Source organism: Platalea leucorodia, assembly GCF_965183815.1.
Source record: "Platalea leucorodia genome assembly, chromosome: 17".
Classification (NCBI taxonomy): domain Eukaryota; kingdom Metazoa; phylum Chordata; class Aves; order Pelecaniformes; family Threskiornithidae; genus Platalea; species Platalea leucorodia.
The window spans coordinates 4,808,777-4,946,074 of record NC_138839.1 but is presented as its reverse complement, the minus strand read 5'-3'; the positions used below and the strand labels follow the sequence as shown (position 1 = coordinate 4,946,074).

General features: G+C 46.9%; 4 protein-coding genes across 8 annotated transcripts; 3 read left to right on the top strand and 1 right to left on the bottom strand.

Annotated features, from left to right (window-relative positions):
* Positions 1-9,597: 9,597 nt before the first annotated feature.
* H6PD (hexose-6-phosphate dehydrogenase/glucose 1-dehydrogenase) lies at positions 9,598-23,788 on the bottom strand. 2 transcript variants are annotated; one of them, XM_082328919.1, is made up of 6 exons: positions 23,764-23,788; positions 21,253-21,419; positions 18,815-19,471; positions 17,512-17,629; positions 14,998-15,267; positions 9,598-14,315 (listed from the first exon to the last, which is right to left on the bottom strand). In XM_082328919.1, exons 3-6 carry the CDS (start codon positions 19,439-19,441, stop codon positions 12,958-12,960), a joined length of 2,373 nt encoding a protein of 790 aa, XP_082185045.1. In that variant the 5' UTR covers positions 19,442-19,471; positions 21,253-21,419; positions 23,764-23,788; the 3' UTR covers positions 9,598-12,957. The 2 variants fall into 2 exon arrangements, with proteins under 2 accessions (XP_082185045.1, XP_082185046.1); XM_082328920.1 differs by having other exon boundaries at positions 21,253-21,352; positions 23,764-23,787.
* A 41,589-nt stretch (positions 23,789-65,377) lies between these two features.
* Positions 65,378-80,277, top strand: GPR157 (G protein-coupled receptor 157). 4 transcript variants are annotated; one of them, XR_014230020.1, is made up of 7 exons: positions 65,378-65,575; positions 66,308-66,443; positions 66,970-67,136; positions 73,516-73,729; positions 76,216-76,410; positions 76,933-77,959; positions 79,420-80,277. XR_014230020.1 is itself a non-coding variant. In XM_082328727.1 (7 exons), the coding sequence occupies exons 1-6, from the start codon at positions 65,445-65,447 to the stop codon at positions 77,152-77,154; spliced, it is 1,065 nt and encodes a 354-aa protein (XP_082184853.1). In that variant the 5' UTR covers positions 65,378-65,444; the 3' UTR covers positions 77,155-77,196; positions 79,417-80,277. The 4 variants fall into 4 exon arrangements, 3 of the variants coding, with proteins under 3 accessions (XP_082184853.1, XP_082184852.1, XP_082184854.1); XM_082328727.1 differs by having other exon boundaries at positions 76,933-77,196; positions 79,417-80,277; XM_082328726.1 differs by having other exon boundaries at positions 65,380-65,575; positions 76,933-77,196.
* A 5,259-nt stretch (positions 80,278-85,536) lies between these two features.
* LOC309598311 (solute carrier family 2, facilitated glucose transporter member 5-like) lies at positions 85,537-95,696 on the top strand (the record flags this gene model as incomplete). Its single annotated transcript, XM_082328755.1, has 12 exons — positions 85,537-85,593; positions 87,136-87,234; positions 87,690-87,850; positions 88,360-88,484; positions 91,081-91,233; positions 91,317-91,442; positions 91,730-91,917; positions 92,315-92,425; positions 92,926-93,027; positions 93,442-93,517; positions 94,672-94,799; positions 95,463-95,696. The coding sequence occupies 12 exons, from the start codon at positions 85,537-85,539 to the stop codon at positions 95,694-95,696; spliced, it is 1,560 nt and encodes a 519-aa protein (XP_082184881.1).
* A 23,995-nt stretch (positions 95,697-119,691) lies between these two features.
* On the top strand, positions 119,692-135,587 carry ENO1 (enolase 1). Its single transcript, XM_082328863.1, has 12 exons — positions 119,692-119,766; positions 125,485-125,578; positions 126,928-127,023; positions 129,624-129,682; positions 130,576-130,645; positions 130,841-130,974; positions 131,143-131,365; positions 132,951-133,148; positions 133,385-133,586; positions 133,978-134,086; positions 134,533-134,591; positions 135,123-135,587. Exons 2-12 carry the CDS (start codon positions 125,494-125,496, stop codon positions 135,190-135,192), a joined length of 1,305 nt encoding a protein of 434 aa, XP_082184989.1. The 5' UTR covers positions 119,692-119,766; positions 125,485-125,493; the 3' UTR covers positions 135,193-135,587.
* Positions 135,588-137,298: the final 1,711 nt, after the last annotated feature.

Genomic DNA, 137,298 nt, shown 5'->3' with positions numbered 1-137,298 from the left:
CCGGAGGCGCGGCCGGCGGCGGGCAGCGGCCCTCGCCCCGGGGAGGCGGACGGCGGGCTCGGGCTGCGACGCTCGGCCCCCGCCGCAGGCCCCGGGCGGGGGTGAGCGGGGGCCGGCCGGCAGCACTGCTGGGCGAAATCGGGCCGGTGTAATTCCCGCCGCCCTGCTTGCTCCGAGAATGGCTAAAAATAGCCGCGAGTTTCAGGCTTAGCGCTGTTTATTTCTTTGTGGACAATCTAGTCGCTTTTTAATGAATTGCATCCTCGGCGTCCTCATACATTGCCACAATGTTGCAATATTTGCATTGCAAATACTCCGGGGAACGTGTGTTTGCTTTCTTAAAGCTGATTTGTTTACCAAAATAAATCAGGGAAATACAATTCTGTTCCTTTCAGTCTTTTTTCAAAAAGCAACTTTTTGGACAAATCTGACCCAGTAATGTCTCTTTGAGATGATTCATTTTTCAGCATTCCCAGACAAAAAGGGTCTGTTTGTAGCAATACTGCTTGGAGCTATAAACCAGTGGATTGTCATAAATTAAGCAAGCCGTATTCCATGGGATACCTCCAAGGACCACCTAAGAGCTGCAGGAAGTGGTATGAATGATTCAGGAGGTGGCAGCCTGCCATCTGAGTCAGTACAGAACGAATGCCCCTGCACGCTGCTGAAGTTATTGTTTTTTGGGGTTGGACATCAACGCTGGGCCTTGACCAGTTCTCATCACTAATGGTCTTGGGGCAAGTGTGAAAAAAAGAGCAGGGTTAATTTGTGTGTCCTCGGTTTGTTACGTCCCTGCTTCCGGAGGACTTTGCTTTCATCTCGGCTGAACTTCATTTCCAGCACGGGCCTTAATTCAAACAAGGCTCAACCATAAATGTGCAAGTGCCTGCTCCTTCCCTACCTTTTAATTAGACAGGATACTCAGCCGTTTTTCGCCTGGCTGTGCGCCTCTCAGGGAGTGGGGAGGTGAGCAGTGAGGGAGGCGATTCCTGGGTGTATACGCGTGCTGGATCTCTGGGGAGGCTGGCGGAAGGAGGCATGATCTGCGGAGAGCTGAACAGGCTTTTTGTCATGTTTCATGGGCCATGCATTAATGGACAACTTAGTTAGACCAGTGCTTACCAGGAAAAAACTCCTGCAGCTGCACATGGGATGAAACGAAATTGCGTGGTCCCCAGGGGCCATAAGCTCCCCGCTGCTAGGTTATTCCTTCAGTGAGGTGGTCACGGCGGGACATTCAGTGACATATAATGGGGCAGTGTCCAGTGCTGAACCCACTGAACCGTCAGAAATCAGAAGAAACGAATGTAAAGCGAAGGCCACGGTGTGGTAGCTAGCCTGCTGAATACTCCCCTCCTCCTCACCCCTTTCAGGCCATGCAGTCAAAAAAATCCCCAAAGAGGACTTCAGCCAATGCAGGGAAAGAAATTCTGTTGAACTCCATGGGACAATGCATACATGTGAAGTTGTTCATATGTGCATTCGTATCTTTGCAGGACTGAGGCACTAATTTGTTAAGCATATTTTGAAGTCCTTGGGGAATAGTTGCTCTATGCCAGCCATTGTGGTTCATTAAAAAAACACATTCACATTAGATTAAATTTATTACTCTAGCTGACCAGAAACACCAGGGAGTTTGTAGATACAGCACAAACATGTTCTTTCACACCCTGCGAGATAGAAATAGGAGAAATTTTATGTTAAATAGATACACATTTGGGTAGCTTTTTCAAAACTACTTTGCTTTGACCTGGTCCTGCTCCCATTTAAGTCAATTTTCCCCACTAGTTTCAGCAGAAGTTCTTCAGCAATACTCCCCCAAGTGTGTTGTGAAAATCTCCCCCTTTAAGCTTTTCCTGCAGATTACTGTTCAGTTCTTGGACAGTTAGCCAGACCTTGGGGGCCCGTACTCACCCAGAGACCCTGCAAATATTGCTCTGAGGGAGCTGCGGAAGGATTACGGCACTGCGGCCTGGCTCCAGCGTTTTCTGTCGGCACGCTTGCAGCTTGTTGCGTGAATCCATCTTTGTTTGTGGAGAGTTCTCCCAGTTGATCTCCACTGTTCAGAAGATCCACCCCTGTCTCTTCTGCCAATGCCAAAGATGTTAGAGGAATGTGCCAGGCATACGTTAGCCGGAGAGCAAGACAAGCTAAAATGCTGTCTAGGAAAACTCCCAAACTGCTTAGAATTGGAGCTCTGTGGACCTGATTCTCCTTTACAGTAAATCAATCTACTACACCTACTAAAGTACACCTACTTTAAATGCTTTGTTTCATTACTGCTGAGGTGGGAGGCTGCTGTAATGTGAGAACCTGGCTGGTGGGAGGGGGCAAAGGCTAGCATGGATTCATAATCTAGAAAGGCAGAGAGGAGGCAGCTGTTAATTCGTTGGCTGACAGTAGCTCTTGATGCCTAGAGATGTAGATGGGGGACTTTCCTCTTACCCTGAGACCTTGTCCTGCCCATCTGCTGTGACGCAGGGGAGTAACAGAGCAATGGCCAGGGCCAGGGTCCTGCGGGAAGCCCAAGATCTCACTTGTGGAGACTCAAAAGCAGGTTCTCCTTGGCCTGCCTAGCCACAGCTCCCCAGGGTGTATTAAACGGTCAGCACAGCATGAGCACCTCCTGCAGCAGCAGAGACATGTCATCACCGAGTCCAAGACAGTTGTGAATGATGTCTGAGAGCTGTACAGGAAACTCAGCAGGCTTTAGTCTGCCTGTGAATTCAGCTGCTCGCCTAACTCCACCGCAGCCGTGTTACCTGCCTCCCAGCACTGGTCAGCACTGTGACCCACTCTCTCTCCCTGAGCACCTTGCAGCACGTTGCCATTGCCAGATGTCGGCTTCTTTGTCTGAGGGCTACTCACAGTCTTGCATTTTCTCGTGCACTAGTTCCAGGTGTGCAAGGGTTTCCTGCTCTAACAGATCCCTGTTTAAAGAACAGAAATGGGAGAAGGGGAGAAGGGGAGAAATGGGGTGGAGGAGGTATAAGAGCAGCAGGGAAGTTGGAGGAAACCAGATGTGACAAGTGCTGAAGCAGAACTTTTCAGCTTTGTGGTGGCTTCTCGCCAGATGAGATCACAGCTCCTACGGAATCTTGTCTCCTTTTATTTCCTTAATATTTGACTTTCTTGCTTCCTTAAGAAGCAGGAATTGCTAATCTTCAATCGCTTGCTTTGAATACTGTCTACGTCTCAAACAACAGTGCAAACAGTGGCGGAGGGGGGTGGCTGACAAATGTCAGTGTTTATGGCCTGCAATGGAATCCCTCTAAGGCTGTTTGGAAAACTAACTGGGGATGGAGCCTGGATTAGAAGAGACTTTTCCAGCTCTCGTCCTTGTGAATTTATGCTAAGATTATTAAAAGGGAGGTGGGAGGGGGAATGACTTGGCATGCCTTCTTTTTTGTGCTCAGCATTCAGTATCGTAGATTATCTGTGGGGTCTGGAAGTGGATGAGCACCCGCCTTCTGAAAAATGGGTCCCTTTTGAATGTCTGAAGTTAAGCATCTAAATCCTTCTTAAGAGCACCGACTCTCAGGCTGGTACGGACTTTGTAGATGTTCTTTATGCCTGGCTGGTACTAACCTTGCAGCAGTAGGCTGGTAGACTAGCAAAAAAAGGGGATCTTATTGCTTTGCATTTGGGGTGTGTGTGTATAAAGACAGGCAGGCAGCAGACATGCAGCTTTCTATGCCCTGGGGAGAGGGGGGGGAGAGAGAGGGTAAACACTCTGCCCGGAAACACGTACGTGCTGCATGCAGGCTCTGCCTGTGGGAATTAAGGGAGACAATGCAACAGATAGTGAACAATAAGTGTCTGTAACGTACAGCAACAAAGCCAAAGTAACACAGTGTGCCGCAGAACAGAGAAAGAGACTGTTAAAACAGCAGCTTCATGAGGTAGAAATCCTGCCAAGCCTGCTTAGAGGACAATCAACAAGCCCTCCTCAGCTGGAAGATGGCTCCATGTGGTGGAAAAGCGAGTAAAAGAGAGTGGGATGGAGGAGGAAAAAAAAGACATCCCCAAGGGGCCCTTTGCAGGTGTATTGGGTTTGTGTGGCAAGGTTTTGGTAGCAGGGGGTCTACAGGGGTGGCTTCTGTGAGAAGCTGCCAGAAGCTTCCCCCATGTCCGACAGAGCCACTGCCAGCTGGCTCCAAGATGGACCTGCCACTGGTCAAGGCCAAGCCCATCAGTGATGGTGGTAGTGCCTCTGGGATAACATACTTAAGAAGGGGGGAAAAAAACCCTGCACAACACCAGCAATTGCAGCCGAAGAGAGGAGCGAGAATATGCGAGAGGAACAGCCCTGCAGACGCCCAGGTCAGTGCAGAAGGAGGGCAGGAGGTGCTCCAGGCGCCGGAGCAGAGATTCCCCTGCAGCCCCTGGTGAAGGCCATGGTGAGGCAGGCTGTGCCCTGCAGCCCATGGAGGTCCATGGCGGAGCAGAGATCCACCTGCAGCCTGCGGAGGACCCCACGCCGGAGCAGGGGGATGCCCGAAGGAGGCTGTGACCCTGTGGGAAGCCCGCGCTGGAGCAGGCTCCCGGCAGGACCTGTGTCCCTGTGGAGAGGAGCCCACGCTGGAGCAGGTTTGCTGGCAGGAATTGGGACCCCACAGGGGACCCACGCTGGAGCAGTCTGTTCCTGAAGGATTGCACCCCGTGGAAGGGACCCACGCTGGAGCAGTTTGTGAAGATCTGCAGCCCGTGGGAAGGACTCACGTTGGAGCAGTTCGTGGAGGACTGTCTCCCATGGGAGGGACCCCACGCTGGAGCAGGGGAAGAGTGTGAGGAGCCCTCCCCCTGAGGAGGAAGGAGCTGCAGAGACAAGGTGTGATGAGCTGACCCCAACCCCCATTCCCCATCCCCCTGCACCACCATCGGGGAGGAGGGAGAGAAATCAGGAGTGAAGTTGAGCCTGGGAAGAAGGGAGGGGTGGGGGAAAGGTGTTTTTAAGATTTGCTTTTATTTCTCATTATCCTACTCCGATTGGATTGGTAATAAATGAAACTCATTTCCCCAAGTCGAGTCTGTTTTGCCCGTGATGGTAATTAGGGTATGATCTCTCCCTGTCCTTATCTTGACCCACAAGCCCTTCGTTATATTTTCTCTCCCCTGTCCCATCGAGGAGGGAGAGTGACAGAGCGGCTTTGGTGAGCACCTGGTGTCCAGCCAGGGTCAACCCACCACAGCAGGAAAAAAAAGTCATCTTCCTTTTAGTTAGTCTCTTCTTGTGAATTCAGATCTCAGCACACTGCAACACGAATAAACGAGGCTGTTTATCAGAAACAAAGCGGAATCCAGGTATTTTGCTTTACATTCACCTGGACAGCAGGGGCTTGCTGTGATGGTCCCTGTCACTGTTCCTTTGCCTTTCTGCTTCAGCATAGGGCGCTGGATGTGAAGCGGCCTGCCTTAAAGAACGGGATATATGCGACTCTGGAGCACTTGGATTCAGAAGATACTCTACAAACTTCCAATTCTATTTGGAGCAACCCTTACAACACCAGCTGTAGTAGAGACATGACTACCTCTCAATGAGAGCACGTGCCAGGAGCAGCCCCTTGAATTCACAGTAATGTCACTGGCTGACACAACTGTCTGCAGTAAAAAGGACACATCCTAACACTCCTTCTCCTTCTTGCACTGTATGTCGCAAGCCTGTATGTAGGGGGTAAGCACATGGTCGCAGTCTGTGCATGAGAAGCCATCGGGAGTGGGGAAGCAGAAAAATGAGTTCCTTGCCTTTTTGATGGGGGACCACAAATGGAAAATGGTGGCAACCAGGGTAATACAGGAACAGCAGCTGTGGAGTAGCTCCCGGGAGAGCAGGCTGACCAGAGAGCTCACTGTGCCACAGGAGATCAGCGCTCACCTCTGCGCTGTGTGTGGCTCAAGAAACAGCAGCAAGAGTTGGTGTCAGAGGCCCAGCTGTGTTGGTCTGTGCCTCTAGGAAAAGCTCCCTTTGCAGGACAGAGCTGGGAAAAGTCGTTCCCGCCGGCTCCTGCAGCGTGAGGAAGCAGCACCCTCTGCTGCTGGCGTGCTGGCCTCCAAAGCACCTTTTTAGTTACAGACACCCAAGTACTTCCAGAGAGCAGCTCAGGAAAAGCATCTACAGCAAGGTCCCTCTGCAAGTCAAAACACTGCAGCATGTGGGTGGTTTGTTTGTCAGACAGTTTGGGCATGTCAAAATACTGCTGTTGGGAAAGGAGATGCCAGGCAGCATCTGCTTGCAGCAGATAATAGCAATAAGAACAGGCCCTGGCTTTGTGCTGAAAAGATTTTGACTGCTGCTGTTCCCGGCAAGTATTTTGTACTTTGCCTTATATTGTTTGATGAACATGACTCGATACACACAACAGGGACACTGTAGGATAAAGATCTCCAGCAGCCTTCCTCCGGCCTCCTCCAAACGTTTCGTATCCCCATGAGGCAGCTGATTTACTATTGCTGCATAGCGAGAGGAAAGGGGAACTCGGGCGAGCAACGTGACTCACCCGCAGTCAGGCAGTGGCAGCGTCCTGCCCCTTCAGCTCTCTCCTGCTAACCACGGGCCAGCGATTCCCGTGGGGCCGGGAACACAAGGAAGGAGTCCCAACTCCCCCCACCCCTAAGCAATCCTACCATGGGGCGCACAGCCGTGGTGCTGCATCGCTACCAAACTGGCTCCCTAGAAAGCTGTGGGATGATGCAGGATCCGTGCAGCCAGATGAATCCTAGTCACCCATGTTTTCTCCCTCCCTTTTGCTGAGGACTTTTTGCTTTTCCCAAATTAAGCTCTTTAACATCAGGTCTATCCCACAAGCACATTCCCAAATGGGATATGCACACCTCGGACAGATACAGAGTACTTAGTCTCTTTCTCCTGTTTCCTCCCTCACCCTGAATGCAGGCTGCCCTTTTCCCTAGCGTCTGACTCCAGGTTTCCCTTCTTCATGTGGGGTAATAATCTAAACTTGGTACCGGCTGCAGCTCCAGTCCCCCCCAGCTCAGCCAGAGACATACACCTGAGCTCCCATTTCGCCCCCTCATCTCACCATCTCCCTCTCTTGCTCTCTGCGAGCAGCAAGGGGGAGCCTCCCCAAATCTTCAAACACGCAGAGTACTGTGCTAGCCCATAAAATATCCCCACGTAAGAAAAGCAAAGCGTGAAAAAAATGCCTGAATCCTGTTAAAAATAGGCTGGGATCTACAGAAAAGAACCTGCTAAACAGTTTGTGTCTGTACGCCGGTCTCATTTCAGCAACAGCAACGCTGCTCAGAGCCAAACATCATTCACACAAGACCCAGATTGTTTTGTGGATAGGGAGATGCCTACAAAAAGGGAGCCCTGTTTAAGGAAAAAATGAGGCGATGTCTGGTCAGAGCGCCACCAGGACATAGTTTCTGCGGGAAATTCCTCTCCGTAGAGCAATCTGTCAAAGGAGAGCCAACATGTCCCGCCGCAGGGAGCAGCTTGAGGGCACAGGCCTGGCACAGTCTGCAGTGGCGCTTGCAGGGGAACCCGGTGCTGCATTGCTACAGGACGTCATGCCAGCTCTCTGCAGGGGGAGCAGCTGGAATGAACCGGATCGATTCACATTACCCACAGACATTTCACAAGGCAGCTTGTTTCAGGATTGCTCTGGCTCCTGAAACGTACTGTTTTTCACTCTCCCCCCCCCCCCCCCGCCATCTCCTTTCTTGCCCCTTTTTAGGCAACAGCCACATTTTCAGTCATCTGTTTGGGGAAAGGAAGGCAATAAACCAAATCCCTCCTAAAGCAGGCAATGAATCTGGAGGCACAAATCCTACTAAGGATTGCCCTTAGCTGTGGCCAAAGGAGAAGTCAAGCACAGCACCAAAAAAATTGTTTTGAAAAGCGTTAAGTTTTGCTGCTTTTACAACCACTGCCTCTGCTCCCTGTGTTTGGGGAGGATTCACTAATCCTGTAGCTGCTTGGAGTATCTCTCTTCAGGGATGTGCAATGGTCTCTAAACTAGAACAAAACTCTCTCTAAACTAGAACTAAACCACTTCTGACCTGGATGGGAAAATACTGTCCTGGCCCTATGACATGGCTGTTAAATCTCCTCACTTGCACATCCACCTTCAAATGCATGGGTTGCTTAGATAATTCAGCATCACCAACATCATCAGGAAGTATCATACACACAGCATAGCTATGTACCCGCATGCCCACAGGAGCACTGGAGAGGGTTTGGACACTGAAAAGACCCACATCGCTTGGTACCATGGAAATGCTCTGCTACGTTAGCAGCCCAGGGGATCCACTGAAAACCCACAAGAGCCTGTGAATGACAGTGCTCTTTCAACTGCGTTCTGGGGAACTAGCATTTGTGAATCAGCAAGACTGCAACAAGAAAACATCTAATTTAAATCCTCCTATCCTCCTCTTGCCAGGAAAATGAAGCCTTCCCTTGGGGCAATAGGATGAAATTGCTGCGCTCCTCCTTCCCTTTCCAGGGGACGCTGCGCCTTTTCTTTCTCTGGAATGGAGGTGCCAGGTGAGACTGTCCTCCGAGCGAGGAGGAGGTGGCTGGTTCTGGACAGGGACACTTGGGTATCAGCTAAACCGGAGGCCAGGCCTCCGCGCTGGGACCTGCGTAACGCCTTGCCAGCCAGAGTCACAGCACAGCGCCTTCTTGAAGTTCAACTGCATAATCTCAGCTCACAGATCTTGAATAGATTATAGTTAAAAATTCAGCTCTATTTTGAAGTCTATGTTATTAAGCAGCTCTGTACTATGGTGATAGTATCTATGGAAATGCAACTCAGGGAGTAAATGTGGATCAGTGGAGACTTTCCTAAGGCCTGGCGATTCAGGACCCTGCATAGTATTGGGTGATTCCATCTTCTCACCTTAGAAGGGCTTTGGCTGTTCCCCTGTTTTGAAAAGTCCTGGCCTTGTTTGGATGATACACCAAAAAAAAGACTCAGAGCGAACATGTAAGACTGCTGGTTTCACACTACAGAAAATTCAACATCATCCTCTTTGTACAACTAGAATGTTAAAATTTCACTCACCAAGATGACAGGGAAAAAAACCAGAATGACCACCCATCTTAGAAAGAAATTAAAAGACAGTCTTGTTAAAAACTATTTATTTTTTATAAATATAATTCTCTATTAATTACACAACATGAAAGGAATCACAAAACTTTACTCATGGGAAAATAAGATTTTACAACTTGATTTATAAAAGTTGAAGTGAAAAATTAATTGCATCCAGTGTTAGTTTTCTGTAAAACATATAAATAATCATACCATTAAATTCTAGGAATGCACTTGCCATTTTAAAAAAATTAAAATTGGTATCAATAATCACTTATGGGAGAAACAGACTGTAAGAAGTTACTCCATGGAGTTGCTTTTGCAAAGGAAGGTTAATACAAGCTCTCAAGAAGGTGCACACCTCCTATTAATAGCTTTCACAAAATAAAAATAGCACTGCTTCCTTGGCCTATAGCCCAGTGGATTTCTACCATTCTTCCTCATCAGATTTGTTGCTTGTTTAACCCTTCTTCCCATCTGCAGTCTCTCTCTTGCCAGTCACAAATTTTATATATTTTAAAATATTTACTTTTCATTTGGCAAATGGTAAGTATTAAAGAGTTTAACAGGAATGTCTGTGTAAAAAAAAAAAAAACCCAAACCCAAACAACCCAGACAGCTATGTTCACCGAGGAAAACATGGAATCTTTTACTGGACTTTAATAAAATCTTGGATGAATTTTGGGGTGACCCATTAGAGACTTTGCAAACGAACTCTATTTTCAGCTGGCAAGAATAGCTGCTATCTGGGAAAAAAAACACATGCTTATTTAAAAGTGCAAATAAACCTCTCTAAAATCAGTGGTTATTTCAAAGGGTGCCAGCCAAATATTAACAAGAAAGTGTGCAGAAATAAGAAAACAACAATGCCACAGTCATCTGCAAAGCAGTAATACATTCTGTCATTCATAACAATATATTTATTCTCACGTCGGTCAATTTTTCATTAAAATTTGTTCCCTCACACCAAATACAAAAGAACTGGAATGAAGTTAACATGGCTATTTTTGTTTAAAAACGAAAAATGATGTTTGAATTTATGGACATACCAGACCTAAAACATCTTCTTCTGCACAGCTGTTTCAGCCACTGTGGTATATTTTGGAGCCAGTGTTTGCTAGCACTCGTCTACAAAGAGAGTTATTCCAGAAGACTTATTCCAGTTAACTCCTAGGTGTATGCTCTTACTCCAGACTCCCCTGTCAGCACATCTACTTGACAAGCAAGTCCTGCAGCAAGGAACCTGCAGTGCTCACCTTCCTCCCGCTTTTCCACACCACTCTCTTCCCCTGTGATTTCTTTTCACCCTTTGGTGTTTGTGCTGGTAGTTAAGCCTGCCTGTAACCACGAAGCAGGCAGGAGCAAACTTATTCACGAACACGCACAAAAGATGGATAACCAGCCATCCCGGCTGCCAAACCAGACCAGTTAAGGCGCTTGCGTCTCTTCTGCGTTTGAGCTTTTGAGAAGGCTACGCCACCACAACTCCCCTCCTTTCCCTTGCAAAAGCAAAGTGATGCGCATCAGTGCAACTCAGCTCAGCTCAGTCAAATACAGTATGTAAAATGCAGCTTTTCTGGACCATCTGCAAGGTGGGGGAGGGTGTCTGCCAGAAATTGCAGCCAGTCCCTGAGAATTTGGCCTTTTCCTGCTGCACATAGCTTCTGCCAGGTTATGTTCTCCCTGGCTCTGTTTGCCTAGGGACTGCTGACGAGTAACAGGCTCTCTAGAGCTTGCCCAGTGCACTTTTATCTGTGCAATTCGCAGAGGACAACAATTCTGATTTCTGCATTAAGATAAGCATTATGCTGAAAGGCAACAGCTCCTGGGAGCCTGGGAGAACAGGCTGCATAGACCTGCCCACCTTGCTTCATGTGCTATCAGACCATAGCACCTAATTGCACCCCGATTTGCATCTTCATCACTAGGATTCAGCAGGGAAGAATTTGAAGCCAACGCATATTGCCCAGCTTTCTAAAGCAAAGTCTGTCTCCTTCCTTCCCTATACTTTCAGGCCCCCAAGGCGTCACCAGACTCCCAGGTCCAGCTCCTGAGGATCCTATTTTTCCCTTGTGAGGCTCCAGGACTGCGAAGGGCGGCCAAGCCTGGCACAGCCTCAGACCAGCCCTGCTGAAAGAACGGCACCCAACTCAGTGCTGCTGCTCGGGGTCGGGGCGCCATCTCCTGTCAGCATCGGGGTCCCTGCCGAGCCCTCGGTCCCTGGGTCACCTTGGACCCCACCATCTCCACCCAGTCACCCCACACAGCTCCTTCTCTGTGGAAACAGGGCCAGCATTCACAGGAAGAGGAGAGGATTCCCCTTGAAAGCGGCCTCTGCTCCTATGCGGAATCCTCCCTGCTGGCATCCAGTACCACAGCCACGTTCCAGCTTCCCGCAGTGGGTCTGCCCCATCCTGGTGCCACCCTGGGTGAGTGGGTTTTTCTCTAGCTCCGCATGGACCATCAGCCCAGATTATCCCATCTTGTGCCGTCTTGAGTTCCTCACCAAAAGCTGCACTCTGGTGTGCTGTGGTCAATTACCCATTAGAGAAGATCACGGAGCATTTGGGGATATCATGAAAGCAGAGAGACACCCATTGTGCCTGGCAGCATTCTGGAAGGTGAAAATTAGGAAGGGAGAGTGGGGTCTCTAGGTAGATCTCTAGATGTCTCCAACCCTTCCTGTGAGCAATGGCACTATACATTTCTATAACCACTTAATGTTGTCCTGTCACAGAGATGCAATTTTCTAGTTCCGTGTGCCCAAGAGATATGTACAGAGAAAATTCCCTCCCCTGATAAGTCAGTGTCCTTGAACTCAAACCCCACCACCACCATCTGCAAACACTGTAACTACCTCAATGTGTGCTGTAATGACGGATATGTTGGTAGTTTATAAATCTGCCTCCTGTAGAAATTTTATAAGCCACTGAATGACACTGTGAGCTTCAATTCTGAGGACAAAGAAAAGTTCATTTCAGAGAATGAGACAGAGAAAGACAGTAAAGAAAACATTTCTTTGCTAGCTAAACCCAAACAACTGCTCTGAACACCAAGCTTTTCCTTCAGTAATTATTGCACTGCAGGCAAATAACAGCTCTGTGAACTGCCATATCCCTCACCCTGTCCCCATTATTCTAACAGCCTAAAAAGCAATGTGTCTTCCTTCTCCATCCCCCATGATATCAGCTATCTACTTAATGAAAGCAGCAAATTACGGCTTATAAACTCAGCCTCTGCTGCTGGGCAATTTGCAAAGACTCAGGACTGCAGTGAGCTCACAAATCAGCGTCAGCATTTAGGGGCCACATGCCACAAAAGCAAATGCGTGTCTCTGCTCCCAGGAGAGCACAGCCATAGCCAGTGGCTGGCTGACACCAAGACGGGCTGCACATACAAGACTACAGACCCATGTGCACCATCCTTTTACTGAGACAACAACTCTGTCCCAGCCAGACTGAGCAAGGCAGTGGATGAACATGTTATTACTGTCTTCTAGCCTGAGAATTTAAAAAAAAAAAATTAAAAAAATTGGCAGGTACTTAATTTAACAAGTCTCCCATAGTGCCTGCGAGGTAGTTAAATGCTAATAACCACAAAGGCCTGACAGGGAAAACTGAGGCACTTCAAGGTGAGGTAATTTGTCCAAAGTCACAGTCAGAATCCCTGGCAGAGCCAGAAATGCTGCACTGGGCTCTTGGCTCCTACATAGCTCTGAACACTGAGCCGAGCTCCTTTCCGGGCTCAAAAGTCAGAGGCACTGCAGGCCACAGATTTCCCAGAAGGTTAGAGGAGTCTGTCAGAGATGAAGCTGCTGCTGGCAACAGGGAAACATGGACATCGGGTAGGAAAATCCAGGCTGTAAGGGCCACGCAGACAAGGGAGGAGGGACACTGCGAAGGCATCACCCAAGCAGAGCTTCATAATCCACATACCACACCAGCTGGCCAGAGCTGGGGCTGACACCCGAGATGGGCCATTTCCTTGGCGCATGGCCCACTCTGCTGAGCAGGGTGGTGATGTCGTGCTTACCCTTCCCCAAAACCAGGACAAACACCTGCCTGGCCTTGTTGATGAGGGGTAGGCTAAGGCTCATCCTTTGGTGAGGTTTGACGGGGCTTTCAGTCAGCACTACAGTCTGAGCCCCTTCCAAGCCATCTTCAGAGTGGGGGAAGAGCGAGGCAGTGTGCCCATCAGTGCCCACCCCCAGCAGCACCAGGTCAAAGCTGGCATTGGCCACCAGGGCCATGATCTCCTTGGCGTACAGCTCCGTGCCTCTGTCCTCTTCCACACAGAGCCGCTGGTTCAGGTGCACAGGCATGGGGTGGACGTTGAAGTAGGGAACCCTCACACTCTGGAGGAGGTGGTTGTGCAAGCTGAAGAAGTTGGACTCGGCGTCAGTGAGAGGGACACAGCGTTCATCTACCAGCCAGATGTGGGTCTGCTTCCATGGGAAGGCATAATGGTGTCTTGCCAGCCGCTGGAATAGGACCACCGGGCTTGAGCCACCTGAGAGGGCCAGGTGGAACTGTCCAGAGTGTGCCACAGCCCAGCTTGCTGTCTTCTCGATGTCAGAAGCCAGCTGGGAAATCAGGTCCTCAGACCATGCTGAGACCAGGGGACTTTGCCGAAATTTGGACTCAATTGTCCTGTAATCACTGGGCATCAGCCTGTTGGGGTTCAGCAGTTCCACTGGCTCTGCCAGTGTGAATGCCACTTCCCCACTCACCATTTCAAAGTCTAAGAGGTGCTGGTTCTCCACGCCCCCAGGGTAGAGGCGCAGGGGCTGGTGGGAAATGCTGTCCAGCAGTGGCGTCCAGAATCCCCAGGAGGCCAGCAGGTTCTCGGTGGTAATGAAGAAGTCCTTCCTGCCATGGTAGATGTTGGAGATGAGGACAGAATACGCATCTCTCTCTTTCACAGGGCTGTACACATAGTAATCAGACAATGGTTGTCCAAAAATGTGCAGGTCTGACTGACCCCCTGCTTCTTTCCAGCTGCCTTCTGGCATGACAGGCTTGAAAAGGTTCCTGCTCACAAGCACCGCAGGGGTGTTGAGTGCGCCGTGCCCGATGTAGAAGATGATCTGCTTGGCTTTACATTGGCTGTGCCCTGCATCCCTCAGAGTCTCGCTCTGAGTGCAGTAGGCCCGGTTCTTGAAGAGAACACGGACATAGCCTACTCGTTCATCCAGAGCTTTCCCAGAAGTGAGGAGGAAAGGCACCCCTTCCCAACGCAGGTTGTCACTGTGAATCAGCACACCTGAAATGACAGTGATCTCAGCTACCAAAGTAAACCTGAACTGCAAGCAGATTTGCGGGGATCTCTATCACCTATCCATCATTCTCCTTCCTTAGCTCCCAGAAATCTTGGCATCCACTATGTCTCTTGCTCCACATTCAGCCCTTTGCTGACATCACTGGACTAACTGCTCTCCAGCTACCATGCTGTGCTTCCTCCCAGGTATCTTACTTAATTAGCCTCCTTTCAACTTGCAGGAAACCAGTTTCTGAGCGCAAGTATCATTCAGACAAAATCTTTAATGTTCAGAAGACACACCATGGCCAGAGATGGCCTTGTGGTCTACTAATCACAGAGAACTGCCAATGCTTTACCCCTCAGATGCAGAGAGCAACTTGACTTCATGAAAAGGCAAAGGAGTTTGCAGGCCACTTCTAAAAATAATGCAGCAATCTTATCAAGAATAATGGGACTTAGCTCTTATGCAATGCCTCCCAGTCACTGGACCATTAGTTAACTAACATGACAACAGTATTATCTTGTTACAGCTCCCAGTTACCATGCTGGTGGATGCCTGGAGACATCCCTGTGTCAGCAGCAAGGTCCAGAGACATGGAGCTGGTATCAGCATGCAAGGACTCACATCTCCTACCCTCCTCAGCTCCTGACTACTCCCCTCTCCAAGCCCAGACCAAACTCTCACCTGCAAAGGTTGGTGTTGTGCTGATGTAGTCTTGTGCCTTCTGCAGTTCCTCCCGTACCTGGCTGGCATATGCCTGATACTGACCCAACACGGCACTGTTTTTCTCCAGGCCCCGCAAGGACTGGAAGGCCTGCAGCTTGCACTGCAAAACTTCTTCGGCCCTGCTCACGTTGGCTGGGAGCTCCATGGTCAGGAACATCAGGGCCTCCGTGAGGTGGTTCTGCAGCACATCCCGGATGACTCCATACTCCTCATAGAAGCTGGTGCGGCCTGAGGACAAAGAGGAGGTAAGATGCCGGTAAACTGACGTGGTTTTCTTGCAGCCTTGCCCTCTGCATGTATAACGTGTGTGTGTGCCAAGGAGAACAAAGAGCACAAGCCCTAATTGGTTTGCACCAAGCTCCTCTTCTCCTGGCCCAACAATTAACTTGAAGCTGTCAAGCTCAGAGAAGTTGTGGATGTCCCATCACTGGACATGTGTTCAAGGTCAGGTTGGACAGGGCTTTGAGCAACCTGACCTAGTGAAAGACATCCTTGCCCATGGCAGGGGGGTTGGACTAGATGATCTTCAAAGGTCCCTTTCAACCCAAACCATTCTACGATTCTATGATTCTAAGCCTTTCCTCTCCCTCCAGAGGGGCTTCCAAAACGCCTCTGCTACTAAAATTAAGATAAAAGGCTCCCACAGGACTGCTTGTCCTCCACAGAGCCAAGCATAATCCTCCTTTTGGGTGCTTATACAGCCTAAATCCAGCAGGAGTAATGGTCTTGCCTGATACTTCCCAAGCACACAGAGCAGAAGGCAGCTTTGCTTTCTTGGACTGTTTGTGCTTTCAGAAGCTGTGGTCAGTGACTGGCAGCAATCTCCAGCTCAAACCTCCCCCATACGGCATGATGCAGGGCCCCTGTATAACCCTCGCCCTGACACTCCTGTCCCACAGGTCACCGCACCTGGGCCTGGGACTCCACACAACGTGCAGCTCTACGCAAAAGCTTTGACAGAGTAGCTGGACAGCGCGGTCAGAGCAGGGACCCCAGCAGCTCTATAGCTACACACCAGGTCCACAGAACAGCTGAAGCTGGGCCCTGGCAATGAGCACCGCTCTTCACTGCCTCTTTTCCCCTGGTTTTCACGTCCTCAGAAGGCTCTGGCTGAGCCATGCCCTTGAGAGGCAAAATTTCATGCACAAAGCCCCGCTTCTCTTTCCCTGCCTGGCTTCTCATGCAGGTGGGAACAGGGGGAGAAGGACAATGCACTTATAAAGAAAGTGACTCAAACAGATGCCTTTCTGTAGCCCATCAGCAGCAGGCTGCACACTGCAGACTACATCGCAGCCATAGGCTTCCCCTATTGATTGATACATTTATCTCCCTCGCTCTAATCCAAAGGCACATTCATTAACGTAATCAATGCTGCAGACTCGCTGGGAGCCAGGCTGTCAGCTGAAGCTGCGCAGGGGAAAAAAGACATCAAATGAAAAATTACAAAGTTGTTCAAAACGGGGAGGGTACAGGGCGTAGCTGGGGCTACGCGCAGACAACACTGCTCTCCCTAAATCTCTCTGCAGTGCATCTCTCTCCCACGAGCAGGCCCAGGTGAGGTCTGGGCTGCCAAACCAAAGAGTACTCCAAGTTTGATAAAGTTGCATTAATTGAGTTTGTGGTGGCTGAGGAAGGAAGGGAGGGAGGGAGGCGGAAGACAGAAGAGGAGGTAAAGCGAGCGGAGAAGCAGTCCTGATGTTGCAGAACTGAGGGCGCCTGACATCCCAAGAAGTGCTGCGGGTGGCAGTCCAGCCCCGAGTGCTTTATGCTGAGCACTGCAGAGCGGATGCTGCAGCATTGCAGGGAGGGATTGCAGCCGTGTCCTTCAGCAGGAGACCCATGCTAGCAACTCTGGGCTTGGATTTTCTCTCTGCAATGCTCTTTCTTACTACAGAGAGGAAGGGAAAGAAATAGGCAGACAAACACAGACTGACCTAGGTACCTGGACTGACACCAGCCAGCCGATATGAGTAACATCCAGGCAAAAGATGCAAGAACATCTTCCAAAAAATAGCGCAAATATATACTCAGCGTGAGCTTGGTAGCTAACAGGACAGGAATACAAAAGGGGTGTTGTTACAACAACCAGATTATTGCAGCACTGAACTGAAGTGGCCTTAGATTGCATCAATTCCAAATCCAGTGCCTTTTACCAAGATTTGGGATAGAAAGCTAGGTGCAATGTCCCCAGCCCTGCAGCAGAAAAAGGTGAGGGATTCTGCCCCTGCTCCCGGCTGAACTGCAATGGGAACCTTTTATTGGAAGCAGCAACGTTACCTGGAAGTGAGTCAGTCCCTAGCATAGGAAGTGTAAGACAGTCCCTCTCTGTTTCCAGGGAGCAACATATCATTCATCTGCTCTTTTTTGTTTCTGCACCAGCACTACCTCAAGGGCCACTTTCACATAATTAATGAACCTGCCAGTCCTCCTTCTCACCCATTCACCCTAGCTCTGCATGCTCGCCTCACCAACCTTTAGCATCCACAGTCTCTTTCAAGACAATCTCCACTCTTTCCATGTGATGTCGGTTCCAAATTGGATCCAGAAACTGTCGGTTCTGATCTCGAAAAGGCAGGATATGGGCTACAGCCTGTGAAGGGAAAAATCAAAGACCCAACAAAAACTCACCAGATTTCCACAGTATCTCTGCCTCACTGCCCCATCCAGCACTGGGATGTGGCCAGCTCTGGCGTGGCTGCGGACATGCCACACAGCAGAGAGCAGAGTGGGTCAGAGAAGAGAAAATCAGCCAGAGAGCCTGCAGAGATGCACAGTGGGGTCTCCAATGACCGTACACAGCAGACATTAAAGGTCTTTCTGAGGCATTTTGAGGTTTCATGTGAAAAAGGCTGAACTACAAACTGCAAGGCACTCAGTTTATATCTGTCAAAGGACGAAGGGCTGAGTCAGACCATCCTGGGACTAACGTACAGTTCCAAAGTGCTGAAATACATCAGATCAGATGCTTACACCACTAAAGCCATCTGCTCTTTTTGGGAGAAAAAAAAAAAAAAAAGAAAAAAAAAAAGAGAAGAAATCCCCCCTCTTAGCAGAGATGCTCTCCTTGCAGCTGGACATGCAACCTTCTGAGTAAAATCTGGCCACAGTGCCATAGCTGGAACAGGCTACTTTCAAAATGTGGCATCACATTCCTCTAAAACAAGGATGGCATGTCCTTGAACACATTCCCTCTGGGACAATGCAGCTCCACATCCTGAGCTGTCCCTGCAGCAGCCAGTCCTCCATGCCCTCAGTGGAGCACAGGGCAGGAAGAAACCTTCTCCTAAGCATCCCGCAAAACTACCATCCCATCAGCTCCATATCATATCAAATTAAAAACTGCTTCTAGAAGCCACGGCTAAGCAGGGAGGCCTGTGTGTAATGAGATGGGAGAACTGTGAGAGGGAAAGGGCGTTGCTTATTCAGTGAAATCAAAGCCCTGACCTTGGTGAGAAGACCAGATGAATTCTGCATCTCTCCTTCATATCCCTACACCCTGGCTTCCCTCTGGAGAGGGGACCCTCATCACTCTAACGGGAGAAAGCCCTGCTTTGGTCTGCACATCTCCTCTGCTCCGTAAGAGGACGGACAGCAGCCCAGTACAGGGCAGGAATAACAGTACAGGACTCCATAAGCAAACGGGGGCTTGGAAGCACATTCAGTGGCTCTCCTTGAGAGAGGAACACCACCCTCATTAGATGCAGAGCTGACATCCAACACTCCCAGTCACTAAGTCCCTCAGCCTGGCAGGGGCTGCGCATTGCAAGCTGCTCACCTGTTTGCCAAGGTAGTGGTCCACCCGGTACATCTCCTCTTCCCTGAAGAAGCTTGTCAGCTCTGCAGCCAGCTGCTGGGCTGACTCCAGGTCATGGCCAAAAGGTTTCTCCAGCACCACACGCAACCAGGCCCCTGGAGGCGGTCTGCAGCTGCTGTTGATGTGGCGGGCAATCTCTGTGTAGGCGAATGGTGGAACTGAGAAGTAGAAGATCCTTCCAGCCTCCTTCAGCCCCTCCTGGCGAAGCAGTGTCTCAATCTCTCTGTTCAGCGCAGTGTAGTTTTCGGCAGTCTTCAGCTGGTGGTATTGGCTCAGCTTCAGGAATTGGTCCTTGAGCACAGCACACCTGTTGGGAGGTTCATCTGGGGGACAGGCCAGCTTCTTCAGCACATCAAACATCAGCCTCTGCCCTGGCTCCAGAGCTGTCAGTGCAGCCCCATGGAAGGTGAAGCTGTGGCCACTGCTCACTTGGTCCATGTAGAGCTGGAATAGCCCCTGCCACAAATACTTCTTGGCCAAATCACCTGTGGCTCCCAGCAAGACCACTGAGATGTGGCCCTGGGACACTGCAGCCAGCGATGGCAAGGCTCCCACGAACAACACTGTACACAGGACTCTTCTGAGCATCTCGGGAGAGAAGAGGTAGACCCAAGAACACTAGAGGACAGAATTAAAAAAGAAAATCTGTCAATCCATGTTGTAACACTGCAAAACACAATGCAAGGTACCTGCTTTCCCATGGCTGAAGAGCCAGGGACTTCTGCCTGGATCCTCCAGCCAACAGTCTCTCCTCCCTTCCATGATCTGAATCATGGTAGTACCTGGGGCTCCTGAAAAGACCGCAGCCTCCTTATGCAAACCAAGAAGTGGAAGACAGCATGTGCCTAAGGTTTTTGGGTAGCATAAGCATTGTTCCTACAGCTGAGTTAATGAGGGGGTGTCAATGCCTTTAGACTGTGAAACTGAAATCCATTTTAATACAAATTTCAGAGCTGGCTACAAATGAACACATGTGCCTGCAAATTAAGTACTGCTTTCAACAACCTCCTGTTTGGGACTTTGCTCAAATGGTATTATGCTGTCTTGGCATTGCTTCATGTCAATATTGTCATAGCAGCTCAGAGACAAGCATGACCACTGGCAGTACACAGGCTCTTCTTTAATACACTGCACTTTAATGACTCATGTGCACCACCACTCTCATGAACGGAGCTGAATTAGGTTCTAATGAGCTACTGGGAGACAAATGGTCTGATAGAACAACACAGGGGAAAAAGAAGTTTAGTCCTGAAAATTTAGTCTAGACACGAGCCAGTCTAGATGCTGCCTCATGATGGTTGTGTATGCGGCCAGGAGACACGGTGGGGTTTGTGTGCTGCCTGCTGCAACTTTCCATCACTGAAGAGTGTGTGTCCGCACCCGTTCTGGCCTTCTCCACTCAGTACCCATTCAAACCACTGCAGCCACTAACAGCTGGTTTCCCTGACCAAAAAGCCCCTTTGCTCGTTCTTATTTATTCTTGTTTCTCTAATCCAAAATAAAGTTGTTTTTAAGAGGTATGACACATTCAGTTCTTATTCCTAGAAACATGGCAATGACTTTACATCTCAAGAGAGATAATTCGGAACAAGTGAATAAACCATTGTGCTGTTCTCATTACATCAAGTATTATTTCAGCAGCTCTGACACTGGCTATCTCATTCTCTTAATTTCATTTTCTGAAGTTGTGTTTAATTGGAGCATAGCCTTCAGAGCACACAAGACAGTTAACTTCTTTAAAAACTTTTGGTTCTGTTCAATAGATTTATACCTTTTCATTTCACCTTGGTAGGAAAACCAGCCATTTTCTGACAGTAAGAGGAAAAGTACATGGCTTTTTATACTGGTGCAGTTGCACCACTCTCTAGGCTTTGCACTGGCATGATTACACCATTTTAAAACGGCAGTTTTGTGACCATACAACTGAGAAATGGATCTTGGGTATGAGAATGAACATGATCATCTTAACCTTCTGCGGGCAGAGACAAGACAGAAGTGTGTCTCATCAGGTTCATACATTCACAGTCAGCTAGAAAACGTATCACTGGCTCCATTGCTCCAGTGACAGCTGTACATATGCCCTAGGACAAAAAGCTGTTAGCTTTTACCTGCCCAGACCTACTCGGGATTGTTTTTCCTAGCCTGGAGCAAATGGCCTGGTCCTTGCTCCCCTTGAATGGCAGAGGGATGAAGCACAGATGTTGTCCTAGCTCTTGACTGGTTCTCCCCTGGAAAGCTCCCAGAAAAGTCACTATTCCATCCCTAAATCAACACAGGGTTTAAGTCAGCTAAAGGATGACGATAACTAAATCAAAACAAGGAACTTCTGAATATCTCTCCCTATCTGCAGCTTGAACTGTTTTTTATAAATCTTGTGTTTCTCTCCCCAGCAGACTCACCTGAGTAATACAGGAGCTTTACAGACTGCAGTGGCAAAAGTAGCTGGAAACTTGTCTTCTTCACAGCCCCTCCAGAGCGCAGATCTCTCTTCTCCTGTGACTGAGTGTACGGCAGACTCTGATCAATAGTCAGGTAAGCAAGTAAGATAAGGCAGGTTGTTCCCTTTCTGGTAAATGGGAGGAGAGACCCAATTACAGCAGAGAAAAAACGAACGTGCCTCTGCCAGCAACGCCCCAGCACATCCCAGCTCTCAGTCCATACACATTGGCTGTGCTAAACCTTTTGTTTGCCGTTTGTGAGCAGGCAAAATGCAGGCATATGTGGCAACTCCTGCTTCCAGAGCGACTAACTCCTCTGCTTTGCACGTGAGCTCAGATCGACGCTGAAGGTCTCCAGCTGAGACCCTAGTGAGCCTCCCTGGGAGCAGTCCCCACCCCAGCTCTCAGAAGAAAGGGCTTCCCAACACTACAACCCTGATGCAGCGAGAAGGGGGCAGTTTTAGCGAGCGCCCCTAGGACAGCACTTGTACGATGCTGCTGTGCCTTCTGGGCACCCGGGCTTCCCTCAAGAGATCCTCAAGAGACGGTCCAGTATCCATTGCTCTTCTCCGGAGAGCTTCAGGAAGGTATATTGTAGTCTGTAAATCTGACTCGTATCATCCCTCCTCAGCCTTCTGTTATGACTGCCTCCCTTCTTGCTGTGCTATTTAAGCTCCAGGTACCCAGTTAAGGAATCCAGCAAATAGTGCGGGCAATTGCAAAGGGGCAGAAATGTGGCTCCTAAGATTTTGCCTGCAGTATAAATAATTTTCGTTTTAAGCAGAGGTTTGGTTTTCCTCCCCCCACTGTGGGGTTATAATGCAGACGACAAAGTTTCTCAGTGCAATAAAGTAATATTTACATTTGCTTGAGCAACCTTTATTCCAGGAACTTAGAGAAGTTTGACATACTGCCCGTTGCACCTTGGCAGGCCGCAGCTACCGCGATGCTGTACAGAGACGGTGGCTGAAGAGCGGGTACCTACCATGGAACGGGACGGGTTTGGGTGGGTCATTCTTTTCCGTGTACCCAAGGAAGCGACTGAATTAGCCAAGCAGTTTCCTGGCAGATTCAGCTACACAGTCACATGTATTTCCAAGCCAACTGAAAACCAGTTTCACAACACTCCCAATTGCAAAATATTGTGCTACACTGCCCAGAATAAGCACAGTAAACCCAGGGATGTTTGTTTACTGCTTTTGTATCAGATAATCACCACTGTTCACATTAAAAAAAAGACTCACAAAATCCCCCAGCCAGCCAGAACAAAGTTACTCAGTCAGGCTTCAGGAAAAGATTCCTGGGCCCAATCCATATAAAACACTGCAAAGGCTTAACCCAGCAGTAAGACTGTGCGTTCCCCAGCACAGTCACTGGAGCTCCAGTTTGACAGGAGCTCATGTCAGGTCTTGTAAGTTCCCCTGCTGTATGGAAAAAATGAAAATATCTTTTTTGTTACTGTTGCATCCCCACTGAAAAATAATTAACACAGGTGCATGGCCAAATGCAGCGTGGCCGGGGGCTCCTACAAGGCTATGCACACATAACACCTGAAGGAGAGCTACCGAGATTCTTTGAGAATCAGGAAAAACATATTGCTCTTCTGCGTATGCAAACATTAGAGCAGGAATGACCCCACCATCAGCTCCTGGAAAGGTCAGAGGCGTAACGTGGAGGCTCTCATTAAAGGCAAGCTGAGAGATGCATGAATTAGTGTTTGGCCCTTCTTGTTACCGATGCAATGCAGCACTGATGGAGTCTCACTCCTGAAAGCAAGCAAGCTCTGGCCCCAGCAGGCTGACAGTAGCTCTGTTTCCCAAGCCTTGGACAAGTAGGAGGACAGGGTTACAGTGAGAAAAACGACTACAGCGCGTAGGCACCACCTCAGCCACGCAGGCATCAAAACCAAGCGCTGAACCCTGCGAAGCGCGGGTACCTCGCTCTCACAGCCAGCCTGCGCCAGAGGAGACCCAAACCTCACCACCCCCTCCCGGCTTCCCGAGCCCTGGGGATGCAGAAAGGACCCGGTGAGGGTCCCTCACCGCGGGCAGCGGTAAGCGGCACCGGCAGGCCCGGGAGGCCGCGCTCGGGAGCCCGGCGGGGGCGCTGGGGAAGCGGCTGCCCCCAGCCCGGGGCGGCCGGGCAAGGTGCGCCGGGCGGCAGGCAGCGGGGGGGCCCTGCAGCGGCCGTGCCCCCGCTCCCGACACACGCCTCTGCCCCTGGCTTCCCCCTGCCCCGCCGGGGCCGCCGCCCGCCCGCCCGCCCCGGGCTGCTCCGCGCTGCCCCGCCGGGGCTCCGGGAGGCTCCCGCCCTCCCGGCCGTGCAGCGGCCTCCCCGCTGCACGCTGCTGCACGGCCAGGCGCCGCACGGGAGAAGGTCGCCTTCTCCGGGCTGCGCGGCGGGGGAAGCCGCGGACAGAGCCGCCGCCACCTCCCGTCCCCCGACCCGTCCCCGCCGCCGCCCCCCACTCACCTCCCTCCCACCCCGGGCCCGCCGGTGGGGCGGCGGCGGCGGCGGCGGCTGCGGGCGGGCCCGACACAGCGCCCCGCCCGCCGGGGAGCTCCTCCCACCGCCGAGAGAGTCTGCGGTTGGCGTCGGCTCTGGCCGGGCAGCGGCGGTCGGGAGGGGCGAAAATCGCAGGGCTAACGGGGCTCTGGGGGCGCGGGCCCCCCCTCGTGCGGTAGCCCCTTGCCCAGCCCCGGCTGAGCACCGTCGCTGTGACTGCGCCCTGGGCACTGAGGCTTGCACCCTTTCGACACCTGGGGGTTGCATCAGGCGTGTCCGCACGGTTGGGCGCGTGGTGCGTTCTCTTGCAGCGTGTTTGGGCGGCAGAGGTTTGTAACGCACCATTAGAGCAGAACCTTCACTGAGGCCAGGACTTTCAGTCACCAAAAGTCTCTATTTTCCCCAGTTGCACTGGCTGGTCTACTATTTATATATATGTATATATATGTGTGCTCGTGCGTGTAGGTATATTTGCCTGCAGACCTTGCATTTCTTTGTGTTATGAAATTATCGCAACTCTAGCATGCTACCTTCTAACTACACATCTGCATCCGCAACTCCAGTCCTATGTTTTCTAAACAAAGGAATTACCTTGTGAACCTCCTGGAGTGCATTTCAGTTCAGCTTGACAGTGCTTTTAGACACGTCAAGTCTTGGGAAGGCAGGTGGAGCGATGAGAGGCAGGCAGGAGGGAAGCAGAACTCTACAAATGCCCCCTCTGCCCAAGAATGCACACAGCAGAGCACTCGTAATAAAATGTCCTGGTACAATGTAAAACTTCCACTGGAGCTCAGCTGGTGTCTTCAAATTCACTGGGGTGAACAATGTCATAGGTATCTTTCCCATAGTTGGCTCCACTAAGTACATTAATATATGGAAATCTTTCCAGTTGCTGGCTCTTAAGATCTAAGCAGGCTGTAGTCAGACTGGGGGTCTCTGCTAGCATTGGGCTCACTGCTACATCAGGGCTCTAATTATGGATTCCACCAGCTCCCCATAAAGCAACACATAAAATTAATATGAATATTAAAAATTCCTTTGTTAAGAGCCCTGGCCAGCCAGACTTCACAGATACCATCCTAGACTTCAGAAAATGCTGTGGTTTTGCAAACCATGACTTGTATGGCAATAGCAAGGAGTTGTAAAGCAGACTTGCACAGTTAAATAGCTGTAACTCTATCCCATAATAAATGGCACTACATTATATGGCAAGACTAAACACTATTCCTATTGCCTTTTTCACTCAAAGGTCTCAAATTATTTTACACAAGTAGATACACTTTACCACAACTGCTTTACAGATAGGGAAACTGAGTCACATTGGCAGAACTGAGAACAGCATCGGGGTACCTTGCTGCTCAGGCCAGTAATCTAGCAATGACATTATATATAAGACAAGCCTTGCATTAATTTTGTGATGTATCTTTGAATTATATTTACAGTGTAATTTCTTGATGCTGTAACCTTCTTCACCAATCTGTTCTGGAGGTTATTCCATCAGCATGTGTGCCTGGTCTCAGAAAGACCCTGTATGGCATTGCAAAGGTGTCAGTGACACAGTGTTAGCACCTAGGTTTCTCTGCAAGATACGGGTCCAACTTAGGGATGAGGGAGACTGCAGTCTACCCTGCTTCACGTGACACATTGCTTTATGATTCCCACCGTGTTACTAATGCAGCTTTGGACTGGGTAAAGTCTGAATGCTTCTAACAGTGGCCCTGTTTCCGAAACCCAGCAGAGGGTAGATCACAAGCGTAACTCAAGTGATGAAATTTAACAAATTGAACTTGGTGAGGGGGTAAATAACTCATCTGAAAGAGCCAGCTGGACAAATAATCCAGCTCAAGAGATCTCCCCTTACCACTCTGTGTGATATTACTACACAGTACATTTAGCAAGAAGCTTAGGGGAATCAGTGCTATATCCCATAGCTATGTATTTAACCCATTAGTGACCTCATGGCAAAGCTTGCTTAGCTCTCAGAAGCTAATCTGGGTCTGTTTGGGTATAGCAGACTGTGAGAAGAGGTAAATGGGGGTCCCCTTTTACAGTCTGTTTTCTGTTCTGGAAGAAAACGGGGATTTGCTATCTACTTTAGCAGAAATCATTAAAGTGCAAATCTCCCTGCTGCATATTTCTGGCACACGGAACGAGACGAACAGCTGAGGCCCTGGTCACTTCAGCCTGTTACTATAGACAGAGCTGGAAGCTGGGAGTAGTTTAACATCTTCTGTTGTTTAACATCTTCAGTTGAGATACCATGTTTTCAGCTAGTTATATGACGCCAAACTTTAAATATTGAGGCTGAAATTGTTGGGGGGGGTCACTCTATGCAGTCATTTTTTGGAAGTCTCTGAAAAAAATGGTGCAGCTATTTCTGAGCTGAAGGTCAGAAGATAAAATAGGTTTTTTGACCATGTTAAAAATATCTCAGCTGTTTCATTAAGGAGCTCTAACATCTCATAATTTGGGGCAAGTAAGGTTTTATCAGGATGATGGTTTGGATCAGAATGTGCTTTTGCCAGAGGAAGCATGCTTTTCAGACTTACTCTATTGCATGCTCCTTTAAGGGAAATAGGTCCAATGTGGCAGATGAGACATGTGATGCCCATAAAGGAATAAAAGGTAGTTAGCAAGCGAAGGGGCATTAAGGAACCAGGTGTTCTACAAGCAAATAAAAGCTCTGTAGGAAAAAGAGTTGTTCTGGTTGGTGTTTAAAGGTGGTGTTTCAGAGGATGAAGTATTAAGCTGAAGAGAGCAGCTCATCAGTTGAGAGACTCTAGCCTGTAAACCCTGGGTCTGGGCTGTGTTTTGGCATGGCAATTGAAAGCTGCTCTGTAGCGAGTGGTCCTTTAGTTAGGAGTGGGGAAAATAATATAAAAAGTGAGCTTGACGTAGTGGGAGTTTGTTGCCCTTTGGTGTTGCGTTCACAGACTAGTCTCAAGGTGTGGAGAGGTGAAACTGAGCCAGCGTGGGGTTTGTACTGCTTTGAAGAGGTAAGATGTGCTTCAGTATAGCAAGCTTTTGATAAGTAATCTTAGAGGAAACTTGCCTGATATCTGCCCAATTTCTTAGCCTCTGCAAAGGCATCTACTGCCAATGATCTATAGATGTGGCTGTAAATGACTGAGTAATTTCTGTGGATGCTTTATCATTCCTCGGTTTTCATGTGTTGTTTCGTGAGCTGGGAGCCCTGCTTGGTCATGCTGCTGCGGAGCCTGGTCCCTCACTGTGCGGGGGGGACAAGCTTCCAGGAAAGCTCTGAAGTTCTAGACCATCAGCCTCACATGATTTTGAGTAAGGCTGGTAACTTCTGCTGTGAAGCGATAAAGAACAGCTGTACAGCAGCTGGGGTTCTTAGAAAATAAAGTTACTGTCTTGTGGCTTCTGGAAAACCAGACTGTAAAAATCATAATGGCAGTTTTTAAACTGGTGTGGGAGAGAGTAAGAAAGAGGGGCTTTGTTATGGCTATTGGGGCAAGTCAATGACTTAGCTACTTAATGAGTTCTGGAGCTGCAGTTGTGCCTGCAGTTAGTTTGTGGTTAAGCATGCTCACTTAAAGCCTTGAATGGGCCTGATAGAGGGAAATCTCCAATCCAGTTTAAGAAGTTTAGATTTAAATACTTATGCCTGTTTGGTATTAAATAATGCCATCTCTGTGCATCCAGATGAACTGTGTTTAGAGGCTGGAAAGCTGATCTACAGAGGAGCCCTTGTGGTGGTGATGGCAGGTGATGTTCCCAAGGCCTGGCTGCTCTGCTGTTCTGTCTGGACAGCTTGGTCCTTAAAGAGCTTAGCATCAAAGTAAAGATGAGACACTCCAAGGTGAGAGAGTATTGAGTAATACTGCCTCTTAAGAGCTTCTCTTTCTGTTGTTTGCTGACTTTCCTTTTTAAACTGTAGCTTTTAAGCTGTGGAAATCATGTCTGGTGAATGCTTCACAGGTGTGCAACTTGAGTGGGGCAGGAAAGTGCCTTAACACAGCGGACCTGCTGGGAAGCCGGAGTGAATGGCATTGCTAGCTAACTCAATTACCTCTCTGCTGCTATCCCCAACCAGTCATGAGGCTAAAGCATGACTTAATGCCCCACGGTAAAGCTCTGTCACCAAGACTAGAGGAGCCCTTCAGCAGCATTGCTGCAGTAATGATGCAGTCTACCGTCCCTCCGCAAGCAGGGTGCAGCTGCAACACAAATACTCCACAAAAGCAGTGACAAGGGGAAAGGGGTTGGGGGGTGGGGAGGAGGAGAGAGTACTTCACCCAGAACTCTACCTGAATCAAAACAGAACTGATCAATCAAGTAAGCTGTGCCTACTTTCTGCCTTTTGTTCTAACAAAGTGATGCTCTCATCAGCTTGATCAGCAGATTAAAGATAAAGTGCTGGCATCTTCCCCAGGAATTCCTGCACTGGGACAAGCTGCCTTCAGTCCCCTGTTCAGTCTTGGGCTAAATGGGGATGGAAATGGAAGTTATAGGCTAAACATGCTGTTTCTTCATTGTAATGTAGGGGAATATTATCTTCGTCTTGTGCATGAGGACAAAGGAAGCTAGGCAGCTTTGCTTGGCTTTCAGTAGCCGAAGACATTACTTGTGATTCCTGAGGACCTCTTAGTGCATTAACTAAGAGTAAGTTGTACCTATCATATCTGAGAAAAAAAAAATCATAAAGCAAGTATGGATTCCCATTGTTGTAGACATAACATGTGGAGATGGACTAAAATCTGTCTGCTCAAGATAAGCAAAGGTAACTTACAGATGAAGTGATTGCCTCCTCTCTGCCCTTAGTGTTAAGAGTAATCATCTTTCCTTGCTCGTTCTCTAACACGAACTGTTCTCAATGTGATCCCAACTGATTCAGAGCTTCGGCAGTTTTGAGCCTGTATCATAATCGGTTAATTTACTTCAGCAAGAAGCACAAGGCAGGCGACTTGTGTTGCTGGCTGGCTCTGGCGGCTTCTGGAGTGCTCAGGATTGAAACTGCAAGCCTTTGAAGGCTTAGCTATGCTGTGGCAGTACTTTGTCCACTGAACAATGCTGGCTTTCTCCAAACTCTTTGGGGCTGGATAAATAAGAAATGACTTTTCTTGGCTTATGATGTAAAAGGTGGATAGAAGACAGGCATGTACTGTAGTTACTGAGCTACCTGAAGTTCCCCAAGATGTACTTGATTGGAGTTTAATGGTTACTCTATCTTAGGTAAATATTGATTGATGAAGATAGACACACTGAACTTCTGAAATTAATAATGGATATTGTGCTGGTAATCAGTTTCCTGACTAATTAGTATTGGACATATTGTCCTAGATTAAAAAAAAAAAAACAACAAAAAATTAATAGGATATAAATAGCACACTTGTGAGAAGAAACCTTCAAATACATGGGGGCTTCCTAGTCTAGGAATATCTTAGCTCTTGCCTTGACTTCCACATCTTCAGTCCTAGGTTTTTATTATTCTGAGTGGACAGTGCCACACTGAATGCCAGTGTCCACCTTTATATTGAATTCTTAGTGAGTGATACAGATTTAACCATTGCAGTAGGATTATTTCTTCTATCCAAGAAGCTTTGGGAACTGTAATAAAAGCAAAACCACTACCTGCCAACCACCTTTATGTTCTAATAGAAATTGTGGCCCAGGCAGTATCTGATGGCATAATACTGCAGCAGAGCTGTGTTGCACTTCACATCAGAAAGCTGATCAGCCCAGGGCTGCTGCACTCCAGAGCAGCTGAACTGCACGAATACAGCTGAGGAAAGTCAAAGGTTTTCTCTGAGCATCTGACAGCTGAATGGGAAAACAAAGTTGAAAAGATATCCCTCTGCCCTTATCTCAATGGCACATTAAGATTAGATTGATTGATAAAGTTTAAAACCAAAATTCTTCATCGTAATGTATTTGTTCTCCTATAACAAAGTGAAATGCACCAAAATGCATAACCATGTTACTATTAATGGATTGTGTTGCAGCAGCAAATTGGTGCAGAGTTTGGGATGGTACGTGTTGTTCGGTGCATTCTTTGGCATATTGCATACAGGCTGTGCGCTGGAGCTTTGTTTCATTAAAGTGGTGCTTTTTCTCATCTTATCTACTACAGATTAACTATGTGTTTCTGGTTTGTAGAGTGAGTGGCCTTGAAGTGTGAAACACTTCAGTAAATCAATGTTTACAAAGCCTTAGCAAAGATGTATAAAATTTCAGTAAAACACTTTGATATTCAGGGAAGTCTCTTCTTGCTGCTGGTTTTAGCCTACTTTCGGGCGTCACCGAAGGCCTGCAGAGGTAGTGGGCTTTCTTATGCTGAGACTGCCCTGCCTGTTAATGCGACTCTGCCATGCAAGAGCTGCAGCAGTGCAATGCTGGTAGCAAGGCACAAGTAGCTATAAATATAAAGCTGAATACCCAGCTTTGTCTCTTTGTGCTCTTCTGTGGTGGTGTAAAACTAGAAGAATCGAGTGTGCTATCTTATGCAACAGGTATAAAGAAGTAAAAACTGACCCAGCCCCCTGGATCCTAGGCTAGAGCTCTGCTGAGTGGGTGGTAGTGACGAGTGTGCTGGATGCAGATCTTAATCTCACCTGGCAAAGAACAGGTATCCCCTGCCTTCGGGTTATGCAACTGGCAGGCCGGTATAAGTGGTCCAGTGAAAAAACTAATCTCCAAATGGAAAAGCAGTGAAGGTGAAAAGGAAGGAAAAAAGCTTTCCAGTTAGTGCCAGGACTTTTTTGGATGCAGATAATCAGCATATGTGGAAACTTGATCTAAAAGCTTTCAAGGGTGGTACCAAAAGTCAATAATAAATTTAGATTGACCCTGATGTACACTTGGCATTTTGCTATGGTGCATTGAAGTATGTGGATGAAAAATTAACATGTTTCAAAACTATCACTCTGCAACTGTTGGTTCCAGAGCCAGCTTGCTGTAGAGCTCTTGCCCACGTATTTTAAATGCTGCCTGCTTTGGTTGTTCCCCTGGCCTTCAAAAACCTTGAGCTTAAGCTGGTTTCCCCTTCCTCAGTCTCACTTAATACTGGAGACTAGAATAACAGAACCAGAAATGATTAGTAATTGGTAACTCTAGGATGTAAAGTCAAGTCTCTTCTCTGGACACCGGTTCTTTTGTTCCCTAGAGCTGGCTCTCACTTCCATGAAATGGAAGGAAAATGGACTGGTGCATGTTGTCTCTGTGCTCATTGAATCTCTCTGCCATGAAAACAGGGGCTGAATCCACCACAGATACAGGGGTCTACATAGCTTCATAGCTGTAGCCTTCCAACGGCTTCATCAACGGAGTAGTTGAGGGATAAATTGTACATTCTGTCAAACCAATAAGAGGCAAGAATTAAATGTGCACAGGGCAAAAGCTTTTCTAGGCCTGAGCTGGTTTAAAACAACATAGCTTTGCTGAAGTTAGTGATAGGTCTTTAGATCAGGCTTTACACTGTTCTGTGTATCAGGAAAAAAAATTGGTCCTGTTAAATGTTTGTGGAAGGTGTGAGCTTTCTGTTTTCTTTTTTTTCAAATTTGAATATTTATACTTGCAGCTTCTGTGTGAATTCTTGGTATGGTTAAGACTGGTGTTAGCAATATGATGGAGAATGAGATTTTTTTTTTTTTCCCCTGTTCTTTTTGGCACCCCCGTCTTTACTGATCAAAGTAAAGAGCACTCTCCCTGCGTCCTTCCAGCTCCTGTTTGCCTGAGAAGCCACTGCTGACTTCTGAATAAGTTCCAGCCTGCACCCCAAATTTAGACTAGCTCAGGTGGGAGCAGAGTATGTTTGAGAGGCTTCTGCAGATGTCTGATTTGCTTTTCAGTTTTCCTCTTGCCAGAGCAACATCACCAGGTGAGAAAACCCAGCGGGCAATCAAATGGCTCAGTCTCCACCTTGTCGGGAAATACGGCTGCACAGAGAGCGAGCGCTTGCTTTTTAGATACAATCCTATAGGATCAGGGTTCTTGCAGTGTCAGGGATTTAAGACTTTTTAACTCCCCCTCCCCCTTTTTTTCCTTGCTTGTCTGAACAGCTCTGGGCTCTCCCGGCATCGCTTCAGTGCAAGGACCCGTCTGACACTACTTATGCCAGGTCCTGCCTCCCTCACCGGAGAAGCAGTCTGCAACTTTTGCTGCTCTAGACAACGCTTCATCTCTGAGAAAGCAGAGCTCTACAGAGTGGATTTGGGGTAAGAAGAGAGAACTTCTGAGGGAGGGAGGGTTTCCTAACCTGGTTTAATGTCTTTCCTTTGCATGCTCTTTTAGGAAGGGAGGCATTTTAAAGGCTGTGGTCCTTCCTCCTGCAGGGTTGTCTTTGATAAAAGATTAAAAAGTCCAACTTCTGGTGTGTGCCTGCTAATTAAACTTCATTCAGTTTGCTTGCTTTCTGCCTTTTTAATTCTCCTTGGGACTAATATGAGGGGGGCTGAATCAGTGAAGTCTTTTTTAATCTGCTTTTGTAAAACAAATAAAAAAACCCGACAAACCCAGAATTAAAACCACTAAAATGACTTGTCAGGAGCTCTGGTTTTGCATTCTCTCTGCTGCTGATTTTCCAGGCAGGTGGTGGGGTTTTAATGCCTTTAGGCTGGTGCAGTTGTGCTGCAGTCCGAGCCCTGTGCTAAGCTGCAGAGCCTTTGCAGGAGCGCATCAGGACGCGCTGACTTGCCGCTGATGCAGTACTTCAGGAAAGGAAACTTCCTGCATCTTCCCTCCTTTCCCCCTTTCTTGGCACTTCTTAGCTCGTCTCCCCGCTCTCACTCCCTGTCACCCCCCCAGAGAAACTGGGGGTTGTGTGGCAGGATACAGGAGGACGAAGGAGAAATTGGACACTGCAGCTTTAAGAGTGCAGTAGTGCCAGAGCTTTTCTCCTTCAAGTGATCTGCAAAGCAGCAGCCTTCGCCAGGGATTCCCCTTTCCTGCTGGTCCTGAGCTCTCCGGAGCTACCAGCTGGAATCAGGGCTTTTGCAGCTCCAACTGACTGGCCTTTACCTCTGATTTTTAAGCAATCAGTTAAAACCCAGTTGTTTCCTGCAATGTCCGCACTCAGACGTCAGCTTCAGCACCCTTCTCCCAAAAGACCATGTCCTTGTGTGCTTGCATCTGAACTGAGCTTAAAAAGTGTGTTTTACTAGTCTAAGAAAAGTGGTCTCATGACCTCCAAGCATTAATACCTTTCTACGGCCTTCAAAAGTTGAATTTGCATTGGAAATGTGTTAGCACAGCCTTTTACTGCAGAAGTTTAACTTGCATTTTCTGGAGAAATGTGCAGTCTGAACACAATTTAATGGCATGAGGACTGAATTTTTAACTGTAAAGTAAAAAAAATTCACTTGGACATAAACGCCTGCTAGTAACTTGCATTTTCCTAGTATAAAAGTATCTATATTAATTGAAATGTAGCTTCTTACCAATTCCAGAGTCTTGGTAACTATATGAATGAATGGGGCAAGGGGAAAAATGCAGTTTGAGCAATTATCAATTCTGTTGAAATAGCAATGAAGTCAGCTGTGCTAAAATCCCTGCAGATACAGATTTCAGATTATGTGTCTGGGGGCGAGGGGGGAAGCTCCTCAGCAGTCGGTTGTTACAGCACATACCAAGTTAGATCCTTGCTGCTGCTGCGGAGTTGATGCTGGATGACATTAGCAGCATCTGAAACGACTAAATATTTGACTTCCCTTTTTTTAGTGATGTCTCTTGACACCAGGAAGAGTGTTCTTGTCCCCACTGAGGCTGAGGCAATTACTTGTGTCTGCAACTTTATTTGAGACTAGTAGCGTATGTTTGCATTGATTAGATCTGTAATTGTGGTGGCTTTTTTATTGCGTGCTTGCACAAGGACTAAGAAAAGTCAGTCAGATCCATAGGAAAGGTAAGTGTTATCCTCATCACAGAGGAGGGGAGCTGGGACCAAAGTGTCATCTCTCAAGGTCACGCAATGCAAGCTGATGGTGGAGGCAAGCCCCCAGGCACCCTCAACTGCAAAGTCGTTCTTTTAAATTCAATGAAACTTGCAGATCTTCCATCAGAGATCTCTGGCCCCAAGTCTTGAAGACGCAAGGGGAGTCATAGATGTAAGGCTGAACGCTTGAATTTTGCACGGTGTAAATCAGAAGTTAAAGTAACTGAAACTCAGATGGCTGTGATGCAGACTTTATGCAGCCTGCTAATACTATGTTACTTCTGTTTTCCTTACGTCATCATGTTAATGAGCAAAGAGACTGAAGTTCATTTGTGAAGTACTTATGTGTAAGTTTGTGGCATTTATGAAGCACCACTCTAAGTGGTAGAATAGGAACAAAATAGAAGTAACTGATTTAACACCAGGCTTGATGTAAATCACCAAGGGATAATGAATGTGATGCGGTGTTCCAACATATGGGCATTGTGGAAGGGTAATCAGCATAAAAGTATATTGGCCTCTGCCTTAAAGACAGCTGCTCTAAAATTGAAGAGAACAGGCTTCACCAAAGGTGGTACAAGTGGTGAAAGCATGGGAACTGCAGGGAAGCAGCCTCATTCTCTGGAGTTCCGCTTTCTAGACGTGGGCATGAGAGCCTCTTGAAAGGGTTCTCTTCATGTCTCCTTGAAAACCTGGCATGATGACTGTCTACCAGATATAGGGAAAAAAATGATTATAGAGGACAAAAATGAGCCAAATCCAAGACTTGTGCATTTCAAATAGTAGTCCGTGTACTGAAGTGTCATCATACTGGTAATATCCTATTCAGGTGAAATATAACTGATTACCTGCTACTATAAGGAAATTAAGGGCAAAGAACTCTTCAGTGCTGAGCAAAGGGAGGAAAAGTTGCAAAAGACAACACCAGAGTGCAAGGGCTGGGGGAGGGAGGACGTACTTGATGCTACCTATCCTCTTACATCCTATGCTGCCCTAGCAGTTCTTGCTTTGCGCATCTGGGAAGGCATCCTCAGTACACATTAAATCTTAACTGGAGTTCATAGCACCTCCAGTACCACCTTAAACTTCTGTGCTACGCCTACAGCAATCCAACATGATAGATATCCAGACAGTGTGAATATAACATAAGGCAGTGTACTGAAAAGCCTGAGTGCATAGATTCAGTGCCTCTGAAATCTCGACTTTGCTGTGTCTGGTGAAAGACCATATTTCAGCTGATTTCTTCCTTTAATGCCAGTCTCTGATCTGGAAAGCAGTGATCTTTTCCTGGCTGCCATATTGATTTTAGAGTGACTTTGAGCATTTTGGGCTGCCTGGGGTATTTGTTCCTGCTAGAGTCTTTGTTGTGGTTTTTTTTTTTTTTATCAAGAGTAAGTTGTCTTGAGAAAGTACTACCTTTATAAAATGCAAGGAGGTTTATTCCTAGTGCCTGCTCTTGAGGCTCATAGCTTGCACAGAGATATGCCATAGCAAGTTCTTTGTGGTTATAGCCAGCACTGCTACCAGAGCCTCAGATGACTCCGCTTCACCGCATGTTTCATAACTGGGACTTAAATGGTGGTTTGCTTATTGCTGCTGGCTTTTCATTAGCTGTTTCCAGTGGCTGGTATAGAAATGGTTAAGAAAGATTGGGTCAAATGACAGCATGTATTTTTGGAAAAGGTCATGGATTCTGTGCCTGGTGCCCCACTGCAAAAGGCACATATCCTTTAAATATCTGGATATGTCTACAGTTTGTTTTAACTCTTGCCGTTGGTGCTGCTAAGGCAAATGTAGGGTAGTGCAATAGCAGGCTGTGGGCTAGGCTGTAGGGATGTAGCTTATTTCCAAGCTGGTATGTGCTTCTTCCCCCCCCCTTAACGAATGGCATACTCCATGGGTATTGCCTAGCACTGCAGCACACCCGCATGCTGTATATCTTTCTTCCAAGGGGTCTGGTTTTATGGGTGAAGAAATACAGAAGCGATGTGAGGAAGGGTCTCTTACACAAAGGGGAATTTAAAAATTGCTGCTGGACCCCAGTTGGAGGATCACTGGTAATGCCTGTTCCTGTGAGGAACTGGGAAGATACGCTTTCCTTTCCTGAGCAATGTCAAGCATTTAACAGTTTTGCCCATTTTCCCACAGACCTGAAATATTGGGATTGGGGCAAGGGGGAGAGGCTGCTTCTTGCAAAACCTCTGCAGATTCTTCCAGTTGGCTCTTTCCCTGCAGAATCCAGAGTGCTCAGGAGTGCAAGGGGTGGGGGGAATTGTTGGCTGGCTGAGTTGTGCGATGTGATGCACCAATGTATTAAAAAGCCTTACCAGCTGCTGTAAATTGCTTTCTGCCCATCCCTGTCTGACACGTGAACACAAGAATTCCCATGTGCCAGGAATCTTAAATGTTTTTTTCTCCTACCTCTATGCCTGGGCATAAATGTCCTTAAGAAGTAATTTTTCCAGCTCAGCCTTTAGAATTTCTCATTCTGCTGGGAGCGCTAAGCTGTGGCGGGGTTGCCATTCGGCTACCCTTGTGCCTTTCCCCTGCTTTTCAGACAACTGATCTTTTGAGAAGGGAGAGTCCCTACTGCTGAGTGAGGAAGAACTAAAATTTGGCAAATCTAAATGGGTTTTAATTTGCATCAATATTCTGTGGCAAATAACTGTGTACATTTATAAATGGAGGGCAAAGCTTACCTCATTTTAAAAGCTTACTTGTGATGAATAGAAAGTACTCTGCTCTTGTCTTAAAGAACAACTAAGCGAGGATGTGCTTATCGAAGATGCCCTTCGCTTGGTTTAGCAGCAGTTATGTTGAATCCTGTGAAAACAAAATAAGGTCCCTGCCCCAGAAAGCTCACAGACAAGAGCCTATTATATTCAAGAAAAGCATGGAAATGGCCTTGAACTAGCTGTTGACCTTGAATTGTTGGTGAAATTTTAGGTTTAAAATATCAGTGGTCTGTAATTTAGCACCAGTCACAAGTCCTTTGCCAGTCCCATCATTCAAAAAAAGGTGGAAAGCTGGCTGATTATGTACAATTTGATTAAAGGAAAATTGTGTGGAGAGCCATTTTCGGCTTTGAAGGTCACTGTCAGACTGGGGAGAAAATTGCTGGTCGAGGTTGTCCCTAAGGTGCTGTGTTTTGGCTCCTGCAGAGCTGCCAGGCTCTGAAACGCTTCCCCACACACACCTTCTCCCAGGGGACACCTGAGTGTACCTTTACACATAGTGAAGAACGTACTTTTTTTTGACAGAAGTCATTGTTGTGCTAATGCAGCCGCACTGTCAGCGGCAGAACATGCCACGCTAACCCGTCTCCCTTGCAGTTTGTAGAAGAGCTTGAGCATGCCTGCTGTGCTTCAGAGCAACATTTGAACTGCGCTAGGCAAAGAGGGGCATGAAGCAAATATCCTTGACCTGAAGGGCCGGAGGAAACTGGTCACTAAAGGCTGTCTCGGAATTCACCTGGACTGTGGAAAAGCATGCAAGTTAGAGCACTGGGCTGCAGTCCTGAGGAGACAGACCTTGGGCTGAATACCAGGGAATATTCCTAGCTCTGGTGCTACCTTGCCTATAGAGCTAGGAAAATCAGCATGCCTCAGGGCAGCGGCAAAAGTGCTCTGCAGAGAAGCTGCATAACTGTGGTTATGGCACGCGGAGGGTAAAACTGAGCAGGATCCTTGTGTACACCTGGAGTTTATAGGAGGGGTGGTGCAAATAAGACCTGCTCCTCCTTGAAGGCTCAGTCCCGTAGACAGGTTAGGCAGCCATTCAGTGTCTGATTACTGAGCATGAGCTAGTGTGCCTTGAGTAGATGGGGGAGAAGTGAAGAGGAGGGAACACTTTGTGGTTTGCTGGCAAATCACCCGCTCTTTGATGCACTGCAGCAAAAGCCCTATCTGAAAACTCTTCAGCAAAGAAGGACATTGCAGGGAAAGTGGGGGGGGATGACAACGGACGGCACACGACTGAAAGATGCTGCTGCAAGCGCTGTGACAGCCAGCCACTGTACTCTGCTTCTCCCCCCAGTCATTTAGCAATTGAGTTGGCCAAGTCCATTGCCTTATGTCTGTGAGCAGAACGCAGCGTCCTTTTTCTGGATGTCCTTCAGCTGCAAGGAGGGATGGTACTGCCTGTAGGCATGTCCCCGGGGCTTATTGTAACGATCCAGGTAACAGTCATCGTGAGGAAGCGGCAAGGCTCCGATAGGTGAACTGAACTTGGGTGACAAGCCACCACTGCAGCACCCGCTCCGCAATTGCCTCAGCCAGGATGTTATATGCCTCAGCATATAATGTTCTGGGGACTAAAATGACAGATGTAGCGCATTATGTAGCAGCAGGGTTGGTGGAAAGGAAGTGTAGACCAAAGAAATGGGTAACTGCTGATGCAGTGCAGGTGATCCTTGGATGACTGTTGTTGCAGCATGTGCAAGGCATCTGGACTGTACCCTGAGACAAACAGTAAGGTAAAGGGCAGTTCATGTGTCTTATCTATGGGGGATTAAAGCTCTTCAATTGGTAATAGACCTTTTTTTGCCCCCCCCCCCCCCCCCCCCCCCCAACAAATATATTGTTGCTGCAGAGGAAGACCGCAACCTGCAGGCTGCTCTCTCAGGTGATCTCTTCTGCCCCTCTTAGGAGAATTACGCCCAAAGCAGCACCCCAAGAGTGGAAGAAGACCCCAGTGATCTATGGGTCAGGTGCAGGGGTGCTGGCCACAGGCTGCCATGGACTCGGAGGAATGCTCGTAAAGGGGGTGTCCTGCTGCGCTGCTTCCAAGCTGGACCTCTTGGCAGCACAACCTGCTAGCCAAGCAGAATTTGGCCACCTTGCTCTGGAAGGAGTTGCAAGAGGGTGTGGTAAGGCTTTTTAACTTTGCTTCTCAAAGTTAACCTGTTAGCTTAACTCCTTATACTACAGTCATAATATTGAGGTAGAGGAGAGGGGACACTTGCTTGGATTACCTTATATGCAGTTTCTTGTGGTGCTAGTGAACTGATAGTTGAGCACTGGAGAAGCAAAGCTCGCAGGAGACCTTGGACATGGAAAAAACTTGCAGTTGTAAATTGTTTCTATTCTAACTGTTTCTGTGTAACACATAAGTTGAATACATCATGTGATGAATGTGTTTCTGTTGGTAGGTAGCACTCATGATATTAATGTTCAGCTGATGTTTATTTTCAGACTCCCTATTTTAAGAAACTGACTCAGATTTACATGTGATGAGTGTTTCTGGTAACAAAGCTCTTAGCTCAGAGCTGTGTTACTGGCAATGTTAGTGTGTTTAGTCACATAAACAACTCGTGTGGCACAATATTTAAAAACAGCTACATGAACTGTGAATGTGGAACTGGCATTTGTGTGCCTGTGCGGCTTTATTTAAAGCTGGCGCTTTTTTGCCCCGTTCTCCTCGTATGTCCTGAAGGGCTGCAGTAGCAGCCAGGAGGGATGTGGAGACCTGTGCATGCGTGTTTTCCAAAGCTTTGAATTGCTGCAGTTCTGGTCTTGATGACTGCTCTGTGCAGTGCCATCTCAATGGGTTCAAAGCTGCTTTTCACTAGGCAGGAACGGGCAGGGATATTGGAGAAGGATGGATTAGGAAAAGTATCTTCCCATGGCAGTCATTTCAAGAGGAATCAAGGGCTTGCAGTGGTGGTAGAGAAAGCGTGGCCAGGCTAACAGAGCTGTCAGTTTTCTGCTGGCCTTGCACTGTTCCTCGGGTGCAAAGGTGGATGCTTGCTGATGCGTAGGCTTCCCTCCCTAAGCAGCTCTGCATGTGAGGCAACTCAACTTGACCCCTTCTCTTGCTGAAAACTTTATTGGCTCCACAGGTGTGAAGCATGCAACAAAATAAAAATACCTGCAGTCTGTTGGGTGTTTGGGGAGGGGAAGCTGACATCAAGAAGCCCAGTTTTCCTAACCTGGTGGACCGAAGTGACCCTTTGTCTCCACCTGCGAACTAGTAGGGAAAATGTGATGAGCTTCTCCCAGATGCCTCTGAGAGACTCTTCCATCCGTGCCCCTCCTTACTGCTGCAGCCCTGTGACCTTGTGCGCCTGCGGAGGCCCTCGGTGGGGGATGTCTCTCCACTGGCACGTCGGGTTAGAGGAGGAGAAGATCCTTGTTCCCAGGACAAGGTGTCCCCTCTGCCTGCCGCCTGCCTCCCAGCAGAGGGAGGCAGAAGCACACCAAGTTGCAGCCATGCAGCCTTCAGCAGCTCTGTGCTCTTTCTGCCTTGGTGTCATCAAAAACAAACAAACAAAACCCCACACCACCTCACCAAGAGAAGAGGCGTTTCTCTTGCTGCTTAACGGTAAAGCCTTTGAGTAGCAGGGATTTGCTACCTGTAATTGCACCAGCTAATCCTACTAGCAAGCTCTGTCCTTCACCTTAGGTACTATTCTTAGTTCAGTCCCTACTGGATTCTTGATAAAGCAAATGCTAAAGCTTGGTCTGTGTCTTTGGAGAGCTTAGTTGAATAAGTGAATTGGGAAGCATCTTCCCTCTCTTTAAGAGGCAAAGCCATGCAAGAGATTGATGGAGACCCTACTTTTCTGAGGGAGGTAAGTCCAATACTGATGGAACTGCTAAGAAAGTGGTGGAAATGCTGATGGATGAACTCGGTGAACTGTAGCTGGCCCTAGCTCAGCCCACGGGAGTGGACTGAATGACTTAAGTTTCTTATGACTCTTTGCTCTTATGACCGTAGTACAAAAGTCTGTCTTTTGTCTTCTTGCTGCCTTTTATCTGAAGCTGGGTCTCCAGCTTGCTGCTCGTTATTTGTTCCCTCAACTAATGCACAGAATCCCCGTGCCATCCAGGCCCTGCTCTTGTGAGCGGGTGTGACACCGGGGCGGAGTGACGCAGTCCTGGAGGAGATTAACGGCTCTTTGAAGAGGTGTCTGCTTCCAGAGGAGTAATGTGACTGCTGTGTCCTCTGTAGTATTCTTCTCCCTGAGCCTACAGGGACAGGTTTTTTGCATTGCAGGAAAGAAGTAGAATATGTCAAAGTGCCTCAACTTTGGGCTTTTGCAGCCTAGTGCACTTCAGTGTGTCTCAGACCATCGGTGGTACAAGTCCTTTCTAACAGGGCAGCGGCAACCCATGTCAATGTGTTGAGGTATACCTGCCCCGGCAGTTGCTGGATGCCATCTCCTGTGCAGCAGAGACCTGCGGTGTGTGTCCTTACTTCAGTTTCTATCTGATCAGGAGAGAGAGAATCTTGCTAAGAGAGAAAAATCCTGATCTTGCAACTGGGACGTGTCTGAGCAAGGAGAAACAGACTGTCAGAGTGAGTAAGGCACTTCAGTTTGAGCAGTCAGATGTTTCAGTTGTCACTGGAAATGTACTCAATTGCCTGGAACATCATCCCTTGCTCTGTGCTTGAATTAGTACAGTTCCTTGTGCTAATTGTTCCGCTTCTGTTTCCTTTTTCTGCAAAAAGGGGAAATGGTCTTAAGCTGTTGTACCCACAAAATGGTTCAGGAGAGAATTTGCTAGCGTTCTTGGAGACCAGGAGCCTCTGGGAGATGATGCTTTTGGTGATGTCTGAATGGGTTTTTCTCTGTTTAGACAGAGGCAGCGCAGGAAACAGCGCCGGACCTGAGTTGCTGTGCACTGATGGGGGAGGCCAATTAGCACGTGGCGTGCAGGGGTAGCTTTTATATTAGACCATGACCTGCGAGGTCATCTTTCCTTATATCTTAAGATATTTCTCCCTTCTTTGGCAAAGTATGCCTTCACAAATCCTCAGAAGTGATCACTGATATGTTTGTTTATTTTATTCCCTCCACCATCTTCACTGATTACTTTTCTCTTCAAACGCAGCACCTCTGTTTGGCAACTGTGATGCGGTATAAACATAGCCAGACTGCTGCCAGCAGCCTGGGCCACGCAGGATCCCTGACAGCCTGCCAGCCATGCAGGGATTTGGGAAGGCTTGCTGAACTCTGCAGGGACTCATGTCTCATCAGGGCTTTTCTGCTCTTGTTGCCAGATCTTCAGCAGTCTTTCCATTACTCGCCTTAAATGTGAAGCCAAAGGAAAGCCCAGATGTACTTGCAGAACATGACAGCTGCAGAACATGACAGCTAAAGAAGAAACCAAACACTACAGAAACTAGATGCAGGATTAGAAAGACCTGGTCCTTCATAACTCAGATTTGCAAGACGAATGGGAGCACCAATAATCTAGCAACCTAAGCATTGGCTGAGCAGCAGTGTGCTCACTGATGCTAATCACTTTGCTCTGTGTTTACACCTGTGCGACTGAAGAGACTTTGTCCCCATCTCGTTAGCTGTAATTAGTCTCTGCAAAGTATGCATGTATGTCTGCAGTGGTCTTGCCAGAAGACAGCCCAGGGAGAAAGTATCTGCAGAGGAGCTGAAGAGAGCTGGACCTGTATCTGAGTTTTCAGGTCAGTGAGTTCATGACAGCTTGTGCTCCTATAGCACCCTGAGAACTTCTTATGTTCAAGTTCCAGGTGGTTAATGTGTCTTAGTCTCCAGCCCTTGTCCATCCAGTTCCTGCGAGTAAACACTTGAGCAGGGAGCTAGCTGCAAGAGTGAAGTAATGATGTGCTTAGACCCCAATCATGTTATCTCAAGTTGAGTTGGTAGGTGAAATGTGCCTTCATACTCTTAGGCTATAGCATATGAGAGGTAGCTGATTCAGGCTAATGCTCCCTCAGTGTGAGCTGATATTTGTTGTGTTAACTCTTGTTAGCACAGGCTATGAGCTTGTACACACGGACAGTTAATCCAGCTCTGCTGAAGCATGGCATTCCCTTAGCTAAGCTGAGGGAACTTGTTCAAACATATGACACTGCAGTTGGACACCTTCCACGTTCGCTTGCTGCTAAAGTTTCCCAACTTAGACGCTAACCAAGGTATTTCCGCAATGGAAGATGTAAAACAGGTTATTGAGGTTTGTCAGGTTCATATGAAGACCTTGGGCTATGTTTCAGCCATGTTTTACTTAGCCTCTGGGAAATGTTCATGATACAAGGTAAAAGGGCCTGTTGGGTAGGCACAAACTATTTCTGTAATAGATATAAGCATGAACACAGTAACTGGTGTTGTACATACAGTATTTCTGTTCATTAACAGGCCACTTTGCTGCAATTAAGGTAACTGGACCCTCTGCTCATTACAGGTAGATGGGTACAAAGTCCTCTGCTCATCTGCCCTTGCAAAGGAGAATTGGAAATGTACTTTGGGAAAAGCCTGCATTTTTTTTCCTGTTTACCAAGAATTTTGCCATGTGTATGTTAAAGTGATGTTTTTTGAGGGGAGAGAAGTCACATATTAGCGACTTGTGACCAACAGTTTGCATAAGTGTTCATGAATCTGCCTCCATAGTGCTACGATTGAGGGGAAGGGGTTGGAATGGATGGGGAGCGGCTGGGACCTTACAGGAGGCGCTGAGACTGCCGTTTCCCTCCACATTATTTGAGAATATTCTTTTACCCTTGGTAGGTTAAGTGGTAACTTGGTGTCATGATGTCTTGCCTGCAGGATGGAGATCAACAAGGTGACCCTCGGTGAAGGTAGTAGGTCATTTTTCTGTGCATATATGTTTTTCTCATCTGGCATTAAAACCTACTGCTAATATCTGTACATAATACAAGTTTTTAACTGGTGCATGATACTGTGATTAAGGATAACTATGAAGGTAAAATGTGAGTTAAAGTAAGTTCACATTCAGATCATAGCTCCCTAGAGCTGGAGGACAGAAGGGATCTACTAAAGTAATCTGACCACTAGGCAGTGATAATTGATTCGGTTAGTCTACTAGATTGCTGGGCTGAACCAGAATGTCAGAAAGGTGATTCGCCTTGATTTGAAGATAAAATAATCCACCATTTGCCTATGTTCTGTATTTCAGTCCCTAATGCGGTTTCTCCGCTTAGTTTAAGCAGTACCTCTGACATTGGCTTTTAGCCACTGGCTCTTCTGCCTCCCTCTGCTGCTGTAAAGAACAAGCAGCAGCATCCAGCATTTCTCTCTGGGAAGAGCTTCCAACCCTGTAATCAGGTTATGTCTGAAGGCAGCTTGGTTTAGCAATAAGGGCGCTATCAGTGAGACCAGTTCAAGTGCTCCCCGAGTGCCAGCAGAGCCCTAAACACTCAGCAAGAGAGTGAGCTGAGCTGAAATGACAGCAAGAGTAGCTCAGCTGCTAGATGTTGTTTCTGTGCTCTGGAGAGCTTTCACCAGTGAGACCTGCCCTTAATGAACTCTGGTGGATGGGATCATGGGTTGGAAGTGGTGACAGCTCAGGCAGGTTAAAGGCAGCGGTTGCCCCTTGTATGGCAGGATGCCAGTCCTGCTTCAAAAAACCTGTTCAGTCATGGTGCCAGCATGCCTGTAGGAAGCCTTGGATTGCTGGCTTCCAAGTGTGTGCGCTTAACAAGGTCATTCGGCTTAATCTTTCTGTTCAACTGTAGTGTGTCTCAGTTGTCTGGGAAATGACAAAAATCAGCTTGTTCCTGTGGTGGTGGTGCCCAGCAGTGAATAGGAGCGTATTTCCAGCCATTAAACCTGCTTGGGGTCTGTCAGACTACCCACCCATGCTTGGCGAATCTCAAGCATTTGGCTTCAAACCCTGCTTTTGAGGGGAGCTTCCAGGCATGCCCTAACCTGTGGTGACACCATAAGGCCAACCCAAAGGAATCCACGTGCGGTGTAAATACAAGTGTGGGGACTGGCACGGCCGCAGGCGCGCACCTGGGGAGCCTCCTCTTGTGCTGCAGCCGGCGTGCTGGAGGGCATCCCTAATCAGGCAAGCTGCAGTGCTGCATGGTGCAAGGATGTACGGCTGCTCTGGGCTGAAGAGGGTGGGGGGATCACAAAGCCCGGAATGAGTGGGGAAAAGAAGTAATTTCGTGCACACACAAGCAGAAATTCATCCAAGCTGTCCCTATGCAACCCGGTTCCTTCAGACCACCTTTCATCTTTCCAGTTATTGTTCCCTTTTATGCCATGTTGGGGCACACTTTCATTTTACTCTGGCTTTTTCTGCTCTTAAGGGCCAGAGCATGATCTAAGAGGAGCCCTGCAATATATAGGGAGAAAAAGGCAGCAGCTATGAGAAGTGATGGACATAAGAACAAATCCGGCGTCAGTAGAAACATGCAGTTTAAAGGGCCTTCTCTCATCCAGGTCTGTGTGGGTAGAGTATAGCTGAGTCACTGACTCCATTTTTCCTCCTCTGTCACAGGCTTTCTCAATTCTCTGCCAGAGGACTGCTCTGGCACATCTCTTCACTTTGCTAGCCCAAATGCCGATTGTGAAAATGGCTGTAGTCACGTATGCTTGTGTGCTGTTGTCTGTTGTTGGGATGCAGTAGGGTGAATGTGTGTGTAACTATACAAGTGCCACCATGAAAATATTAAAGATCTCTCTCTGGAAAGGGGCTGTAGACCTGCGTGATCTCTTGAGCAACGTCAGAGCTGTGCTCCAGTATACTAGCCCAGCGTGACCAACGTATGTGCCCATTTCATACAGTTGCTCTGCAGATCAGATCTCTTGACCGTGGCTTTCTCGGTTTGGATGGCTTATCAAAACCAGCCCTCACTGAACAGTGGCTCTTACTGGGTGGGGGGGCACTTGATGTTTTGTGAAAACTTTGGTGTCTGTAGCACTTTCTAAGTTAGGAATACAATCAGTTGCCATTTGTGGCTACCTCAGCAAGCAATCTCTTGTTATTTCTTATATAAGCCATGGAAACTTAGCTTAAAGGCAGAAATGATAGAAGATTTGCCATCTGGATTGAACAAGGTTTGCACACTTGCTTTTGTATTTTAATGTAATAACTTTTACATTTGCTTCCTGTGTAAACTGAAGAGACTCAAAGACTGGAGACTTGAAATATTTCTTATTTGTACCAAATCAGCCAACCTCTGCATCAAACTCTGAATTGGTATCAGGAGGTGGGAGTTGTGAAGGGTGCTGGGTGGGAAAGTTGTGGGATTTCCTGGGCTGCAGAGAGCTCTCCACCGTCTCATGTGGAAAAGAAAGGCTGTTCAGAAGTTGTTGGGGTTTGGTTTGGTTTTTTATTTCTTTTCTTGGAAGCTGTCAGTTTAGAAGTTTGAGTAAGGTGGAAACCTCAGTCTCATTAAGTGGGAGAGCCCTGATGAATTGTATGAGCAAATGCAGAATTAGGCCTTTGTGCTGCCTGTTGCTGTTAACGCTGTTCAACACCCCACACTCCTTTCCACAGGGACCCTGCTCCGCATCCTTCCTACGTGGAAAATGTGGGGGAAAGGAGTGAAGGCTTGTAGTACGAGCTTAGGAAAGTCTGTGCATAAGGCCAGTTTATTTTTAAAATATTTTTATGGAAATGCATTTAAGAAAGAAAATGCTTTGGAGCTGTCAGGTGTCCCACTCACCCCTGTCATGCTGTGCATCCTGACCCCCTTTTCTTCCCCCAGCTGCAGGGAAGCAAGGGCGCTGGAGGAAGGCAGAGGAGAGAGGTGCCATTTGCTGCTGCAGCAGCAGGGGGACAGCCTCAGCGTGAGGCAGCCTGGGCTCGGTGGGCACGGGGAACTTCAGAGGGGCTCTGCAATCGTTGGCTGAAAAAGGCTGTAGAATTGGGTGGTCTGTATGGAAGTCTGTTTAAAAAAGGGAAAAAAACGAACAACCAAACAAACCCAAACCTGCAAGCTTGGTCTCATTTTGTGCAGTTTTTTTTTCTTATGTTATCATGGCTGGATTTAATGGGCCAAATTCTTTACTTTCTCAAGTAGGGAATAGTGGAGCCATCCTGTAAGGTATCAGGGTTGCTCTGAGCTTGTGTGGTGCTGAAATCTGAATCTGGCCCTACAGGTTTGAGAAAAGTAAATGTGAACACTCACCGATACAAAGGAGAGGAAAAATATCTGCATTGTGTGAGTGGGGAGGAGGCTGCTGCAGTTCTGTCTCTGAAGGGCTCCTTATTAATTAGCTGTGTGCACAATAAGTGCTTCTCTGGAGAATGAATGAGGTGCCTTCGCCTCCCTCCGCAGCCCTACCATTTGTAACAAAATTAGTGGGGGGGGGGGGACGGGACCGCATTTGGGATGAGTGGGCTGAAGCCGCGTGGGCTGGCAGGCAGGCAGCCTCCAGACCCTGGCAGATGGGGTTGATGGTGTGTGCGTTTCGAAGCTGGGGTCCTGCACCGATGGGTTTCTGATGTCACTGCTGCAGTACGTCTCTCGGTTGCCAGTTCGCTTTTTTTCCAGTTACTGGAGCCTCTTCTGTGATTGCAAAGTTGTGGGTTACATTCCTTTGCCAGGAAGAATCCTGGAGAAATCTTGCATTTTTCCTAGTGTGGGCTTCTTTCAGTGCAATAGATTAAATTCAGCCCTGGCACAAGTCTGCTGAAGTTGAAGTGCTCCTGTTCAGTGTATCTCAGCTTCACTGAAATCAATGATGTTGCACCGGAAGAAATTGGGTCCTGTATTGTCACAAAGTGATGTGTGCTGACCTCTCTCCGTGCTCCGCACCAGCCGCGGGAGACCGCCCGTGGTCCCCAGCTCTGACATCCAGAGGGCTGGCTTCTCTTGCAACCGGGCAGGCTCAGGAAGAGGCTTTATTTGGGCTTGTCTGGGCTTGTTCAGGCCTGAGCCTGCCTTTGTCTTTGCGATCACAGGGATCCGAGGGGATCAAAGAGGATCTGCCTCTGCGATTTGCAGCTGCTTTGCTGACAAGACCTTGAGAGACCCCAGCAGCAATCCCCTAAACTGGAGCCTTTCTGACCTTCTCTGTCTCTTCAGGTAAGTGCAGGCTGCGTTTGTACTTGTGCCTGCAGAGGTACTGTGTGTAGCTGCCGATGTTGCACACTCTGCCGGCTTTTCTGCAGAGCCTGTTTGTGCCTGAGTGGGGCTGTGGAAGGTGGTGGTGGTCTCTGCAAGAATGTGCAGCTAGGTAAGCTTTCAGAGGTCTTGAAAGTCGTAGGAGAATGTTACAGTAACTGCCCTTGTTAGTCTGTTGTGCTGGGGCAAAGGGTGTTTACTTTTCCTTTTTTTTTCTTTCCTCTTCTGTAGCCCCCTTCCTTCAAGCCCCTCATACACAAATGCACGTGGGGGTTGGGGATACTGGTGAGTGTCTAGTTTTTGAGAGATCCCAGAAAGTAATAGCACCCAAAAAAGCAGCTGTGTGCTCACAGTATCTGAATGTGCTGCAGCTGTACGGGGAAAGCTGAGGATGCCACTTAGCAGCTTGAGTCTAGTGAGCAGTAAGTGATTCTGAGTTAGTTGTCTGGCTTTTACACCCAGGAGACAAGGTAACTGAATTCATGGGGTAGTAGCTACTCTGTGGCTCATCGTCCTGCCTAGCATTTACATAGGGGAACGTGGAAGCTGAATGGTTAATCCTTTGCAAGGAGCTGACGGCTGTCCCCCTCTCTTGCTACACTTAAGATGGAGAGGACAGTTTGTGCATTTCCAGTGTTACCTGGCTCAACATTCATTTTGTAATGGAAAGGATAAATAATATAGCTCAAATGCTGGTATCAGCTGATGCTCATATGGGGGAGGAAAGCTCTGTTATGCTGTGTTTGGCTTTGTTCCCCACTGCCCCGTTCAGTCTCCCTGAACACCGGCAAAGTGGAGCTCGGCGTTACCTGCATCTGGGTGCCCTATGCATCACTCACCTGCTTATCACGAGGTTTCGGGTGTCTGTGCAAACTGCCAGTGGGATTATCTATTATCCAGATAATAACGGTTACATTATGTAGGAGATGGGCCTTTCCATTACTTAGGGAGGGCTAGCTCAGACAGGAATTGAAAAAGGCGCTAGGAGTCGCTTCAGATCAGAGGTAAGTACGTACCAGGCCATTAGAGTTAACTGCCTATGCCAGCACCGGTCTGGGCTCAGGCTTTGGTGTTATTTCCCTGCTGCCTTTCAGGGGCATCTCAGCAGAGCAGGTGGGGTGAATGAAGTTTTCTTCTGTGTTTTGAAGACAGGCCCACCCATGCTTACCTTTTATATCCCTGACATAAAATGTATTTATTTGTAAGCAACCTATCTCTCACCTATACGGTCTGTTTTGATATTTTATTAGCTGTATATATGCCCGTGTGTTTTGGAGTTTCCACCTCCTGAGGGTGAGTTTGGTTGATTGTTACTGGCTTCATAACACTTAAGTGGTGTGAGCCTAAATTCCAAACAGGGTAAGAGGGGCAAAGGATTCTTAAATAATGAGGCTCCTTTTTCCTTCCCTCCCACTTGCTGCCCTCTGCATCTGACCCAAGGATGCTGAGTACGGGCAGTTCTGGTGACCATGCTTCTGTCTTGTCATCTCATGCTGTGTTTTGTCCCCCAAGAGAAAGTTAATTGACCTATTTTAAGTAGCTTCAGAAAGCTGAGGCACAAAAAAAGATATTTGAGGGGTGACTGATGTTGGAGCAGTAACATGAGGCTAAAGTCACTGCTTGGGTGACTCCACTGATGCTAGGGATGCTTGTTGCTTTGTCCCTTTGACTCCAGATTGAGATTCTGTAAAACTAGTTTTGTGGGTTTGTGGGGCTTTTTAACTTTCTTCTCACTTAAAAAGGCTGACAAAAGCATTGATCTAGACAGACAAAACTATGGATAAGCTTTAGGGAGGGAGTTTGATCAGAGCAGGAAAGGAAAAACTCCTCTGAAAACAGTAGCTTATAAATTTTCCATTGCTGCTAGCTGAGCATCGTATTCTCTAATACTTTGCTCTGTTTTGATCTGTTCTGTATCATGGAGGATGGGCAGGCTTATAAGGTAGGTGACACAGTAGCAGATTTCATACCAATAAGAAACTTTTTTCTGTCCTGGCCTATTGACATCTCAGTGCATGTACCTTGTCTCAAAGCGTGGGGGAACTAGAGGATTTCTAGTACAGATTTTGAAAAATCTTTTCCTTGTACTCACTCATCCTATGGCCTTGGAAGAAAGCTTGAGAAACAAAACATCAGTGCTTTCTTGCCGAAAAGATGTCAGTCCTCCTTTTTATAAAAAACAGTTATTTCTGCTTGTTCTCTACAGCTGGATGGAGAGGGCTTCTCGTCAGCAGGTTTCCTTGCATGACAGATCTCACTTTGAGTATATGATGAAACTTGCTAGTCCGTTTGGTAGGCAAGTCTGTGTTTCCTTGTGTTTTAAAGGTAGAACACCAGTAATCTTCCAGTAACTGGTACAGACCATCTCTTAATGCAAATAGAGAGAAGTTAATAACACAAGCCATTGCTTTGTTTCCAGAGAGACTCAGCTGAAGGGGCTTATAGAACTGTGGGACTTTAATTTGAGCCTTCAGTTTTATGTATTTTTTTTCTGTTTGCATTTGAATGTATTGTAGGAGCAGTGACCAGGCATCAAAACTATGCCCAGCCTGTCTGAAGCAACCTTCTCCCTGAAATAAGAATCCTTCACCCAGTGGACAAGAGAAGGCTTTGGTAAGAGGAATTGGAGTAAACAAATTGTATGCTGCTGAAAATGGAGTCTGAATCTCTTCACTCGAGCCTCCCTGTAGATGTTATCCCCTGGTGATGTGGGTCTGCTGTTATACCTCTTTACAAGGGAAGCGGCTAAGATGCAAAACTCTTACCTTGTCTAGAAAATTGCAGTGCACTCATGATTAATTGAAATTCATCTTACAAGGGATGATAGTCTTTTTTTCCTGTGCAACTAGATACAGTCCATGTCAAGTTTTGCTAAATGCAGGCTTTATTCACCTCAGAAGGCACCTGAGGATGAAGCTAGATGCAGGAGCGATGTCTGGCACTGTTTCAGTACAAGTAACCTTGGGCAGGGGAAATGTGGGGAGGAAGATGTGCTTCTGGGGAGCATCTGAGAGAACTTCCCTAGTTGTGTTGCAGGCATCCTATTGCCCTTTCACCAGCTTTCGTGTCACAAAGTGTCTCCTTGGCCAGAAGGGAAGGCCAGATAACGTCTTGATCGTCACATCTCCATGCTTTGGTGGTGCATAGTGAGCATCTCTCAGCATAGAGGATGGTGACAACTTCAGCCAGTGGTGCGTGGGACTCTTCTGAAGTTCTCTGGCTATTGTGGTGAGTGGCTGACCAAGCAGTAGTGGGCATCAAAATGTAATTTTCCCTAATGCGGCTCAGACAAGGGCAGAAGCTGTGGAGGCAGCAGACCCTGCTTGACACTTTGCCTCTTGCTTTGAGGCGAAGATGTACAAATGGGTGGGTCTGGCCTTGGAAGGAGAGAGGCGTGTCCAGAAGGAGACTTTATAAAGATCCCTCAAAGTCCTGATAAAGGAGGAGCCTGAGTTTAACAAGCCAGAAAGGACAGAACTGCTGTGACAGGAAAATCTCTGCTATGAATCAGCCTGGCAGTGTCCTCTCTGTCCCAGCAAACCGAATTGGGGGGGACAGGTCAGGAGCTTCTGGGGTTGCATAAACTTGCTTTCCCAGGCCCATCTAGGCTATAAAACCACAGGTTTTTGTTTTTTGGACTGACGTGCTACAGTGGACATGGGGCTACTGACAGCTGTGACTCTGGGTTTATGATCTACGGCTAATGCTTGCGCATTGCTTGGTTAATGAGTCATGGGTGCTTACGTGTGGCTTAGTCCTCTGAAATCTGCAATGCACTGGACTCTGCCCAGGCTTCTCCCAAGGTACTGAATCAGCAGAACCCCTAAATAGCCTGGTGTTCTTAGCTCGTACTGACTGCTGCAGCGTGGAGCCAGCTATGCAAAGGGGTAGCCTTGCTCCCAGGAGCTGCGGCAGCGTTGCAGCCTTGGATGGGGCTACCCACCATGCTTTACTGTTTTGCACAACTTGCTGCTGGAAAGTACTTTTGTCTGTGGCATGTCTACCCAAAAATTAATGGCACTTATGTAGATGTAGTAGCTAGCTCAGCTGCTAGTAGAACCGAGCTGTTTGTGTAAGCTCCAAAATGACAACTCCTTAAAGACCTTCTCTAAGATGCTGTATGGGGAGAAGCAATGTTTATGGTATTTGACAAATGACCTCAGAGCAGGTTTAACAGAATATTTTTGCTTCTGCTTAAACCTTTGGGTGATGAAGTTCACTCTGTGTGTCTTATTTAAGTTAGATAAGATATGGGGAGAGAATTGTGTAAAGGGAAGAGATAATACGCAGTAAGTTCAATGTGTGAAATATGACTGTGCATCTGCTTTCTTGGTAATGCAAGTGCTAGGTCCTCTTCCAGCCAGTGAGACGGGACTACTATAAAGAGCTTGCAGTTGAAGTTAAGATGTTGCTGCTGGACATCTCTGATCTCATTTGGGAGAGAAAAGGGGAAAAGAGGTAATGAAAGCTTCGTTAAATATTGTTATTACAAGGGAAAGAACAGAATTTACTAGAATGCAGAGAGCAGAGGGCTTTTTTTGCTTGTCTTCATGTAAAAAGAAACTGAAAGAAAGGAAGAAGTTGCACTGAATCTGGCAAAGAATGAATTGTTTAAATCTGCTGTGGAAGAAGGCACAAGTCTGGTGTACTCTGTGTGTGTGTCTTTCTCACTGCACGGTATGTGGAGAAATTCAGTAAGTGATGTGTATATTAATTCCATGGCTTTATCTTGTTTTGATGTGGGGATTTAATATTGCTTAAGCCAGTGATATTAGCCAGGCTCAGTGAGATCCCAAATGAAGATTCGCTGGAGTGAGATGTCGTAGATTTTAAATATGATGCCTTTTAAGGAATGGGAGGAGATAGTTGCTCTAGATGTTCTTCATAGCGTCCTTAACTGTACCATGTTTTATGCAATTTTTGTCTGTATTTCTTGGAGTAGGTAAGTGAGTGACAGACATAGCTGTCCTGCAGATCTCAGTAATGTAATAACCTGAACTCCTTCCTGGATTTTCCCCATAATATCGGAGAGCTTTTCTGCTTCTCCAGAGAGCAGGAAAGTTTGTGGGAAGAAGCTACTGAGAGTAGAGCTGACTTCCATCTGCAACATGATCCCAGGGCTACAAAACTGCTGCTGCTTTTTCACTTGTCACCTGCAGTAAGACGAAAATAGCCTGTTACCCAAATGGCTGTGTCCCTCGGAGCTGAGTCACCAGCCGAAAATCAGTAGGGTTAGCAATGCAGCTGCCTTACAGGTAGAAATGCTGACCAGTCTCAGACTAGGACTGTCATCTTTTTCCTCTGTCATTCTGTCACTTATTTATCTTGCATGATTTTTGCCTATCTTTGTGTTTTACAGAAGGGAATCGCTAGTACTGTCTAGTCTTTCCTCTTAGTTCTCCTTTGTTTTAGACAGCGGGTGACTCACTGCAAAGGTATTGTCCCGCTTCCTTATTAGCTGTGAGGCTGGCCTGCAGGAGTGGTGGCGGTACGTGGGGTGGAGTCGTAGCTATATCAAAAAGCCAGAACTGTCTGAGTTTGCAGTGAGTCTGAATTAAGAAGCAGGTGTCTGCACCGCTCTGGAGCCGGTGCTCAGCTTGCTTGTGCTATACCAGGCCTAGCAGCAGTAAGCTGGGATCACTTGGGAGCTTAGATGGACTTCGGGTACCACTGCCAGCTGGATCATCTCCTGCCACAGAACTGCACGGAACTGGTAAATATCTTTCCTATCTAAGGTCATGTCAATACATCTCATAAGGAAAGTTTCTGCTGTATGATTAATAAAAAAGGCAAATGGGAGTTGTTAAGCAGCTTGTGCCCTATATTTGTGGAATTAGGATGCTATAGGGAGTTTGGAGGAGAAGAAAGTGACAGGGAAAAGTATGATAATAACAGTGCTTAGTAAGCGTTGCCAAGAGTCGTAGCCTAGAACCATTTTCTGGTTGATTCAGTGGCTTATCACACGAGTTGCAGTAGCAGATGGGATAATATGGAACTAGCTTGAAAATTTTGGGAGAGACTAACCCAAACCCCACATATTATAGGACTTGTATCAAATCAAAGTCAGAGATATCAAATGTATTCTTATGTTGAAGAATACCTTACCTGTCTGTAAGGTGGTAAGTCAGGAAAACTGACTGTGTTTGGAGAAGCAATGCACTTCCTATCCGACCTGAAGGTTTCCACAACAGGAGAGACTGACACCTTCTTTGGGAGAAAGGAGGGAATTTGTTCTTGCTCTGCAACCACCACTAGTGGTTTGGTATAGCTTTAAGATGACTTTTCTCTGGGATGCCGGTTCATCCTAGTTAAGCATAACAGACTCAGCTAGACATTACTTCTAATTCTTTAGAAATAGACAGGGTTGATTAAAACAGCCTGTATAAGAGACGTTGAGCATCCTGATCTAGTTTGAAGTTAGCCTTGCTTAAAATAGGCAGTTGAACTAGCTGATATCCAGGAGTCTCTTCCAACCTAAGTATTTCTGAAGTTTGAAAACTGTCATTTCATCTTATTCAAGCTTTCTCCTATTGCTGAGTTTCACCCACAAATTTCACAGATGAAAACTCAGTTTTGTTTTTGCCTTAAAACAAGAAATATTTTCAGCCGCCAGTGACAGAGGATCTGTTTGCATCAAGCTTCCAGCAGGAGTGGTTCAAAGCTGTAGAGAAACTTTGTAATTCTTCAGGTACTAGCTCAAGGCTTTTGACTAGGTCAGTCATAGCCTAAACTCCATTTGTTGACAATAGGAGGATGACACAGTGCTGGGAAGGAACTTGAAATAAATATGCTTAGTTAAATGAAGCTTATGGTATCGCATATTTCAGCGATGACAAAATGATTGCTGCAGATCTTACCTGGCAGGACTTTTTACTTTTTTTTTGGAATGCAGTATTTCCGTAACAGGAGAGTATTTCCATCCTCCACACCCATCAGCTTGTTGTTTTACAGTAGTGATTTCTCTATAGGCTGATTCCTTGTAGACAATTCCCTAAAGCAGAATGCTTTCCTTAAATGCACAATCACAGTAAATTTGGCAGGTACTTGAACTAAAGGGAGGAGAAAAGGATTTGCTGTGAGACAAGCTGCTGAAATGGAAAAGTTGCTCAGCCTATTGGCCAGCACCTTTGCACAGATCTCTTCTAACTCTAAACGAGCTAAGTTGTTTGGTGTCCCTGTTAGACTTCAAAGCTGTTCCCAAGTCAGTCATCCATAGAAAAATAGCTTCTGACCATCTAGAAGTAAGAGCAAACTCACGAGCTGGATAACTTCAGTATTGCAAATGCTTGCTTTTCTTGCAGCCACAGCAGTGAATAGTCAGTTAAACGATTCTAGATCTCTGCAGAGGGGATGCTTGTCTGTACCTTTACTTCTGCTGCACAGTTTTCAAACTGGGCTTGAAAAACTTGAAGGATCTTTGCCTCATTGCCAGCTTGTTTGGATACCACGTGATGGTAAATCCCATTCACATCTGGGGAGGAGACTTGTGGATTTCTTATTTGTGGAAAAAATACTCATGTAATTAAAAACTTTGAGTTGCAGCTTTTATGTTCCCTCCAGGTACATCAACAGGAAGGGTGGAGAAGGGTGCTCCTACGTACCTGCCTGTGATGGGGTTTCATGTATACTTAATACCATGAAGATTTTTGTCCACATTAAGGAAAGATGATGTTTTTCTAAGATGGCTCTGCAGTGATTTGGGAGAAAGGATTAATATCTTGTCTCATGCAACACAGTTAATGTTGGTGCAGAATAAACTCTTTAGGGGTAGGGATGCATTCTTCTACTATATTGCTGTACTGTGCCTAGTACAGCAGTCCCCGTTCAGTTGACATCTGAGATTGTACCATAAAAAAAATAATGAGCTGCACTGATTTAATAGATATTGTCCAGATTTATAGAGATCTTTGGCTGCCAGGAGCAGGACTCAATGGATTAGATCCAACTGAGGCATACATTTGCACCTAAGATGCTGGCCCCTTGCAGCTGAAGGCTCGAGTAGATTTGTTTGGACCAGCTGAGTGGTACTGATGTGGCATGCTGCACTCCCTCTTTTCTACTTTGGGTGTTGGGTACATATTTTTTTTTTTGGGCTGCCCTTCCTGTGAGGCTTGAGTACAAGGGTGGCTTTGCTGCTCCATATTCTCAGAGTTTCAGTTGGATGACTTGTTTCCTCCTTTCCTAAAGCACTAGGAATTCTTATAGGTAGCAAGCAGCAGAGGGGAGCTAAAATGATTTGAAAAATTAAAAGCAGGATCATTATCCTGCTGCATAGACACAAGGTTGTTCCCCAAAGCATCTTTTCCCTGGCCCTGTCGTGCTTAATTTTTAGTGGCTCAAAGGAGAGTTTTACAGTTCCCAAAACAGCAATTCGGCAGTCCCGTGTGTCCCTGGAGGAGGATGAAGGATGAAGTAGTATCTTCCTCTTCTGTACCAGATTGTTTTGCTCTCCTATAGCTGTGCTTGTCCCTGACCTGTTAATTGCCTTTGAGATAGTCTGGTTTGTTCTGATCCTGATGGGAACTGTTGGAGGGATGATTAGGTCATTGTTTAAGCAAGACAGCTAGTTCCAGAGTGGGACACGTTTTCAGGGCAAGAAGGTAGGTACTGTTGTCAAGTCTTGATTTTGATGTTTTGGAATTGTTTGCTTTTTTTCCTTAGGGTGAAAAGGTTACAGCCAAGAAATGATTTGTTAATTAATTGGTGCTGTCTCCTGGGACACAGGGAATGGAGCCCATGTTCTGTTATCACAACGCCTGGTGGGTATTATTGTTCTCTGCTGCGCTGGTTTGGCGTGCAGTTACAGCACTTCATTTCACCTTTGTCCGTCTCCTTTGATATTATATAGAGGGCATGAGCTTTTCCCATCACCTGCACTGCTATCCTGTACAATAGAAGCCACTGAACTTTATCTCCTGACTCTTGTAATAAACCCAACAGGTTTGTCTTGGGTTACTGTATGTCTTTTGAATAAGCATGTGCTCCCAAATGCTGGCCATTCTGAAGGCTCGGTGATAGTCAGGAGCTTGGGGTTTTAACATGAAGTGTTTCTAATTCTTGCCTTTCTGTTGGTGCTCACGGCTTTCTTTGCAGGATGGCAGGTTTCTGATAATTTGTTGGAAGATGAAATATAGTTTCACTGTGAGCAAAACAGGGTGAGAGAAAAAGAATTGAGAGTCTTAGCTCTCTCTGTCTTGCTATCCAAACAAAAAACAAATTCCCGAGTTTCTGGAATTTGTAACCTGGTGCATTAGGAGGGGGAATAGAAGGCTTAGATGTCTCAGAATATCCAGATGTAGTGTTGCCAGTGGGTTACTGAAAGAAATTAGAGGCTGACGACAGCCAGTGAGCTTCTAGTCACGCAGCATGTTTTACCTTTATACTCAAGTGCTGCGCAAGAGGCCCTCGAGTAATAACCTGCTTTTGAGGCTATGATGCAAGAGTTAAGGAATTGCTTTGCCCTGAAGGTTGTCTTCTCACATGTTCATGTGTTTCCAGGAACTGAGGAATGCTAGATAACCCCATATCTTGTGTATCTGTGTTGTGGTTTAACCCCAGCCAGCAACTAAGCACCACACAGCTGCTTGCTCACTCCCTGTGGTGGGATGGGGGAGAATTGGAAGAGTAAAAATGAGAAAACTTGTGGATTGAGGTAAAGACAGTTTAACAGGTAAAGCAAAAGCCACGCAAGCAAAGTAAAACAAGGAATTCATTCACTGCTTCCCATCGGCAGGCAGGTGTTCAGCCATCTGCAGGAAAGCAGGGCTCCGTCATGTGTAACAGTTACTTGGAATGACAAATGCCATCACTTGGAATGTCACCTCCTTTATTTTTTTCCCCCAGTTTTGTGTGCTGAGCATGACACATGGTCTGGAATATTCCTTTGGTCAGTTGGGGTCAGCTGTCCCAGCTGTGTCCCCTCTCAACTTCCCACCAGCCTACTCGCTGGTGGGGTGGGGTGAGGAGCAGAAAAGGCCTTGACTCTGTGTTAGCACTGCTCAGCAGCAACAAAAACATCTCTGCATTATCAACAGTTTCCAGCACAAATCTAAAACATAGCCCCATATGAGCTACTGTGAAGAAAATTAACTCTATCCCAGCCAAAACCAGCACGATTGGGCTGTTTCACATGTATAACAGGAAAGTCAAATGGCTTTAGTACAAATAAGTATTGGTCCCTTTTTCATTTGTTTTGCAGATGATTGTGTTCCCAGTGGGTTCTCTGTCTAACATATGATATGTGTGACTGAAGAGGAGAGCTGTGTGGTCAAGTGAACCCACCAAGAGTTTAAACAGTTTTGTGTCTTAAACTATTGAGCATCTAGAAACACTTGATTGTCCCACTGTCTTGGCTGAATGGTGGTGTGTGAAACTTGGGAACTCACTGAGATAAATATGGACTGCAGACAAGTAAGCTGGGTTTATCTTGTTAATATTTGTAATTCTTAGAGGCCTTAATCAAGACTGGGGGTAAGGGACAGGGTAACTGTCAATTTATGGGTTTGAGCCTCCTCTCTCTTGAAAGGTGTTTTCTTTAGTACTGCTGCAGTTGCTTCATTGACTCTTTGTTTGTCCCTAGACTCTTGCCTTCTGTGAATGAGAAGAGAGGAGGAGCTCGAACAACCTGCCCTCACTTCCCTCCTTGCGTGATGCCAGCTGTGAGTGTTTCTTTGGCAGTGTCTTAGCTGGTTGTTGTGAACAATAGTCAAGGAAGCAATCAGCAAGTATACTGCCCTAGAAGTGCTACACATTGTTGGGCCTGCCTCATCTCCCTGGCTTGAGAGGTGGATGGGGATCCAGGTTGGGATGCCGCCCAGGTGTACGGTGTTGCACCGGAGCTTGGGGTGTCTGATGGAGCGGAGGGCTAATGTGAGAAATGCCACAGGATGCTTGACGATGTGGTCACTGCATCAGAGAGGAGGTGAAGAAAAGAGAAGAGAAACATGTTGCAAGTTGTTTTGCTCTTTCTTTGTTCTTCCCATATGCATCTTCCTGAGAGTAAAATACCACTATTGTTAGTAACACTGCAAAAATGCAACACTAGATATTGGGAGAAGGGCCTGCTTTTAGGAAGAATTCTTCTGAGCCTCAATCTCAGGCTGGTAAAGACAAGCCAACTTGGCTTTGAACCTAGCATGGGAGCAACTCATCTGTAGTCACTACTTCTCCTGGGTGCTGGTCAGCAGCTGTGTATTGCAAATACATGAAGTCAGGTGCCCAAAAACTTAGCTGATCTTTCTGGGGAAGAATTAATTAGATTTCAGTTATGCAATGAGACATTACTTCTTGCCTTGTGTGGATAAGAGAGAGGCAAGGAGGATTTATGGAAAGGACAAATCTATGATATGGGATCGTTCTAAGGGAGGAAATGCAAGAGCACCCCAACCTTGGAAGAAGAAAAGACCTTGCCTAAATCTTGTTTAAACTTCCAGTACTCACAGAGGAGAAGAGCTTACATTAATTTTGATCAGACCAAGTTCGTTTTGTCTCTTCTCTATGGCCCTCACTGACTTGGCATGAGTTGGGTGTCATAATCCAGAGACACTGGAGCTCCAACCCTATTTAAAAGAAACTATGACTTTGCTTGCCCACACTTCTGTATGCCTTTTTTTCTCAGACATGAACATGATTGCACCAATTACAGCGAGCTGTGAAACTTCATGAACTGTCTGTATAAGTTCTGCACTCAGACGATAATGGGTGGCCAGAAGGGAGTATGGTATCCTTCCGTTGCAAATCTTCTGAAACTTCATCTCTGCCTTTGCAGGATATTTGTCACGAGACATGTTTTGAGCTATACATCAGATTTCCTGATAAAATACTACTTTTCTATGGCTTTTTACTCTCAGGTTTTTTCCTCGTTATGAAGCCAAAGATGGCCATCAGTTCCAGGCTTTTTGGGGAGAAACAGGGTGTGTTACAGGTAATGAGAATAGCCAAAAAAATCACTGGAAGATTGCCGCGAAGATCACCACGGAGACTGCCTCTTTATTCTGTGTAAATCCCTTTCCCAAAGTGCCACTGCTCCATACTTGAGTCCGAGCTGGGCGTTGGCTGGATGGACCTGATGCAATGACTGGAATGTGGTTGGGGTGACAAATGTGGGGTTTGACCTGGCTCACTTAGCATGTAATTGCTGAGCAACTTCACCTGTATTAATAAAGTCAGTGAGTTTGAATTACAGGTTATAAGATAATGTTCTGCTCTTCATGTTTCCTGTACATAACGTTGCAGTAGTGCTTAAACCAGGATGGCTAGTCGTGACTAACCATCCAGTTAGCTTCTGTAAATGTGTGGGCACTGTATTTCAAATAGTTCTGTTAAATGTGCTCTTTGCTACCTGGGAAAGAAGCACGATGCGAGCAGCCTTGTTGAATACCAAGTCATTCTGGAGTTTTGCGTTGGGAATGTGACCACGACTGACCCCTTAGCTGGATGAATGGTAGTGGCTGTGCACTGGTCTGCTGGGACCTGAGCAGTCAGCACCCACGCATAGAGAGTTAAAATCATTTAACACAAATTTTATGTCTGCCTTCAAAGAGGGAGGGTGAGGAGTATGATACGGTGTTTTACAACCCATTTTCAGGGTCATATTTGGATTCTGGACTGTAGGTGTTGGGTGTCCTTGTGTCAATGAAAGAAATAGTCTCCTGGGCTCTGTTGCACCCTTTCCCTTTAGCAGAATTGTTGCTTTGCTGCTTCGCACTTCATCTGTTTCAAATAACTTGTGTGAAATAACTTGAGTGAGGCTTCTAGCTCAGTAACCAGGGAAGCTGACGTGCTTCATGACTTTTCCTACTTGAGGGTCTCATTACTAGCCTTTACATTCCTGTCTCATATGTGTTAAAACTACAGGCTGTAGGCAGACGGTTCTGTTGCAAAGTAGAGTGTATGCCTCAAATTCAACTTACTGTAAGAACTACACCCCCAAAATACTATTTGGCCTATTTTCCTGCTACTAAATACAAGAGATGCAGTCCATACATTTCTATTATAGGTAATGAGAATGGCTAAAAAAAATAGCATTGAAAGATTGCCATGACGATCACTCCAAAGAGCACCTCTTTGTATTCTGTGCAAGTGCCCCTTCCCAAAGTGCTACTGCTCCATACTTGAGTCTGAACTGGGTGACCTTAAGACCAGGTCTCAAATATAATATTTTTTTTGTTCATGGCATACTGTGTTTAATTGTGAATGTACAATATTAATAACTTTATTTTTCTCCATGCAGCCACAGCATGAAGGAATATCCCATATTAATCTCCTAATTTAAATTTGAAATTAAAAGCTATCGCAACACTTGGAGCATACTTTAATTTATTGATTGTGCTGGCTTGATTCCAGCACTGTAACTAATTACATTCTGCCTGCAAAAGATTCTCATTGCTCGTGGCTTTTTTGAGAGTCGCTGGCTTGAATTCTTGTGTGATCTCTGCAGCCTGACTACACGTTTTTGATGTTACTGGAAAACTGCTTAAAATGACTAAGCATCTCTTCTTGATGAAAAGAAAAGCCATTGGTCTGGCTAAAGAGATCCAGAATAGTGCTCTGCTGGTAAGTGATGCATGTGTCCTGTTCCAGCAGTTGCATACGCACTCTCTGCTCTGCGGTTCTCGTGCACTGGAGATGGACTGCATAAATCCCAGGCGCATCCTGATGCAGCAGGTTTCTCCACTGTTGTACTTGCCTTAGGGCCATTCTTCTATCCCAATGCGGAGCCTGCCAACAGCTGAAAGTTTGTTACTGCAACAGTCGCCTGTCATGTTGGGCTGGTTAAGGAAGATAAGGGGACTGCATATTTCACTCTTGAGAATCATGAGCAGCCAGGTTGGAGTTACAGCTAACATGCCAAAGTTAGTACTCGGACACTGAAAGCAGGCCTGCCTGCCTCGGAGGGCTTACTTCTGTCTCACTGTTGAACGACAGAGGGACGGGAAGCAGGAGAATGGTGGGTAATTAATGTAAAAGTAGCAGCAGAGAAAGGCACAGTATTTGGTCTTGCATAATCAAGATAAAATAGGAATATGAAACTTCGCTTTGTAGTTTCCCACACAAGGAGAGTCAAGGAAAGCAGTACGTAGCTGGTTTAGCTCCAAATTACTGTATGGGCTCTGTGTACTTCTACGTGTATTGCAGTTCTGCTTCCAGAAAGTCTGTTCTCCGTATGTAAAATGGCCTCCCGCTGCACCCAGCTTCCAGCGTGACTCTTCACACGTGAACGTCAGATTCCTCCTACTCGACATGGTAGTACCTAGTTGTACTTGTTACAGAGCTGTCTTGACCCCAGTGTTTGCCAAATAAAACCTTTCAAATCTCTGAAAGCTATTTTTCTGAGAAGAGCAGCAACATGAGAGTTGGCTATAGTGTCTGCACCTATTTGACTGCCTTGTTTCTTAGCGTTCTTGGTAGATATGTAGGGAACGTATTTCCTTGTGGGTTTTTTTGCTTGATTCTAAGTCTATATGAAGTTGTTGCCTGGAGGGGGCAGCTACTGAGGAATTGTTATGAAGGCTGTCAGTGATCATTTTGGAATTTCTTGAGCAGCCCTAATGTCTTTCATTAATACTATATCAAAAGCTGTCTGTATTAGTGTCTAAAATGGAATGGATGGGGTTAATAAAGTCAAGGATTAGGTCCTTAATTAATCTGTGCCAGGACTGCTAGAAATGTAGATATTTTTTTTTGTCACATGCTAGAAAAGGCAACAAAGGACAAACATGAGGATTTTCGTGTCTCAGAAGCCTTCTCTGAACCATGCTTCCCTGGCTTCCTTTCAGCTGATGCAGTGAACCTCAGGATCAGGTGATGATTAGAAAATGGTCCATTTAAAAATTAGAAAAATGGTCTTGTTCTCCTGGAAATGAAGAGCTCAGGTGCTGGTGAAACTGTTGGCTAGCTTTTTTTATTGTGCTACGATTCCAGGGTTAGGGTTATGTTTCCAGAGAATCAGGTTTGTTAACTCTTGACTAGATGTTTTCATATATACATAGTGTCTTGCATGGGCATAGCCAGGCTATGCAGAAGATCTGTGTCAGTGAAAAATTATGCACGATGCATTTAATTTTGCATTCCTTGCAGAAGGTGGGTGGGAGCTGGGTGTCTTGGTGCTGCCAGGCTGAGCCCTGAGAGGCTACTGAGTACAAGAAGCAGTTGTACTGCCTTCCTTGAGAGGAGCTGCATGGTGATTTGAAAACCAAAACATTAAAGGGTTTTTGCCCAAACTGAGCCTCTAATGGTTGATTTTTTTTATTTTATTTTTTCTGGTTATTTCAGTACACATCTACTTTTTTTTAATGGGTGCAATGAAATAGGTCGCTACTTTTTTCCAGGCTCCTACTTGAAACTGCTTCTGTCTAAGCTGTGGGTGTGATGCAGGGATGGCAAGAGGTGACCAAGGTACATCTGCTGGTGTTAGAGCCATCTGCCTTCATCAGAGAGAGATATGGCAGAGAAGCTCTTGTTAGGTCGGAACAATGGTGAAAATGTTACTGCCTGGAACAGCAGTGACCTCTTGTGGGTAGTGAGGATGGGTGGTTATGCTGGCAGTTGGCACTGGGGAGTCAGAGATTATTCTGTTGTAATTATGTCTGTGGCCTTAAAGTGAATGTGGTAAAGGGAGCTTGGATTCTCTTGGCTAGGTATCAGAAACAAACAGCTATAAATGGTGCTAAGTCTCTTCTTCCTCGCATGTGTGTGCTCTGAAGCTGTGATGTGAAATAGTCTCTGTTGTTCGGGAGCAGTCCTGACTCCGCTCTCCCTGGTGAACCCAGAGTTGGCCTTCGAGCACATCAGGGGAGTAAGAGAATGAGAAGAGAACTTTTGCTCATGTACTTTTTCCATGAAGCGTCTTCATCTCTGATAAAAACTGTCTCGCTGGTCTGGCACAAAATCGGGGGAGTAACATGGTACTAGGCAAGCAAGCATTGCCTCTGTGATATGCAGAGGTACTGGGGGGGTCTCAGCCCCTAACAATCACTTAAAGGCCCTAAGGCATATAACCAGGTTCCCAGTTAACTGAGAACTACGACTCAGCCCAGCTTCCTAGCCAGCTGCAAAGGCAAAGTGAAAACTTCTTATTGAAGCTTTTTTTTTTAAAAAAGGTTATGTCAGTATATTCTTATTGAAGCTTTTTTTTAAAAAGGTTATGTCAGTATATTCTATCTCACATGGAGGTAAATTTATGGAGTTACAGCTCAACTGATGCTTTGTAAGATGCAGAGTGTAGCCTGTGTGTCAGAAAGCTCTTTTACTAGTTGGTGAGATGAATTCAAGTCAGGAAAAAAGATTTTCTGTGTCTTTCTACCAAATACCAGGTTGCTTCACCCCCCTGTGCTTTAAGAGCCTCTGAAGGTGAAATTCTCAAAGGAGAATTTTCATTTTGGATGTTGCTTTGTGACAAGCTGGTTGCTTAGACTTTTACTTCTCTCCCCTCTGAGCTACACACAACACTGCCTTTGCATGGCCATGTATCTTTGGGCAGCTTCCAAATATTTCCGTTCTCCGGACAGCTGCAGATTCCATGGGACTGAAGGTAGGAATGTGCCTGGGCAGAGCCAGCTGCACCGCTAGCCTGCAAGTAGAAGGTAACAATATCAAGATTACAGGAATGCCACAGAGATGGTGGGTGGTGGATGTCTTGCACAGGCAGATGTCAAGAAAATGAAAGGCAGTAGGAATATTTAGTAAGAAGTTACCTGCCTCTTATTGCTCAGTTTTGAAGCACTGACTCTTTATGCATGCCCTGCTATTGAGTGATGACTTGTGTATAGATTTACCATATTCCTATTTTTAGAAAATAGGGAGAGATCCAGCAGAGGATCCTATGCCTGTCCTATTTCTTTGATTGCTAAGGGAAAGATACATCTCTCAGGGAATTGAGACAAAACCAGAATTTGCATTTCTACTAACTTGTGGTTGTGATTCAGATATTCCCTTCTTTCCAGTTCCAAAAAAGTAGTTTGTCAGGTCATCGTAAGTTGTGGAAATAAACAACTATCTTGCAAGACTTAATTAAGCTCTGTTGCAGAGCCACATCCATCACCCCAAAATAAAAGCAACACTCAAAAGGCCGGGTATTTGATGAAGTGGTTTGTCTGGATGTTTGTGATAAATGGGCGAGTGTCTTGGGCTGTGAAAGCGGGGAAAGGGAAACCAAAGAACAAGGAAGAAGCCAAGAATATCTCAGAGCAGCAACTGGGAACGCAGCCTTGACCAAGTTTTGTCTCGTGGGGTTTTTTGGGTCAGATGGTAGCTAAAGAAAGCCTGGAATAACGATTAGTTTAAAAAAAAGCTATTAGTGTCAGATTGTGTTCAGGGGAAATGCAAGTTGCTGCAACTTCCTTTTCCTATAAAGAATACGCAGAGGGCATCAGGCTCCAAAATAAACTTCTAAATGTAAAAGCCTGCCTGCCTGAAGTTTAACTGAGTGGTGAAAGTCAAAAAGATACATAGAAAGAAGAACTTGTTTCCAAAATAAGTAACTTTAACAGAGCAAATGACAGCTGCATCAAGGTGACCAAGAAGCAGCACACCAAGCCTGGATATAGCTGGAGACTTAGTAAAGAGAATTTTAAAAAGCTCTGACGTTCCAGCAACTTCTTGGAAAGCGTCGGTGTGACTTGTCCTTGGAGGTGAATCTCAGCAGCCGTGTGTTTGGATCGCCCAGGAAAGGCAACTGTAAGATGGCTCATTTGTGGGGTGCTCTGCGTGCTGACCCATGCGGCCCCTTTCGTGCTGTGGCAAAACTCATTTAATTCAGTCTGATAAAAAGCTCTGAGGACTTCATTCAGAGCCGGCACCCAATCCTGGGTAGCCCAGGCATAGGGGAATGTTAGTGAAAAGCTCTTTGTGAACTGGCAGAGTGGCTGTGAAGACTTACCCTGACAGCCTGATGTATGCCCAGGGCTTCCAGGGCTCCTTAGAAAATTGGATTTGAACTTAAAGTCAAAGCCAGATGAAGATCATCAAAAGCGTAAGGAGGCTGTGGAACTGGCTGCAGGTTTTGAACACAGCTGTGCAGCAGAGTAGTGGAAGAAGAAATTGCTGCAGTGGAAAAATGGGAAAACCTGCTCTTAAAGAAAACATGTAAGCAGTAGTGGCCCTCTGATACATCTGAGGGGAATGCAGGTTTGTTTTTTTAAAAAGTGCAATTTTTTTTTTTAGTGAAGTGGCAAAAATGTAAAAATAGAGTTCAATTAAATATTAGCTATCCTGGAAAAACTTAGTTGTAAAATGGTGTGTTCTAAATACAAGACTGGTCAAAAGAAGTGATTTAAAATGTTGAGAGGAACCCTTTCTCAATTTGGAAGATGGGAATATAAAACTGAAAGGACACCATGGCCAAAAGTGATATGCAAACTCTAAATAATTAATGTTTTTTTAAGATATTTGTCAGATGTGTTTTCTAGGGTGTGTTAGATGGCTTCAGGGTGCTGAGAGAAGCTTGGGTGGGGGATAAGGCACCTGGTTTTACAGGTCAGAATAAACCATGTTAAAAACTGAGTTTAGCAGGGATCCTTCATGGCTAGGTAGCTGGGAAATGATTAAACAGAGAACAAGACACCTGAGACAATAACCATCTCCTTTGGAGGCTGAGCAGATGGCTGTCCACATCAAAGCTCTGAGGTACGAGCCGGTGTGTGGAAGCCAGCGAAGTGTCAGGGAAGTCAAGCAAAGAAGGAGAGGCTTTCCACTTGCCGGTTCTTGGGGGGGGGGGGGGGGGGGGGGGAAGGACTTTCTTACCGACAGGAATGTAAAATCTGTTTTATGTGGTAGTGAATGCTCTGTCGTGCCTGCTTATGGCTTTCTGCTTGACAGGTGGCGGGTGCCGCAGGGGCCGGCGCTGGCGTGCAGCGAGGCGCAGGATGCGGACGGCGAGGACGGGGCCGGGGCAGGACGGGGGCCCGACGGCAGCCTCCACCCCGGCAGCCCGAGCGCCCTGCGGAGCGCCGAGGTACGGAGCCTCGGGAACGCTGGGAGCTGGGCGCTCTCCTGGGGGAAGATTTGGTTTGTTGGGTTTTTTTATTATTATTTAAAGGAGAAAAGGTGGCTTTTCTCCCCGCGGAGCTGCGGGGGCCGGGCCGCCGAGGGGGGGGGGGGCTCCCGCCGCTCCGCCCCGCCCCGCCGCTCCCGGGCCGCCCCCCGCCTTCCCCATCCCATCCCCGCCCCGCTCGGCAGCGCGGCCCGGGGCGCCGCGGGGCTTCGCCTCCCCTCCCGGCCTCCCGCGGCTCCTCCGGGCCCGGTGCCGCCCGCTGGTGCCTGCCTGCGGCATGCCCGGGCCGCTGCCCCCCACCCAGCTGTACGCCTCCGAGCGGGGGGTCGTGCTGGTCTCCTGCGTGCTCTCCTTCCTGGGATCCAGCCTGCTGGTTTGCACCCATGCCCTGTGGCCGGAGCTGCGGACCCGTCCCCGCCAGCTCCTGCTCTATCTGTCGCTGGCGGACCTCCTCTCAGCCCTCTCGTACTTCTACGGGGTGCTACAGGACTTCGACAGGACCTCCTGGGACTGCGTGCTGCAGGGCGCCCTGTCCACCTTCTCCAACACCAGCTCCTTCTTCTGGACCATGGCCATTGCCTTCTACCTCTATATCACCATCGTGAGGGGCTCGCCCACAGGCCCAGGCTTGCTCTGCTGCTTCCATGCCGTGAGGTGGGTGCTGCCCACCCTTCCCGGGAGAGCGCGAGGTGCGGACCCCGCGGGCACCCACCCCGTGCCCAGGAGCCCCCGCCGCTGCCTGCGGCACGCTCCCCTCCGCGGTGAAGCGCTTGGATGGTTGCTCGAGTCGCCTGCTCTTTTCTTAAGGATAGCGTGTCCTTCTCAAGTTCCTTTAAAACAGGGATTTTGCTGTCTTTTAACTAAACAGCCCTGTTTATTTCCCCCCTTGCCTCACAAGTGAAGAAATAGAGACGTGGAAAACTTAAAAATTACTTGCTTAAGGTCACATAGAAGAATCTCTGGCAAGAGATAAAGACTCTGAAAATCCTGGCTTCTGCTTTCCCTCCACAGTCTGCTCCGATGTCCTAGAAATAGCATCACGAAACTCGTGTTTGCAGTACCTGTCGCTGCTGCCAAAACTCCTGTGTTTGGGGTCTGTTCCCAGAGCTCCCCGACTGCCCGGCGGCAGCCTGCTCTGTGGATCCTTCCCCTTTCCCCAGGCTGGTTGCTGTAATTCAATATTTGTAGGAGAACGTAGCTTACAAGCGAGGAGGCTGCTAGAAAAGCACTCTGAAGGTGGTTTTGGCATGTTTGATTGAAAGCAAGGCAAAACAGACCATAGCTTTATGTCTCAGTTTCTGCTGTTTAGCGAGCTGATTTTCCACATCATGTTTAGTAAGAGCTTTCATTATGCAATTTGAGCTTGTGGAATCATGTGCTGCTTCCACCCGGAGCAAAACAGTGATCCTTCAGTCCTCTGTGCTGCCAGGGTTTTGCAGTAAATTATAAGAGGAATGATCTGGTTTAAAAAAAAAAAAAAAAAAAAAAAGCCATCAGGGCAAGTGCTGAATTTTCTTTGGTTTCTTAGTTGAATATTTGTCACCTTTTATTTTCAAACAGCATGATTTGGGAGACGATTGAATTAGAGTTGAGCCTGGGTAAGGGTGGGCTGGAGAAAGACATTACGGCTAAGTGCGAACTGGGGAGGAATTTCAATTCCTGCCCTACCTGTTCTGGTTATTGCCTGACGGCACGCTCTGCACGTGGGGAAGCCTGAGGTGACGGCGTGTGCATCGGGGTGCGCCAGGGAGGTGCAGCTGAAATAAGCTGCAGCGAGACAGTGGCGTTTGTTAGGTTATTTCATTTCAAGTGAACAGGGAGTTGCGCCGTAAGAATTACGGAGAGGACGGAGTGCCAGTAAAGAGCCACATGGTGCTTAAGGAACAGAAAAAAGGAGTCTGACTTCTTTATGGGCATGCTGTCTGCATCAGGCTACATCAAAGAGCTGATGCAAATCTGGCCTATTTGTAATTTTCCTGTCTGCTAATCACTTGTTGCGTGGCCTTTGTCTGTACTTTAACTTCTCCATCTGGTTTAATGCTTCTCAGCCTCGTCGGCTACAAAGTGCGGAAAGAAACAGGCAGATTCACTAAAATAATGTCGGCCGTAATCTGTGCGCTCTTTTAAAACTGTAAAAATCCTGAAAGATTGCTCTAATGTTACGATAGAGAGGAAGGGAGTGTTCAAACTGAACTTCCTCTGGGTGAATTTGCTAGGTTTATTTTCAGGTCTTCGCAGTAAAAATAAAATGCTATCTTCTGTTCTTGGTATCCATCAGTTCCACTTGCTCTGTTTAAAGGGCAATACAGGTAGCTTTCATCAAAGACCTGTTGCTGGGTTCTGCTTTGTAAATGATTCCCATTTTGTGCAGAGCCAGTGTTTAAAGCTTCTTGCTGCTTTATGATCTGTATGAGAAGCCAGAGAAAACAAGTGAGGACCTGTTCTCTGCCCGTCCCCTTGTGACACATCTTCCTTCTTTCCTTCCCCGCACTTTTATCATTACCCGAGAACTCGATCATAAAATCAAATTCTGGGCATAATGCTTGGAGATGGCTCCCCCTTGCTCTTTTCAGTGCTTCAAAGTCCTACTGGCTATCCGTGGGGCTGGTAGCCTAAAAATCTTTCAGTACCAGGCAGATAAGGACTATATCTTTTCCTATCGGTTGCAGCAGTTCTGACATTCATTGCTGAAGGTAGGTGGGGGAGACCGGTCTAGGGCAGAAGGAAAGGCGGCAAAGGGCCCGTGATGCTTGAAGGGTTTAAAGATAAGTTTCCAGTATTTTTATCTAGGCAAGAGCCTGGGATTCCCCCCCGCCTCCTCGCTTCGTGGGTTGTTAACGCAGTCATGCAGCGACCATTGTGCAAAGAGTCATCCCGAGAGCCGCCCTGGGAGGGATTCGAGGCAGGAGGGAGGTTTGTCATGCCTGCTTCCTATCCTTCACAAGCAGTTACTCATAAGGGGCAAGTGTTTGTAAGGATGAATGCTCTTTTGATGATGAGTATAACCAGAGACTGTTTGTTCTTTGGCTGAGTGGAGCTGATGAAATATATGTTAGAAGTCAGTACCTGCAGTCTTCTTTTAGGGAAATGAGGATGTCACCTGTCAAACAGGTTTGGTCCTTATTCATTCATGTGGTAACACATCCACCTTTGCTGCTGCTGGACTGGAGAACTACAGGCTCTGGTTTGTTTTTAAACTTGGGTTGAGCTCAGATGTGTTTTGAAAACAAGCTTACAGTTAGCTTTGAAAATATTTATGTAGTTGTTAGGTGTAAGTTCTGGCATCCAGAGTGTAAATTTCCAGGCTGCCTCACTTGTTCTGGTTTTCTAAATATCAAGTATCATTTAGATGGATAATGTCATCTTTGCTGTGAGGGTAGCTGATCCAAGCCCGGGGGGAGGGATGGACCAGAACCCACCTTGGGATTGTTTCTTGCTTTGCTGTTGATCGCAATGGCTGTCAAACTCTGAAGTATTTGCATTTTATCATCAGGCTATGCAGATGGCTATAAGCACATATGCTTTTATATACATGTATGAAAAAAGTGTGTGTGGTTATATATAGAGAGAGCGTGTGTGTAGAGTGTGTGCATGCACTTATATATATATATATGTTTATAACCATGCATATATATGCGTGTCCATGGAGTACCTGGGGATCCTTCCGTGTGCTGCTGTGCTGTACATCTGGGTCCTCAGTGGGCTGCCTCGTGCGTGATTGTGACAGTGCTAAATTTCAAACTGGACATCAGTCCCTAAGTGTTGCCTGTAAGGTGCAGGGAGCTCTTGAAATTTGCTGTGGCTTTATCGTTTCGTTTATAAAAGCTTGTCGGTCAGGCCGACCAAAGTGTGAGCTACCTGACTGCTGGTGCCTTAGCTTTTACATTCTTGCGGGCTTCTCTGGGAGGAGTCTCTGCTTGGTACCAGAAGTTGGTACTTTGGTACTGCAAACTCAGTTTAACGTTTGAGTGGATTAAAAAAAAAGGAAAAAAATTGAATTGGAGCAGATTTGGTCTGGAGTTCTGCTTCCAATGTATGCTCAAAGCTCTTTCCTGAAATTGGCTGGTATATCCAGAAGACTGATTTTTTATTTTTTTTTTCCTCTTACAGAGTAAAAATCCCTCTCCCCAGAAGGAATTGCCTGCAGGCTTGCTGGTAGGATGGCTTGTTGTCTAACCTGTGCAGGCAGGTGACTGCGAGTCTTCCCTGCTCCTACGAGCCTCTGGGGAAAAAAAGCAGCTGTGCAGCGTAAATCAAATGTGGTATTAAGCAATCTGACCCGGGCATCCTGAGGACAAGAAAACCAACACAACTTGAGCTGTACGCTGCTATAGTTTAAAGGTCCTTGTCCTACCTTGTATAAATGCAGCATTGGTGTTAATGTAGAGAGTTATGCCAGGCTGTATGTATTTTTATCAATAGATTGCTGGGGGCTATGCTGGGGAAACAACTACTGTTGTACGTGCCTTAGAGACGGGATGGCCAGCCTTCTGAGAGATGCACGAGTCGCCTTCTTTCCCTTCTCTCCCCCATTGATTGTGTTTAGACTCAAGTGTGCTTTTGAGAGGCCCAGCCTATATAACTGCATTGTCTTTGCTTTCTCCCTCTGTGTTATCTTGGATCCTTTTTATTCCAGTTTTTACATATGCCTTGGGTGTGTAATACTGTGATTCTTCTGTTCCTCTATTCTTCTGGATGGGTATATAACATTGATATTTTCTAGTCCTTGGAAATCTGTCATTTAGGGGTTCTTAAGAATAATCGAATCACTACTCTCAGTTCTCCTTCCCAGTTTTCTAAAATGGAGTTGAAGAAGTTCGCTGAAATGTCTGTTTACTTTCTACATTCTCTCTGACTTCACTTTGAGTTTGTAATCCTTTGTCCTTGGTGTTAGTTGTAATAGCCATCTGATCCCCATACACTATTTCAGCGAAAATTAACTGCCTGAGGTGTGGCAGTGGTCTTCCACATTCTTCCTTTTACTAGTTAGATACCTGAAGATTTTTTAAGTCCCTTGCCTAGGGCTCTGTTATTTCCTACTGTGGCCTCTCTCACTGTGCCAGTATGTGCTTATGCTGCTCTCTTCTATATCCATGCCTCGCAATTTGACCTGGGTTTATCTTCTCATATAATTCTCTTTCGGTTTCAGGTCACCATGGAGATCGCTATTTTGGCAAATTAGTTTTTAATACACTTCCTTTTTCTTGGTGCTGGACTCATTTGTGCTTCTGTGCCTTAATGTGGTTTCTCTAAGCAAGTGCCAGTTCCCTTGAATTCTTTACCTTAGTGGCCAGCTCTTCCAAGTGTACGGAAATTTGAATGTCTTTGCATCTGTAAGCCTTTGTTTCAGGCAAATCATCATTTTTACCAAACTGAGTCTTGAGTTGTGTAGAAGCTTTCGTGGTGGTGGTGATGTTTGGAATGCTTTCGGGAAGCCTGCTCCGATAATAATAGCACGGGGAGGGCTTCCTGCAGCAGGGCCGTTCTTCGGTAACAGCACTGGCTTGGGTGAGCACTGGCTGTTCTGAACCGAACGTTGAAACAAAATGTTCTAGACACGCTGAAAGGAGGACTCTGAATTTTTTTACAGCGTTATATTTACACTTGTTTAGTTTTGTAAGTGAGCCCCGACATTATTTAAGAGTAGGAAATGAGGTATTTTTGAGATCTAATATCATGGGATTATCTCTGATTTTTCAATTGGGCTCTGGAATTTCAGATAATCTGGCCTAGGCAACTGCTTTTGCCTACGTAGTCTGAGGCATGTGAAACAGATTTTAGGAGGAAGATCCTTTTCACGTTCTCTGCAGCTGCTCCAGGCTGCCTGTGAAAGACGAGTGTGAACCAGGAGGGTAAGGAGAGCAATACAGTAATGCCTTTGTTTTCTTTGCATCTGGGGAGACCGGGAGGGTTACGCTGCGAGCTCAGTCTGAGCGCTCTGGAGCACTTGTGCCATTTATTGGGGCAATGTCCCTTGTCCCTCTTAAGGCTCCACAGAACCTTTCTCTGAGGATGGATACGGGAAAGGCAGGTGGTGCTCTCAGTTGGATGCAGGGCAGGATTTCAGTTGTGTTGTACGTCATACGCTAGGGCAGGCCTGTAGAGTCCTGGGTGTTAACAGCACCCAGGAAGGGGCTGACTAATTTACATTTGGGCTTAGGGAATTTTTTGGTTCTTGCTCATGGTTTTTTGTGGGCAGCCCAAGCTGCTGAGTAACTTAACGTGTGTCACCACAGTTATTTTTCTTCTAAATGCTTCCCTGTATTTGCCTCTGCTGTCAAGAGAGAAGCCAAAGTCAAAACACAGCTCCAAATTAAGTGAATATGATGACTCTTTGCTTTTTGCTGTTACTGCCGGTGTTTTTCCTTGGGAAGAAACTTGCCCTTTGTGTTTCAGAAATTATCTTTTTGCTCCTAAAATATTGACTACACCGCCATTTAAAAACAAAACAAACCCTGATGGCATAAAGTTGTGGATTTCTTTGTGTGCTGGTCCATTGTGCCAAGTGTCACTTAGGAATCGGAATGTGGGATGTGGTTGCTTGTGTTCTGAAAGCTGCGAATCAGCCAGCTCGCTCTTGCACGGCTGGGTCCTACAGGATAGTCACACTGTACGATGCTCTGGCCTTGTCGAATCCTCGACCTCACCTGTATCCAGGAGGGAATGGGAGAAGGGGAGTAGGTGGGATGTCTCCTGTTCACCTCGCTGGACCCTGACGGCTTGCTGTGCGGGCCAGGTTCCAGTTCAGGATGTAGCACATCATTATGCATCTGCCCTTCAGGACTGGGGATCCCAGTTCCTAGAGTGGGTCCCTAAGAAGTGGATTTGCAGTCCGCATTCATATGTTGTCAAATCTCTCTTTGTCAGTCGCTTCCCTTAAGCCTGATGCAGGAGTGTTTGATGTTCTGGAATGGGTATTGGCCTCCTGTCTGGTGAAGAATCCCTTGGTTTGTCACCCATTTTCCCTGGGGTGTGGAAGGACTAAACTGAGTATGTTCTTGGCTTAACCTTACTCTTCATGTTCTTTCCTCAGCTGGGGAGTCCCCCTTGGCATTACGGTGGCTGCCGTTGCTCTGAAGAAGATTGGCTATGATGCCTCCAATGTTTCTGTGGGCTGGTGTTGGGTCAACTTGGATGCAGAGGATCGGGTCTTGTGGATGTTATTAACGGGGAAAGTTTGGGAGATACTGGCCTATGTGACTTTGCCAGTGCTCTACATTCTCATCAAGAAGCACATTAATAGAGCGGTGAGTATTTTGCTGCTTTCAGCTTAGGTTACAGACCTGCTATGTGATTATATCCTCCCATGCTCTGAAGATTTTGCTGCATATTTAGCAGCTACGCAGGCAGGAATTGCTTCATATACTGCTGAAATGCACCCACCGCTGGGAGAAGCAGTACACCTGATTGAGCAGCCTGCAGCATCATTACACGATGACTTAGCACAAGAAGAATGTAAAAGCCTTTTGAAAACTTAAGAGGTTATGGGATGTACATGAGTGAAATGGAAATCCTACAGTAAGAACTGAAAGAGGATGTGAAGGGCAAAATTGAGCTTTAATCAGTCTTCCACAGTTCCACGCGTACCAAGCCTGAGTTTGGCATCTGGACATACCTAACCTCGGTCATTTTAGGATCCCTAATGATAGTTTGCATTTATGAGTGCCTGTTTTGTACTAGCAGTGTAAAGCCCCATTTGGGAGTCTGGGCACTATAGCATTAGGCACCATATGCATATGCGGTATGGGAAGGCACCCTGTCCTAGGAGGGTTTCAGAATTCAGAGGCTTATTTACTGCTGTTCCTTGTGAACCCAAAGAATCCAGGCGTCTCGGACATTTGCATAATAGAGAAATCTCGATCAAGAGTAGCAGAAGGAACTACATCTGGAGAGTCCTTCTTTCTCTAAGTTGTATTAGGGGAAAAAGCCCCCCATCTGGACAGATGTCCTTCTGGAAAATGCTGCCACTGCAAACCTGCTTGCTGTGGTGCAGCTATGGCAGTTGTAGTTGGGGATGAACACAGTTAGGTGAGGGCAGGGTCCTGCAGACAAGTTGAAAAACAACGTAGTCCTAAGCAGCCCTAAGGGTCCTGGGAAAGGGGAGGTGGGAAGGGTTTGCTAGTGCCCGTCACCATCGCCTGACATAAATCAGACAGGACGCTGTGTTCCAGCAGCTGTCAAAGATAGCAGTGTGACTGCCTGGAAACCCGACCGGCCACCCGGCCAGGCTCCTTCCCTCCTGCTCTGCCAGGGATTCTTGGGCACGCGGCTCTCCCCTCCCCGCTCCAGCCCTGGCCCTCGTGCAGGAGCAGCGCTGAGGGCAGGCAGCCCTCGCTGTTCTCTTCACGGGGGTCTGAGGGCTGGCGCAGCAGCACGCGGGGCTTTCTGGACTGGAGCATCTTCTTGTCACTAGGGATTCTGCCAAGCCTGGTAGCCTGCTTGCTAAGCCTCTTTGCTGCAGGAGGTCTCCCACTTCCAAGGGAGAGCAATAGGCAACCAGGGCTGGGTTTGGGCCGTATTAATGGCTGAAGTGGGTTTTGCAGGAGTGGCTCCTGCACAGCCTGGAGGCAGGAGAAATTATGGAGGTGGCTGTTGCAGGGGACACACAGGGTGTGTACTAGGGGCTTTCCAAATGGAAAAGACTTCATGGGAGTGGATGGGAAGCTGCACGGAAAGCCCTCGGTGGGGTTTGGCTCAGGCCACTGCGCAGTGTTGTCATACAGCTCTGTTCTGGAGGAAATAAAGTGTCAGGACTGGGAGTACGGGAGTGAAGGAGAACACTACGCATCAAAGCTGTGTGTGCTCTGTAGCCCTGATGGTAGGAGGAGTAGTTTTCTGCAGGTCAGCTATCCTGAGATCTAATCTCTTCACCCACGTTAACATCCTGGTATTCAGCATTGTGTATCCCAGCAGCTGCTCTGTGCTGTGTTGATCTGTTCCCCCCATCCAGGAATCTGAGTGCATCCAGCAGCTTCTACCGTAGGAAGGTCTCATCGGCCTTACACCTCCAGCCACCACGATCCAGGGCACAGATCCCTGATTTTTTTTATATGTGCTGATATAGAGGGGTTTGCTGGCTTGTCCAAATCTATGGAAGCCCATTGCTGACAGTGTACGGTCAGACACCAGGCAGCAGGCTCTACACAAACATACTGAAAGACTGGTTCACATGGGCATAAATTCCTTGTGGAGCTGGCTGTGGCTGTGTTGAAGGCCAAAAGTTTGAGCAGTTTGAGAAGGATGAGCCAGACTTCTCTCCGTATATGTGTGTGTGAGTATATATATATCTATATATCTCTATCTATATCTATCTCAAGAGGCCTTCCCAAGGCCAAACCCTTAGCCATGCATTTACACAGCAGTAAAGCCAGCAGCAATGGGGCCAGGCCACTGGCCCAGCAAAACTATTTCATGGAGCACTGCTTTATTTTTTTTTATATTGTTATGACCTGGTTTCTTGGCAACTACTTAGTGATGTTTGTTAATATAAAGCTTTAGTGGGACTCTGATAAGGGCTGGATATCCTTTATTTGCCACTCCTTGGCTTCAGCAGGAATGCTTGCGTTAGCAAGGGCAGAATGTGGATGAAGATGGGCGCTCATAACTGTGTCCCTGTTAACTTCCCACAAGATGCAAAAGTTTAGTTTGCTTTGGAAAGAATCCCTGGAGCTAAATGTCCAATGTATGTAGCTTTTTGTTCACGTTTTTGTCTCCCTCCCACCCTCCATGGAAGCACGCAGCGCTCTCAGAGTATCGCCCCATTCTCTCAAGAGCACCTGCATTTCAGCCCCGGACTTCCATAGCAGATAAGAAGTTGATTCTCATCCCTGTCATCTTTATCATCCTCCGCATCTGGAGCACTGTGCGATTCATTCTGACCCTCTGTAACTCCCCTGCAGTGCAAAATTCAGTCCTGGTTGTCCTGCATGTAAGTATTTGCTAGGAAATGCATTAGAAGGAGGATCTGGGAGGGAGATAAGGCTTTGTTGCTCTTAATATCACTTTTTTGTGCCTGGATGCAGTGCATACTAGCAAAGCATGCGTGTTGGAAGAACTCTTGCTCCCTGCTGGCAAGCGCTGTCTGGGATGCTCAGCAATAGCTATTTCAGCAGCATCTAGTGGCTACAGGGAATAACTGCAATAGGAGTGTTGGGCAATGCCGGCTGCTTGTAGGAAAAGCAGGCTCAGACCAGGAATACTGGGTGTCTGTCCTTCAGCAGGGCTCAGCCTGCTCCTCCCCTAGCCCGGGCTGTAGAAACGGCAACCCACAGCTGCCATCTGGTCTGCTGTTTGGTGCAAGGTTGATTTTTCTGAACCTATTTTTCTCATTTAGGTGGAAGTTGCTGCCTGGCAGTTGGGCAGTACTGTAGCTGGCCTGACACGGTGTTTGCTCTTCGCTGGGGGGTGCCTGTAGGAACAGCACTGGTTAATTCCTCTCTTGCCCTTGCAGGGAATTGGTAACACGTTCCAAGGAGGTGCCAACTGTATTATGTTTGTCCTCTGTACGCGGGTGGTCCGGACTCGGCTGTTTTCCTCCATTTGCTGTTGCCACTGCGATGAGTTGGATTGGCCTTTGCAAAGATCAAACAGCTACCGGCAGCGCCCCGAACCCCCCAAGAACAAGGATGTGCCAGGCCCTGAGCGGACGAAACCCCTGCTTTCCAGCACCTGAGCCTGGGCTGCCTACATCTCGGTGTTGATCTCTTCTTTCTTGGTAAAGATCCAGTGTGAGCCTTTCCTCCTGCCCTGCCTGGGCACAGCTTCACGGTGCGAGGGCTGGGGAGCGGCTATCAGTGAGCAGTTGACAGAGGGGTAGGTTGCCGCTGCGGGGCTTCCCTGTCGGAGTCTGCAGCAGCTCCCCGTCGTGCTCCTTTGGGGTGAAACCATTTATAGAACTGATCCGCTCCTGTTCCCTGCGAGCTGGGGTGGTGTCTGTTACTCAAGCCTGTAAAATGAGGAAACAGACTGCAGTGCTGTCTGGCCCGCAAGGACAGAACACCAGTGAAAACTGAAGAAGAGGAATTAGTGGCTCCTTCTGATGTAAAATACCATGCACACATACTTTTCTTGGGTACTGTACGGTTCAAATGTATTTAGTGCCTCAAGTATTCCTCAAAGGCAGTGCAGTCCCTGCTGCTGATTGTTGTAAAAAGAAAACGGAAGGTGGTTCATCCAAGCTTATGTAGAAAATGTATATGGGAGCAAAAGCTTGACAAAGCTGTTCATCATTTCAGGTACAAACTGGACCCTGATGCCCTTGCTTTGGTCTAGTTGTGTAAGCGTCTTGTCTCCTTGCACTTGACCTCATGAGTGATAGTTGCAGAGCACGCAGGGGTGTCAAGACTTAATCCATGTGAGAGCGGGTGGGGTGCTGTCTGAGGGCTGCTGTCTGTGAAGCAGATATTGATAGCACTCTCTTCAGTAGCAGAGTGCAGCTGAAGGAGGCAAGAACCAGAGCAGCTGTCCTGACTGCTGGGGTAAGTGTAAGCTGTGATGTGCTGGAACTGCAGCCCCTTCAGGAAGGGTATGAAGCCCTGTGTACTTCTGCAGTTACACTTGCCCTGCAGGTCACCCCCCGTCAAAAGGGCTGAGTGCGAAAGGCACAAGCCTGCCTGGGTGCTGGGCGCAGCAGGGGCTGAGCACCCTGGAAAGCTAGCTGTGTCTTGGGTGTGGTAGGTCTCTGAGTAACCTCTCTCATGTACATCTGTGTCTTGTCCTCCCAGACCACAAAGCTCAAAAAACCAAAGGATTTTTTAAAATCGGTTGACAGTTCTTTTTAAGTTTTTGCAAAAAGAAGAGGAGCCTCATGAATTGCCTGGGGGAGAGAGGGCAGCTGTCAGGCTTCCACTGCTCCAGGCACCCAGCTGTTCAAAAGCTGCTCTTATTAGTTTAATTTTAGTCATCTTAACAGCATGCCGAACAGTTAAATGATAGTGATCTCATGGGACTATAGGCAGAGGCGAGTCCTGTTTTTTCCTGAATTGAAGACTTGGCATTAACTTTATTATTATATTAATATATTTAAGCCCCCTTGTACACAGGCTGTGTAAACATGGGAAGGTGGAGCCCTCCGGAGCTCATTAGCCCATTTCGTGGGGCTGTGAGGGGCTCAGCTCTTCAGCATCCCTTGAGCCTTTGAAGGGTAGATGCAAGCATCTTATCTCTGGCGTAGATCACTTCAAGAGGTTTTTCCTTCTTTCAAAAGGCTTTTTTAAACTTCTAAAAGCTAAGTAGCAACCTTTAGCTCAACCTCATGATAATCCCACATGGCTTGGGAAGAAGAGCTATGTTAAAAACTTCCTGCAGAAAGGCAGGACAGTAAATCTTAAATTTTATGAGACTTAGAATTGTGCTGTGTTCAGTTTTTTGGAGCCAGGCCTGAAGACAGGAAGTAAAATTGTCACCAACTTGGCTTAAGGGAAAACAAACCAAAACACCACAAACACCGCCCCCCCCACCCCCAAATAAAACCAATAAAGTGATCAAAATAGATTCCTTGTTCTCAGTTTGCCTTTTTCCATAACAGAGCTCTGATAAAGGCTTTTGGAGGAATGTGCAGCTTGACAGAATTACACGTCAAGCTCCCAGGGGTTCAGGGAAGTGGGCTGGTTTGTAAAGGCCAGCTATCGGCAATAGCCCCTGTGCTGGTACGCGTGGGAAGTTCTCCCTGCAGCCTCACTTGTCTGAAGATGACTGAACTCCGTCCTGTCAGGACTGGAGAATTTGAACTCGGATGTTTCTGAAGGTGGCTGAGGTTGGGGTACCTGGCTGTACTTTAGGAATGGGTCCCTCATGCCTGTTGCCAGCTGCTGCAAGGTGATGTCCCCGTGGCTTGAGCTGCAGCGAGCCTGTTGTCCTGGGTCAGGGCAAACCTGCGCAGACTGGCTGCAGGAAGATGGGTCAGTCCTGGATTTTAACTGTGCTTCCTTTTGAGCAGGTGCAGGATCATCCCACAGTCCCACAGAGGGAGCTAAAGCCTGCGGAAAAGCACCTCTGGAGTGGCCGAGCAAAGAGAAGAGGTCCCACTCCTCCTCAGCGTTCAGATACCGGCTGCTTTGGTCTTGAACTTCGCTCAGGATCCACTGGAAGATACTCTTTGGCTGTGCTCCAGCTTCCTGGTTTTCTTCCCTCCTTCCCCTCTCCCTCCACTATAAATCTTAAAAATTATTTGGGGTTTTGCTTTTCTGTCTGACAAGGCAAATGTGTTCTGAGTTCTGGGGTGAACAAATATCATGGCAATAGAAAAACTTCAGTAACTGCTGAATAGGACTATCCTGGGCATGGATTTCAGCCCTAGTGTGTGAGGTCTTCCAGGGAGCTCCAGACTGGCTCCTGTTCTTCACTTGAATGTGGACAATAGTGTGCAAACATCCTTGTTTTGTGGTGGTGACGGATGGTTCCTCTTGACGGGTTATTCCTTCTCTTTGGTGGTTAGGGGTTGTCATCATCAGGGTTTGTGGTGGCAGCATGCTTATTGCCTCCCGGGGAAGTCTGAGCTCTGCGGTCTCCCTTGGTGCTTAGGGATATCTGGACGTACCACCCCAGCCTCCAGCAAGGACAGCCCTCACCAGCAGCGGGACGATGCCTGGCACGTGCTCTGAACTCCAGCTGTCCTCTGCCGAAGCACAGGCTACAGTCTGTTCTTGCTTTGGGAGTGTTATATCAGAGCTGGGGCGGGGATGGGGTTTGTTTGCTATTTGGAGATAGTGTTTTACCTTATTTACAGCTCCTCACTTGCTTGTTTTTTAAACATTTTCTCCAACTTTTACAAAATAAAGTTTTGTTTCTTTACCAAGATGTTGTTCAAGCATGTTGTGATGGGTCTCAGCACCTTGGAAAATTTGGATGAGAGACTGTTGCAAGATCTTCCTTCAGGTTTCTTTTGTATCTACTGTAAAGGCTAAGGCGTGTACAGGAAGACAAATCTTTTCTACCTATTTGTAGATATGTTCATCTTCCTGTTTTTTTAATATGTATAGAAATGTAAACCTTTCATCAGCTTGAGCAGCCTGTTCACCAGTATGCGTTGTTATAGTTCATTCTTAATGGCCTATTGCTATGGACTGTGAAAAGACCTCTGAGAAGCGAGTACGTGGGTCTTGTTGACCGTACAGACTGTGGCTCTTGGCCACGTGAGAGCTCAGCTGACCTTATCGTCTGTGACTTTCAGCTATGAGACTACAAATTGCACCTTCTCCAGATGAGGCCAGGCTGTAAGGTAGGTGAGACTGATGGTGGGGAGAGCTGGTGCCATCCCAGGACTTGCCCAAATAGAGAAAATTCAAGTCATTATGGGGAAAAAACCCGAGGCACGGGCAGGCTGACAGCTGAGAATTGCTTTGTAAGTTGCCATGGGATTCCAACCGGTGAATGAACTTTTCCCAGAACAGGTTCAAACTTTGGCTGTCTCACAGGGCTGGAAGCAGCCAAGACCCCGGTGTAATAAGTGGTGCTGGACCATGGCTATAGTCACGACTGATGGAGTCGCACAATGCCCCCCAGCTGGGATATCTGCTTTTCTGTGGTTTATAACTGTGCCTCAAATTTAACTGGTTGATCTGGGCAGGCGAGGAAAGGAATCCAGATGCTGTAGACAGCAAGCAGAGGGAAGCTTTTTTGTCCTGCAGTGTTAGAAGTGATTGCAGGCTCCTTGCAGTATTTTGGCTGCTCTGTCGGGGGGACTCGCAATGTGTGCTTTGTGTCAACATTCTGCCTTCTGACCGCATGACAAGCCTTTGAGAAAAACGTTAGCTGGCACATCAAGGGTTGTCCTTCAGTTTCTCTATCCTAAATACTGCCATCCCTGAGCATGTCTCTGCGACTTGGAGCTCAGTGTGCTCCAGCACACGGACTAGGGGTTGATGTCAGAACGAAGGGCAGGGAGCCGAGCTGTGTGCTGGTTTCCAGCAACTCTTGGGAGTCTTTGAAGTTCACAGAGAGGTTTTAAGTATATAAAGACAGAAAGAGCTGTATGTGTGGGGAGGGTGCTGGCTGCCTGTTATGGACTATGGGAGTGCAGCGTGGGGAGGGGAAGTACGAGAAGCTAGGCCTGCGGAGAGCAGGGCTTGTTAAATAACAAGAGCTGGAAGGAAACTGGGCTGGAAAGATGAGAAGGACTTGTGGCTGGAAGTGGAGTTGGAAGTTTTAAGTCTGACTGGATAAAAAAGTACAAGCCTGCAATGAAAATGTTGAGTGGAGAAGAGTGGGCGGTGTGAAGGAGGCAGGAGTGGGAGGCAGCTCTGGATTGAGGGGAATAAAGAGCAAAGGGCTGTAACGGCTGGAGGGGGCTTGCCCATGCTCTTTCCCCAGGCAGAAGCTGGTTAAACCTAGTGAGTTCACCTCTCACTTACACGTACTATCACTACTGTTATACTACTTATCAATAATGCTAATACAGATTTGGTCATTGCAAAATCCTGTTCTCCTTTTTTCCTTTTTTGTGTTCTTCCCAAGGTTTGACTCTAATTGTGCCAGATGATCCCTGGCTCTAGGAGTGAACCAAGGTTCTGTAGTACAGGAGGATTTGGGTGATGCTGGCTTTACTTTAAAACCTAGAAATTGTGTGTTTAATGAACCATCTATTTGCAAAAAAAGGCTAAATCTTCTTGTTGCTAAAGCAGAGGAGCATCTTAGAAAAGTAATTTCTGGTTGTGCCACTACTATCTTCTCTTCTCATCGTGAAGAACAGTTACAGAGGTGACACCAAAGTACTCTAATGCCAAACCTCATGTTCGTAAGACTTACGGCTGCGTAATACAAGCCACTCCTGCTACTCAGCAGCAGTGTGAATGTCTTGTGCTGCACCGAATTCCACCTATCTTGTAGTCTGTGCAACTCCATAGGGCACCGCAGCAATCAATGCAGAGCGGCAGGAGCGGGCAGAAGGCAGGTCTCGGCTGGCGCAGTCGGTATGTCTGTCCTGGACAGAAGAATGAACCCACTAAGATCCAAGAGGGCAGTGTGGGCATTTTGACAGTCAGGTGCTTCTGCTGAGCAAAGTGCAGATGGGGATTTAATATCTCAGCATTTCAACACTTTCTGAAACATCATCTGGGTCGCACAACCCTGCCAATAGAGAAAGGACCAGACAGTTCCCAGACCAACTTCTCAGATTGTGATAGGGTTAGTTTGCAGATCTGTCCCCTCTTTTTTCTTTTTATTTTGGGGATGCATCTGCGTGGCTGAGGCTCTTCCGAGATGGCCTTTGAGGGCAGCAATGCAAAAGGAAGAAGGTTGGCAGGATGCTACCTAGCATTGCCTTTGTGCAGTGAAAATAAGATCTCGTTTACTTTTTAGTTCCAGAGCCTTGTGTCTGCTGCTGTTCACCTGCAGAGTGTGCTTGCTTGTTCAGCAATCGCCTTTCCTATTGCTAGGGGACCAGACTGCCATATCTGCCTCTTACTTAATTGGCTGGAAGCCATTTATGCAGCTGATAAAGCAGTATCTGTATGTGACTTATTTGCAGGCAAATAATTAGTTACTTAAATTTTTGTTTCACCTTGAGGCCCCAGTTGTAGCTCAGGGCTGCATATGAGGTTGAATTAGCCTTGACTGAACGTGCAGTTCCTTCCCAAAATGCAGGGGAAAAGGCTGCTAATGTCACTCTTTTGGACACGTACTGTGGGATGTCTCCTAATAAATCTCCTTACCGCAAGCGTTGCAATCGGCATGCTGCAGCATGGCTGGCTGGCAGCTCCTAATCTAACCATCACTTTTCTATAGCTCACTGCTAATGTTCTCCAGCAGATTTATTCTCCTGGAAACTAAGCCTCCCCTCTTAATCATTTTTGCCAAAGATAGCACGGTTTCATAGGACCCAGCTTTGAGCACAGACAATTGGGCTGAGCGTAAATGGTTTCCTGCACACGTGCACAGAACTCTTGCCATGTGGTGGACAAGTGCAGAGGAGAGAAGATGGAGAGCTGAGTTAATGTCTTCAGGCAAATGCACTCTGGGGTGAAGAGCACATGTAAGAAGCTTGGTATGTGCTGTCGCTGAAGTGGAAAATGTGCTTGTAAAATGCCTGTAAAACTTGCTCTCTTTGCTTGTTACTGGCTCTGTTCTTTGCCCCAGTCCAACAGGATCTCAGCTGTTGGAAGTTTATACCCCTGCAATTGCTTTGAAGTCCAAGGAGAAGTTCATTCACCATCCTGTCTCCATTCATCAAACTCTTCCAAGATCATCCCAGTGCTGGTTACTACCTTATGGATGTTGTTACCAGGTTCTTGCTGTGATTAGCAAATATTGAAAGTGTTCTGCTGCCACAAACAAATATTTACTCTGAAGGATTTCTGATGGCAAACATACATGTGCTGTTTGTTTTCTGTATGTGTCAAGATTATTTCTTCAAGTTCAGGAAAGGAGTTTAAAGACCAAGATAGAGAATTCTCCTTTCTTATAATTACTGAGCATCAAAGTGGCTGTCATTCTGCCAAGAGCTCCCAGAATGAGAAGGTCTTTAAGAACAGGAATTTCATGAAAGAAGTTTGTCCTCCCTGCAACTTCCCCACCCCTGGGGCGGAATGACTCACTTTGCATTTTCCCCTCTTCTGGGCAAAGATCTGTACAAGTGAGAACTAAACTATTGCTGGGTGGGCGATGATGTCTCCCACTTGTTTTGGGGTGCGTTGAGCAATGTTTGAAGGCAGTATGGGAAAAGCTGAGCTGGCTCAGACTGTCTCGGTTAGTGCCAGCTAGCTACAACCTCTCAATGGGAATGCAGAGGAAGGCAGAGAAAGATGAGTGATGGGTTGAAATGAATATGCTGGTCTGCATCTCTCCTCAGTTAAGACGCCACGTGATAGGTGGGACTGAAGCAGGAGTAGTTCCTGAAAGACAGGAGTGTTCTTGAGGTGTGATTCACTGTCAAGACAGCTTAGCAAACAGCATCCTTGAGGATATTAATTTATAACAAATGCAATAAAAGACAAATGACAAGAAGCCTAGGGACTAAGTTCCGCTACCCTGAAAGCAACAGGGCTCTGTTCCCCTTCCTATTTTTAGAGCAGGGTGCTTTCACCTGGAGGAAGGGAGGCTGCAGCCAGTCAAAGAATGCATGCAAGGCGCATGAACAACTCCTGTTGCTCAAGAAGATGCATTTTTTTTTTAAGCTGGCTGTTAAAGATAGATGGACCAATGACAACGAGGTTTGGTTCCAGTTTCTCCAACTGCTGGAGGTATCTGAACTTTGTATTTCTCTGATAAACTAGAAATTGTAGTCGACTATTAACCAAGTCCTGTACTGTTCAAAGCAGTCTCGTAGTGTAGGAGGTTAATACTAAGCCAGCAGCACGTGGTATACCTTGCATGTAGAGGGAAGGGAACGACTGTGCTTTGGCGGAAAAACAGTGTGTTCTGTGCGCTGTCAAAAACACAAATCTGAGAGGAGGAACCTGTTCTCTGCGAACTGCGAAAGTGCCCTGAGCAAGTTGGTCTGTGCAAGGTAGGACAATGAGGAGCATTTCGGCCCGAGGGCAGATACGCAGTTTGTGGCTGCAGGAGGATTAATACAGTTCAGTTTTATCGCTGTGGCCCATGGCAAACACCCTCTCTGTTGCCAAGGCTGCTCCCGCAGAATGCCCATTTTCCATGGAATGCAGCAGTCGCCAGGCAGCCTCTCCAGCTGCGCTGTCCGCAGCTGCCCCGGACCTGCAGCTCTATGGCTACAGACTCACCTTGGCCCATGTACGCGTAGCTGGGGGGAACCAGCGCGTTTAGCAGCTTTTGCAATAAGTCTGCCCCTTCGAGTTGGGCAGAGGAGCCTGCTTCCCCTGTAGCTAGGCAGCACCTCTGTTTTGAGTCCGGATCTGGCAAAAGAACACCTGACCTAGCGGTGACGGACTTGAACACGGAAAAGAAAGAGAAGACGCGAGGGAGCCACACAGAGTAAGGGAATGATCAGACAACAACAACTTACTTCGGCTGACAGAGCTCGTCGTTGATTGGATATCTTCTGAAAAGTCAGAGGGGGGTTTGTATAGGGCGTTTCCATCCCCTGCCTCGTCTCTTTGGGCTATAAAAGCCTGTACTTGGCATCTGCGACTCCAACACCAAAATGAAGTTGAAAGGGGAGAAGCAGGAGAGCTCTGACTACAACGAAGGTTCAAAGGGGGTAAGTATGCCAGCCTTCAAACTTCTAACTTGAGCCTCCCACAGAGATACAGAGCAAGCTATTTGAGATCTGCAGGTGCTTGTAGAGGAAGGAGAAGACCAAGACCTTTCGGGCGAACAGTTTGTCTGTCTGCAGCGTGGTGTTGCACTGAGTCTCATGATTTTCTCCCTTTGCAGCTGACCCACCATGTAACTTCGGTGTGACTTTCCCCTTCTGTGTGCGAGTCTTCTTTCCTGCTTTCTAATCAGTTTTAGGCCGCAGACGCTTTTGGATGGGGGCTGCCTTTCACAGCAGCATTTTTGTGGAATCTTGCACAATGCAATGCTCGTGTATGCCAGAGGTTTTCCTAAAAGTGCTGAATGTGAACAATTAACACCAGTGGTTCTTTTGAGCTCCTGGGATTTGTTTAATGAGAGCAAGGCAGCCTGCTTTTCATCACCAATGAGAGAATGTCAACAGTCTGCTCCTAGAAAACGTAGCTGGAAGCCTCAGCTTCCTCCTGATCCTTATTCTGAGATTGACTTGTATTTTGATCTCCAGCAGTGCCTTAAACTCTGCAGATCTCTGGAGGTGAGCTGCTAGAGCTTCTGAGGAATATAAGGGGTACCAGCAGCGATTTGGGCAAACGTTCAGTTAGGGGAATGATGGATCCTTCATGTGGGACCCGAGTTGAGTGTCAGGACATAAAACCTTGCAGACATTAAGGCTAATGATGGTGACAGAAAATTATATGTGTCTGAATGAGAAATTACTTTATTGATGTAGCAGCAATGAGATATATTGAGCTATATAAAAAAACTCAAAACCAGCTCAGTCACCACAGTGGGGCCAGCCTGAGGACTGAGTAGCAACTAAATTGTTGTGAAAAGCAAGTTGCTTGTAACCCTGAGGACTGTGTACCCACAGACGTGGTTGGTGTTTGATCCTACTCCAGATGGCAATTTTACCCTTCTGTTTCACTGCAAAGTGCTGCTCTTATACCCCACAACCAAGCCCTCACTGAGCTACTGGATAAGTTCTAATTGGCTTCAATGGCAATCGGATTGGATCCATAAACAGCTTGATCCTGAAACGTGGGAGGCAGAACAAGCCAGCCTGTGAAAGCAGAACAAATGAAGAGGAAAGGGATGTTGCCACTTCATGCAAAAATCTCTTCTTTTTAAAGCTTTCCTGTGCCAATATCCTGTGTTATTTCACTAACCAATTTGCAAGTTGGAAAAAGAATAATCACATACAACTTTTTTTTTCCCTGCGGGGTGGTATTTTAAGAATGATAACTTAGAAATTATTCATCATCTGAATGATCCATCAATACCAGGAAAGAATAGGATGAATTACTGTGATGACTATGTGCAAATCAAGCAGAACGAAATGAGTTATAATGAAAACAACCCAGTGGGCTTTCTTTATACAGTAACGTGAAGTGAAAAACACGCAAAGCAAGTCTTAGGGTATTTCTTTGTTTTTACTGAATGCTGTTTATGCCTAAAAGCCAAACCTGCTTCTAAGGTATCGTTTGTGTGTTTTCTTTCCCCTCTGCAGAAAATGACACTTTTGCTTGCACTGGTATCGCTGATATCTGCATTTGGATCTTCTTTCCAGTACGGCTACAACGTGTCTGTGATCAATTCTCCAGCCCCGGTAGGTTGGACTGTGGAGCGGACCATGACCTAGGAGTAGGATTACAAACAAAACAAGGCAGGAGCGTAGCAGTAGGTTACGGGTGTTTGTGGGCAGATGCTTGTACTTCGTGCTTTGAATCCCCAGGCTCCTGGTGAGACGTGGTTCCCCAGAAAGGAAAGGGGGGCTGTTGAGGTGTACAACACTACTGCTGGGACTGTGTGCCTAGGAGAGGCAGGGCATGAGGAATGCCTTCCCTTCTGGAAACCAGGCAACTCCTATAAGGCGGGATAACTTGTAGTAACAGTTATCTACTCTAGGCTTCTCCATCCCTCTCTTGCATTCATTTTCCAACTCAGCCATTCTGGTTTTTAGCAAGACGTTTGTGTAAAGCTTTATGGCATTTCTTGTTAACTAGCTTTTACAGCATGACAATTTTACTTACTGTGCTAAACACGCTCTGTATTTCATTCCAGTACATGCAAGACTTTTACAACCAAACCTACTTCCACAGGAATGGAGTGCCTATGGACAGTGGCTTCCAGACGCTGCTCTGGTCTCTTACTGTGTCCATGTACCCTCTGGGTGGCTTCTTTGGGTCCCTCATGGTGTGGCCTCTGGTCAACAATTGTGGCCGGTACGTGACAGTGGTGTTTAACACCCTTCACCAACAGTTTGCTGGGTTCAGATAAGACTTGCCTCACCGGTCACTCCTGCTTGTCAAGCCCATCAGGAGCATGACTGTGTCACACACTCCTTGATTGTAAGGCAGATGGGCTGGTGATTAGTTGCTGGACTCAGAAATACGTGTTGTCTCCCACGTGTAGAAGAATTTATATGGCTTCAGTATGGCCAAGGCCAGGCTGCATGCTGGGCACTGAGCCAGGTAGAGAGCAACGATGAAGGTCCCGGGCTCGGATCCAAGATCAGGCCCAGCTTCTGCTGCTTGGGTTTCCTGAGAATTCGGTTCTTTATTGAAGCCTTCCTTCCCTGCAGGAAAAATGGGATAATTGCCACTTTCTCTTTGATTAGTCTTTGGGATGGTGATTCATTTGAGTTTTGGACAGTATGACGCAGCGGGGATCTATCTGCTTTTGGGGCCTTAGAAGAAAAACGGAATCTGTCTCCTTCTCTCTTACTTTGCAGAAAGGGCACTTTGCTGATAAATAACATCTTCTCCATTGCTGCTGCAATCCTTATGGGAACCTCAGAGCTAGCAAAAACCTTTGAAGTAATCATCCTTTCACGTGTGATCATGGGAATATATGCTGGTAAGTGAGAGGCTGGATGGTAAAGGGAAAGCAACAAATATATTCTTGGCTATGTAAAGGTGTTTTATTCTCACAACAGATGGTTTCACAGGTAGAACGCTTTAGCCAGACATCTGCGTAACAATGCTGTACTTGCTAGAATAACAGTTGTCATCTGCACATTGCAGAAGTACTAAAGATCCCTAGTAAACAGCAGTGAGACTGGAATTTCAGGTGTAGAGAGATGTGTGTCTGTAGATGCAGCTATCCTCTCTAATAAGCATCTGCTAGGCACTAGAGCTCCAACAGCCAGCAAACCTGATGATGGTAATCTGGTTTCCCAGACATCTTAAAGCAGATAGCCTAACTTTTTTTTTTTGCTTTTTAACATAATCAGAACCAGAATAATCCTTCGAAGTCAAAGTCATTGGAGACAATGCTAGATCCAACAATCCAGTCCTGGAACTGCCTGTTCTTCCTGCAGGGGAAAAGAAATGTTAAAAGGGAAAGCAAAGGGTTCAGAGCCACTGGATTTGCTGCAAAGATAGTGGGGAGCCAAGGAGAAGGGTGTATGTGAGTTGCTGATATAAGCGGCTGTATTAGAGCTACAGTAATATGGAACAAACAGAAGCCCAGAACGGCTGGGTACCCCATGCAGGCCTGTCCTGAGCCTGCGCAGAGCCAGGTTGATAAGGGTCCTAACAGCATTTGGGCTCAATTAATTGGCTTTGGGCTGGTGAGACTGCCATGCTCCGTGGTTTATTAGTGCATAGGGGTATCCTGTAAAGAGAAAACAAGAAAACGAGAAACTAACAGAGGAAAACAAGGTGATCTGTACCACGTAGCAGCTGGGGAGCAGGAAACTTATCTAGTCCAATGGCTGGGGTTTGGCTTTTGACTCTGCTAAGCCTGGCAACTGCTCTTAGCATTGGTTCTCTGAATAAATACTAAGGGACGTGTTAAGTGTGCTCCCTCTTTCCAGTTATTTATAACTGACAAAAGAACCTGGGCTGGCTGTCCTGACTTGCCCTTCACAGCTTGACCTCCCTCGAACTGCGGACGCTGTGCCTGGGCAGGGAAGCTGCTGAGCCATGGGAGCCTGCTTCAGGCTCGCCGGGATCCGAGCATCGCTGTTCCGCAAAAGGGCGGCTCCGGTGCTGGTAGCACCGCTGTCAGCCCTGTTGTACGCAGGGCCCCTCTGACAGGGCTTCACCAGCACAGGTCTGAACAGTTAAAAGCCACTGTTACTTCAATGCAGTAGTCCAGGAGTCCCTGCGAGTGTGTTTTTTAATCTGGGCAATTAAAAGGCTGGTTATGGTGTGAACTTAAAATGCCTCATGAGTTCAGTTTTATAATGTTTTCTAGTTGCTTTAATACTTGTTTCCATGCCTTTTGGCTTTCGGATAACAGCTTGATCATCTCGGTAACTCCAAGCTCCTGAAGGCTAGGAACTTTAGAAATGTAAGATAAGAGTCTCATGTGGTCACTTGACTCCAGGAGTTTGGGGTTTGCGTGCCAGGATTTACAGTGTAAGCACGGGAGCTGGCAGCTCTCTGGGGTTACTCTGGGTACCCATGCAAAGTTCCTCAAAATAGCCTGTGTCCTTAGTGTCCTGTTAGAGCAGAAATACCTATTCCAGCACGCTACCTGTAAGAGATCTCAAACCAGCAAAGCGCTCTCTGCAAAGCGTTACTGAGCAAATAAAGGAGTAGTGAATTTTTAAAAGCCAGTAAGAAGTCACATCCTTCCACCCTCACATCAGCTTGTTTGGATACTGATTTCTTTTCTTGTTTTATAGGAAGTAGAAATTCCTCCCTTACACTTTGAGTTTGTTTCCAAAACTGAAGTAGCACACAATTTTTTCTTTGCGTGTATTGCGTTGAAGTACTTGGCAGACCCTGCTGGGAGAAAGCTGCTTTTAGGAAGACAAACACTGAGAGCCCCCAAATCATCTGCCAGCTCTGTAGGCAAGACAGGCTACCGTTAGCCTTCTCGGACTCCTAAAATGCTTTGCTGCTGAGCAGTTGGTAAGCTAGACCCTCAAAGCACCAGAAGGTGGGCAGGTTGCGCTCCCAAGGCCCGTCATGCACATGTGGTTGGTTCCCTACTGTATTTCAATTGAAATGGGTGAAGCAATCCAGGCTTCTTGAATTAACTCCAGCATGGGAATGCCTCTGCAGCTTAGCCACAGAGACTATTTCTGTCTTAAGATACGTGAGTGTAATAGTGACAGGCTTTGCGAAGGGACAGCATTACTTATGAACAGAGAGGCAGTGGGACAAACTTCTTTCTCGAAGGGCTCCCAGAGAAAGCTAGAGTCCTGGGCACCAGATGCAGTGATGGATTTTGTAGCTGTCCACCTACTGAGTGAACCAATGCCACAGATTTTTTGTCCCATGTTTCACTGAAGAGTGAGGAAAACACACATAGCTTATTCCCTGGCCAGAAGATGACATTAAATCTTCAGCTGGAGCAGAAGCGTTTGAGTGTGAGGTTTCCATATCTCCTGTGGTCCAGCAGGGATCACTTTGGTCTCACATGGTAAAAAGGCACCTTTCTGAAGATGGTGAGTGTGCTGAGGTCAGCTGCATGTCTAACATTGTTCTCTAACTACTAGGTCTGGCCTCCAATGTGGTTCCCATGTTCCTTGGAGAAATGTCGCCCAAAAATCTGAGAGGTGCTATTGGGGTTGTACCCCAGCTCTTCATCACCCTGGGGATCCTTGTAGCTCAGATCCTTGGTCTCAACAGCATCCTTGGGAACGCTGAAGGTAAAGCCCTGGCTCAGGACTTTCCTGTGGGCTCCACTGGGGAAAGATTTCTCACAGTTGTCATCTTGTCTCACTTGTTGCAGGCTGGCCCGTGCTGCTGGGGCTCACTGGGATCCCATCACTAATTCAGCTCCTTATATTGCCCTTTTTCCCTGAGAGTCCCAGATACCTGCTGATACAAAAGGGCAACGAAGAGCAAGCCCGACAAGGTACAGCATCATCCTTTAAGGAAAGGGGAGGTGGAATGGGATAGATCTGACTGTGGGACATGACTGACAGCAACCAACAGTGAAGCAAGCGAGTGTGAAATTCTTCATTGACAAGTTGCTGGTGGATGGAATTCCTGCAACAATGCTCCTTTCTCTGCATATGCGAATCCCTGATTTCCCACCATGGAAGCACTGCTGCCTATATTGTTCTGACTTGATTTGAAGGAGGAGAGCTCACTGTAGACCTGTTCTCTGGGGTCCATAACTTACCTTCCTCTCCCAACTAGCTCTGCAGAAGCTGAGAGGCTGGGATGATGTGGACGATGAGATCGAAGAAATGCGCAAAGAAGACCAGTCAGAAAAGGAAGAAGGACATTTCTCTGTATTCAGCCTGTGCACCTTCAGAGGCTTGCGATGGCAGCTCATCTCGATCACTGTCATGATGATGGGCCAGCAGCTCTCTGGGGTTAATGCGGTGAGTGGGAAGGCATGTGGGAAAGGCCAGCGGGGTGAGTAGTAAAGGGATGGGACTTTAGAGTGGATGATGTGGGCCAGTGTTGACACAGGAGCTGGAACCTAGGACACAGGAGTACCCCTTCCTCAGGGACACTGGTTCTGCGCCATGTTGTGGTTGGTTGACCCTGACCGATACCAAATCCAGTACACACATGTACTAGATAAAGAGTCAACTGTCGTGTTTGGACGTTTTGAGTAAGGTGTTTGTGCCTGAATCCAAATATCAATGTCTCCAGAAATGGAAGAATTCACTTCTCAGGCTTCTGTGTACCAGTTCCAGGATGTAAAAGCAGCCAAAATGGGATTCCTATGTTCTGCCTTTGGCCACATATAAACACAGCTGTGGTTTTCTGCAGGTCTTCTACTACGCAGACAGGATCTTCCAGTCGGCAGGCGTGGACAGCAACAACGTTCAATATGTCACTGTGTCGATAGGTGCCATCAACGTTGTCATGACTTTGCTTGCTGTAAGTTTCTATTAGGGCTCTTCCTGAGTTCTACCTCGTCCAGTCTCCCCTGTCTGTCTCTGTTTCAATTAAGTTATATTATTTGCACATACTGTGAGTTGCTTTGCACAATAGATGCCCTGCAGTGTCCCTTGGTTGAAGGCAGCTATGTTGAAGTCATTAATTATTAATCATACTGATTTCTCACACGCCTCAGAAGTTTTCGGTCTCTGGTCTCTAGGCTGATATGCCCTCCTTTTGCTGTCCAGTGTTACCATGCAGGGCTTCCAGGCTGTTCTCACTGGGACTGGGTACGGAAGAATGGCCTGCCCATTCTCTCGGTGTTACTGACATCCAGCTTTTTGCAGTTCCTGGGTGACTTCATGCCCACAATCCATCAGTAGATGGTGGAAATTTCACTGAATTTCTTAAAAGACAAAGACTGCCTTAACAAATTTTTCTGCAGTAAGAAGTGCTGTGCCCCAGGTGTCTGGTCACTCACCCCCTTCTGCGTCTTTCAGGTTTTCATCGTGGAGTCCCTGGGGAGGAGAATCCTTCTCCTTGCTGGCTTTGGATTGTGCTGTGTCTCCTGTGCAGTGTTAACTCTGGCCCTCAATCTCCAGGTGTGTAGCTGAATGGCTCAGGTGATCCTACCCGTGCATTTCTGGACCTTCCAGGGACCAGGCCATTGGTACATTTGGAAGTTGCTTCTACACCCTTGGGGGGCAGGGGACAGTATGAAAGGTTTCTGTACTTGTATATCTACCTAAAGTAAACCCAGGAAGAGCTAGGATCCTGCTTGTCTGAATGCTACTTCCAGTATGTCGTGTTCATAATACCCATTACATCCATTTGTTGGCAGCAAAGATCATACCCAGGCTATAATTTTTGTGGCTAAGTATGGGCATATCTGGCAATGGAGGGTGATGCTGGCTTTAGAATGCCTTCAAATCTTACTACAAATAGTGCCCTGAATGTGTTGGTGAGGTTGAGATAGGAACCACATCTAACCTAACCTGTGATTAAATTCTTCGCAGGCCACTGTCTCGTGGATGTCTTACCTCAGCATAGTGTGTGTCATCGTTTACATCATCGGACATGCCATTGGAGCCAGTAAGTATGCACAGTTTAGTCCAGTCTCCTCCCCAAGCTGGGTAGAGCCAAGTGTTACGCTGAACTTCAAATCACAGGCTTTGTGGAGCTCATCCAAGGAGATCAAGTTTCTTCTCTGTGTGGCCATGCACCTTGTTGATTGTCAGCTGGGCTTATGTTCCAGTGATTTGCTGGCTGTGTCCATGTGGCAGGGGAGCATCTGGCTTTGAAGAGGAAAAGCAAAGGCACAATTGTGCTTGTGCCTGAGACTTCCCCAGTAAGATCTGGAGCAAAACTATGCTGAGATAGTGAGCCCTACCAACTGGGCAGAGATGTTGCATGCTTGCGTCTATAGGCAACAAATCAAATTAGAAGCAACTCAAATTATAGACGTGGCCCTGTACATCACTTTGCAGAAAGGAGATGTGCAGGTAGATGTGGATATTGCAAAGGCTTTGTCCTGACTCTGCTTCTTAGTGTGGTAGAGTTGTCTGTTTAGCTTGGAAAGCCATGCCAGACCCTTGCTGGATGCAGCAATGCGGTTTTGAAACTCCTGTAGAAGTTTCACTGGCAGATGGAATTACATGCAACCTTTCCTTTTCTATTTATATCACCAGGCAGATTCAAGTGCCAGGGGCAGGGAGATTGCTGGAGGGAGACCACCAGGCCAGCTGGACTTGTGGCCTGACCTCGTGAATGAGAACATGGCCTGTTTCTGCTTAACCATGCCACAGGGCGGCGGTGCGGGGAGCGGGCCTGAGGGCTTGTTCCATGAGTCCTTCTTCCAGGACCCGCATGTGTTGGGGGTTTCTCTGTTCTTTTTTTAAGAAGCAGTCTCTTGCTTAGTTGCTGCTCACAGGGTGCTCCCTGGAGAAGCAGTTTGTGTTTATCAACCTTATTTTACAATTTGTGCAGGAGATGGGTTCATGGCTAAGGTGCAGCCGTAGGAGAAAAGAGGTTGACTGCTATGTGTGAGCTTAGGAAAGTCATCTAGTTGTCCTGTTTTGGTTTGTTTGGTTTTTTTTTTTAATTTAATCCCTTATTTGATTTATTGGGTGTTTCTAAACACTAGTAGTTTAGAAACTATTGCCTGCCACTGAAATGAACAGTATAATCTAGGAATTCAGAGTGGGGGAATTGCCTTTGGGATTTCCAAATATGCAACTGCCTTCCAGGTCCAATTCCCTTTGTGATGATCACCGAGATGTTCCTGCAGTCATCCCGGCCCGCAGCGTTCATGGTGGGTGGGTCTGTGCACTGGCTATGCAACTTCACTGTGGGGCTTGTGTTCCTCTACATGGAGGTAAGATGCGATCACGCGACAGGGCAAGACTTCAGCTGAAAATTAGTATCTTCACCCCTGTGTTCTTACAGAGAGCCCTCTTAACCCTGCGAGCCATAAACACCCAAGTTGGTTCCCAGTACCTCTATGCAGAATTATAACATCAGTTTCTTGCCCTTAATATAATCAGCATTTTTATCATATCTGTCTGTTGCATATGCTTTAAAAGAAAGCAGTTATTTTTCCAGGTGAATGTCTGATCGTGAATTCAGGAGCATGGAAAAGATTACAAATTCCCCATCTACTATTTTAGCCAATTTTAGCTTTTGATCTGTAGGTCACCAGTTCAAACTGATCCCCACTAGTAGTGATCCATAAATGGGTACAGTTGCTGATTTTAGCCTGTGCAAAGGGAGCTGGTGAGTTTAGTTGGATTTCTGTAACAGACCCTCAGCCTCATTTTCCAGTAAATCCATGGTGGTTTCCAATAAACCCATGGTGGTGGTATGAGAAGACAGAATCTAGAACCACCCCTAACTTCTAGTCATTCAACTTAAAATATATGCACATCACTGTGGCTGCTTTTTCTTATAGCTGTCTCAGGGTTCAGCATGTCCAAATCACGTAATGTACACAACTGGAGTATTCCTCTGATCCCTGCTCTGCCTTCTTTCATTGCCCTAGGCTGGACTGGGGCCCTACAGCTTCCTCATCTTCTGCGCCATCTGCCTCGCCACTATAGTTTACATCTTCTTTATTGTTCCTGAGACGAAGAACAAAACCTTCATGGAAATCAACAGGATCATGGCCAAGAGGAACAAGGTAGAGATTCAGGAAGATGAAGAAAAGCTTGAGGATTTCCACACTGTCCCAGGGGGGCAGGCAGAGAAGAAAGCAATCTCCAGCAGTGAGCTGTGACCCAGACCAGTGTTTGGCCTGGCCCAGACATTTTTCAGGATCTGTTCATTGGGAGAACAAATACATCAAATCATCGTTTGATACTGATCTTCATTCAGACCTTCTGCAAACTTCCCACAGCAGGAGCTTCCAAATAAGCCATTGTGTCTTGAGGGTGTTCTCATTGTGAGTAATTAGCAGGACCACTCTGCTTCATGGCATAGCCACTGCCAAGGCAAATTCCTCGTTCGTGGTATTTGTCACAGGGAAAGGGCAACATCCTCAGCCAGCTCAGTTCCTGTGATCAAGTAACCTATATCATAACATATGTCCCTGATGTCCTGACTGACACATCTCAGGTGTGACACGAGCCAGCACCTGGGCTGGGTTTTGGTCAGTCGTGTGCAAGGAGTGCACTATATTCCTCTGAGGAACTGTCATTCATGTATTTGAGGGGCCAGCATGAGTGATGCCAGGGCTGCGGTGCTCTGGAGTGGAGTGAATGCCATTTGTTCTGAGGTACTTTGTTAGATAACGGCATTTATTGTGTCAACTCTTGTCTGTCCTTTGTGTGCTTCAAAGGACCGCTAAACTGGAAATGTGTATCACTATAATCTCACCCCTACCCGTCACTGCCTATCTCCTTCAAATCAAACCTAGTCCTCAGCTGTTGCTGATGAGTCCTTCCAAAGCCTTATTCTTAAGGTTAGGACTCATCCATCTGGCTGATGCTTATTCACAGGCAATTTACACCCATTTGTTCCAGTGGTGCTCTAGTCTTTGGGCTGTTTAGCTCATTTCACTCCCTAGTGTTTACACTTCAGTTGCTGAAGAGTAACAGTCCCTCTCTTAATCCTTTAATAACCCCCACACCCTACTCTGTAGGCATGAGCCAGTTGGAGCTCGTTTGGCCCCCAGAGATATGTGGTATTGAACTGAGGAAGAACCTCCCTGCTGCGTCGCAGGAGTCAAATTCAGGTTGATTGCTGTGCAGAGGGCTACTGGTTGGAGCCTGTGTTTGCAAAACATGTCCAAACTTCTCTTTAGCTTCACACATTGAGTTGCTTAAATTTAGTTTTTGAAATAGCTCAGCTCTCAGGTACTTGAAACCACTTGAAAAAGTCTTCACATGGTTTAGAGCTTGGTCCTTCTGCTGGTTTCTGGTTGTGTCCCCTAAGGGCACCGTTCCAGCGGAAGGCTAAATTGGTTTGGAAAAGCTCTGAGTCTGAAGGACTAGTGCTGGCTCTCAGAAGAAAGTAAAGTGCACAGTGATAAAAATGGAGGATTTCTTAAAGCATTTATTAGTTTAAGGGGTTTAGGGGTTAATTACAGCATAATTTAACATGGGGAAATGAAATTTAATTAATTGTTATGTGGGGCTGCTGCCCTTTGTTTTGTAAAAAGCAGAACTGTTGAGCAGCCAAGCATGGATTTTGTGTTGTTGATGGAGATAGTCCTTCACATGATTTACTTAAACCTTAGACGATGAGTTTTACACCTGCCCTGAAACTTGGGATGTATACATGTTGAAAAAGAAGGTGTTTCCATGCTCAGTGTCTATATCCATTTACAGAAAAGAAGGCCTGCCACTGATCAAAGCACAATGATTGCATAGGACCACGCTCTGTCCTGCAAGGCCTTTACGTACCCTGTCCTGTGCGATACACCTGCAGGGGAATGGGTGGTGGTTTGATGGTGAGAAATGGGAAGGAAGGATGCACGCAGAGAAGATGGTGAGGAACTGAGCCTGGGTGAAGGATGTGAGAGAAATTTTATTTGAGAAAGTGGCTCCTTTGACCAAAGAGAGTCTCTTTGACATGTAGGAAGATCTATGTATGGGGACCTAAGTCAAACTCCCGGGAGGGGTGTGACAATACAAGGTGCTGGACTGTGCCAAGTTCTGCTCTGTTCTTTGCCTCTATCCCACTGATGGAGGCTTTGCTCCCATGTACCTACTTGGACAAACGACCTGGAGCACTAGCAGGTACGTAGTGAGCCTATACGAAGCAGAAGGAGAAACAAGCAAATAATCTAAGTTTTTCCCAGTTTCCCCAGCAAGCAGTTTGGATTCTTCTGCTGCCTTAAAAAAAAAAAAGTTGGGGTCACTGGCAGCTGGTGTCAGACTCCAGAACCACCCCCCCCAAGAGGGTCATGGAGGTTTCTCCCCATGCTATGATATCTCCCTTCAGTTGCCCTGGTTTGCACAGTGCAAGTGCCCGAACATCTGCAGGACTGAGAACTTGGCTCCACAGGTTCACATGAGTCATCCACCCTGCAAAACCGTTGGAGAATGTCCCAAGAAGAGTGTCTCTAGCTTTCCCAAGGATAAGTGTCCCTCCAGCCTGGCTCACGTACCCCTTCTGGATGCTCTTTGCTTTACCAGCTGCTCCATTGAGCCATAAATTTGCCATTCCAGACTGGGAGGTCCATGCCATGCAGTAGTGCAGCCAATCTTGTGCCTCGTGGTACAGGGGGAAGCTGATGAAATGGCCTCCTATCCACAATCCCACATCTGTGCCCACGGTCATCACTAGCTCATTATCCCTCTCCTGTGTGGAGTAGGAAAGAACAGTCTGACTGCCAGCATGCTGGGCTTTTGTCCAGAAACATAAGGTGAAGGCTTGGAGAGACATATCATGGAGGGGATGAACAGTCACAAAACTCTCAATGTTTTCCACAGGGAAGTAGAAAGCTGGAAAAGTACTGGATTTAATACCTGAAATAACCAAAAAGCCAGGTGTTACATTTCTTGCTGTGCTTATAGATCAGCCCAAATCCTGCAGAATACACCCACGGGGACAGGCAGGGCTGTGGCAGTCTTAGCTGTCTTGAGCCACGGTTACTGGCATGTGTCGTACCAACAGGGAAGGGGCTTTAAATGATGAAAAGCTCAGCTCCCTCACCCAACTGTCAGGGAAAATAACTTTTTTCCCTTCTTCCTCTTTTCTCACCCTGTGTAAAATAGAGATGACTATTATTTATCCTAGGGGAACTGTGAGCTTAAATCCCTTGCTGTAAAAATGTGCTTACATGTTGCAAGAGAACACTGCAGTTGCTGTGAGAGCAGCTCAATTAGGGCTAGCTTTAATGATGCTGTAGTTAAAGAATTTCTATCAGCAGGCCTAGATATGGGACAAAATTCTACCTGCATGTATCAGTACCAAACCTGTTAATGACTTAGGCCATCAAGGACAGCAGGGCGTGGGCTCTTCATCCTTGGAAGGTAAGCTGGATTCAAGAATAGATGTGTGTTTCTTACCGATGTGGCTTACTCCATTCAGCAACTCTTTCTTCATGTCTTGGAGCTGCATCTGGATTTGTTCCAGTCTGAGGGTGAATTCTTCTGGATCGCATTGTTCTAGAGCAATCAGACAGCTGAATTTATAGAAGGCCAGGACCTGCATGTGGTAGATTTTCTGCTTTCTAGTTTGTAGAAGGTTGGGGGAAAACCTTTGTTTTAAAATGCAGTGTCTTACTTCCATATGGTGCCTGGCTAATCAGCCATGCCGGAGCTGCTTCTGCAATGGTTAGCGTACCTCACCCATATGGATGCAGGCACACCTGAACCTTGTACTCTTGTGCGGTGCCATGTAGCACCACTTATCTTGGGAGATATCTCTGACACCATTGCAGTCAAAAGAAGGGGCTGGCACACAACCTACAGCCACCACTGCACCATTAGAAGCAAGATGGGGTTGGCAGGGGGCAAAGAGGCACAGGGGCCATCCCCACCTCCTGTGCAGGCACACTGCTACTCCTGGGAAAGGTGATCTCCATGCCTAGCTTAAGTGATTTGCAACTTAACTCCTTCCACATAGGTTTCTGGGGGAATGCTTGAGTCCTGCCTGCTGACTCCCTTTACCTTGGGTGAGTTTGGCTCTGAAGGAGGACTCCACCACCCGCCCGTTGAGGGGCTGAGCATGCCGGTAGTCGTTGCGCAGGGTCCTGTTTTGCCAGTCCAGCAAGGTGTTCTCCAGGAGGCTGATCTGTGAGCAACACAGGCTTATTACCGAGGGCAATGGGAACAAGAGTTTTGCCTGGAAGTGCAGTGTAGGTCCTGCAGCTCGGGATTAAACCTAGCAGTTTGTTATAGAGGAACCCATAGGGTTTCTTGCTGAGTATTAGCAAGGGAAAGGAACAGAACATGAGGGCTCTTATCAGTTAATTCATGGTAAAAATATTTTGCCTGAAGGAAGTTTTTAACACCTGCCTGATGGCATGCATGCTATTCTGTAGCGTACTGCTTTCTCACAAGTGCCTACTAGCCTTCCCCCTCCCAAAAAGAGTATTTCTTTTTCAAATCAGAATGCACTGTGATCCTCCAGTACTGTAGGCTCCACTTTATCTTGTTCTTCTCCTAGCAGAAAATGTTTCTGATGCTTCTTTTTCGTTAAGGAAGATGAACCACTCTGCGAGACTCAGCAGTAAGCTTATTTCACTTGTGCTACTTTCTTCCCTGCTAAAGCCTTTGTCCTGATAAGGCAAACGGAGAGAAGAGAAGGGGATCCTGCCATGGAACGGTATTCAACTGCTGCCACAAGTGGGGTCACTGCCCAGTGCTCCTGGGCCCTCAACAAGGACTCTGTAATGCCTCTGCCAGAGCCTGAGCGAACCCTCCCGTCTCGCAGCCAAGCCTCACAGCAGGCTGCTCCTGAAATGATCCCATCTAGCTGCACAACTAAGTGTAGACAAGGAGAAAAAAATGTAATACTTTCCTAAAAATGTGCCAATTATTCTGTAATTATTTTAATGTTGGGAATGGCTCTTTTATGTTTTTTGGGGGGGTGGGTTTGGACTGTTGCAGCAGTTTTTGCCTTGCTGATTCTGACTGACCTCTTCCTTTTTATAGTGCTTCAGTACGGTTGAGCTTAACTGAGCAGAGCTTTGTTATTGCTCGCCAGACCTCAGGTAAACTGCTGCTATACAAAACCTGACCCTTGCTCTGACGTGGCATCACGGTGCCATTACAGTCACCTGTAATTCCAGTTGCTTAGGAGTCTATCCTAAAAGCCCCATATGAGAAATGCCCCATTAGCTTCTCTGTCAGGCTGGTCCTCAAATCACTGGAGGCCAGAAAAGGAAACTTTGTGTGGAAAGGTGAAGCATGGAGGAAAGAGAAGCTGCGCTGTCTGGTAAACAGCTATCGCTTACCTGTGTGTGTGACAGGACAATCGGAGAATGAAAGATGGTCCAGATGACGCTCTCGGAGCATGGAGGGGTTGTTAGTGAGCCCTGGTACCTGTAGAAGTGTGAGAGGTTTTCTGGCAGCATGGCTTGGACATCCAGAGAAATGAGCTTTGTTGACTGACCTCAAAAGGAAACAGAGGCAATATTAACAATTAAAGGGGAACAAAGAGAAAGGTGAGAGTGGTGTCAGAGCTGGGGTTGACAAATCACTTTGCCCAGAGCACTGGTCCTCCCAGGAAGCAGAGAGTGGGCCAGGGCAGCGGAGCACCTGCTCTCTGGGCGTACGGACTGCGGGATCGTAGGAAGTTGGTGTTTGATGGTGTCGCAGTGTGTTGCGTAGACCTACCAGCAGTATGTTTATTGCTGCCTTGAGCATCTTCTACGCCACCCTGCTGTGTGGGCTGCTGTTTGAGCTGGGTGGGCAGGGATGGCGTGAAGTTGTGCATGGCTGAGGATGCTTAGCCACAAAATTGCAAGCAAAGCAGCAGCAAAATGTCTGTCCCCAGACCCAGTACGTATGTACAGGCTTTGAGAATATCAAGGATGGAGAAAGGCATTCCCAGTTCTTACCTGCAAACCTGATTTTTGCCAGTTTGGAAATGAAGTCACTGTAGTAGGTATTCTCAAAGTGCCCATCCTAAACACAGCATAGAAACTTGAACAAAAGGTTAGTGACCTGCCTGTCCTTCTATACTACTAGTCAGCTTGGGAGACTAATTGATGAACTGGGAGACAAAGAGAACAAATACTATTGCAGATCTCTTAATAGACTGGACAACCCTGGGCATGACAAGGTACGTACGCATAGATCTCGGGTAGAATAGTGAACTGCAAGGATCCTTTTTCACCACTTATAAATCCACGCAAAATCAAGTGCTCCCATTTGCAAATCAGAGGAAGGCCTTGAGGTACAGCAGCGCAAACCCAGCTGCCACACCTGATCATCTATCTGTACTACTTATGGGGCAAACTATTCTGGGTGCTCCCAAGTTGTATTGGCTGGTATTGTGTGAGCCCCACATGACACAGGGGAACAGCCCTGCTAAGGCACAGCTTCCTCAAGCTGGTGCCAGATGTCATCTCTTAGGATAGACCTGCAAACCTAATACAGGCTGCTTGTGTCTGGACCTGCTCAGACTGCGATTATAGTGTAAACAGTGATGACAGACTGGCCTTGCTCAGCAGGCTGGGCATCAAACCTACCACATACAGGAAGGCAAGCACAGCCAATCCATTTGGTTTGTCTTTGGCTTCTTCAAAGCTTGAGTAGTCAGCTGAGTTGTAATGGACAATGTGCAGCTGTCAGAAGAGAGGCAGGGTCATTTAGCAAGGAGTGATAAATAGCTTTCTCGGTGCTTTAAAGGACCCAATACAGACTGAAGGGAGAGCTACCATCCCCATTCCTGCTGCTTGTGCCTCACAGCACAGCTAAACAGACCTTGAGTTTAACAGGTTTGTGGAGAATGTGGATGAATAACTCCATTTTTGAAAGATATTAGTACTATTGCAATGGCTTTTCTTAGTCTTCTGTGCCAGCACCATCAGGCACAGCCCTTGCATTGCACCAACCACCTGCACTTACGGGAGCCCCTTTTCTCCCACTTGCCTCTGCATTGCTTCCTGCAGGCTTTGGGGGCTGCAGCTTCCAGCTTCCCAACAGCCAGGCTTGCAACGCACCCTCCCTCCAGCCCGCTCCCTTCACAGGTACCTCTGCGAAGTATCTCATCCCGTCTATGGTGTGTTCAGAGCCGCTGGTCTCCAGGTCCAGGCCACCCCAGTGCAGATGCATCTGTACAGCTGTGTAGAGGCCTGGGAGCCCTCTGGAGATGTGCATGGTGGGTGGCAAATCAATCTGAACTGAAAAACAAGATTGGAGACAGTAGTGGGTGCAGCCATGCCTGTTCTTGTAGCTACGCTTGCAGTGCCTAGTGCTTTCTGCCACTACCACTGCCAATAAACTGGCACGGTCATCTTCAGGGAACTAACTCCAATACGCAAGGAAAACCACTGAAGCTTAAAGCTAGGTGTGCTTAAAATCTTTCCAGACCACACCAGGCACAAAGATGACCGGGCACTGCTGTGTCTGCAGAGTTTTTTTCCATTTGAGCAGCTCTGGGTTTTTCCTTAGGCACTAATAAAAGTGTTTTAATGCCTCTCTCTTGCATAGTATATCACATCTTGCAGGGCTCTGTTCAGATTTGTTAACTACTTTATTTCCAAGGAAGAAAAGGGGGATAGAGACTAACAAAGTGCCTGAGTGCAACTGCGCCTTTCTCGAGCGTTTCCGCTCTGCAATTTGGACTCTCATCCGTTGCTGCCTTACAGATTACAGCCCATGGAGCCAGCCTGTTTACCCTATGAGTTAATGAAGGCCACACGTGAGATCCCAGTTCTAAGAAAAACCTGCTGCTGGAAGAAGGTGCACAGGCTGTGCATTGATGACATTTTAATCTTCCAGAGCTGTGCCTGTACTAGAGGACCAATCCTGTTTAAAAAAATAAAGTTCAAATGCCAAATACAAAAGGCTTCATTAACCTAAGGTTATCTGTGTGAGTGTGTCTGCGCAGATGTGATAGGGAGGTGTAAATTCCTTGTGCAGGCACTCTGCACTACTGCAAATAGGCTTTATCAGGTGGGATTTAGCCTGGTAATTACACAACTGGAGCGAAAGTGTAGTTGGTTTCTTAGGTGAGACGCTTGGTCTTCAGCTCCCGAGAGCCTGTAAGGAGAGTCCTGCTGATAAATCCATCTCCTGGCCCTTTCAGATCTGCTGAATGCTTTCTGATGTGGCCCAGTGGAATATTTTCCTTGAGAGATATTGCTACCCTGTCCCATCTCACTGAAACCAGTAGAAAAACCTAGCCTGGCTTCATAGGAGCTGTGAATAGGGACAGTCATTTTGCCTTTGTACTTCTCTAAAATGCCCTGCATCAGAAAATAACTGTTTTGATGTTAACAAAAGAATAGGAAAATACATACGTGCAGTCAGAGATCTGAAAGCTAAACCTGCAGGAATTAATTTGTAGGCAGTCAGGGTAGCAATGCTGACATGGCAGCTTCTAACTGAATGTTGAGCTTGTGTGGGTGACAAACAGGAGTACTTATTCATTTTGATTTTTAGAAATACAATCACAACAGTCTTTCTCTGAGGGCAGTATGTCTCTTATCAAGCATTTTCCTTGCTCTCTGACTCTGTATTTCTCTCTGTTACAGAGAGGAAGAAAGGACTGTCATGTGGGATTACAGGGCTACCAGCTTTATGTTCCAAGCACCTTCCCAAAAACACTCATTCCTTCCCCAGTGCAGCTATTAGGAAATTCTCTCATTGCTCATCTGTAGTCCAAAAGCATTATCCCAACAGTACCAGCTGATGAATTATTTAGACAATGAATTACAGACTGCAGCAGGGGAATCCAGGACCTCCTAAATTATAAGCCTTGCCCCGAGACTGTGTGGCCAAAGGCAATGCTTTTAACCCATGCTGTGCTTCAGCTTCCCTTCCTGAGACCTGAAGCAGCAATCCTCTGACTGCAAGGGAGGGATTCTCCTCTGTGTTGTAGTTGTACTTTGGGTGACCTACACCCAACCCAACCTCAGATGCAAACTTGCTACTGAACTACAGTTCTCTATTCCTATTACTTCTAGTTCTTATTATTGCACAGGGGCAAAAGATGCATTTTCTGCATGCAGAGAGGAGTCAGTATGCACCAAATACCATTCACTATTATAGCCCTGCAGTCTTCTAGTACACAGAAAGAAAGGGTCAATCTATAATGCTCTAGCTGCCTTTTATCCCTTTTTCATGTCTAACAGAGAAAATATCTTGCAGAACCATAACTGCCTTTTATTTCTCTGGTTTATGTATGTGTTTCTGGAGAGCTTTCCTGTGTGATTGGGGGAAACAGCAAAACTAGGAGAGCAGAATGAAGTGAGATGGCAAAGCAAAGTAAGGTGAGTTTAAAAAAAAAAAAAAAGGCATTGTCTGTGAATAGCATTTCGATCAGCTAAAACAAATAATCTGTTCCTGCGCTGTCATGAGCTTGACATCCTCCCAGGACATCTGCTTAGCCGGGGAAGAAAAAAACTTCCCACCCCCACAGCAAAGCTGGCTCATTCCACTGCATTTCAACCTAGTGTCACTTGCTGGCCACAAAAGGTTTGTGATAATGTTCTAGGTATGGCAGAGTGCTGAGATGAACATACAGAGCTGTTCCTGTATCCTGCGTGTGCTGGGAAAATACATACCCGAACTCGTAAACTCTCCTTTATACCCCAAGCACAATAAGTGCATGCTATGCTGCCCAGGCGAAACCTCCAGAGGATACACCACAGCCTACTTTATAGCTTAAAGGCAGAAAGCTGTCAGGTTCAGGTATTTCTTCCATCAGCTGTCCCAGCAGGAAGGTATGTTCTTTCTCCCATTGAATGCACTGCAGGACTAAACCCTGTTTGATGCACAGAAACCTGAACTCATCAGTGCAGGATGCTAACAAAGAGGTGTGGATAAAAGGGTTGGGTTTTAAAGACAGACCTACCATTAAAGACCATCTGCATTTCAAAAATTTAAGGCCTTTGCTTTGCTGCTGCTGGCCTGTTCCCTGCACTGTTGCTGCCAGCATCCCTGCTGTCATGGAAACGGTGCATGGGAGGCCCCTGGATGCTGCATGTGCGGTGATCTGTGCATGTACCAGGCCATGGCTTGGGGCAAGATGGGGCTGAAGGGGCCTGGCAGTGCTTGCTTCCTCGTGCCTTAGAGCTTCTCTTCCTGGCAGAAAGGTGACTGACAGCTAGAGCTGCTGCAGGACCAAATAAACGCCTTGAGCAGGATGCCCTGATTTCTGTTTCAGGCTGCTCCTTTGTCAGCAATGACTTCTCGACCAGCTCCTCTTTTGAGGTAGGTAACGAGAAGGATCCCCCCAGTCTTACCAGAGTGGCCGTTGTTGGTCATTGTGAAATCCCCTTGCAAAGGCCCATCATAACCCCTCAGCTCCAGCTGCAGCAACTGCGGGTTGTACCTCACTTTTTTCCTCTGGATGTCAATTGGAGATTGGTGCTTGCCAGCACAGTCTGCAAAGTGCTTTCCCCAGTGTTCTTCATCCAGCTCTCCTTCTGTGTGGAGGAGAAGCAAACCAGGTTATTAGGACATGGTGAGAACTGCTGTTAGCTCAGGAGTCAGAAAACTGTCCTCATTTGCCAGCAGGGCATGTCAATCTAGTTATTGTAACACCAGGAGCTGCAGCAATAAAAGGTTGCTCTGCCTTCCCTAGAGTGAAAATATACATTATTCTGTCTGCAGGACAACTGTGCTGCAAAATAAGAAACCTGCATTGCAGTAATAGCTTACTGATCGCTGGAGACTGAACCTCCACCGAAAGAGAGGCAGTGTTTATATAGAAATGGGGATTTAAACAGGTCTCAGCTGCCAAAGGTGTGGAATCAGGCTCTCAACCACTGTGAGAGTGAATGGGACCAGGGCAATAGGTGGGAAGTCTCTGCTTAGAATCAGGAACTGGCAGCAAATTTGCTGTTTTTAACTAGGGGAAGAGCTAATAAAAGATGAATAGGAGTGAAATCATTTAAATAAATGGAACCTTTTGTATGTTTTCTGGGATAGGAGTGGTCTGGGGTAGCTTTCATGTCCTCGGTGTGTTTTTATTAACAAAACCCTGAGCGCAGTGCTATGCCTCTTCCTGGCACCCTCTTTTTATACACAATAAATAATGAGAAAGTGATTCATTGCTTTTGTGAGACAGATCCTGGTGTGGAATAGGACACGGGCATCCCAATTTCAGGATTCAGTTGATTGCTCTGAGCTCTTGACACCACTTCAGCCCCCAGGCCCAACAGCCCCTAAAGGTCATGCTAAGTATTCATACCAGCTCCTTTTCCTACTCAGTGTCACTAGCTCAGACACAAACCTTTGACATGCGACTAAGAACTAAAGGCCCTGGCTTCACTTGTACGTGCTCATCATCTCTACAAGTCTCTAATACTAAAACCTCCTGTGGTCACCTATGGAGGAAACAAATGTGTAGGAGACCTGGCATGCTGGATGCTATCCTTCTTCTGATGGTTCTAAGCCTCTTAGCCCTAATTTGAATCTTTCCTGCAGAGGTCTGGGTGCTGCTGAAGCTAAAAACAAATGCTTGAATCCTTCAAGGCTATTTGCCCTCTCCATAGTGCGACATTTAGGACTTTAAGCATAAGTAGAAATTTTAGTGCCATCTCTGTCATGGCTGTGACTGACAATCAGTATGGAAACCTTTTTTTCTTCACCCCAGAACTGCAATATATTGATCAATGTCAGAGTCATGTCTGTCCGAGACAAACAGAGCTAGAGCTAAGGCATAATCACCATGTGGTTGTTGAACTCACTGGTTTCAAATCCTGCAGAGATGGTTTGGAAAGAGAGGTGATTGTTTTAAAAATAAAATAGTTCAAAGCTACTTCATCATCTTCCCAATTTTCAAATTATTATAATTATGGCCACACTTGGGGATTTGTTACTATTTGCCAATTCTTTTCTATTTATTTCATTTAAGCAATGTCAGTTTGCAGGTATTTGTTTCCTGACGTTGATTAAATATGGGGGGCCTAGGAGATGCAGACAGCCTGGCCAAAAGAAAAACCAGAGAGAACTTCTGCAAACAGCTTAGTGGCCTAATTGCAATATTGAATCTTTTCAACAATTTCCTTTGTTATAGCTTGATTCCCAGCCCAGTGAAGATCATAAAAGGACTACCGTTTACTTCAGTGAGCTCTGCAAACAACCCCCTGAAACAAATGAAAATCAGATAAAATTTCACAAACTATATGAATACATAAATAAGCACTTCTTAGTGATCTGTAACACATGGGATATGAGAATAAAATAATGAGCAGGCAGTATTTAAAGCTTTTCCTTCCAGGATCATCCAAAGGGCAGCTTTTATTCTAACACATTGTAAAGATTTTCCCCATTGTTTGAACCTCATCCGTCTGCCAACTCTGACAATGTGTCCTAACCACACAAAGGAGTAAAAAGGGGTGACATTGAAGGGAATCGCTTTCAAGACATACAGGCATCAATAAAGTGGAATAAATTAGCTGCTCTGTGGAAATCTTTCGCTAATGGAAAGAGAGTCAAGCCGAGTGTTGCTTCTGCAGTACAAAAAGGATGGGAGCGTCTTCAGCAAGCAGGCAGTGAGTAGCAATCCCAAAACAGCCCCATTTTCATTACCTTTGTATGTCCAGTGCGCTAGGTGAGAGCAGCTCAGAGGCACCAGGAGCAGGTGGAACCAGACCGCTGTGATCCCCATGTCTCTCGCTGTATCTGCAGTCAGAACCAAGGTGGGGAGTGCGTGTCTTTAAAAATCCTCAGGAAGCGTAAGTACCAATTTACTCCAGGTCTGGCCTTTCCAGCACCCATCCCACCCTTCTCCTTGTTACACAGAGGAAGGAGCCAAGGCAGAAGGCATTTAAGGGACTGGTTTTCAAAAGTGCCGAGCATTCACAATCTTCTTAGAAGTCGAAATTGTAGACGCTTAGCTCCTTTGAAAATCAGACTTCTGAGGCCAGATTTAAAGCTGCTCAACACCCACAAGCCTAGTATTTCAAAGTATTTTGCTTTCAGCACCTTCCCTAGTCACTGAAAATCCAGTTTTGAAATGTGAGAGATTTGAAACCTTTGGAAAATTCAGAGCTCTGAAAAACCATTTAGACTGTTGAAAGATACAGGCATGACACAAGATACTGAAACCCTGATGGCTTTTTAAAAAACATACAGGAATTCAAATAAAAACTAGCACATGTCAGGTGTCTAAATGCTGTTGTGGACTTCAGTAGCTGCTCTGTACGTCTTCAGACACTTGAGTTCCTTAAAAATATGTCCCAAGCAAATAATTGCCCAAGGTCCAGTCAAAAAGTAATTTGGCAGACGAGGGAACAGACCATAGATCTTCTGCCTGCCTTTTTGTACCCTGTTACTAGGCAAATGTCATTGCCTTTGAAAAGCCTTCTCCTCCCTCCAAGAATGACACACTACTGACAGCCCTTTCTGCCCAGCAGTGCCTCCCAACCCATAAAAAAAAAAGGCAGCAATATTAAACATTTGGCAAGAAAGCTCACATCAGTGAAATCTCAGTACTTCTCTTTGCAATGTCCCTGCCAATTGCAATAATATTTGCAATTATTATTTTCAGCAATAAGGTACATCATAACAGCAATTCAACAATAGGAGCCATAGGTGAGTTACAGATTTCATGTGAACTCAGGTTTCTAGGATTAGACTGTACTGAAGAACAGAAGCATTGTTTTTATTCAAAATCTTATTCTTTGCAAGTTAATTGTTAATGTTAAAAGGCTTTTCCTGGTTTGCTGGTTTGTGCAGTGCATATTTAATCTTTGGGAACTGCTGTAATATCGTGGTGATTAACCAAATGTGTATTTTTCTCTCTGTCCCCTAAAGAAGTCATTTATTCTGACAGTTGCACTGAACTGTGTAAGGACTAAACTAATCAAACATGCCCTGCAATGCACTTCATAATCCTTGTGTATCCAGTTGGGTAAATAGGCTTTGAAATTAGCTGAGGGAGAAATTTTGGGGGTTTATACCTGTTTACAGTCCAGGATTCCGCACAGCAGCACTTGCGGGTGTGAACAAGAGCCAAGAACAGGAGGTCACCTCTGCAGCAGAGCATCCCTCCTGTCACCCTGCCCGTGTGCGCAGGCCGAGTGTTTAAATGGACGTCATTTAGGGACAAGCTGCTTCTCTTGCCTGGGCTTTATCGATCAGCTAGCCCAGGCTGCACAAAGGATTTGAAATAAAGCCCATTCGGGAACGTACTCGTGCCAGGAAACTGGAGATGACAGTGAATTAATTTTTAATGGAGCTTTTGCAAGATGCTAAAATTGTGACATTTCACTTGACACCAGCGGGAGCTGTTGGTGCTCAGCACATCCAAACCCCACATCTCCGTTAGCTTCCCCCAATTAGTGGCTACTCTGGGAGACACAGCAATCTGGGGAGAGGATTGACTAAGGGCACTAAGTATGAATTTGTTCTGGAGTTATGACAGATAATTTTAATTAAACTCTTTAAATGTATCTGAATATTAAGCTTCTAACGAGAAGCTGAATAATATGGAAGGAGATCAATGCTGCTGTATAAAGTATTGCACACGTCAACAGTCACTTATTAGTTCTTGGAGCTATAGCGGTTTTTTAGTGTATATGGTATTCATAGAATCATAGAATCATTAAGGTTGGAAAGGACCTCTGAGATCACTGAGTCCAACCGTTAACCTAACTGCCTAGTCCACCTCTAAACTGTGTCCCTAAAGTATTAAACCAGTATTAAACCTGGCTGGCTTGAGGCTTGTCTTTATTAGCCATCTGTTTTGCTACCTCAATATAATTGCTAGAGAGAAGTATGGATGTAGTGCCTAGGAACTCCAGATATCACGGCAGGACCGTGCTTGAAGTAAACTGGTGTTTTACAGGTGGAGAAGACTGTAGGTCTAACAGGAATCATCTCTGCACCCAAATTTAGCCAGTGGGAAAATCTAATGTCAGATATCTCGGCCATGAATATTCTTGGCATGATTTCTCCACAAAGGCAGGCTACTTTCACACAGATGCAGTTACACAGACTTCAGCCTCCCTGCTCCCTCCCCGACTACAGTAGGAAATAAGCCTTTAATCCCACATCATTGGCTTCCATGCACTTCACTTTTATCTCTACAGTTTTCCCTGACTCCTTGCCATCTTTTAAATCCTGTTTCTCCCAGGCTATTCCCTCTGCCCTCACTGGACTAAAGCTCAGCTCAAGTCTGACTTTCAGATCCATTCTGAGTATTGGTAGCCACATTAAAACCTTGACATTGCATTGAAGTAGCTGGCTCGATACCTCAGTGCTCCTTTGACCCAGAACTTGAAAGGGTTAACTCCTTTTCCTCTGAATCAGCAGGAATTTCATCAGGGGTTGCAGTAATAGCTGCATCACTCCCAAGTCCAGCAAACATTTGACCAGGAACAGGCTGTTTGATGTGAGACGGACAGATTGCGGTCAATCAAGCTATCGAGGTTTTCCTAAGTCTAAAACCTCTTCAAATAGAGCTCTCTCTGCTGAAGTCATGCTGGATGAATAAAAGTATTCAGAGCCTACACAAGTTTTATGGAAGGCAAAAAGCAGCTAGTGCTGGTAGGCCCAAACCCATGAGTAAAGCTGGCAAGCTGCGCAGACTGAAACATGAGACCCTTTTATTCAACAATTCCTGTAACGTTTTTATACCTTCCTTCCAAAACTGGCCCTTGCTTCTTTCAAATTTTGCCTATTTTTTTCCTTTTTGCCCCCTGGCTTTCAACTACATACAGAGATCACAGAAGTCAGAGGTAGAAAAGCGCTAGAATTTGTTTCTCCAGGTCACACAATCCCTTTAGGCCTCCTTCCTCTTATACAATATTTTGATGTGCTTGGCTAAATTCACCTTCTACTGACATAAATTCAGACACATTTGTTGATTCTGCTGAAGCTTTGTGATAGAAGCGGGCTTTGAGGCAGTCAGAGATAGACACCAGAGGTTTACACCAGTGTTCCTAAAAGCAGGATTTGCCTGTTTTAAAGCAGAGAGGTTTCCTCTGTGAACTCCATTTCACGGTCTAAAAGATCTCAGCATTAGCTGCCTGCAGCTCATTGTCAACCTCGATTTTCTTTTGCTCAGTTTCAGCCAATTACTCTTAGTTATAGCTATAGCCCTTGGATTATCTTAAAACACTTTTCCCTCTTTAATGTTCACATCACTTCTGGGGTGGTTATCACCTCACCACACCACACGCATGAGCAGCCTTTCCCTCGCCATGTCCCCAAGGTGGCAAAAAGGACAATGTGATGGTATAAAAAGAAGACAACATGGTCAAATAACCCCTCTTCATTTTCATTTCCAGGAAATATAATTACAGTTCTTGCAATGTCTATATAGGTCTGCTCTTTTGCTGTAAGTGACTTCATGTTCCGGATCTTTACTTGAGACTTTGGAAAAAACAAAGGTGAAGGGAGGATTAGGAAGGGGAAGGTCAATCGTCCCTCTGCATTTAGTGTGAGGTACACAGGAACGTGGCCTGAGTGCGAGGGTCGAAGGAGCGCTGTCGAGAGCCAGCCTGGGAGAAATTTTTCCATCATAGCAGGGCTCTATGCTGTGGACTGGATGGTGGTGGGATAAAGAAGGAATAATTCAGTGACAGGCCAGCTTGTCAGCATGTGCAAATACTTGCCCACCTTCTCAGACACTGTGTTGTTAGTATTTTATACATATCTGCACCTCCTTCCATAAAAATATTCATTTTGCTCCTGATCTCCCAGTGTAATAACATGCAGAGGAAGCACAGTTGCTGCTCAGTCTCTCTGAAAATCAATAGTATCAGTGCATAAACACAGGAGAAGACCCCAAGCCCCTTAACAAAGAAACACTCTTCACAGAACAAATAATGGCTCTGGAAACGCGGCTGTTGCCCACTGCTGGGTAAGCACTTTCCTTTCTTATGTTGGCTGCAGAGTGTGTTGAGCAGCTGTGACATCCAGTGGCCAAACACAATACAGTTGGGTTTGGTACGGAACTCTTCATACGTGGTAACAATAACAGAGCCCCTCCATTGCACTTTTCATCTTCAAAGAGCTGTACAAACAGTAATTCATTAAGCCCTACACAGCTCAGTGGGGCAGATGAATGTAGTGATCCTAAAAGTACACATTAGAGGGGGAAAGCACTCTCCAAGCTCTCCCCAAGCATGGCAATCAGCCCTCCAGAGCGGTGAGGAGCCTGCCCTAGGGCCAGAGTGCAGGACCCTCACCCACCACTGCAGAGAGCAGCTACTGAGAGATAAGGGATCAGAAAGGTGCAGCTCATTCAGCATCGGATGAAGAGGCCACACCTAAGGGAAGGGTTGTGTTCTTTTTCCCTAGAGCAAGAGAGCCCATGGTTAGCAGCTGGGGAAAGCTACGTGAGAGGACACAGCAGGACCAGAGCTGGTCTGAAGAGATGCTTTGTCAGAGGTCTGGCCAGAGGAAAAGGCTTCTGCAGTGATTTTCTGAAGATGCCAGAGGACTTTGTTGATAGATGTGGAAGGTAGTGAAGGGAGCGCAAACATGGATTTGGATTAAGAAATTATTCCAGTGATGGAATCAAAGAAATGTGACTGTAATGAGATCCCACTGGTTAACTGGGATTCCTGTTGGGACAGGTAAATTGGAAGATACAGAAATCAGATCAGTGGAAAAGAGGAGCTGGGTCTCATCCATGGAGCAAGGCATCCCAGATTGATGCTAGCAAACATCTCTTCCACAAAGAGAGAAAGAAAGAAATGGACCAAGAGATGGGTTTTCACAGGTCCACGTTAATAGGGAGGAATAGCGGGTATAAAGTCTCTGACAGAGGTTTAATGGTAGCATTTGCTGCATCTGTTGCATTTCAGACTTTGCTCAGCTCCTTGCCTGTGCTTGAGGTATGTGCTGAGGGAGCTGAGCGGGTGGGCCAGAGTCTATTTGCTGAGCTGCTCGCAGCCTAGGAGAGTTAGTTTTCAGTGAGTGTTGTAGGTGCAATTACTCCATATCCCATAGCGTGTAAGATCCAGGAAGACATGTAGAAGTTATGTGTCTGGGTACGAGTTTGCCACCTTAAGTTTCCTTTCTAGCCTGTGCGGAGAAACAGCCTTGATACAGATGCTGTGTTTTATAGGGGTGTCTGAGGCCAATCCAGACACGCCTGTTTCCTGTTGATTATAAAAGCAGACTTGCATGACTCAGAGATCCAAACTAGGGACAGATGCATCCAGTTTCAGAGACCAAGAAATCAGTCCTCACTTTCCCCAAGCCATCTGTGCCCCAGCGTTTGCTTGCTCAGACCTGCAGTGGTTTTTTGCTGCAGGCCAGGTCCATGCAGGGACATTCAGCAAGAGCAGAAGCGCCTCAGCCCCTCCTCTCCCAGTAGCTCATCACCGCTGCACTCTGCCTGTGCAAGAGGGGGGAAGGTGGCAGGAGCTAAAAGTCATTCCCATGAGAATGAGGTCGATTTTTAAGGCAGGAAAACAACATGAAGGACATTTAAATCCTACTGTCTGTGCTGTACCTGTTCTGTGGCAAGAGAATCCTGCTTGATAACCCTTGTGCTTTACATAAGTATTATGCACTCATTAAGAAAACAAATGGGCTGTTACTGGTTTACCCATACTGTTTTTTTCAGGTTTCCACTGGAAAAGAAAAAAAAATTCAAACCTAAATACCAAGCATAGTTTCTTAATGGCTAATCAATTCCTAGCTTGCTTTACCCTTTATAGCAGAATGTATTTCAAAGTGAGAGGGAAAGACCTGCTCAGCAAGGAGTCTGGAACACCCTGTAAGAGGCGGTGCAAGACTTGCACGCTGGCCTCTATAAAGGGGATTACTTAATGGTTTCGTCATGGTTTGAATGAGCAGCTATGGCCTTTGGATGCACAATTCCTGGCAATTAATATCCAGCTGGTGTAAAAGCTTTCAGTCTCACCTCCAATCAGCATATCAGATCATTAGCTGCTGGGAAATGTACTCTTTGGTATTAACACTCTGATTTGTGTGCTGGCTCCTTTCCAAATAACCCTTCACCATCACCTGAAAACGGATGTAGTAGTTTTATATGTGGGTTAGCATTTACAGTAATTAAAAAGTAGTATATATTTTTCCTGTTCCAGCCATCGTATCTGCTTTTTTGTTGCTGCCATGGTTGTTGTGCAGTAATGTTCCATTTTAAATAAAATATGTTCCAAGTATTCTGCCCAGTACATTCTGCCGGGTAGTCTAATGTTACCTGCATCTTCAGCATCCGTTAAACCCCCTTTAGTAGTGAATAAACCCTGAGCACCCATTTCATATAAAGTCAGACATAAAATTCTCTGGCCAAAGTCTGTAAGCTCCCCGCCCTGTCCCTGCTGGCTTGCAAACCGGGGGCAGTAATTTCCATAGAAAATTCACATCCCAAACCTACTGAAGCCAGCTGGAGTTGGAGAAAATCAGAAATCAGACTGTAGGGTGAGATAGCAGGCTGAGGTCCCTGCAGCCATGCAGGGTTTGTCATTCTGATAGCAGAGCCTCACTGACAACTCTTACTTTTTTGTGCTGTAATTGTGAGTTTTCTATATGAGGCCCTGGAAAGATCTAATTCAGCCTAGGTCCTTCCCCTATCCCAGTCATTGCACTGAAGTAACTTTCAGACTGGCTATTAAATGCAGGAACTGGTGGCTTAATTTTCAGGACATTAACCAGTCCATCTCTAAAATCCTGGGAGAAGAGAGGAGAATCAAGAGAAGTGGTGGAAGTTACAAGCATTAAGAAAGACATAAGGTCTGTCATCTCAAGTAATTTCGTTATTCTTGTGCCTAAAACCTGTGGTCTTTAATTGCAGAGTTAAGCTGTAAGACAAAAGCATGACAGAAAAGGGGGGTGAGAAGCAAGAGAGAAGGATGTAAAGTCAGAGGAGGTTTTGAATGCCTGGAAGAAAAGATCTTAAATAGTCATTCAATAATTTTAATAGATACCCAGAAACAGCATTAGTCAGACTCTGCCATTACCTTTCCAATGAACGTTCCTTAAAAATACCACGATCTGCAGAGTCAAGGATGAGAAGAAATCTGAGCGACAGAGTGCTGACTTCTGCATCCGATCGCTTTCCTCCGGAGATCTCACCTCGACGGCGGTGACGTGGTAACGCAGTCAGAAAGCCTCATTCATAAGGCCACTTAAAGGCAGGACTGCTTTGCAAAAAGAAACTAAGCAAAACATAAACAGGCTGGCACTTGCAGAACTGTCGGATGGAGCAGATGAGGGTGGTGCATACCCAGCGACCCAGACACATGTTCTTCAGGTGTTTTGTGAGGCACTGGGGAGAAAGAGAAATCCCTGAGCATTCAGGAAGCGCTTTCAAGGTGCTATGAAAGCTGACGCCCTGGAATGCACCCTACACTGCATAATGGTTATTAAGCATATTAATGCACCGGCAAGCAAGTCCTGATCTGTGGTGGTTCTGCTCCCTGCCTTGGCATCCTCAGCCGTTTGAACCAGTGATTTCACACTCTGCAAAGCTCTGAGCTCTCCTGCCCAACCACTTTAAACAGGGAAGGAAAAGGCTGGCCTAGTCAGCCTCTGTGCTTATGAGCATGTTGCAAGCAATCAAAAAACTTGCATATATTACACTTATAATTTTACCATGGCCTGTAAAGCACAAGGAATGACTAGGCCTTGCAATGGAAAGGGATTTTGATCACGAGAATCGTTTTCCATTTCTGGCTGGTGGATGCCTGTAAGCCAGATCTGTGTCGGTGGTTTTCTCCATCTGCTCCAGCAGCACGCTATACCAATGTGACAGTGTACTTGCGTGGGCTGTCAAACTGGATTACTAGCTACAGTGGCTTCATGTTTCCTGAAACTCTCTGTTCCCAGTGTCCACCCCATTAGCCATACATCCCCCTCCCCAACCATGAAATATATTATTTTAAAAGAGTGCACTGAGTATTTGATTAACTGGTAACAAGCCCAGATTCCCACAGAAACTCATGCCAGCTAGATATGTCATAACCTTAGGGATGCTCAACTTTTTTTTTAAAGAAAGAGAAAAAGAAAAATCAGGCAGGATACATGACTGAGCAGTGGCATTTTTAATATCAGCTTTGACTTTTATTTTAATATGTATGGTACAGTGCAATTTTAAATCTGCTGATCCAGGAAAAATTATACCAACACCTGAACAGTGCCAGACTTCTGATCATGGATGCCTGATCAATGCTGCCTCTAGCTACTGTAGTGCCAGTGTCTTCAGCTGCGCCCTCTCTTGCGGGCACACGATTCAGTGGAGCGGACACGGCTCTTTTGGCACGGCGTCCGTGGCCAGAACCATGAGTGAGTCCTGCCTGCCGGGGATGGACTGTGCAAGCAGGGGGGGGATGCGGGTTGTCAGCACACAGCTCTTTGCTCACACCCCAGCAGAGGAAATTTCCTTGCTTTGTGCTGTTTTTGTGGTCACAAGGAAGTAAGAGCCTAGGCAAGGGACAAGTGGGAGAGTTTAGGCTGGTCTTCTACAGCCAGTCCTCTCACACAGCTTTGGTTCAACAGGAATACTGAGATGCAAGAGCCTCAGTGCTCAGCCTCCCAGGCCAGAGGGTTTGCTTTACTCCACTTCTGCCCGACACCAAGCTAATTACGACCTTGCATAATATGTCTTCCATTCCCAAAGAGCACCCTACCATACTTTACCATCACTCTTTTGCTTAGCTACTACAATGTTGAATTTCCCTTGGCCTTAGGCTTTCTTGTGCTCCGTCTTTTCTAGCTCATTATAAGACTCAGCACCTCTACGTGATTTTCCATGCATAGCAATCAAGGGACTTTTACAAAGTGCAAAGATGGTGGAGCATCTCTAATCCAGCAGTTATCCACCATAAAAATCCAGTTTTATGATTTCCAGCATCTGACTGCTCAGGAGCGTGTTTTTGCAGGGAGTGCTCCCCTCTCATGCCTTTGCACCAGGCAGGGTAAGGCTCCGTGGTAAGTCAGGAGCTACTGCCAAGGACACAGCTATAAGGGGTGTAACATGCAGTTTTGGGGAGGTTGGCGCTGCAAAGAATCATCTACCTATAAAATGACAGTTTAATTCCAAGGGCTTTTCCTGGCCAATATTGCTTTATCTCAGCTGAGTACAACCCAGCAGCATTTCAACCTGATTCACGGCTGCACAGCCCACATGAATCTGCACCTCCAGCAAGGCAGAAAAAGCATAAAAAACCGGCATGCAGTGCCGCTCTGGGCATGTGGGCCATATTGCGCTGTCACGAAACAGCTTGGCTTTGAAACGGCATCTCCTTGCTAGGAGCCTAGGAGTCATGCAGGGGGGCCTCACGGGGTACTGCATCAGCATGGCGTGCCTAGGGAAGGCGGCCAGTTCAACAGATTTCCTTTGCTTCTTATTAGACTTAAAGCTTGTCTCGGGGGGATGTTCTCAGGAAGGAAAGAAAAACGTGCCCAGAAGAAATGATCAGTCATAGTCAGGCTGGAAGGGCGAGGCAGTTCTGGAGCAAGCATGAACATAGGAAGCTTTGCAAGCAACAAAATGGCTTTGTATGGTGCAGTCAGGATGAACTGGGCACTGTCAGACCCCTGGAGCCCCTACACCCCAACTCCAGGTTTTGGGAATATCACAGGTTCAATGTTATGTACTTGAAGTACTGCAGAGCCAGGCCCCCATCAGTCTGAACGCAGGCTGTGTAGCGTCAGGTGAAGTGAGACGAAGCAAACCCAGGGGAACTGGGAGCCCCCATGGGATTACACGCGTGGGCCTGGGCTCTGCAGTGTCCCAGCAAGGCAAAGCGCCGGTCCCTGATTGAGGCTTCACACTCTTACAGCTGGGGACGGTGCTCTGTCTTGAACAGGAGCAATCATGTCCAGCAGGGAAGGCTAAGGGCACAGAGGGGGAGCTGGAACGGGGCCTTGCCAAGCAGGGAGCAGCTACCGGGGCAGCTGGATAAATAAGCCCGGGAAGGAACAGGATCCCTCCGCAGTGCCGCAGCTGGGAACAACTCATGTGAGTGGTCATGTCCTTATTAAACACCATGACACCGCTGAGTCCATCCAAAGTTGAGTATTACTTTCCAGGGATGGAGGCTTTGCCAACCACAGAGCACCCAGGTCACTCAGTGGTGCATGGTTCATACTTCACCATAATGCAGCAGACTAAATAATTATCAATTAATAATTTGATGGTTTTTTCCAACATCCACGGAGGGATTGGAGCTTTTCAGGAGCATGATTAACTCCATTTTGGCACAGTCTTTAATTCTGTGACCTGGTGTTGAGCTCTGTTCCACCCTGTTACATTTTGGAAGAAACGTAGGCTTCAAGCACGTGTCTTGGGCCATCAGATGCCCTTGCGCAGGCACAGGCAAAACACCTGAAAAAGTTTTTGTTCCCGTTGGCACACTCGTATCTGAGGTGTCACAACCGATCGCTTGAATGCTCCTTTTCCAGCCCAGGAAGCTTAACAGTTATTCGTTTCAAAACCAAAGCAAAAATTTATTGTAATTAACCTTTTCCTAGAACTAATAAAACCCCCCCTCTCTTCGCAGCCTTCCACTTGTCAGCATGCTGCCTCCTGGCCACTTTTAGTCGCCGTTTCTTCACCCAGGCACCCACGCACGGCTACCTTCCGAGCAAGGGGACGGGATTTCAGCCACACGGCAGCACCGAGCTGAACCACGCACTTGTTGAGTCTTGGCAAAATCAAGGCTCAGCTTCCAGTTTTAGTGACAATAAACATGCTAAATTCCTTCTCTCGCTCCCCACGAGCGTGCGTGTTTACACGGGGACACGCGAAGTCGATGTATGCATACGCGCGCAAAGGAATCGTTTGCTCCGCAGGCTGCCGCCAGCAGGGGAACCCTATGGCTGCCGCCGGCTCTCTGCACAGAGCCTCACGGCTCTCCCACACAGGAGACAGACCCCCCCAGCGCGGCCCCGGCCCCGGCCCCGGCCGCCCCGGCCCCGGCCCCGGCCCCGGCCTTCCCGGCCCTCCCGCCCTCGCAGGCCCCGCGGCCGCAGCCCCCTCAGCCCCCGCCCCCGCCCCCGCCCGCACTGGGATTTTCCACGAGGCGAACCGGCCGCCGCGGCACGTAGCGCACGCACTCGAGCCTGCCTCTGGCGCGAGGAGGCGGTAGCCAATGGGAGAGCGGCGAGGAGCCGGACCGACCAATGGGAGACCGGAGAGGCGTCCAGCCGACCAATGGGAAGCGGGAGGAGGGCGGCTCATTTGCATGGGGTGGGCTATAGCCTGGCGTCGGCGCAACCGCTCGGTCCCAGTCGGAGGTGAGCCGTTGCGCGGAGCGGAGCGGGGCGGTGCGGGGCTGCTGGGCCGAGGTGAGTGTGGCGGCGGCGGGGCCTGCTCGCCGTGCGCGGCCTCAGCGGCCCAGCCCCTCCGCAGTTCTCCGCGGGGCGAGAGGTGCGGGTGGGGCCGCGGTTTCCCCTCTTCCGGGCAGCAGCTGAGGAGCCCCCGCCGCTCCCGTGAGATGGGGCCGCCCCGGCCCTGCCTGCGAACCAGGCCGGGCCCAGGCGGCCTCCGGGGGCGGGGGGGGTCGCTGTGGGCGTGCTTCCCGCCGCACAGCGCGCCGGCCGCATCGCGGGGGCGGGGGGAGGCCTGCGCCGGCCGCTGCCCCGGCAGCGTGCGCGGGTGGGGGTGGTAAAATCTGGGGGATGTGGTGGGTCAAGGTTTTTTCTCAAAGGCAGGGTTTAACCTCTCTCTTAATCATTAACAGTTGGTCTCGGATTGCGTGTCGTGATTTGGACCTTCCCCTCTTTAGTGGCAGTGGATGTCCTTCAGCTTCGCATCTCAAATATTTAATGTTTGATATCAGCGCTCAAATCTGTGTGCCTTAACTCTCCCAGTAGGGTTAATTAAGTACTAGTTATCTCGAGGCAGCAGTTGCGGGGAGTAGCACCCAGCAACTTGATGTGCATCGCTGGATGTTAAGGTGCGGAAGAAAAATTGCTTCTTAACCGGCGTGCCTCGTGCAGGTTGCAGGAGAGGATTTTGGTCTTTCTCCTGTTCCGTTACTTGATTGCTGAGTCACGGGGCTGGGCTCTGACTTTCTGAGCCTGGCAGGAAGTAGTGAAGTTTGTCATCCAAACCCACAGACTGAGGCAATGCAGTTTCAGGCCTCCATCTTACTAAATGAGAGAGAGAGAAAGTAGCTCAACGTGTCTGTGACTTATCCCCTGCCAGGCATTATTTAAAACACATTGCATCGTGTTGCAGAGCATAAAGGTGAATTAATACCATGTGGAATGCAAGGGAACAGGATTGGAAGGTGCCCTTGTTGGTCCACATCTGTCCAGTTTTTAGGAGTGCTTCAGCAGTGGAATTGATATGTTAGGATCTTGTACAGTGAAGTCAGATGTCTAATGAGCAGTAAGCTTTTTTCCAGAGTGGTGATGGTGTGAGACTTGCAGTCATACAGGACCTTTAAGTGTCATATAAGACTTCGACTGGTAACTGTATGGCAGTTCTGTAATAAGACACTAACTAGGATAGTTCTTCTTATGGCCAAACTTTACTGTTGTTTTTTAGTGTCCGTTCAGATGCTTGCAGTGCTCAGTCTTAACCCTGCCTTAAGAGAAACATGGCTGCAAAATAGCTCACAAGTACAGCTTTTGGTGATCAAGTTGGCTGTAAGCAAAATCTCTGGAAATTATTTTAAGTTGTAGTGGTCCGCATTGGTGTTAAAGTACTGCACTCCCTGTGGAGAGCATGGGATCAGATGGGGAGTAAGTGGTGATTTCTTGGACTGCAGTTGATAGTGAAGCTGGTACTCGGAGCTGGCAGTGGTGCATCAGGCTGCAACTTAGCCTTGAAGTAGGCAATAACATGTGTGCTCCTGGGAAGGTCAGGAAAGCTGGTGTGTGTGATTGCTCCCCTAAAGGGAGACACTGACCTTGCCAGCAGATTATAGTACAAAAAAAAGGTTTAAGGCAATGCATGCATTAAATACCACTCTGGTATTTGTGTGTGTTTGGCTGGCTTCATCACCGAGTACAAAGGTCTGGAGCAGGCAGTGCTACTGATGAGCTCTCTTGTGTTCAGTTAGCATTTCCACAGCTAGACCTGTGCATGGGCTGACTCGCACCTTCTAGATAACTTGACTGAATTGATTGAGGCAGAACACATAATGCTCAGCTTGTGATGAGCTAAACAGCATCAGATTTTTACCCAGGAATAGCTCAGTGGGAAAACTGTTTCTTGAACACAGAAGTGAGGGGGTTTGCAAGATGAGCCAAAAAAAAAAGGTGTGAGGAATTTCTGGAATGGCACAGGGCTGTGAAATGCCTCCTCATAGAGAAAAGGGAGGGACTACTGGAGAGGTCATTTGTCAAGGACGCTTGAGTAATGTCAGACCTGGCAATGGAAGCTCTTGCAGTGTGTATTCCTGAAGTGCGACCTTCTTTGTGAAGGTTAATGAACAGTTCTTGCATTACACTAAGGCTTCCTGAGAGCTGGCTATGCTTTCAAAGAATAAGGCACCTAGCGTTATGTCACAAAGCCATGGCTCTGAAAATGAAAGTGAGGCGTAGCAGGTGCCAGCCCAATAAACTCTGAAAGCCCTTTTCAGATAAATGGGGATTCTTCCTGTTGGCCATTGCTCAGTGCAAGTGCGGAGAGATAAGTGTTAGCATGGATGGGGCTGATAACTGGAGAGTTGCAGGGATTTATTTCTAGCTTATATATTTACTGATTCAAGTTAAGTAGTGGCAGCACGAAGGCCAGCTTGAACTAAGTTGTCTTGCTTCTTATGGTAGTCATATCATGTGTCAGTGTGCGGGTCTTAGTGTAAAATTGGCAATATGTAAAATCTTTGAGGTGCCTTATACAATATGCTGCTTAGAGGCAGGACGACTGGAAGGGGCCCTTCAAAGCCAAGGGGGCAAATCAAATGGCTACATGTGTTTTTTAACATGGGGAAAGAAAAATTTGCTGTTGAGGAAGAACGAATGTATGAAGTTAACCCCCCCCCCGCCCCCCCTCCCCTCCCCAGTCTGTACAAGCAGCAGTATTTCTAAGGTCCTGTCTTCTTAACTTTCAGTAACTGCGGAGAGATTCATGACCATTTCTGTAAGCAGGGTTACCACCTACATTGGCTTGCCAAAAGGCAGCTTCCAGATAGTTCTACTTTTGAGGCTGAGCTTGCTTCTCTGCAGATGAACTGGGTTTGGTGCCAGTTGATGGCTTACTGGCATTTGTATGACTTGATTTTTAAAATGTAGCTGAGCTTACATAAAGCATTCCTTACTGCAGTTTTCTTAAGGAAAAGTGTATAGATATGTGAGAAGGGGGGAGAAGGAAGTATTCAAAAGATTGTAGTGATTCTTCTTCCTTTTAAGAGGAAAAGCTATTCTAGTAAGTCGGGGTGTAACTATTAATGCAAGTTCTTAATTAGAGCTGTGACTGTTGCTATTTCAAGATAGGCTGCATTTGGCTCTGAACAGCTGCTGTGCATACTAAGAACTGTTGCACTTTAGTCATTTATCAAAAAGAATTCTAACTAGTAGCAGAGATTTCCTGTATTAGGATTGCTTGGCTGCTGTTACGTGGTGAGGTGGTGTTCCCTTGGCTCTCTCTGGAAACAAGGCTTCTGGTTTTAGACTGTTCTTCCCACCTAGGTTGAGATTTCTGTCCTTTCAACATATGACTCTTAACTCTCACCAAGTAGAAAAAGTTTTCCCAGTTGAAACAGCATGATGGTTTTGAACTGTTCTCATGACTGCAGGTATTAACTACATGATAGAAATGTCAAGCTGATGCTAGCAGCAGCAGTTGCTGCATGCTGAGAGGAGTGCAAGGCTTGTGAGGTCCCTGCGGAGGGCGTCTGAGGGGGTTTCTACACCCCAGCACCCTTGGGCTGTGTGGCAGAGGGACCAGGCAGCAGGTCTCATGATGGGTGAGTGAGAGTTGGGTGGTGCCTGCTGTGCCCGTGGCCAGTTCAAGCTGCTGGAAGCCACATACAACCAGACTCTAGGGAGCACCAGGGCATGGAAACAGGGAGTGGTGTCTCCTGGGAGCAGCATCAGCAGTTTGCGTGGCAGCTCTCCTGGGAAGGGCGTGCTGGTGTTGGGGCTGCTGCCTGCTCTGCTCACCTGCAGGCTTAGGCTGCAACCTGATGGTCACCCCAACTCAAGTGGTGGCTGTGCAAGCCTACCCAGAAGCTTGAGGTCTCCAGGGAAGTAGAAGGATGACATCTTTCAAAAGAATTACCACTTTTAGTGGACTTTTTTTTTTTTCCCCTTGAGAACTGTAGGGAGACTGTGACCTGATGAAACAAAATGGTGTCTGGCTGCTGCAACTGCAGGGCTGTGGCTGAAAGCCAAACAGAAGCGCTACAGCTTACCTATGCTGATGTCTCCACCCGAATAGTGCTCCCAAGGTCTGGAATAGCTGTCCAGACCTTGGGTTGCATGGAGCTTCAGTATCTGGAAGTCCCCCTGGCACATGAAGGCAGCAGTGGATAGCATAACTGCAAGTGCAAACATGAGGAAAAACTAGAACAAGTAGCTATGTTATAGAGGAGCTCAACAGGCAGTGCAGCATGCAGGGATGTGAACAGGAGAAGGATATGTGGTATTGTGCACTGTGCCAGGCTGAGCCCTGCCTTAATGCTGTGCAAGGGGAAGGTAAGCCTGAACTCGGCCTTGAGCTAACTGATGCAAGTAATGCCTGAGATGAAGGAGACTTGACCCTTGCCTCCGCTTGGGGTGCAAGAACCTTCCTCAGTCCCCTGAAATGCTCCTGCATAACAGACATGATGCTTTGGGGTTGAAGCATGAAGAGCATGTGAGTAACAGGCAGGATCCAGGAAAAGCAAACCATGCAAAGTTGAGCCACCCACATTAGAACTGGTGCTGCTAGTAAAGCATGTAAGGTAGTAGTAATTAGAGATTCCTTACTGAGAGGCACTGAAGCACCCCTTTTCCATTCAGACAGTTTCTCTAGAGAAGCCTGCTGCCGTACTGGAAGCTTGCATTCGTGACATCACTGAGAGGCTGCCAAGCCTGGCGAACCCTACAAATTATCATCTGCTCCTGCTATTCTGTGTAGGGTCTCATGACACTGTAACAACCTAACTTAGAAACATCAAGAGAGACCTTGTCCCTTGGAGCAATGTCAAAAGGATCAGGAGTACGGGTGGTGTTCTCCTCTATCCTCCCAGTCGGAGGAAGGGGTTCAGGAAGAAGGAGATGAATGCAACAGGTGATTGCCTGGCTGCCTAGCTGGTGCCATACTCAGGATTTTGGCTTCTATGATCATGGATCAACCTTTGAGAAGCTGGGTCTTTTGGGAGCTGATAGGACCAAGTGGGGCAAGGGCATTTTTGCCAACAAGCTGGCTGGACTTATAAGGAGAGGTTTAAACTAGAGTTTGTGGGGGAAAGAGATGGAGTTTTGAGTAACAAAGAGCCAGGGGCTGCTAATATATTAGGAACCAACAGGGAAACAGTTGTGAAATGCCTGAAAGGGATTCAGGCTTGTTCTAAAAAGTTGACAGTGTCTGTAGCCCAACTGAAGTGTCCCATGCATGCAGCATGGGTAACAAACAGGAGGAGGTGGAAGCCCCTGTGCACCTAGAAAGCTATGATCTAATTGCTGTCATTGAAACTTGGTGGGATGAATCAATGCCTGGAGTGCTGCAATCGATGGCTAGAAACTGTTGAGGAGGGACAGGCAAGGAAGGAGAGGTGTGGGGGTTGACCTTTATGTTTAAAAAAAAAAAAAGAATGATTGCACACAGCTGTGTTTGAAGAATATTGATGAACAGGTAAAACTGAAAGTTTTGAACTGAAAGAGGGTAGATTTAGTTTGGATGTAAGGAAGAAATTTTTTATGATGAGGGTGATGAGATACTGGAAGAGGTTGCCCAGGGAAGCTGTGGATGTCCCATCATTGGAAGTGTTCAGTCAGGTTGGACAATGCTTTGAGCAACCTGATTTAGTGAAAGATGTCCCTGCCTGTGGCAGGGGTGTTGAACTAGATGACCTTGGAAGGTCCCTTCCAACCCAAACCATTCTGTGATTAATGCTAAACTCTTCTCAGGTGTTAAAGATGTCCATTCTCAAGATCCATGCCCGTGAAATCTTCGACTCCCGTGGGAATCCCACTGTTGAGGTAGACCTCTTTACCAACAAAGGTGAGTCTGTTGCTGTAGATGTTTATTCCTTTCTTGTATCTGATACAACTGAAGAGGCAGTCAGAAGTATACAAGCTGTCCTGTTCTGGCAGTGGAATTGTGCTTACTCTTTCCTCCATACATATAAAATGTTGCTGAGCTTGCTATGGGACTTGCAGGAAAAACCTCTACCTCATTCTACGGGGATGAATTTGCTAAGCTCAGGATATTGGTCTGGACAGTGAAGGGTTTTTTTGAATTGTGCTGCTTCTTACAGTCTAAATTGTGCAAGTGTTAATCCAAACCTGCCTTCCTCCCCTTGCCCTGAGTGTAAACTGGGATAGCATTTGGAAACTCGGAGTTAATAAGGCCTTTGTTCTTATCCTTAAGCAGCTGCTAGTTTTCAGTGTTCCCTAAACTCTGTATGACTGCACTTGAAATGTAATTCTTGAGTTGTCTAGCAGTCACTTTATGTAACAAAACAGCCTTCTGCTGCTGAGTTGAATCTTGGGTAATGGTTTCTTCTCTGCATAAGTACTCAGGCATGACTAAACAAGTCGTCTAATTGGGTTTTCACATATAACATCTTATATTTTTAATTACTGTAGGACTTTTCCCTTGGTCTGTTAGTTGTTCATCCCATGTCTGATAGGATCTGACAAAGGCATTGTGCAAACACATACCAGTGTGGTTTGGTGGAATGAGCAAACACAATAGCTGTAATACACTAACTAAATAGCTGATCTTTCTGCCTCAAAAGATTAATGCAGTCATTTAATGAGATTGCCCCTCGTAAGCTCTTTGCTGTAGTGGGGTAAGGGAAAGACTGGAGACTGAAGCTGGCATCTTGAACCACAGGCAGAACAGACACCAGTGTACCAATTTGCTCATAAAGTTCAGCATCCTTGGCTGGAAGAACGGGCTGTCTGGGTGGCTGTGCTGTTGTCGGAAGAGCTCAGAACTCATATGAACAGAATAGGCCTCCTAATTGTTCCTTGTATGCCATATCTTAGAAGAATTAAGAGCTTGCCTGCCAGACTGAGCTCAAAAGTAGATTCAGTGACTAAAGCTGCCTTTTTGGAAGGGGAATGGATGGCTTTCCTAACTTAAACACTTGAAATGCACAGTAGAAGAGAATGAATGAGTAGGCTTGCTGTTGATCAGTATGAGGGAGACACTGATGAATTGGTGATGCTGTAAAGGAGCAGAGAGCTCTCAGGATCACTGTACAAGTGAGCAGAGATGTGGTTTAGAGATCACCTCTCCCATCTCCAGGGATGGAAGCATGTGGTAGGTTGGGATGGTGTATGGGTGGAGAATGTTCTGGGGGTTTGAATGTGCTAAGAGAGTTCTCTCTGTGTCGTAAACAGGTCTGTTCAGAGCTGCTGTTCCCAGCGGTGCCTCAACTGGAGTCTATGAAGCTCTGGAGCTTCGTGACAATGACAAGACACGCTACATGGGGAAAGGTAAACCTGAATTTTGGTACCCAGCTTGGCCTGTTGCAATGGCTGTGTTGCTGCATATGTTTATGCCAGATTGTAGCAGAGAGCACACAGGCTCCTTTACTGCTGACTCTGTTCTGTACAAGGCCTGGCAATTAAGTGAAAGCAGTGGAGGTTAACAGTCAGATGATATGTGGGCTATGTGGCTGGGGCAGAGGTAAAGCACAGTCTGCTGGATTTTCCAGGGGACAATGTGGAGAGTGACTCTGCCTCCAGCAGTGCAGCTGCATAGTGGTGGAGATCCCTGTACTTCCATAGGTGGGTGCATGGAGCTCAGGCATGCCAGCGAGGTGGTAATGTCTAGTACAGTATGCCCAAACATACTTTGTTACGCCACTCCTGTTGCCCTGCGTGTTGGTGCATGTCAGAGTACGGAGTGCTTTAGTAGTGTGTCGTAAGAGCATCTAAACTACCTGCTCCAAAAGGCTGGGTGGTACTGCAGCTAGTCACAAGATCTCATCATAGACCAAACTTTCAAAGAACTGTTAAAGGTATCTGCTCTGGCGCTACAGACTGCTTAGATCCCAGCATGTTAAATCCTGAACCTGAGGTTTATGCCTGCTGACCGCAGCTGATGTGCAGCTTTACACTGGTAATCATGGAAGATACTTTTGTTTCGGACTGCATAATAGCTAAAGCCACTTTAGCTTTTTGTCTGTCATTATAGGTAGCCAGGATACTTAAGTTTGTGTTAGTGCTGTCGTATTTTAGTTGTCAGGGGAACAATTGTATGTTCTGAAAGGAAACTAAACACAGCAGTCACCAGATTGGCTTGGGAACAAGTCTGGGGGAAAATGAGTAGCCGTGTACAAGATGTGATTATCTAATGAACACCATAATAGTAATTCTTACGACTACTCTGAGAGCTTGGACAGTCGGGACTCCTTTTTAGTTTGCTGCTGTAAAAGTGTTGGTGATGCTTTCCAGGTATATGCAATCAACTTAACTTTTGGCTGGAGAGAGAATTACTTGTCTTCAAACTTTTCTGCCAGTCAGGTGAAAGAAACCTGAAATGTTTTTTGTGCCCGTTAAGAAAGAGCGGTTAGCATGGATAACTACTGAATTGACCTTGGAGAACCTTGTCTGAGACGATTCATGGTTGTTATTACTTTAACATAGAATAAACTCCTCGATGGCTGAATATCCCAAAGAGCTGAAGAGCTTATGCTGTTTACCTGGGGCACTTTTCCTTGAGAAGAGTAAATGTGTACTTAGCTCGGTGTGCTAAATGTGTGTGTGCTTAGACCCGTTAAATCTGATCCTACAGGCAGTTCTTCATGGCACTTAACTAGACAGTAGCCTGAGCTTCCAAAACAGGCCATCACAGCTGAAGTTTTTTTCAGCTGGGGAATAACATGAGTTATGAAAAGATAATCACCAAGTGGGATGAGTTGCAGATAGCTGGTAGCTGTTTTGTAATACAAATCTGCAGACTTAGACCATCTAAAAGGCAATTAATGTGGTTCAGGGTGTACTTAATGAGCATTCATCAGTTCTGAAGCTTAGGTCTTTGGAAATCTTTAAACACTATACAGGGATGACAATATTCCTTAGGCTAATATTGGTAGCTGACTAATGATGGTCTCTGCTTACGGGGAAGAAGCAAGTTCATACTGGAACTGCTGGTTTACGCAATGGTGGGGTCCACATAGATTTTAAGGAATGTGCTGTGTTCATGCTTTATTCCCTGTCTGAAGCAAGAGCAGACAATCGGTTTCTGTGCCTGCATCCAGGTAGAGAGATGGTGTACTTCAGCGTTGTATCAAGTGTAAAATGTGTGCCAAGGTGATGCTTTAGCAATGTTACAAAATGGTAACAGATAGTGAAATGCCTGAGCTGCTGCATGCTGAACTTCTGTGGAGACTTTTTTCTTTCCCCTTACTCATCCCTTCTATGAAGGGGTAGGAGTAGCCTATCCTAAAGCCTTTTCTAGATGCTGTCATTCAGCCACTCGAGGTTTGGGTCCACAATGGTGTTCGTAATAGTATGGAAACCTGGGTGGAAAGACCAAATATGGCCTCGCTGGCTGATGCACAATTTCCTCTACCCTTTGAACCCTTCTGTTCCTAGTCTGCTGCTGAGTTTCAGACACTTGCTGACTTGTAGGTCTGTTTACCTATTTGTGTCCTCTTCTTTTTCTTGCATGACCGGCTTTGGTTTTGGCTGTGAGTCTTCATCTCTTCCTTGATTCTCTTGTCCATTTCGCTTCTGTCAGGTGTATCCAGAGCTGTTAAATATGTTAACGAGTTCCTGGCGACAGCATTGTGTACACAGGTAATGGATGTGCTTTCAGTGCAACCTTGTCACTTGGATGAATTTCTCCAGTGCATGGTCTTGCAAACTAATATTGCAGCAGGCATTCCTAGATGATGCTTACTTCATGCAATTTCCATTCAATTGAGATGACCTCTGTAAGTGTTCAGATTTGGCTGTAAGCTCAGGTTGGACTGGGGTTTCAATAGCATGAGGTGGTATTCTTGAGATCTTACTGTTACTGAGATCACCTACTAATGCCTGCATAACCAGTGTGGTTGACCAGTGTCCGATTTGCTTGTTCCTTCCAGGTGTCTCAAAAGCTGTTGAGCACGTCAATAAAACAATTGCACCTGCACTGATTAGTAAGGTAGGAGCAATCCGTCTTCTGCTAACATCAGTTAATGCCAGTCCAGTGGGTCCTAACTGATGGGTTGTCTCTCTAGAGACAGTTACAGGAACTGTATGACAGGGAGGGGTGTTAGCCTGTCTATTGGAGTGCATGTGAACAAACTGACCTACAGCAACTGCTTTACTTAATGACTGCATATCTAACACTTAAAACAATCTCTAGCAGCCTAGTGTTGTAGTGTGCAGAAATACGTAAGCACCTGGGAACTTCAGTGGTGTGCAGTTGAGATACAAGCTGCTTTATGCTTAAAAGGGTGGCTGAATGATGGGGAGGGACTGGGTTTTATCCAAGCTGGCTAATTTGAAGGGGAACCTGAGGGGATCTTAGTAAAGTCTGCTTGAGTGAGATTCCTGTGCACTGTGTGGGCACTAAGCCCCAGCTAGAAATGATGGTGCAAAACTAAGTGGTAATGCATAAAATAGTTGCACGTTCTTAGCGACAATTCCAAACTTAATGTACTAAGTTACAAATGGGTGTATGTTGTGAGCAAGCTGATTGTCTTGGAGCTTGTGCTAAAGGGGCAGGGGCCATAAACTGGGGCTTCCTCCTGTGCCATGCCAGGAAGATAGCAGTGTAAATGTCAGGAAGTCAAGGGACGTGACAGCCTCACAGCTCTGAATGTGAAGAACAAACCAAGCTTTTCCTGTGTCCAACTTATCTGTGAGCCTTGGTCTGCTGGAAGTGACCAGAAGAGGCTGCTGTGTGATAGTGACAAGAAGTCTTCTCTTCAACTGTTGGCAGTTGCCCTTAAGCAAGTCTTGGTGCCTGCCAGGGAAATAGAAATGCAGTGGGTGGGTGAGAGTTTGTAGAGCCACGTTTGGTGTCAAGCAGTGCTTTGCTTCTCTCCGCAGAATGTCAACGTTGTGGAGCAAGAAAAGATTGACAAACTGATGCTGGAAATGGATGGATCAGAGAACAAATGTAAGTGGGCTTTGTGTTGCAGTGGGGTGTGAAAAGATGCAGATTGGTTTATAGAATTCTAGCTTACCTTACCAGAAACAATGGGCAGTGCATGGCATATGCTGTGCACTTCCATAACCAAGACCATGGTGCTGGTGTTGCTGAGTCTCTTCATGAAGACATAACATTTCTGTAAACAATTTCTTCCTGTTTCAGCCAAATTTGGTGCCAATGCCATCTTGGGTGTATCTCTTGCTGTATGCAAAGCTGGTGCTGCTGAGAAGGGTGTCCCCTTGTACCGTCACATTGCTGACCTTGCTGGAAACGCAGAAGTCATTCTTCCAGTTCCTGTAAGTCTCTTGATGGGGCTAGCTAAAGACTTGATCTGACGAGGTGCTTCATGATGTCTTGTGGCCTTGGATCAAGTTTTCTAGAGAATGAAGAGTCTTAACGTAAATGCTGTTATCAATTTACCCTGAAACATTCTAACTTGACTTTTCTTTTTGGTTACTCCCAAGGCTTTCAATGTGATCAATGGTGGCTCCCATGCTGGCAATAAGCTGGCTATGCAGGAGTTCATGATCCTCCCTGTGGGTGCTGACAGTTTCAAGGAGGCAATGCGTATTGGTGCAGAGGTCTATCACAATCTAAAGAATGTTATCAAGGAGAAGTACGGCAAGGATGCAACAAATGTGGGTGATGAGGGTGGCTTTGCCCCCAACATACTGGAAAATAGAGAAGGTAAGAATGAGCTGAGTGTGGGAGGAGGCATAACTGATAGCCGGAGAATGAAGGCCATACCTGTCTGGTATGAATGGAAAGCAGGATCAGTAGGTTGTAGGACTTGGTGCTGTTTCTTTGCTCTGCTTCTATCCTTACGGACTTACCAAGATGCTATACTGGTGTGGTCCAGTACCGGACCACAGAGCTATTCCCTTGGACATCAGTTTATGTGCAGGATGGCTTTGACTTCAGCGCCTCATTACTGTTTCATTCCTGTAGCAGCAGCTTAAGGGAATCTTGCCACCTTCCAGTTGAAACGTGGTGTGGGAATGTCTGCATGCATTGCAGGTTTCCCAGAAGTCAGTAGTCAAAGCTTAGTGGAGCTGTTTTTCTGCTGACAAAGGAGGAAAACAGTTTGAACTATGCCTGGTAACGTGTGGGAGTGCGTGAAGGCTTGCCTGGGAAGTTGAGGCATTTGCTGTTTCCACAGCCAAGCAGTTCTGTTCTGAAACCTGTGGGGGAGGGAGGCAGTTTGTCTTGTGGAAAGCGAAATACCTGTTCCTACAAAAACTGTATCAGAAGAGCCGTTTTTCCTGCCTCTTTTGCAGAAATGGAGCTGCTAATAACAGTTCTAGTATTCTGCTGGCTTAAGTTACTTTAAAGCTGTTGTATTATTGTTGAACATGCCCTCTGAACTGCATTGCCTTTTCTGACACTGAAGATACTGAGCCCAGCACCAGAAATCAGGGTGTTTCCGAATCCCACAGTCGCGTGCAGCTTTTGCTAGGTCTGTACGCTAGCAGACATCAATGAAGATGACCTTGAATGACGATTACAGTCCAAGGCATTTGTGTTGCTGGCAGCAGCTGCTTTTGCAGTTCGTACTACATGAACATCTGAAAAAACCAAACAAACAAACCCCAACAAACACCAGAAAACCCCCAAAACTCTTGATTTAAGTTTCCTACTGTAAATAGCCTGGCTGACCCAGCTGCTTGTCTTTGAGCCAGGGGTGATTGGGAGGGTCTTACTGGTTGTGACTGTACTGAATTTCCTTGCTTGGACTCTGCCAAACAGGGTAGTGTAGTGGGTAGCATCCAGAGACTCCTACTGAGTAGTTCTGTTCCCTCTTCTGCATATAAATATGCAAGTGGAGAATGGGTAGATGCAAGGAGAGGCAGAGGCAGGCGCTCTCAATGTGTATCACGTTGCTTGTCAGGGTTTGCATGGTCAGAACCTGATCTGGAGCTAAAAGGGATTAAAGTGCAGTCACTACTTCCTGCCCACATGCAAAACGCTGAAAGAGGATGTAGTATCATCTAGTATTAAGCTTTCTGGGCTGACACGTAGTCCTGCCTGAAGAGATTATGAATCCCATAATGGTGTCTCAAGGGTATTACAAGCTGAAAGCTGTATTAAAGTAATATCTTGTTCCAGTCAGTTCAGAAGTGGGAGAGTTTAAGAACCTTTTCTATGTGGCCTTTGGTCTTTCCATAGGGGGTAACGGAGATTCTTTGCCAAGTGAATGTACTGTTGTTGGTAAATGAATAGTTTTGAGTTAAGATGTGTGGTGGGAGCTCAGCAATACCTTACCATGTTTCAGCTCTGGAGTTGCTGAAGACTGCTATCAGCAAGGCTGGCTACTCTGAAAAAGTTGTCATTGGCATGGATGTGGCTGCCTCGGAGTTCTACCGTGATGGAAAGTATGACCTGGACTTCAAATCCCCTGATGATCCCAGCAGATACATTTCTCCTGATCAGCTGGCTGACCTGTACAAGGGCTTTGTCAAGAACTACCCCGGTAAGTTGTTCGTCAACAAGAAGCACAGTAGTAGTGGTGAATAGGGGTTGATTGCTGAAGGAAGGAGTTAGGATGCAACCTCCCTTGTAAGAGCAGAACACACAGCTAGCCTTTTTGGGGTCTTAGGAATGTTCTTTGATGTGGGTAGTACTTGGCTGCCGCACTTTGGTACCACTGCTTTCAAACGAGACCTTTCAGGGTGGCATTGTCTTAAAGCTCCTTGTATCCCTCTACAGTGGTGTCCATTGAAGACCCATTTGACCAGGATGACTGGGCTGCCTGGAAGAAGTTCACTGGCAGTGTTGGCATCCAGGTGGTTGGTGATGATCTGACTGTGACCAATCCAAAGCGTATTGCCAAGGCTGTGGAGGAGAAATCCTGCAACTGCCTCCTCCTTAAGGTCAACCAGATTGGCTCTGTGACGGAGTCCCTGCAAGCGTAAGTTCTCCCCTTTTGGCCATGCCAGGGAGGGGGATTGTCTAATTGAGGGAGATGGACATACAGACCAGAGCTAGTGGAATAGAAATCTGTTGATTGGGCACCTGTTAAGGGAGAAAAATTCTTAACTAATAGAGGATATTGGCAAGTAAACCTGTACCTTTGTGGTCTCAAAGTCATATAGGCACATCAGGCAACTTCACCGGGTCTAAGCATGTATAAAAGCAGCTCCTTATCACTGTGTTGTCACATGATGCTAACCCTAACGTGTACCAAAGGGCAGTTCTGTCGTGCCAAAGCAAGGAAAGCCTGCCACTTGGCAGCATCACCAGAGCAATGGCTGCTGAGCAAATAGGCATGGTGTGAGGCTTCATTTGTTTATCTCTTCCAGCTGCAAGCTTGCCCAGTCCAATGGCTGGGGTGTGATGGTGAGTCATCGCTCGGGAGAAACAGAAGATACTTTCATTGCTGATCTGGTAGTTGGTCTCTGCACTGGTCAGGTTGGTATCTGTAGCTGCTGTAGTTTGCTTTTTTGCTTGATGAGATAATACGGTGATGAAGTGGTGCTGCACAGCAGATGGGGTCTGCTCTGACTTCAGGCATGCAGATGTGCTGTTTCTGGATAGAGGAAGCTGACTTGTCTAATGGGAGTGTGATGAGGGAACGTGTTATCTTGTGTAAACTCACCTTTAACCACTGATTTAAAAAAACCTTAGTCAGCTCCGGTGGGTGTATTGGGACTTCCTGATACTGCAGCTGTTAGCAAATGAGCAATCTTTATTGCTCCCAAGCCCTATCCTGTTTGAGTATACAGGTATTTAGGGCCTGATGCTGAAATAAAGCTTGTGATTATGCTTATTACTCTAAACAGAATAGAATAGTTTTGTGTTGGCATCTGTGGCCTTATTTCTGCTATAGTTCTTTACCCTTCCGATTTCCCTTTCAGATCAAAACTGGTGCCCCTTGCCGATCTGAGCGTCTAGCCAAGTACAACCAGCTGCTGAGGTGAGACTCTCGGTGGTGGGGCTTGAGGGTTAAGCCTGACACCAAATGGATGCTCAACTAATGCATTCGGGGCACGGCTTGGTCTTCTGCATCTCAGAAACACTCTGCAGCTTAAGGACATAAACTGACACTGTGGAAGAGGTGCTTTTGGGCTGGTGCTGCGCTTGCAGAGCTGCCTGTAGGCTAAATGATGAGGTGGATGGGTAACGTCCATAACAGATGCGCTAAAGGAGACCGTCATACAAAGCATCCTGCGATGCTAGATATGAGACATTGTCCTTCTGTCTGCATGATGCAGTTCCCTTGGGCAAGCATTTAAAATGTTTGGGTGAAGTTATGTCAGGTGGGTGATACCGAACAGTGCAGGTGAACATGCATGTAACTGAAGGTGCTTGGTGGGAAGTGGCTTGTGACTCTTGTAGTATCTTCATAGCAGGTAGTCGGGTGATTTAGTATAAGGCCAGCAGCTGTGCTAATGCAGGAGTTATACACTGTCCGCTCACGCCCAGCACTCTCTTCCCTTTCCATCAGAATTGAAGAGGAGCTTGGCAGCAAGGCCCGTTTCGCTGGAAGGAACTTCAGGAACCCTCGTGTCAACTAAGCTGTGTGGATCAGTCAACCCCTGTTCTGGTCTAAAGCACTAGACATCTACTTAGATCACAATTACCTGTACTAGAAAGATAAGGGCAGCTGAAGGAAAAAGACCAGTTTGCAGGTCCTCTTCCCCCTTAGACGGTTTCTTCATGTAGTGTTTTCACCAACTCTGATCTGTTGCTCGTAATGCTCTGCTGCTTTTGTAGAACGGTCCCTGTGGGGGGTGTCTGTGTATTGGACGCCCTCTGGGATCGTGACCTTGTGACTGGGCATAAACACTTTAATTCCTTTCTCTGCTTGTCTGGTCTTCAATGTTTTGGAGCTGTGTGACTTGCAGTGCAGCAAGAGGTACCTGCAGACAGAAATAGTAGTGTTTTTACATGTGATAAATAAAAGCATCAAACAGCCCAACAAAGTGTGGCTTTGAGTTACTTTGGGGGAGACTGAGGAGCAGGGATGCCTGCCTCTGCATGATCGTATCCTGGTTTAAAGCTGTTCTGCAGGGAGCAAGAGTTGGACTGCTGTCACTGGCCGTGGGGTGGACTTAAGTTGCCTTGTGACAAATAGACACAGAGTTAGCTGAATGGATGTGCCTGCTAGCCAGAGGTGGCCTTCAAGGCTATGTTCAGTCATTTGGAAGGGAGACTAAGAATAGGTTTCTAACCCCTAGATCAATTGTGATCCTGCAGGGGAAGAGAGAAAGCTCAGAGGTCTTCCCTCACTTATCAAAGATGAGGTGTATCCTGACAAGAAGTGCTGTGATTAACCTTTATCAGGGACTGTTACAGGTGACCGGTTGTCAGTCTTGTCACAGTATTACTGAAAAAAATTCAGTGATAGCCTTGGCTTTTGACGAGAGGTTGGCACAGCGTTAACTATATTGAAAATGAATTTGTAACCTCCATCTTCTTCTCTTGCTATGAGAAGATGTAGCTCAACAGGATGTGAGTTGTGCAACGGTACTGTTGCTGAACCCTTGTGCTTTGTTAATAGCACTCTAATATAAGGTGTAATTGAAAGTTGATCTGATAGCTGCACTTTAATTCTTACCCTATTAGTATCTGAGTACCATATTTCACATGGGGGAAGAAAAGGCTTCAGGGGATTTCCAGCTGTGTGAGAGCAGATGGCCATAAACAAAAGGCTCATGAGTAAATATTTATGTTTCCAAACCCCTTTGTTTTGTTCAGGTTGCAGCTCTGTTGGTTTGGCTAGGCAGGGCAGGGAAGGCAGTGAGAGAGACGGCGAAGCATATGGCTCATTCTCGGTTGGTGCTTATGCTCTTGGAGATGAGGAGGAAGAATTCCTTTTTCCTGGGGCTTGGCCAGAGACTTCAGAGGCTCTGTTGCCATTGTGGTTCCGTTCCTCTGTGTAGTCGTTGTCAGAGCAGCATCCTCAGATGGGGGAGTGGGGAGCAGAGTTGTAATGTTTGTCCCTTACCAGGCAGGAAAAAGCAAATTATTGCACAATTGAGGAAGGGGTTGTTTAAGCCAGTTCTTGTTGCTTATTTTTTTAATAATAGCAGATTTTTAAGGCAAATATTAATTTCTGACTCACTTCAATGACTCTTCTCCTAGTCTTTAAATTCCAGGAAATTCAATTACCTGTGGCTGGAAACTCCTGTTATCTGTGCAGAGCACAACAGTGCCCCGCTGTGGGCGTTGCCTGGGTTGCGGCGTGTTGCACTGTGCTGGTGCAAGTCAACTTTCTCTCTCATGGTTTTAAATCGGTAAGATGGAAGCAGCACGTTTAAAGCCAGTGATGCTGCAGGGAACGTGTCATCATTTACCTTAAACCCTGGATCTTAAAGAGCATCTTCAGTTCTAGTTTGGGAGAAACCACCACATTTTATTTCAAAAGCTGCTGTTAGCAAGTACCGAGCTACCCCTTACAGGGGTAAGGACTGTGTTATAGCCCTAAACAAACCTGTGCGCCAGTGCCCTCCGTCAGAGGGCCGGGGATATGAGACTGCCCTGTGAGGAGTAGAGCCAGAAGGGAGATGTGTGACGTTGCTGGGAGATGTTAGTTGTGCCTCGTACTAGCGAGAGTAATAGCTGTGAAAGGATTTAGCAGGCAGGGGACTGGCGATGGGGAAGCCTGGCGTCTACAGTGT

What these genes read in the sequence shown, in the direction of transcription:
- H6PD (XM_082328919.1), bottom strand. Translation starts at nt 19,441, where the DNA reads ATGCTCAGAAGAGTCCTGTGTACAGTGTTGTTCGTGGGAGCCTTGCCA. An exon ending in AGAGACTGTGGATGCTAAAG is followed by an intron (nt 15,268 to 17,511) that starts GTTGGTGAGGCG and finishes CTTTGTCCTCAG; the next exon opens with GCCGCACCAGCTTCTATGAG. An exon ending in CACAACACCAACCTTTGCAG is followed by an intron (nt 14,316 to 14,997) that starts GTGAGAGTTTGG and finishes CTGTCATTTCAG; the next exon opens with GTGTGCTGATTCACAGTGAC.
- GPR157 (XM_082328727.1), top strand. Translation starts at nt 65,445, where the DNA reads ATGAAGATCATCAAAAGCGTAAGGAGGCTGTGGAACTGGCTGCAGGTT. An exon ending in CCTGCTCTTAAAGAAAACAT is followed by an intron (nt 65,576 to 66,307) that starts GTAAGCAGTAGT and finishes TCTGCTTGACAG; the next exon opens with GTGGCGGGTGCCGCAGGGGC. An exon ending in GCGCCCTGCGGAGCGCCGAG is followed by an intron (nt 66,444 to 66,969) that starts GTACGGAGCCTC and finishes GGGGTGCTACAG; the next exon opens with GACTTCGACAGGACCTCCTG.
- ENO1 (XM_082328863.1), top strand. Translation starts at nt 125,494, where the DNA reads ATGTCCATTCTCAAGATCCATGCCCGTGAAATCTTCGACTCCCGTGGG. An exon ending in AAGTCATTCTTCCAGTTCCT is followed by an intron (nt 130,975 to 131,142) that starts GTAAGTCTCTTG and finishes GTTACTCCCAAG; the next exon opens with GCTTTCAATGTGATCAATGG. An exon ending in CTTTGTCAAGAACTACCCCG is followed by an intron (nt 133,149 to 133,384) that starts GTAAGTTGTTCG and finishes ATCCCTCTACAG; the next exon opens with TGGTGTCCATTGAAGACCCA.